Genomic DNA, 137009 nt, shown 5'->3' with positions numbered 1-137009 from the left:
TAAAACTAAGGGTTGTTTAAGGGGCATATGGAAACCCAGTACAGTAGAAGTGTCCTAAAATATATACAGATATGAAGGTGATCTAAATGAAATCACCAAATAACAGAGGGGACAAGCCTCCATGGGATACCCCTTGTCACAAAATGAAGCTTTCAGTACCAGGAATGGGTTACATGTAATTGAGTTCTTGGTCAAAGGGGTCCCATGGAAATCCCCCAAACAATCCCCTAAACAATTGGCAGCTCTCCACAAACTGACAGAAAGGCCCTATTGCCAAAGACAACGCAATTCACTGAAAATGGAGATGTCAAGCTTGTGCCTCCCTAGAGCCTTCAGTCCTATGAACTAGTGTTCACGGCACTGGAAGGGACTCTGCATGGAATCAAAGGAGAAAGGTGAACAAACACCAACCAGCCCTCGATCTACAATGGTGACCTGTCTGCAATAGTGGCATAAAGTGTGTGATTTGACTTAGGGCCCACTCCACAAGATGGAACCCACACCCAACGCTGCTCGGGTGACCAAGAACCTGAGATCAGATAGCCCAGGGACCCAGGACAAAACCAAATACTACTGTTCTACTAAAAGAACATAGCAATAAAATGACTCCTAATGGCATTCTGCTACTGTCATAGATCAGTGCCCTGCTCAGCCATCATCAGAGAAGCTTCCTCCTGTAGCAGATGGGAACAAAGACAGAGACCCACAGCAGAGAGTGAGAGATCTCAGAACACTCAGCCTTAAATGGTATGTCTCCATCAAATCCCCCCTCTCAGGGTTCAGGGAACCCTTTGAAAGAGGAGGCAAGAGGAGTGTAAGAGCCAGAGGGGATGGAAGACACCAAGGAATCAAGGTCATTTTAGATATAATAGGGCTAGTGTACATATGAACTCATAGGCAGCTTGCACAGAGCCTGCATAGGTCTGCACCAGATGGGGTCCTACAACTGAAAGGAAAAATAGACACACACCCCATCTAAATAGGTTAATTAGACTCTATTTCTAATTAATAGTCACTTGCAAATGAAAAATTATTTTTCTCCAAGGGAGTCTCACTGGGTATACAAATCAGTGAAACAAAGATTTGGTTCTTTGAAAAGATAAAGCTCAACAAACTCTGAGTCATACTTGCCAAAACAGAAAGAAAGAGAATGAGAGAGAGACAGACAGACAGACAGAGAGAGAGACAGAGACAAAGAGGAGATTCACACTACTAAAATTAGAGATGAAAAGGAATCCATCCCAATAGACACCAGTGACATTCAGGAAATTGTTAGGTCTTGGCCTGGCCAGACTGCTCTGCAGGTAAAGACACTTGCTTACAACTGACCACCTGAGCTCAGACCCTTGAACCTGCACAGTGGGAGTTGAGAATAGCTCCTAAGAGTTGTCGTCTGTCCTCCACACACCTACCATGGCATGCATGCCCCCTGTTCATGGAATAAATACATGTGATGGCTATTCTTGGTTGTCAACTTGACTACATCTGGAATTAACTAAAACCCAAAAGGCTGGGTACATCTGTGAGGGTTTTTTTTTTCTCAATTAAACTATTTGAAGTAGAAAGACCCAGTTTAATCCAGATCTTTTGAGATGGAACGTTCCACCTTTAATCTGGGCCACACTTTCCAGTGGCAGCCTATATAGAGAACATGGAGAAGGGAGCTTTCACTCTTTTTCTTTTTCTGCTTGCCTTTACTCTCACTGGCAAGTCCATTCCCTCACTAGCATTAGAGCCCTCTTTGTCAGGATTCCAATATCTACTGAAGACCAGCTGAGACATCCAGCCTCGCAGGGTAACAACAACTGGATTCTTGGACTTCCTGTTGGTAGACAGTCATTGTTCAACTAGCAAGACCAAAGCCTGTAAGCCACTCTAATAAATCTCATATATATATGAGATATATATATTCATTCTATAGGTTCTGTTCCTCTAGAGGACCCTGATTAATTAATTAAGTATAAAATAATTAAAAGAAAACGATTAGCTCTTCCACTAAATTGAAAAATCTAAAAGAAATGGAAGAATGCCTAGATACATAAGACCTACCCAAATTAAGCCAAGATGATTAAAAAAAATTAAACAGATCCGTGAGAGATGCTGAGGGATTTAACAGTGGTTAAAAGTGCATACTGGTCTTGGAGAGGAACCTGAGTTCAGTTCCCAGATTCACATCCTGCAGCTCAGTTCATTCCAGCTCAAGGGGATCCAATGCTGTCTTCTGGTTTGAGAGGGCACCTGCACTCACGTGCATATACTCACACACATACACATGTAATTAAAAATAAAATCTTTGGACCAACGGTATTAGAGTTTCTATCACTATGAAGAGACACCATGACCACAGCAACTCTTATAAAGAAAACATTTAATTGGGGGGCTGGCTTACAGTTCAGAGGTTTAGTCCATTGTCATCACGATAGGAAGCATGGTGGCACACAGGCAGTCATGGTGCTGGAGAAGTAGTTGAGAGTTAGTTCTACATCTGGATGACAGGCAGTAGGAGGAGCCAGTGGGCCACACCTAAGCGGCTGCCTCCTACCCTCCCAGGGCCAGACAGATGTCCTTTGCCTTCACTTCCCCAACTCGGGTGTTCCTCAACGGTGCCAATGTTCTGGCATCCCAGGGTCCTAGGGCTAGTAGCCGAAGGTGGCGCCACCGCTAAGTCGCTTGTGGGCTGTCAGCCTGAGTGTGGACAGCTGGTTCAGTCAACTGGCCAAATCTTTTAAAAATATGTCAAGTAGGGCTGGAGAGATGGCTCAGAAGTTAAGAGCACTGACTGCTCTTCCAGAGGTCCTGAGTTCAATTCCCAGCAACCACATGGTGGCTCACAACCATCTGTAAGGAGGTCTGGTGCCCTCTTCCGGCCTGCAGTCAAACATGCTATATATATATCTTTTTTAAAAATATGTCAAATGTGGTGTGAGCCTTTAATTCTAGCACTAGAGGCAAAAGCAGGCAGATCTCTTTGAGTTCCTGGTCTACTTAGTGAATTTCTGGTCAGCTAGGGTTATTATGATGAGATTATGCCTCAGATATATATATATACATATACATATACATGGAGAGAGAGAGAGAGAGAGAGAGAGAGAGAGAGAGAGAGAGAGAGAGAGAGAGGGAGAGAGAGACTAGAGACGTGGAGCAACATTTGAATGCTTGCTGTTTTTCTAGAGGACCCGAGTTGTGCAGCTCCCAGTACCTGCTAGGCAGCTCACAGCCACCTCCAGGGGATCTTGCAGGCGTCTCTGCGACCTTAACAGGTTGAGACAAGCCACAGAAGGCAAGAGTGCAGTTTGGCTCAGCATGACTCAGTAGCCAGTGTTGGTTCAAACTTCAGGAGTCTGACCCCAAGTGGTTTATTTTAGGCATATTTAATCACAGCACAATTTGGTGAAATTATTCTGGTGATAACTGACTCAATCGTGCATGCACAACAAAGCATACATAAATCTCCTTGAGGAACAGAGTAAGCCAAGTACAGATCAGATGTGACTACATCAAAACTCTTTGTAAAGTCCATAAAGAAAAAATCTACAGGTTGACTGGGGAAAGCAAATTTATGATAAAGATCTGGGGGAGGAGCTGGTGCTAGAAATGTCTATAGCCACACAGTGCAAAGGTCACCATGTGGTGATATATTGTGTATCCTAATAAACTTGCCTGAGGATCAGAGGACAGAGCCAGCCACTAGATTAAACATAGAGGTCAGGCAGTGGTGGCGCACACCCTTAATCCTATCACTAGAGAGGCAGAGATCCATCTAGATCCCTGTGAGTTCAGGGCCACACTGGAAACAGAGCCAGGCAGTGGTGGCACACACCTTTAATCCCAGTACTGGGAAGCACACATGTCTTTAATCCCAAAAAGTAATGTCTGGGCAGAGAAAAGTATATAAGACATGAGGAAACAGGAATTCACTCTCTTTAGGTTGAAGATTTCGTAGAGGTAAGAGCTAGTGACTGGCTGTTCTGCTTCTCTGATCTTTCAGCTTTCACCCTCATAGCTGGCTCTGGGTGTTTTATTATAAGACCATGAAAGATTCGAACAACATCACCAGGCTAGTAAACACATCTGCCCCCAGCCTTCTGGGTGGAAAACAGGTCTTGCGTTCTTTCCCTTGAAAGAACAACCCTGTGTGTTCAACACTCCAGGTTCCCATAGTGGATGTCTGTGATGTCTCCCCTTCTTGTTTTTAAAAGAGAAGACTGTGGCTGTAATAGAGATCAAGGACTAATGGTTAAGCAAGCATAACAAAAATGTGAGAATAGCTAGCAGGGGACCAAGGGAAGAGGAAACCCATTTAACTACAACGGCCATTCAAAGATCACTTGAGAGATTTCATCTCTTTACGCAGATCATCAATTTGAGCATCGATAGTATTACAGAAATCTGACACATTAAAGCAAAACATGCAGGAAATTGTTGACAACCAAGACTACTCTGGAGTAACAAATAATCTATAGTAGTTCTATTTAAAAAAAAAAACTGTGGTTCTTGCCAGACACACAGTGGTGGCACAAACCTTTAATCCCAGCACTCAGGAGGCAGAGGCAGGTGGATCTCTGAGTTCAAGGCCAACCTGTCAACAGGGTGAGTTCCAGGACAGCCAGGGCTACACAGAGAAGCCCTGTCTCAAAACAAAACAAGCAAACAAATAAAAATACCTGTAGTTCTCAATTCACTCATCTCTTGATTAATTCTTCTGCTAATGTTTTTGCTGTAATATTAGTAGTTTTACTAATCACACAGGCCATTTTTGAAATCCCTTTTTGTATTCCGGTAATCACTTCTGGGACTAGAATAAAAGCCATCCTGAGCATGGCAAAACAGCAACACCCTGTCTCCTAGTCCAGGCGTGACTTTTATCCCTCTTGACAAAAAGCACGTGGGATCTGGGTTGACAAGCTGAGAATCAGCATGTAATACAGTCAGTAAACATAACAGCATTTGAGGGTCAGTAGTATTGTGTCCTTGTTTTCTCCCCAAGGTCTCAGCTTGACGAGTTGAGTCTTGATGTTGTCCCTTGATGGGTTTGTTGTCTGTCTTCACACGCTTCATTCAGTGGTCTCTGGGATGCTGTCCTGGTTGAATGCGTCAGAGTGGGAGCCATCTGGGACTACATTTCCTGGAAAGACACAAGCACAACCTCGCTGTGATGCTGAAAGAACATCTGGTCCTTTCTGTTGATGAGTTTCTAGATCTTTCCTTTTAACATTTACTTTAGGCTGTGTCTCCTTTAGGGCAAAATGCTTTAGGCAGCAGAAGCATTATCCTTTAGTGAAAAAATTTAAAGTAAACATGGCTAAAAGTAGCTTACTCTGTGGGAATTTAGTAGGTGTATACACCCCTTTTTTATTTTTAAATTTTGTCGTTTAAGTATTTGGTGATGTCACTCCACGATAGCTTGTGGAACCCTGTGGGCTATAAGGGATTCCAGTAACATGATCAATATTTCATAAGCTGCAAACTTCCTTAAAGCATTTGCTAGTATATGCATGACCATTATCAGTCTTTAGCTGTAATGAGAGTCCTAGAAAGAAGGCATATAATAAGTTATTAATGGCCATCCCAGGTTGTTCCAGCCCAGTGAGCAGACACAACAGTCATACTAGAAAAAGTATCAGCTGTTACATGAGTATGTCCAAATTCTGAGATATGAGTAATAGATGCCAGACGGCGTTAGATTTTAACCGAGGAGGATTTATTCCACCAGCAGAGGGCAGTAGGGGGAAGAAGGAGCAGGTCAGGCTCAAATGTTCAGGAAGTGAGGAGACTCGGACCTGTAAGATGTTGCATTTTGATGAAGTCTGAGAGATTTTTGAGCAGCCAGGTAAGAATGTATCAGGGCGAGGAGGAGGCCTGCGCACCGACTTGAGCATTAGCAGATGTTAACAGACTTGAAAAGTTAGACTGAGCACCAATATGAGTTATGAAAAAATGTTGCTATTGTCTTACAGACGTCTGAAGGGAGAGAAATAATTGTAAACTAACACTAGTAGTGGGGTTGGGTTTAAGTCTCGCAGTTTCTAAAAGAGAAACAGTTTGAATACAATGTGTAGAGTCAATTAAAATGGTCAATGCTGAGAAACATCGAGAAACAATGCTGATTGATTACAGTGAATTCAGATTGTTAAGCTGTATAACCCAGGGTGGATACAATCTCTTTTTTGTGTGTGGAGTAAGTGGAATTTGTATATAAAACACAAGTTTCTTGTCCTTTTGAAGAGCCATCTGTAAAAGCATTAAAAGCAATCTCTCTAGGATTTTTAGATGTAATTTTAGTTAATACCTATGAGGTATATCCAAAAAAAAAATCTTAAAAGGGGATCTTTAGGATAATGATATTTGTAGATCCCAAGTAACATGCTAATGCTACCTGCCAGTTATTATCAATGTGGAACAAATAATCAACCTGCATTTTATTAAATGGCACAATGATTTCTGTAGGCTCTTTACCAGTGCGTTGTTAAGATGTGTCCTTCCTATCATTAAGTCTATAATTTTTTGTAAATAAGAAGTTACGGATCACAGCAGAAAATTCTGACATGCAGAATTGCTATAATACCATCACCTTGTTGATGTGTAACTCCAGTAGATGACGAGGAAGAAGAAAGAGTAAGTAACTGATAAGGAAGTATGGGATTAACTCTATGAGCTATGGTTTATCAGCAGCAGCGTTTAATAAACTAATAACTCTCTCTGCTTTGGGTGTTATGTTTCTTATGGAGTTTAACCAAGAGTCTCCGGAAGAAATTAAAGAGCAGAGTTAAATTTTTAGTAGTGATAGGCAGATAAAGACGTACCCAACAGCCTGGCGGCGGTGGCATACACCTTTAATCCCAGCACTTGGGAGGCAAAGCCAGGCGGATCTCTGTGAGTTCAAGGCCAGCCTAGTCTACAGAGCGAGATCCAGGACAGGCACCAAAAGTACACAGAGAAACCCTGTCTCAAAAAACCAAAAAAAAAAAAAAAAAAGATGTACCCAACGGACATGGCCCTTTTTTTTTTTTTTTTTTTTTTTTTTTGTAAGTAATTGAGGGTGCACTGTTTGGGGAGTTTTAAGCTGGGAGGATGATAGTGGATTTGTTGTTGAGTAATAATACATCCTAAATAATTAGGAGAGAAGAAGAATGTCAGCCATATAATTGAATGTCCACCACCTTGGGAAATTTACTTAGGACAGGCTCAAGGGCTTTATTACATTATATTGATATATAGTGGTGCTATTTTTCATCCCTTGCGGTAAAACTTTTCACTGATTTTAGCTCATTGGCTGTTTATTGTTTAAAGTAGGAAAAGAGAATGAAAATTGTTCTTTATCATCAGAGTGTAAGGGAATAGAGAAAAAGCCGTCTTTTAAGTCAAGTGTAGAAATGTAGGAATCCTAGCAGGATGGCCCTGGCTGGAGGGCCCACTGTTTACATAGTAGCTTTTATGCCGCTGAGATCAAGTAACAGCCGAAATTTACTCTTTACCTTTTTGTGAATTACAAAATAGGGGAATTCCAACAACTAAATTAAAGGTTCTCTATGTTCTAGCTGCAATTCTGTACTAGAAGTTGGGCCTGTTTTAATTTTTGTCCATGAAGGGACCACTGATCAATCCATACTGGGTCAGCCTGAAGTGAGAGGGAAAAAAAAAGAAAAAAAAAAAGAAAAAACAAGGGGTCTCTAGGGTAGCCGAGCCCTTGCGCAGACGCATGGGCATCCCACTCACACCTCAGCCTGCACTGTCCAGCTCGCTCCACTCAGCTGGACCCCTGGGGAGGGGTGGAGCGGGCAGAAGGCTCTGAGTTCCCATCAGGCCAGCTGCCTAGCTCATCAGAGTAGTGAAGGACTCTGGCTGCCCTACCAAGGTGTGTGTGTCTGTGTGTGTGTCCGTGTCTGTGTCTCTGTGTGTCCGATGTGTCTCTGCATCTGTCTGTCTGTGTGTCTATATGTGTGTCTGTGTGTGTCTCTGTGTGTCTGTGTGTCTGTGTGTGTCTCATCTGTGTGTCTGTGTGTGTCTCTGTGTATCCGTGTGTCTGTGTCTGTGTATGTCTCTGTGTGTCTGATGTGTCTCTGCATCTGTCTGTCTGTGTGTCTGTATGTGTGTCTGTGTGTCTCTGTCTGTGTGTCTGTGCGTGTGTCTGTGTGTGTCCATGTCTGTGTGTCTGTGTATGTATATGTTATGATCCTACTGAGAGGGTGCAAGCAATACATTACTGCAGTCCAGACTGCAATGATGGGGAGTGTACCCCTTTTTCACGGCTCTTTCTATATTAGTTCCTATGTGTTTCCAATTATCAGTGTCAATGGCTCCTTGTTCAGGAAACCAAGAGTTAAATTTTACAGTCACTTGTACAAAGTTGCAGAGCTGTTGCTCTGAATTTTTTGTTCTCCTAGATATTTTTAAAATTCTTTTTGGTTTTGGTTTTGGTTTTGGTTTGTTTGGTTTTGGTTTTGGTGTTTGGGTTTTTTTGAGACAGGGTTTCTCTGTCCTAGAACTTGATTTGTAGACTAGGCTGGCCTTGAACTTACTGCCTGCCTCTGCCTCCCAAGTGCTGGGATTAAAGGCATGCACCACCGCCCACATCTCAGTAATTGTATATAATGCTTTGCCTCAGGGCTGGAGAAATGGCTCAGCAGTTAAGAGCACTGACTGAACAGAACCCCGGGGTTAATTCCCAGCACCCACATGGCAGCTCACACCTGTCTGTAACCCCAGTTCCAAGGGATCTGGCACCCTCACACAGACATACATGCAGACAAAACACCAGTGCACATAAAATAAACTTTTAAAAAATGTTTGGCCGCAGAGAACTGAGAAGAACCCAGGTTACTTCACTCTCACGTATGTAGCATCTCCTTGAGTGAAAGGACCCGTACTCATGGTCTAAACAGAGAGAGAGAGAGAGAGAGAGAGAGAGAGAGAGAGAGAGAGAGAGAGAGGCTCTAATAGTCTATCTCTGCCTACGCCATCAGAATGGCTATCATCAAAAAACAAAAGGACTGTAAACACCAGCAAGGACGTGGGAAAAGAGGAGCATTGACGTGCACGTTGGTGTAGCCACTATGGGTATCCGTGTGGCACTTTCTTAAAAAGCTAAAAATAGAACTTCCATGCCTCCTCGCTATATCGCTCCTTGGCATTTAACCAAAGGTCTCCATACCCCCTTACAGAGACACTTGCGCATCCATGTTCACAGCTAGGAAATAGAATCAGCCTAGATAATAAAAATGTGGTACATACACACAGTGGAATTTTATTTAAGCATAAAGAAAGTGAAATTTACAAAAGAATGGGTAGAACCGGAGAAGTTATGATTAGTGAGGTCATCTAGGCCCAGCAAGACAAACATTCCACGTCCTCTCTCATATGTGGATCCTAGCTTCAAATGTTTAGATTTGTGTGTTTAATTTGGAGTGTCTGCAGCGGTCAGGAAACTAGAAAGGGCGGATGAAGGGAAGGGGAGAAGAGTAGAGAGGGAAAAGTAGAATGCACAGGACATAAAAGTAGAGGTGAGAGACACTGGGAGCTAAAGGTCTGGGGCAGGAATGGGGAAGGGTGACCAAAACCCAGGGTGTATAGAGAAGCCTTGTGGAAACTCACTGCTTCGCAATCTAATTAAAAGCCTAACTTTTAAAACAGGAGTTTGGCCAGGAGTGGAGGCACAGGCCTTTAATCCCAGCACTCAGGAGGCAGAGGCAGGCGGATCTCTGAGTTTGAGACCAGCCTGGTCTACATAGTAAGCTCCAGTAAGCCAGAGCTGTATAGTGAGACCTTGTTTTTAAATAAATAAACAAATGGAAATAATAAATAAAATAAGGGGAGTTTGGATGGAGGTACTCTGCATCAGTGGGCAATGTTCCACCTAGAAGACACAGGTTACTAAATGAAAACCCCGTGCCAGGCAGTGAACACCTTCCTGTAAGTGACTGGTCAGAAAGGCCCCAGCTTCCCCCAGACAACACAGTTCATTGCCGTTTCTCTTGGTTGCCCTCCATAACTAGATGGAAAACCCTATTGTTAAAGACACAACACACTTTGGTTGCAGAACATGTGGAAACCTAGCTATAACTGTCATGGAAGCCTCCTCCATCCTAGCTGCTTTCTTTTCTTTTCCTTCTTTCTTTCTTTATTTTTATTTATTCATTTATTTATTTTTGGTTTTCAAGACAGGGCTTCTCTGTGTAACAGTCCTGGCTGTCCTGGATCTCGCTCTGTAGACCAGGCTAGCCTCAAACTCACAGAGATCCTCCTGCCTCTGCCTCCTGAGTGCTGGGATTAAAGGCGTGTGCCACCACCGCCCGGCTTCTGCCTACTTTCATAGTGCTGGAAGGTGCTGTGCTGGTGGCTGGGGAGGTAGACCACAGTCAGACTCCACACGCTACAAAGCTGATCTTCGGGCAAGTTGTGCCTACTCCTGCACAGTGGCGTGATGTGACTTGAGGTCTGCTCTACAGGAGGAAGTTCATACCTGACAAGTAAGCACAATCAAAATCCCAGGGCTGCAGAGGGAAGAACCTACTGCTGTTGCTTTGCTACATGGACATGTTTTCAAACTGCCTTCTAGATCTTTATGTTCATGCCAACTGATCAATGACACTCTCTACCTGGGACAGAGCTGAAACAGTCAGTGAAGAGACTCTCTAGATGGGACGTCGTCATCAACTCCTCCTCCAAGGTTCAGAGGACATGGCGGAAGAGGAGGCGGAAAGAATTCAAAAGCTCAAGGCTGCAGAGAAGTGCTATGAACTATCTTCAGTTGCACTCATAAACTCACAGAAGCTGTGGTTACCTGCATAACCTGCATAAGACCAAGCCAGTCAACATTCTTTTTTTGTTTGTTTGTTTGTTTTTATCAAGGCAAGGTTTCTCTGTGTAGTTTTGGAGCCTTTCCTAGAACTTCCTCTGTAAACCAGGCTGGCCTCGAACTCACAGAGATCTGCCTGCCTCTGCCTCCCGAGTGCTGAGATTAAAGGCGTGTACTACCACTGCCCGACTGCCAGTCAACATTCTAACATGGATGGGAGAAGGGTACATGAGGCCCCACTCCTATGGGAGGAGCTCCTGGAAACTGATGACTGCTGGGAGAGAGGAGTCATTCTCCATCAGGAGTGAGAGTGTGGCCACTTGTGGGTTGCCCATGTTCTGGGGATGGTCCCACACCGGTGCACATGCAGGCAGCATTAATTGGACTCAGTGAGTTATTCAGAAGAAAATGAGCCGGATGGTGGCACACACCTTTCTTTAATCCCAGCACTCAGGAGGCAGAGGCAGGTGGATCTCTGTGAGTTCGAGGCCAGCTGGTCTACAGAGTGAGTTCCAGGACAGCCAGGGCTACACAGAGAAATCCTGTCTCATCCCCCCCAGCCCCGCAAAAAAAGGAAAGGGGAAGTATTGAAAAGGGGTGTCCATGGTGTCCATGAGAGAGGGAGGGAAAATTTGTGGTAGATATGATTAGATACATTACATATACACACATATATATTATATATACACACGTATATATGAAATTGCCAAAGAATAGTTGTAAAATATTCTAAAAAATAAAATCAACAGTCAAACAAACAGGCAGAATTGTAGAGCCTCTTTTCCAAAATAGATCAATATTTTGATTTTGTGATCATCACAACTAAAAACACCACTTCACACAAATACATAATAAAAACAGCAGAAGTATGTTTAGGGCCATTTTCAGAAGTTGTTGGAAAGTCTGTTCTAATCCCAAGCCACACTCATTTAATGATTTCTTTTTATGAAACTCAAGTCATCATTTCATGTAGCAATCTGTAAAAATCAAACATTCTAATACAATACAATCCAAAGTTAAACTAATTTGTTACATTCTAAAGAATGATGGTAGGAAAACATTAAAAATCTTTGTTTTTCTTCATTAACCAGCACTTGGGAGGCAGAGGCAGGTGGATCTCTGAGTTCAAGGACAGCCCAGTCCATAGAGTGAGTTTCAGGATAGCCAGGCCTACACAGAGAAACCCTGTCTCTAAACAACAATAACAACAAAAACCAAAAGAAAAGAAGTGTGTATAGACAGTTTTTAAAAATACTCTGTGAGTTCGAGGCCAGCCTGGACTACCAAGTGAGTCCCAGGAAAGGTGCAAAGCTACACAGAGAAACCCTGTCTCGAAAAACCAAAAAAAAAAAAAAAAAAAAATACTTGAGTTCATAGCACAGCGGTCTGGAATTCAGGCAGTGCTGGCCGCCATTGCTTGAAGGACAGCTTGTACAGTGCCAAGTGTGCACGGGATGTGTTCGGAGCAGGGCCGCGGGGAAGCGGTGATGTTACACAGGGGAGCCGGAAGCACCTCAGCGTCGCCACGTCTTCGATTTTGACTTACTATTTGGTCACCACACATTCAGTAATCTTTGACTCTTGTCAGGTATTTTTAAACCTTCATTCAGTTATGCAACCCTTAGCGGAACTGTGATCCACAGATAGAAAAGCTGCATTGTCCATTCTCTGTACAGTGCAGAATCTCTCAGACCTGTGGTGACGTAACTCAGGCTTGTAGAAAACTCCATGAACTGAGTTCCTGTGGATCCTTCCTCAGGGCGGTATGGATCCCGGGCACTGACTCTGTGGGTCCTTGGACAGGCTGAAATGATGTCTGGAATCTGCGGCAGAGTCAGCTCTGCCTCAGTTGGCCACTTACCAAAACTGCATTTGCACATCTAACCTGATGTCTTCTTCTATAAAGTGAAAATGATAGTACCCACCCAAGATGCAACGGACAAAATTAAGAAAGCATGCCGGTCCGGGGTGGCACACAACTTTAATCCCAGCACTCGGGAGGCAGAGGCAGGTGGATCTCTGTGCTCGAGGACAGCCAGGGCCACACAGAGAAACTGCTGTCTCGAAAAAACAAAACGGAAAAAATGCATGTCAGGAAATAAAGAAGCTTTATCATCCACATCCCTGAATTCTTTCTTTCTTAGAGGTTTGCATTTATGTTTAGAAGTGTATTTAGTGAGCCGGGCATAGTGGCTCATATCTTTAAACCTAACACTCAGGAGGCAGGAGCAAGCAGACCTCTGTGAGTTCAAGGCCAGCCTGGTCTACAAAGAGAGTTCCAGGACAGCCAGGGCTGTTATGCAGAAAAACCCTGTCTCAAAAAACCAGGGGGGGAAAAAGTATATTTAGTATCTCCTGATATGACCCAATGGGAAAGGCAGAGCACCCCATGGGACATTCCTTTCAAAAACTTGAACCACACTGGGCTGGAGAGATGGCTCAGCGGATAAAAGCACTGGCTGCTCATCCAGAGGACCCAGGTTCAATTTCCAGCATCCACATGGCAGCTCACAACTGTCTGTAGCTCCTCTTCCAGGGGATCTGACACCCTCACATAGACATATATGCAGGCAAAACACTAATGCACATAAAATAAAAGTAAATAAATAAAAATTAGCACATTCGTTAAAAAAACAAACCAAAAAAACAAAACTTGAACCAAAATCTACACAATATCCTTTCTTTCAATTTCAACATAAAATATGGAGGTTGGAGAGATATATCAAATGGCATTATGAGTCTGCAACAAAAATTTAGACCATAGAGCATATTCTAAAGACAATCCAGGCTCTCCAAAACACAAATGGCACGAAATAAAGAGGGAAGGTACTACAAAGAATAAAATTATCTAAGAAATGCAATGACAAGTTGCTGAAAGATGGCTCAGTGGTTAAGACCACCTGCTGTTCTGGCAGAGGACCCAGGTTTGGTTCCCATCATCCACATCAGGTGACTCACAGCCATCTGAAACTCCATATCCAGGGGCTCTGACTCCCTCTTCTGGCCTCCTCGAGCACTGCACTCACACAGAGCACATACACTCAGGCCGGCACACAAATACATTTAAAAAATTTTAAATAACAAAATAAATCTTTTTCAAAAAGAAATGAAATACAAAAGACTCACTTTAACAGACAAGCTGTTCATCAGTTTCAATGCTCAAAACTTGCAGAAGTATATCCAAAGAACCAAAAGCAGAAAACTCAAACACACTTGGATATTGATGCTTATAGTGATTTTACTTATAATAACCAAAAAAAAAAAAAAACCCAAATGTCAATCAAGAGAAAAATCCCTAAAGAGAATATGGGATATACATATCATAGGATATTATTGGACCTTTAAAAAAGTAATGAAGCCAGATATGGTGACTCATGTCCACAATCTTAGCATTAGGGAGGCTGAAGCAAGAGCATTGTTCAAGACCCAGGAAGCCTCTACTCAAGCTGCTGCAAGTTCACCGGGCAGTGATGACGCACACCTTTAATCCCAGCTCATGGGAGGCAGAGGCAGGTGCATCTCTGTGAGTTCGAGGTCAGCCTGGTCTACAGAGCGAGTTCCAGGACAACCACAGCAGTTATATAGAGAAACCTTGTCTTGAGAAACTTAAAAAAAAAAAGAGAGAGAGAGAAAGAGAGAGATTTAAAAAACAAACAAACAAAAACAACTGCTGCCAATCAAGATTTGCATGCGTATTTCTGGGACATTTTCACAGTGATTAAATGAGAAGATGTATGAATGTCCAGAGGAAAAAAATGCTAACAAAGTAGGATAGTCTTGCCTCTCAGGAGGCTCCTCCATCCCCAAATGCCTCCCTTCTCTCAAAACATCAGTCTACTTGCAGCCAAGTCCCCTTGGCACCCGAAATTAACACATATGTTCGTAAACCATTAAGGTAACCCCAGCTATAGAGGGGGAAAACATGCGGCTTCCAGCGGCTATAACCTGACCTCGGCTTCTACTCCCCAGCAGAGGAATCTCACACTCCCTCTGACCTCAGCCACCTCTCAGGAACCCTGGGTGCTCTCTGATCCCTGAGGACCTCAGCCACCTCCCAGGAACCCTGGGTGCTCTCTGATCCCTGAGGACCTCAGCCACCTCTCAGGAACCCTGGGTGCTCTCTGATCCCTGAGGACCTCAGCCACCTCTCAGGAACCCTGGGTGCCTGCTGCTCACTGAGGGCCTCGGCCACCTCTCAGGAACCCTGGGTGCCTGCTGCTCACTGAGGGCCTCAGCCACCTCTCAGGAACCCTGAGTGCCTGCTGCTCACTGAGGGCTCTTCACTACCCTGATGTGTGCCCTTCTCTCTGGGTGTCCAAACTCTGTTCCCTTTTATCCTAGGTGAAGTCACTCACTTTCTGTCAGCCAAGAGCAAGTCTGTCTCACAAAGATGGTAACTGACTCCTGTGTGTGGCTTAATTTATATATATTTTATATATATTACATCTATATAATATATATTCATCCCATCCGTTCTGTTCCTTTAGTGAATCCTAATGCAAGCCTTATATTCTCAACAAAGAATTTTTTTGTTTGGTTTGGTTTGGTTGTTTATTTGAATTTTTAACCAAATTCCCTACTTCAGTTGAGTACTTTTATAATTAAGAAACATGGTCAGTCAGTCAGGAGTGGTGGCACACATCTGTAATCCCAACACTGAGGAGGCTGATGCAGGAGGATCACAAAGCTAAGACCAGATAGATTATGTGCAATAAGACCCTGCCTGTCTACAGAACAAAATAAAAACACAGTTCACTAAAAATGCCGTCTGAAGTTTTGAAGTAAACTATAGTACATTAATGTTCAGAGGAAAAAAAACTGTTAGGAAGAAAATTAAAGGTAAATGAGGATTAAATCACTCTGCACCGCAGTTTTAATTTTATTAAAATAATTAACTAAAAATTGTCTTCATCCTATGCAGTCTGCATTACTAAAACCTCTTTTCTAATGATGGATCATCCAATTTGTGATCAGATAGAAGTACTCTATTTCTGCCCCCCCCCCCGTGCCCCCCCGCCCCCCCACACACACACACCGGCAGGAGAGGGCAGTCAAGCAGCTGCTTCCAAAACTACTCTCTCATGTCACTCCAGGCAGCACCTTGGTTGGAACCTTTGAGAAAGAAAGGCTCCTTCACAATGATGTCAGCCTCGCTCTTAAAAAAAAAAAAAAAAAAAAAGTCAAAAACTCATGAAAAACACAGTTGATGTGAATCAGATGTCTAAATGGCAGAGTGCCCGCAAAGCCAGGCAAGTGCACAGATGTGGACACACATTCCTCCCTGGGAGCTATGGAAGGTAACTAGTCCATCCTTGAAGACGTCCTTGCCCAGAAGCCTGGTGGTGAGGTCCCCATTCCTGCCTCACTGCCCTTAGGCCACCCTTCCCTTTCTCGGCTCCCCATCTTCAAACAGTAACGTAATCTGGCAGTGATCTTGTGCATTTGTTGACTAACAGATTATACTTTAGTGAGTGGCCTAATATCACAACCAGTCTGTGGCAGTTTTAAAACTCCCGTCTTCCAGGCTCAGAAGGAAAAGTGTCTCTAATGAGTTCCAGGAATCAGCCAGCAGGTGCAGGAATGTTTTTACCGAAGAGAGGAAGGGTGGTTCTTGAAGTAAGTCTGATTTAGATTTCCTGGAACCTGGGAGTGGGGGGCAACCCGAAAGCAGGGGTGTCAGGCTTCACTCAGGTAGGCTCCCTGCTTCCCTGGGAGGGCAAACTATTCCAGCTGTTACAGACACTGGGAAAGAAATAAGGCATCTTTTGTCCTTCAACATCTGGCATGTGTCCTTTCAGGATGCATTGGCCAGGTGCCTTCTGCCCATCATTCCTCTGTTCTTTCTCTTTCATGGTAAACTCTTTCCTCATTTTCCAGGTGCTCAGTTATCCGTGGCACTCACTGAAAATCTCAAACTGCAGCCTTCCTTGTCTGCCAGCCTGGAGACTTCTTCGTCCTCTTCATGCTTCGTGTGGCATTTTGGCCTCTAGTGTGTGCTTGTGTTTGTAATCTTTTCATCACAGAGATCTCACATGAGCTTTTCCTTTCTTTCTTTCTGGTTTTTTTTTTTTTTTTTCCGGGGAGGGCTTGTTTGTTCTGAGACAGAGTCTCACTATGTAGCCTTGGCTGAATTGAAACTTGCTATGTAGACCAGGTTGGCCTCAAGTTCACAACTATCCACCTGACTCTGTAGTGCTGGCATTAAAGGCACTGACCACCATGCTCTCTGGCTTTAAATTCTTCATCCTCCTGCCTCAGCTCCCTGGATGCTGGAATTAAAGCATGTGCCACCACACCTTTTTTATTTTTTTTATTTTTTTTGGTTTTTCGAGACAGGGTTTCTCTGTGTAGCTTTGCGCCTTTCCTGGAACTCACTTGGTAGCCCAGGCTGGCCTCGAACTCACAGAGATCCGCCTGGCTCTGCCTCCCGAGTGCTGGGATTAAAGGCGTGGGCCACCACCGCCCGGCACCATCACACCTTTTTACTGGCATACCCAGCAGTCCACCCTGCCCCCGGGGCTGCCAGATCCCCATCTGCTCTGTCTTCCAACAGCACCGTGCCCTGTTCACATGACATGCTCTGTTTATTGGTATACTGCACTTACCACATTTTATTATATTCATTGCTATAGTTTAGATCGGGAATGTCCCCCACAGGTTTTGATTTTAAAGCCACTATTGGGAGGTCCTGAAGCCTTTAGGAGGCCAGGCCCAGGAAGAAGTCATCAGGGTCGTGCCCTTATTGGAGATACTGGGACCTGACCCTCCGTGTGCCCCTCTTTCTGGCTGCTCCAAGTGAGCCAGCCTCCTCTACCAGGCACTCCCAGCATGAGGTTCTGACATCATGAGGTGCAAAGCAACAAGGCCAAGTGATCACGGGCTGAAATCACAGCCAAAAGAAATGGTTTCTTCTTTTAAATAAATTCTTTCCACTATTTTGTTATAAAAATGGATAGCTGCTGGGCGGTGATGCGCACGCCTTTAGTCCCAGCACTCAGGAGGCAGAGGCAGATGGATCTCTATGAGTTGGAGGCCAGCCTGGTCTACAGAGAGAGTTCCAGGACAGTCAAGGCTACACAGAGAAACCATGTTTCAAAAAAACCTAAGAATTAAAAAAAAAAAATGGAAAGATAACACATTTACTGACCATCATCTCTCGCTAGGTTATAAATTTTAAATGAAGGCTGGGCATGGTATCACTTGCCTATAATCCCAACACTTAGAAAGCTAAGACAGTTGCCCCACACTTTTGGGTCTGCAGGGACCACAATCAACCAGGAGCCGCCGGCCACACCTGGGCTTGGATTGCCAATGGACACAGATGGTTCCCCACAGACTTTTGGGTCTGCAGGGGACACAATCAACCAGGAGGCTCTGGCAACAGAGCAAAGGAAGGCAGCAGGTCTTCACCATCCCTCATGGCTGGGGCAGGTGGTACTCAACCAAGCACCAGCCGTGGCCCAACCCAAAGCCCCGGCGCTGAGAAGTTGGCCATCACTGTGTGAGAGAGTGAGTCCAGGATGGGGAGGTGGAAGAGAGGGAGAGACAAATGGTTTGTGGGCTGCGGAGAGAGGCAGATCTGGAGAGGCAAAGGTGGTGAGGAATGGGCTGACTTGAACGGCTAGATGGCCACCCGGGTCCAGGAAGATGTCTGGGCCTGGGCAATGTCCAAGGTCCCGGTCTTGATCTGGGGTCCTGGAGCAGCTGAGGGGGCCTGTGTGGATGTCTGTCCCTCCTGTCATCATTGGGGGCCAGTGCAGGGGCCTGTGGTCTAGGGCACACCTTGGGATCACATTGGTGTCCAAGGGCCACACTGCCACAGGAGCCATACCAATCTGGGTGGTCTGCATGCCACATGGGACCATGGTGACAACCTGGCCCCTGCTGCTGGTGAAAACCATGTCTGGGTCCATGGTCCTTCTGCGGCCGGGGTCTGTGTTGATGCCCATGTTGCCACCAGGGCCCACATGGATGCCCAGGGTCTGGGTCTCAACCTGTGATCATGTTGGTGTCTAAGGGCTGTGCTGCTGCTGGTACCAGGCCGATTTAGGTGACCAGGGCTGTCAACTAGGGTCTGAGCCAGAGCTTCGGCTGAGGGTCATGTCTGGGTCCATGGCCCTGCCCCATCCATGGTCTGTGCTGATGTCTGTGGCTCCGGAGACCATCAAACATTGTGCCGATGCTGGGAGTCTACACTGCCACCTGGGGCCATATTGGTGTCTGAGGACCATGATGCTGCAGGAGCCATGCTGGTCTGGATGACCTGCACTGCTACCTGGGACCATGGTGACATCCGGGCCTAGGCTGCTGCCTAGAAATGTCTGGGCCCATGGTCCTACCACAGCCAGGGTATCTGTATTGATGTCCGTGGCCCATGTTACCACCAAAGGCTACCTATCTGTCTGGTGTCTGGGCTGCAACCTGTGGCCATGAGGAAGTCTGAGGGCCATGCTGCCACCAGGGACATCCTGATCTGAGTGGTCTGAGCTGTCACCCAGGGCCAAGGTATCGGCCAAGCCAAGGCTGCTGCAGAGGGCCATGTGTGGGTCTGTGGCCCTACAGCAGCCAGGGTCTGAGCTGATGTCTGGGGCTCCTGTTGTTACCGAGGGCTGTCCGGATGACTGGAGTCTGGTTGGTCACCTTGGACCATGTCAGTGCTGGAGCACCATGCCACACCCAGGGCTATGCTGGGTGGCTGGTGCTGCCACCTGGAGCCATGGAGACTGGGCACAGGCTGCTGCTTAGGGCCATGTCTGGGTCTATAGCCCTATGGCAGCCAGGGTCTGGGGTGTTGGTGGTTCCAGTTGCCACCAAGGACTCTGTGGATGCCTGGGGTCTGGCCAGCCACCTGGGACCACGTTGATGCCCAGGGGCCATGCTGCTGCTGAGGCTGTGCCGATCTGAATGGCCTGTGCTGCCACCAGGGCAGTGGTAGTGTCTGGGACCGAGCTGCTGCAGAGAGCCATGTCTGGGTTCGTGATCCTGCTTCGGCTGGGGTCCGAGGTGATGTCGATGGCCTGTGTTAGCACAGGGGTGATTGGAACTGTGCTGTGCTGAGCCAGCCCTGCCCTTCACGGGCCCTGGGATGACTGGTCCTGCCCCTTCCTAGATATTGCAGCGGACGGATGAGCTGTCCCTACCCCTCAGGGGAGAGCTGACCCCTACACACGGGAAGGATGACCTCACACCTCACCATAGGTGTGTGCCTCACTGGGATGAGAACAGGAGAGCTGACCCCGCCCCCTCATCTGCCATGTGATGCCCTTCCCCCGTCCTCCATTGCCACCTGCGGCAGGTGAGAAGACTGGCCCTGGAGTCACAAGAGTGAGAGAGCTAGCCCTGGCAGCGCGGGAAAGCAGCCTCTGCTTCCTATCTGGGCAGCACACTAGAACTGACCCTGTTGTCTGGTCGCAGGTGAGCCAGCCCTGAGGGTGTGAGAACAGAAGAGCTGACCCCCTCCCACCCCCCTTGTAAGCCCTCTACAGCAATCAGGAGAGGTCTCTACACCTCACCTAGACAAAACAGTAGAGCTAGCCCTGATAATATGAGTGACGGGGACCTGGATCTGAGGGTCTGAGGGTCTGAGAGCAGGAGCACCGGCCCCGCCCCTTGCTGCAGGCTGCACTGGCCCCGCCCCTTGCTGCAGGCTGCACTGGGTGGGCTGGCTGAGGCAGTGCTGAGGGAAAGCTGGCGGGCTGACCAACCCAGCTACCACCCAGGCTCAGAACCAGGGCTGTGGGTTGACCCACCCCAACATCCACCTCATCTATGAATTGTTGTAACATGTGAATGACAGGAAGCTACAGGTCCAAAACAGCAGGACAACAACAGGACATCCAAGAGGAACCCCTGTGAGAGCCCCACTATCAGTGGAGGAGCAGAAACCAGAGACCTCGAGCCAGACCAACCACTCATGGCAATCAACACTCGAAAGTAAAGTGTGTGTCTCAGCCGGCCACACTACAGCTTCCATGATAAGATTCTTCTTCTTCTTCTTCTTCTTCTTCTTCTTCTTCTTCTTCTTCTTCTTCTTCTTCTTCTTCCTCCTCCTCCTCCTCCTCCTCCTCCTCCTCCTCCTCCTGCTCCTCCTCCTGCTCCTCCTCTTCTTCTTTTTGGTTTTGGTTTGTTTTGTCTCTTTGTTTTGTTTGGTTTCTGCTTTTCTTTTGTTTTGTTTTGTTTTGTAGGGAGATATTGCAAGGGTGGATTCAAGGGGACAGGGAGATAAGTGGGATCGGAATGCATGATGTGAAATCCACAAAGAATCAATAGAAGTTAAAGAAGAAAAGAAGAAAGGAAGGAAGAAAACAAGGCCAAGACAGAGTTAGAACTAAGTAGAGACACTTCCTCAAAATAGAAATGAAGGGAGGAAGGATGCTAAGACAGGATAGTAATGAGAAGTTCAAGGCCAGCCTGGAGACACGGCAAAATTCTATCCCAGATAGTCCACGTGGCAGGATAGAGGTTGTTGTTGCCTCTTGTTCCTTCAGTTTAACTCACTGTTAACTCTCTTGCACCTAAGCTGGTGCACGGTCACAGATGTTCAGTAAACATTAGTTGTGGGGCTGGAGAGGCGGCTCAGCCATTGGAGCTCTTCCTACTCTTGCAGAGGACCTGAGCTTAGTTTCCAGCACCCAGGCTGGGAGGTCACAGCTGCCTGTAACTCCATCCCCAGGGGATCAGTGGTAATGTAAGTGAGAATGGCCCCCCATAAACTCCTATTTTTGAATACCTGGTCCCCAGTTGGTGGAACTGTTTAGGAAGGATTAGGAAGTGTGGCCTTGTTGGAGGAGGTGTGTCACTGGGGACAGACTTTGCGGTTTCAATGATGTGAGCTCTCAGCTGTTCCTGTTACCCATCTTCACTCCAGCAACGTGGACTCTAACCCTCTGGAATTGTAACCCAATTAAACACTTTCTTTTATAAGTCACCTTGGTCATGGTGTTTTGTCACAGCAAAGGGCAAGTCACTAATTCAGGATCTGGCATTTTCTTCTGGCCCCCATGAGCACCTGCACACATATGTACATATACACGTGGAGACACATACATATACATGTACATAAATAAGATATTTTAAGATAAAGATAAATAAATAATATGAGTTGTGTGGGTAAGCCTCCCACACAATGAGAATCTGGTGGTGGGTCAGCTCTTGATGACAACGTAAAGTGAGGGTCTGCCTGCATCTCTGCTGCTCCCAGCATGCGATCCCAACTCCCAGGAGCTGGTCAGCAGTGCAGAGTCCCAGGTCTTTTTAACAACCTTACAGATGGCAGAGACGTGCAGCGAAGTCTGTGAAGTATCATAATGCAGACAGGGTAGGCTGCACCTTTCTGTTCTCAGGTAAGTACTGTCCTCTGCACTGGACTCAGCTACTGTGTCTCCCTAGAGTGGACCCAGATGCCCAGGATAGAGACGTGGGAAGGAACTGTGCCCTGAGTATCATTTTTGCACATTTTGCGTGTAATTCCTAGGTCTTTAGAAGTGATAATTGGTACCTTTGAGATGTAGTAAAGCCTTCCTGCTCTTCTTCCCGACTTCCTTTCTCTGCAGCTTTCTGGCCCTTGTCCCAACTCATCCTTCTGTATAAGGAGTGTAATGTCTCTTCTATGGCCAGAGTAGAAGGCAGAAAAGATGAAAGAAGGCTTGTTTGTTTGTTTGTTTGTTTGTTTGTTTGTTTGCTTGTTTGAGACTGGGCCTCACTATGTAACTTGCTAGGTAGACCAGGCTGGCCTTGAACTCACAAAGGTTCTCTTACCTTTGCCTATAGGTTGCTAAGACTGACTAAAGATTTGTGCTGCCATGCCTGGCAGAAGTTTGAATTTTAAAAAGTAAGTTAAGTTCTTGATTTCTTTTTTTGTTTTGTTTTTGTGTTTTGAGACAGGATTTCTCTGTAGCTCTGGAGCCTGTCCTGGAACTCACTCTGTAGACCAGGCTGGCCTTGAACTCACAGAGATCCACCTGTCTCTGCTCCCAAGTGCTGGGATTAAAGGCGTGCGCCACCACCGCCCAGTAGTTCTTGACTTCTTATATTCACATAGGACAGAGTGCCCTGGATTCCCTCATCTTCTTTCAAGGTTGGAACCTCTTGGGGACCCAGGTCCCCATGTTCAAAGGTCGGCGCCACCAGCAACAGCCAGCTGCACATGCCATTTCCAGAGTATTCTTGCTGTGTGTGTGGAAAGTCACAGCCACAGCCACCTGCTCCTGATTCATGCGCTTTTCCTCAGCCATGCTAGACTCACGAGGCCTACCAGCTGCTGGGCTGGAAGAGCATGTGCTTGGCAGGGTTTCTTCCCAGTCCCCACACAGGAGCCCTTCTTCCCCCGCCTTGAGGGCTCCATGCCAGCATCGTCAGACTGTTCCCCTTGCCTTGGCACCTGCTGCCTTCATGTGTGTTCTGCTTATCCCTCTGCACGTGTGAGTGAGGAAGTCTCTGTCACCAAGCAGAGCAGGGACCTCAACAAGGCACGGGGCCTTCAAAGGAGGAAGAGAAACCCGAGTCTCACAGTGAGTGAGGCTGTGGCTCAGCCAATGAGCCTGGCTGGCCAAGGCGAGTAGACCAGAAGAAACTGAACGTCCCACCGCAGCCCGCTCCGGCCCCTCCCCTCGAAGAACAGCAGAGGCCCACTGTCCCTTGGACCACTTCAGCTGTCCACGGGACAGGGCAACTGTCAATACTCGTGAGCGGAGGAGCTGAAACTCCACGGGTGGGCTCCAGTCCATTTACTAAAAATTGAAAACTGAAAGCCAATTCGGCAGACTCTGAGACTACTGAGGACTATTTCCAGCTTTGGGGTTTGTGCCTTACCAGGTGTTACAAGGCAAAGGGTCGTATTCCTCAGAATGAGACTTGACGGCTACGTCACAAGTGAGGACGAAGAAGGACAAGGACCAAGAGGAGTGAGGTCAGACAACTAAATGTTTTAACTAACTGAAACTTAAATAAACATTGACTTTCAAACAAGTTTAAACTTTAGTATTAGTAGTATACTACATGCCTGTGCGTGCGTGTGTGTGTGTGTGTGTGTGTGTGTGTGTGTGTGTGTGTGTGTGAATGAGAAGTCAGAGGACAACTCTGTGGAGTCAGTTCCCTTCCACTGTGTGGGTCCTGGTGATGAAAGTCAGGCTTACATAACAAGTGACTTTACCCATGAGCCATCTCGTTGGCCCCAAAACCCATTGCTTTTTTTTTTTTTTCTAAATAACTGTTATTGTGGTTTGGAGTACTAGGTGAATTTTTTCTTTTATTCTTTTTTTTTAAGATTTATTTATTTATTATATATACAGTATTCTGCCTACATTCCAGAAGAGGGCACCAGATCGAATTATAGATGGTTGTGTCACCATGTGGGTGCTGAGAATTGAACTCCGGATCTCTGGAAGAGCAGCCAGTGCTCTTAACCTCTGAGCCATCTCTCCAGCCTGTGAATTTTTTTCTTACATATTTGTGTTTATAATTATTTTATATATCTTATAATTGTTATAATTATTCACAATGATTTTTTTTTTAAGGGGAGAGTGTAAACTCACAAATTGTACAGTGAAGTTTCTCACCCAGGAGTCAGCACATCCAGAATGTAGTGGATGAGCTCCGCCCTGGGAGAACTACCTTCGTGATCATGGTGATAGGGATGTATACACAGTGAGTTATTTTTATGATGAGCAAAAACAACCCCGGTGCCTGCTTTGTACGTGAAAACATCAGAGGCAAACACTTGTGTGGGGGACTCCATTCTTAGAGCACTCTGATCATGCTGTAGTTCCTAACAGACCCTCCCCTCTTACCGCATGTGACACTGTTCCCAGCAGGCCCTACAGTTGGTGTACTCCATGTACTCCCTTTATACGTGGTCTCCGGTGGCCTAAAAGCTGTCAGGCTGAATGTGTCTTCAAGCACTCAGAGAACTACATCCGCTCCGCAGTTATGAGACTTCCCCTTCCTGTCTCTGTTCTTACGTCACAGTGTTGCTTCTGTGTTCTTGTTCTTTATTCTGACAAGGTCACATGAGCCCAGACTGCCCTGAACCCACTACACACCAAGAACAGCCTCGAGTGCCTGATCCACCTGCCTCCACCTCCAAATGCTGGGGTTACAGACCTGTACCCCATGACTAGGCTGTCTTCATTTTTTTCCACTTCCCATTGTTTTTATAAGACTAAGGAAGGAGACACCACCGAAAAGTTACTCTGAAACATTATTAAAACCAACCAACCCACCCATCTTTGGAGTACAGATTTTGCTGGTGGCTGTGTGTCTGTCTTCAAAGTAAGAGGTTGACCTGGACTCCCCACTCCAGGGGGCCCCTGGACTCCCATATGCCCCCCATGTTGATTGGCACTTTCAGACATCCCATAATTATGATTTGAGAATGACCCTTCTAAGTCACTGCCATAAATGATTCACAAGCATTGCTCTAGTGATTTGGCCACAGCCCCACCGTAACAAAGGTACAGAATTGGTGGCTGTTTGTGGCCTGATATGCCCAAATCTGGATTCTGCACATTAAAAGCACGTAAAGAATGTCACTGGAAGTTCAAAGGGACCATGGCAGCGTAGAACTACACGTGAGTCTTCTCTTTGAAAACAAGTGGTATCCAAACCACCTCATCTGTCCTAACAGCCAGTGTGCCCCAGGAGTGCAGCAGACTTGCCTGCCTCCGAGCTTTGAGGCCATGCATTGTGAGTGTTTAGAGACGTTAAGACGCTGCCCAAAAAAAATCACACCTCCATGATTTTTGTTTCCTGTTTCTTGTTCTTTTGTTTTTTGGTTGTTTTGTTGTTGTTGTTTTTAGTTTGGTTTCCTCAGAAAAAGAAAGGCCCCTGACATCATGCTGCTTAAAGGGGAATCCCTGGGGTGCCCTCTTGAGGTCTCTGGATGCCAGGACTTTGAAGAGACCCACACACAGGGCTGGACTTCTTAGGTCACTGCCCTACTTCCCTAGGGCTTGAGGGACGAACCTAGAATGGTGTCTTTGGCTGAAATGCAGTCTAGGATGGGAAAGTTATTCCAGTGGCTTCTGTATGGAGAGAACAGCCCTGCCTGCATCCATTCTGTTCATATATTTGCTCAGCTGGCATCCTGAAGCCTGCTCTGAAGCCCTTCTGGATCTCTAAAGCTAAAGATGGTGGGATGAGCCCTGTCTCCTGCAGCCACCAAGCTGCCCTACAGGTAACTAACTCCTAGCTCCCTCGCTGGTTAGGACAGTATGGTGGGCACAACCACATCTCCCATCATGCCACACCTTTGTGCTCAGCCTATGTTGAACCCCATTCTGGGTCCTTCTGCCTTCTCATCTCTGTCTGGCCCTCACGATCCTCCTACTGCAAGAGCCAAGGCTCTGGCCCAGGCCAGGCATCCCATCATTATCCACCCTTCATCCTCAACCTAGCCCCTCCAGACATCCAGCCAATACAGCAGAAGCCCACCCTTCTCTTGCATGTTCTCCTGTCTCATTCCAGCCAACCTCCAGAAGTCCCACTGCAACTGGAGCGCTTTTTCTAACGAATACTTGCCAGGTACCAGGCTGCACAATGGATGTGCTATGGTTGCATCCTATGAGAGAGATACCTGGCTTACACAGAGGATGCAGGATACAATGAAGCAAATTTTCTCAGTGAAATAACTGCAGAACTAGACCTTGATGCTTTGAAGGGCTAAGACAGTGATTGTTAGCTACACTTTCGGTGGGCCTAACACTAGCAGCTCTGACCTCTCCCTCCCTCCACCCTACCAGATTTATCCTGAACTATTTATACATGTATGTGTATGCTTTCTAGCATTTTGCCCTTGTTTCTCTAGGGGCCTGAAAGAGCATCCGGTGCCTGGTGGCAGGGATGTGGTGAAATAGGAAAAGGTAAAGGAAGGGGGTCACAGGGGCTGGAGAGATGGCTCAGGGGTTAAGAGCACTGACTGCTCTTCCAGAGGTCCTGAGTTCAATTCCCAGCAACCACATGGTGGCTCACAACCATCTGTAATGAGATCTGGTGCCCTCTTCTGGCCTGCAGTCATACATGCTCTATACATAATAAATAAATAAATCTTTTTTTTTAAAAAAAGGAAGGGGTCGCGTGTTGTTCTGCTCACACAGCGGTTTATCTCAAGATGAGCTCGGTTTTAACTAGATCAGGGCTGATTCCAGTGCACTCTGATCTGGGCTTGCCCCTGAACTGGTCAGCAAACAACTGTTTCGGGGAAGGAAATTGTGTACCTCACTTTAGACAAAGGACAGAGGCTGGGGGCAGGGAGGGGGCACTTCTGTTTCTTCCTAGGACAGCTTCAGACATGGCATCAGCAAAAATGCCAGCTTTGGGGAACTCAGCTTGAGGTTACCTTGACTTTTGGTACTCCATCCCCTTTGATAGGCAGTCTCAACCCTCTTTACAGAACCTAGACATGCTATGCAACTGCTACCATCCTGTTCCCTAAGCCCCTTCCAGCTCCCAGGGTCAGAAAGAATCTGGGCCCAGGACTCCCCTCTTACCTCCTACTTTCAGATCTCCACTGGGGCCCACTCAGGGCCCTGGCTACAAAGAGCCTACCTCAAACCCAAAGACTGAAAAAAAATGTTTTAATAAATACAAAAATCTCTAATAATGACTCTGCTCAGCTCAGGGGGCAGCAGGAATGGTGTGAGGGAACCCTTGGTGCTGAGTGAGGATAAATTAAAAATCCCAATAAGCCAGAGGCATTATGTACAGAAGAAGAGTTAGGCTTCTGGAGCAGAGGCCAAAAGAGTAACAGGGCAGGAGCTAGCGTGGCTACGGCCTTGGTCCGGCCCAGCAGTCTTTGCCCTTGTAGACTTGTGGTTCCCAGAGGTAGTAGGGAGGAGAAGAAGCAGAGCAGAGGTGCTCAAGGCACTGGGTTTCCCACAGGAGAGTCAGGGTCCTCAGCACCGCCCCTTCTCCCAGCTCAGGCCCATCCTCTTGGTCATGTGGCCTTCGGGACGCTCCCTAGGAGCTCTCAGCTTCCTTCTCCAGCTCTGGAAGGGTTCTAGTCTCAGAGGCTGCTGAAGACAGAAGGGGGTGAATGGTGAAGGAGACGGGGAGCAGGGTGGCCTGGAGGAAGGCATAGGGGACCAGGCACAAGATTTCTGATCCAGTCCCGGAAAGGCCCAAATTGTCCAAACAAGTCAGCACACACCACCTGCATAACTGTCGTCCAGTTGCTTGCCCCGAGCTTCAGAAACCCCATTTGTAAAGAAATGGCAATAAGTGACTAGCCTGGAGGGGCGGGCTGGGGCAGCACTTGTAAAGCAGACCATAGTTCCCACCTCCACAGGGCACCCTTCCCTCCCGGGGGAATGTGGCCAGCCCACAGCAGCTGCCCCTGCCTCTTCACTTACACCGTTGGGCTGTGCAGTGGGAACAGCATCGACTCTCCTTCCCTGAGCCGCAGGACAGTGACAAGGAACAATCATCTCGCTCACAATGAGGTACCCCGGCCTGGTGCAGGATGGAGAGACATTGAGGTTCCTCACAGCACACTATAGTCTTCAGCCTCTTCAGGAAAAGCCATCTCTAGGAATCTCCCTGAGAAGGCTTCCCTACTCCAGGTCAAACATATACTGCCCACCTCATGCAAGTCCCCCAAACTTACCCCACATCTGCAGGTAATACAGCTCATCTCCCCAAAGGGGGGCACTGATGGATGCCAGCTCTGATTCTCTGGGAACCACTGCCCAGCAAAGCGACACCCCCGAGGCCCATCAGCCTGCATCGGGTCTCCCAGCTTGGCATGGGCCCCTGACCCTACTGTTGGGAAAGAAAAGACGAAGTCAGCCCAGAAGGGTCAACTAACTTTACCTCTCTTTGAATCCCTCCCTACCAACGAATAGTTTCTGGTACTTGATAGGTGATAATTTTGGATGGATGGGAAATTGATGAGTGAACGGATGGATGAATTATAGATGGAGTGGATAGATATTGGATGGATGGGTGGATGGTTGGGTGGATGGATGGATGACAGATGGATGAGTGAATGGATGGATGAATTACAGATGGAGTAGATAGATGATAATGGATGGATGGATGGTGGGTAGCTGGGTAGATGGATGGCTGGGTAGAAAGGTGAATGGATGGATGGATGGATGGATGGATGGATGGATGGATGGATGGAATGATAAATGGGTATACAGATGGTGGGTGGCCGGGTAGATAGATGGCTGGGCAGGTGGATGGATGGACGGATGGATGGACTGATGGATAGATGAATAGACAGATAGATGGTAGGTGGCGAGGTAGATGGGTGACTGGTTAGGTGGAAGGATGGATGGGTGGACGGATGGACGGATGGGTAGATGGATGGCTGGGTAGGTAGATGGATGCATGGATGGCTGGGTTGACGGGACTAGAGCTCCATCACCTCACTCTGTATATGTGCACATCCTCTTCACTGTTCTTAGCTCCAGGGTAGGCATAAGCAGTGCTTGGTAAGTGAGAAGCTCCTTTCCCATCCCCATCACACACCCCAAACACAGGTCAGGGTCTATCCCAACCCCAAGGGTGAGGCCTCAGTGAGCAAGCCTCTCACCTGGACACTGTTTGCAGCAGTCAGTGGGGTTGGCACGGACAGGCTGAGCACAGGCCAAGCGAGGACACTGCACCTTCTCACAGTGCACCTCTCCTGTGGCCCCCTGCAGGTATCCATTGAGAAAGGGTGTCAGGAAGAGGGAGTCATAAGCCTTCTCTCTCCTTTCCCACCTCAAGTGACATACATGTGTAGCCTTTTACTCAGAGGCCTGAGTTTGCCTTATATCCGAATTCAAATCATCATTGTATCTCATAAGGTAGTGTGCCATATTTGTCCACAGGAGAGGAAAACGGGGCTTATGGAAATTCAGAAAGCACCAAGGGTCACATGAAGTCAGTCAGCTGGCACAGCCAAAATGTGTACCTGTCAGTTTTTCACCCCCTCCTACAGGAAACCTGCTCTCAAAACCCAAGGGACCGTTTGTCGCGATACCATCTTGAGGCCTCCTCATCAAAGACAGGTTTTGCTCTCTAGGCAGCCCCCTCCCTGTCTCTGCAGACCCGACTGGATTGCGATACCAGAGAAGATTATGTAGCCATACCTTGCAGGTACAGACAGCACACTTGATTAAGCCAAAGGGGGGCACAACCGGGTGCCACCGGGTACCCGCTGCCCTCCAGCTCCGGTCACCATCAAAATAGCAGCCTGGTGGGGAAGAGTACCCAGCTGCCATTAGTACTGGTCTTGCCAGCTGGGCCCACAACCAAGCCTCAAGCCAGTCCCACACCAGGTTAAGCCAAGAGCCAGAAAACACTAATGAGGACTATCCGGTTTGCTTAGAACCTGTGCGCCCCAGCTTCCCCCAGGCACACACTCTGTTGTCCCCTTGCCCCAGCCCAACGGCTGCTTTGGATCTTCTCACCCCTGAACCCACCCCTCCCATCTCACCCTCTCCTGGTTCCAGGTTTGGTAGCCCGGGAAGATCTCTGCTGCGTTGCTTCTCTGTGGAGACAAGGAAGGGGTGAGGCGGAGTGGTCCCTGCTCCCCACCCAAGAGCACTCCTCTCCCGTGGATGCCCCTCCACTACCTGTCCTCCCCTGCAGAACATTCACCTGGACACACGGGACAGCACTGGTCCAGCGCCTGCACTGGGTGGGGGCAGCTTGGTGGTGGGCATACTATGGGATCACAGATCACTGTTCGTCTCTGTAGAGAGGGGCCAAGGCTTGGAAGGTGTGCTGGGCCCCGTGCTCCAGACCCTGTGGCCAACTGTGCCCTACCTGGACATCCTACCTGACAGGTGCAGAGTGAGCAGAGTGGGTCATAGTTGGGTGACCAGCGAGCCCCGTGGGGACGCTGCTGCCCCTCGAAGAAGCATGTGTTAGGGTCTCGGGGCCTCCCGGAGCTGCCATGTTTGACTGGTACTGGGGCTTCAGGACCAGGCCCAGCAGGCAACATAGGCAATGTAGCTGCCTCTCCATTCGGAGCCACTGACATCTGCACCCCTTCTGAGGCCAGGCGCAGACCTCCCACCTCACACTGACTGGCAATGTGCACCTGTGAAGAGACAGAAACTGAGGCTGGGCTGGGGCTCCCCCTCATGTCTCTAACAGCCGCTGCTGGCGGTTGATGAGTGCCCAGGCAGAGCCTATTCACTTCAGTACTCATCCCGGCCACAAGGCGAGGGCGGTGGGCTGCCAACCTCCTTATGCACCCATGTGGCTTTATGCTTATCACTAGCCAGAATTTAATACCACCACCTTAGGGATCAGAGAGCACAAGCAACGGCACCATCCCCGCATACCTGCCCACGTAGTTCCCCTCTGGGGCTACTCTTGGTGGTGATCAAGAGAGAAGCGGTGCCCTGTGCCAGGTGCCGCAGCAACACGGGCTCCAGGTCTTTGACCACACCTTGGGCCTGCAGACAGACCAAGTGAAGGACAGAAACACAGCACTTTAGGGTTCCCTAACGTTTTATTTTATGCGTATGAGTGCTTTGGGGCCTGCTGCCCACAGAGGCCAGAAGAGGGTGTTGGGTTCCCTAGAGCTGGAGTGACAGACGGTTGTGAGCTCCCATATGAGCGCTGGGGACTGAAACTGGGTCCTCCAGAAGGTCGGCCACTCCGCTGAGCCACCTCTCCAGCCCCACAAAGCACTCTAGGACAAAGCCTACTGTCCCCAGTTTGCAGGTGAAGAAACAGACCCAAGAGATTAAGGTCTCTAAGACAGAGGCCAGGTCTCTCTGACCCCAAGTCTACAGCATCCCACACCACTTCAGAGGCATGGTGCATCCCACCTACTTCTTTAGAGACTCAGGACCTCTATCCTGGGGATCGTTTAGGACAAAGGACACAAAAAAGAAAATGCATACATAATAAAGCTGAGTCCGATTTATACCTAGGCCTGATTGACACTTAAGGCCACGCCCACTCTATACCAGGCTGCCTGCTCTCTCCACCCCAACCACAGACCCACACAGCCCTTCACGCTAAAGAGCAGAAAATGTCCAAGCTTCTCCCTATCTCTATTCCCTTACCTCTGAGCCATAGAATCCCTTCAGCAGCCGCTGGGGTCCTGGCATCCCAGGAGGCCCGAGGAGGTGGGCAGTGACAGTGCCTTGCTCTGAACCACCAAGTCCAGCCAGCAGCACCTCATAGTGTAAGTGGCAATGCGTATCCAGGGAGAGCCAGGCATGACCTGCTGCCTGACTCCGTACAGGGGGCAGCACCAGCGCCCCTGCCAGAGGCACGGGCAATCCTGAATCCAAACAGATGAGAGATGACAGCTGAGGAGAGGGAGCTCTTACCCTCAGCACCCCCCATCTCTGGGGCTTGGAAGGCACTATCCATCAGCCCGGGGCCTGGGGAACAGCATGGAATCCTTGCACAATGGTAACAGGGAGGGTTGGCCAGCGGCAACACCCTATGCACCCCCACCTCTCTAAATGCCAGCCAGAACTCGGGCAGAGGAGGGCACACGAGGCCCTGGCTCCCTGGCACTTTCCCTTAGATGCTTGGATGACAGGTCAGAGGATACAGAAGGGCAGGTGGACTGAAGCACTCACTGTCATAGCGGGCACTGTGCCCACTGTAGGGCAGGGCAGTCACATGCCCCCGGAGCTCTCCATCTGGGAAGTCCTTGGTGCCAATATTCAGGAACAGCTCATTCTGCAGCAGCATATGCGCCCCTCGGGCACCCAGGCCAGAGCAGATACCCACAGCCTAGGGGTCAGAGAAGGATGCGCCCTCTCAGCTTTCAGATTCCAAGGCCTTTCCATGTTTATGCCTCCACTACACACATATATCCTTCCTCATGCCAATAATGCTGGACCAGAACTTTGTAGGTCAAGTTTCAAGGCCCTCTTCTGCCACTTCCTAGCCACATAACAACCCTTGAAGAGTTAGTTACTCATCTGTTGAAGGGTACTGTGAAGGTCACAAAATATTTACATCAATAAAGCAACCAGTGCAATGCCTGACACTAAACACTCCAAAGTGGCAACGCATCTATCGCACTGTTCTCCCTGGGCGCGGTCTCCTGTTTAACTGTGAGCTTGCTGAGGAGGAGGGCAGGGTCCCAGCCTAAGGTTTTCTAAAATGTGTCAAATGAATAAAGGACTCGTTGAGAGAGCCCATGGGTGTGCGAATGACACTGCATACCCCTACTCAACCAACCTGGCTTCCCGCAGCCCATGTATTGGCAGCCCTGGCACAACTCTGCCTGGGGCCCTCACCATGTGTCCTCCCAGCTGGAGTCCAGCTACGTGGCACAGGACAGTGCGCTGGTTCTTCTGCTGTGGCTTGGTCTCCAGTGTCATGGCCACCACCTCGCTACCTGTACCTACCACTTGCACCTGGTGGGCAGGGTTGGGGGAGGGCAACTGGATTGCCAGCCAAGACCTCGGGCCTTTCCCGCTGCGGGTCAAGGCTCTGCCCTGCTGCCCTCCCTACCTCCTACAGCTTCTGACTCTTACCTGATAGATCAGGGAGCCATTTCCTAGCAGTATCAAGCTGGCTGAGCCAGCAGCACCCGTCTGGACTGGGATCAGGGCATCAGCCCCACAGAGGACGCTTTGAAGGACTGCAGGGGGCAAGACAGGGGGCAGCAGGCTTGCCCACACCCAGAACCCCCCGGAACTCTCTCCCACATCTACATGTTTGTGCCTCTCAGTTGTGTGTGCCCACAGCGCCGAGCCCCACCCTGCCTCACCATCACAGCTCTGCCTGGCAGTAATGTATCCACTGATGCGTAGCTCTGGCCCCCCTGCCCTCTCTAGGGCCATCTGCAGCTCCCCCAGCGCCAGCCAGTCCATCTCCTGGCCTGTAAGGCTGGGCAGCACCTCAGCAAAACCTGGGTCCTGGGAACAGAGTAGAATGTGGTGGGCCACAGCGAGAGGCCAGAGCGGGTAACAGCAGGACGCAGGCCTTCCCTTACCTGTGCCGAGGCGTTGGCTTGGAGCTCTTGAAGTGGCTGTCCCTGGTGGAGAATCTGAAGCTTCAGGGGAACCGGACCTAGTCCTGCAAGTGCTGCACACGTGAGCATTTCTGAAAGATGAGCACCCTCCCTATACGCTCATGGACGTCTTCTCCACTGCTTACCTCCATTCCTGGGGCCCAGCAGACCCCGGAAGAGCAGCAAAAAATGTAAGGAGTCTTCTGTGTCACTGAGGGTGAGCAGGGCTATGCCCCCCACACCCCGATGCTGTGGGCCTTCCAGAGTCAGGATGGCACTGAAGGTCTCTGGGGAATGGAGGACCGCGACAGGCATCAGAAAACCCTCTCTTGAGTCCCACCCACCCCTGGGCTAGAGAAGGTTCAGCCCTTTGTATCTGAGACCTGCTCACTCCCCCTACCTGCAGCCAGAGCACCTTGCCAAATGAGAGGCCCCCAGACTTCTCCTGAAGTGTGAGTGGGTGTCACAAGGGCTACATGCAACTGTTCTGCCCTCAGGAGCCTCAGAGACAGCCGAGGCACTGCCCGCCACACCCCACAAACCTGGAGCAAAGAGACAAGGAAGTTTACAGTCAGTATACAGGACAAGCCAGCTGAGGGGCCCAGTCCTGACCAGGGAGGAGACCCCAGACCCTCCTAAGAAGGACCCAGGATCCTTGAGTTTAAGTCCTGGCTTACCACTTACTAGCCAAATGACCTTGAACAAATCACATTCTGCTATTCTGAGCCTCAGTTCCCTCCTCTGTAAAATGGGCATCATAATGTCAGGGTCTTTCTCCCACTGGGCTGTTGTGAGAACCAAAGGAGGCAATGCAAAGCCTGTCCTCAGCAAGTGCTCATTTTGGATAAGCACTCATAAAGGGCATCATCTCACCAGGCCATCCTGGGTGGGGGAAGCAGGGTGTTCAAACAGGATGTTGCCTGTGGGATCTGTGAACCGAACCCTGCTGGGGCGGTCCAGCCTGTGAAGAAAGGTCCAGTGAGACTGGATCCAGAATCTACAGGCTCCCCTTTCCTGCCCCCATTAACTACTCCTTAGCCGTGGCTCTTTCCCCTGTCTCACCGCTGGTAGGAGATAGAGAAGCGAAGACTGGAGCGCTGCAGGGAGACTCGAGCACGAGCTACCGCCTGCGACCGGGGTCCTGTCAGCAGCGCCACGAAGTCTATGAGAAGAGAAGATGGCCTGTCAACCCTTGCCACCAGCCCTAAACTTCGTCAGGCCACCCCCACCCCAACCTACCCGTGTGGCCATCAGCACGTGTCCGCTCCCCAGCGCCTGGTTCCCCTCGATCACTATAACTGCGGTGCTCTGGGTCCCTTGGATACTCGAAGACGAGGCCAGCGGGCTGTCGATCTAGATTGCTGCGCTCTGTGTCAAGGGGGTGGGGTGGGGTGGGGTTAAAGGAATAACCCCAGCAGGGTACCAGGAGGGCCAGTCATCCTCCGCGATTCAAGCTGCACAGAACCTAGTGTTGGAGCCTCCCACCCACCCACAACACGGGGCACATCGGGCCTCACCCTGCGGGCAGGTCTGGCAGCAGTGTCCTGGCAGCTGGCGCGGCTGCCTGCAGGCCAGGGTGGGGCACTGGGGTTTGATGTTCTTACAGCTGACCCTGCCAGGGCCCCTCCCACGGCGAGCCCACTGAGGCTGATGGCAGAGAACACAGGGAAATTAAGTGAGTGTAACGTGCAACCATCAGACGCCAGGATAAGATCCTCTGCTGGAATCAGTCAACTCTGCTATTTACAAGTTACATGGCTCTGGACAAGTTTCTTAACTTCTCAGAGCCTTGGCGTCCCTGTCTGCAGAGCAAGGCTAATAATGCCATTTATCTAGCACGGTTGTAATGGGAGGGGGGAAGTTGGCTAAAAGCCAGCCACATAGTGGGCGATCAATAACTGTCAACACCGCAGACTTGAAAGGGGTTTCCCCGGATTTGAGGACCAGCCTTCCCCTGAGCATCTCCGAGTCTACTACGGCTTAGGACGCCAGCGTTCCGCTACCCTCTAGGGTAGGGCGGGCAGCTGCGGTATCCACTCACCGCTTCACAGGCGCACAGCACGCAGCGCATCACCCCAAAAGGCTCCCCCAGGTCCGGGTGCCACGTCTCGTCCAAGGCATAGACCTTCCCGCCGAAGGAGCAGCCTGTGGGGACGGGCTTGGCTGGCGGCCGCTGTCCGGTTGCTCGTGCCGTAATGCCTGCTCCGGGCTCTGCCCGCCAGGCCCTGGGTCCCTTGGCACCGTGCGCCCTGCCGCCTCTGCTTACCCCTCCCGCCCTCCCGCTGCGCCGAGCCACCTGCGCCCGGGGCCCTCTCCCGGTGCGTGCAGACTTGCCCCGAGCTAGACTCCCCGCCCGCGCCTCCCCCTGGCGCCCACCTACCTGCCGCTCCCCGAACAGGCAGCGGCTCCTTCTCGGGACGGATGGGCAGCGCGGGGGGCTCGGGACCAGTGCCACCGGCCGGCCGTGAGCCGAGGAGCAGCAGCCCGAGGAGCAGCCGCGGGGCCGGCGGGGCCGGGAGGCTCGGCATGACGCGGAGCGGACAGCTGGGGAGGCGGGCGGGAGGAGGGAGCAGGAGAGGGAGTAGGGCCGGACCGGAGGCGGGCCGGCGGGAGGGGGCCGGGGCCAGGAGGGGGGCAGTGGCGAGGGGCTCGTCTCTCAGTCGCCGAGTCTGCAACCGGCCGGGCGGGGCGGGAGGACGCGGGCGGCTGGGCGCTGACCCGGGCCGTAAGCCGCTCTAGTGCCCCAGGCGCCGGCTCCGGCCCGTTTTATGCCCGCGCCAGGAGTCCCGGCCCGGGGCCTCCTCTTCAGCAAACGGGGCGCGGCGGCGGCTCCGCAAGGAGCCCGGCTGAGCCCGGGGGGTCCGGCCCAGCAGCAGCGGCCGGATCGCGAGTGGGGGAGGGGGACAGGCTGGGACCCGGCAGGGGAGGAGGGAGGGACTGGAGGAGGGGGGAGCGGAGTGGGCAGGGGGAAGGGAGGAACCAGGGGGCGCAAAGAGGGGGAGGAGAGGCGGGCTTTGACACCCCCCACACACACTCCTTGCGGCCACCCCTGTGGTGTCCATCCCAAAACCGGAGCCTCGGGCTAGTGAAAGGGCAGAGGCTGGGCCTCTGGCCTGTACCAGTCATGGGCAGGATGGGCCGCTGGAGGATGATGACTTGTCTTTGAAAAGGACAGCGATCTTCCCCTGCCTAAGACCCACAGCACCCTCCTTCTTCCACTCTGACTGTTCCTCCCTTCTAGGGTCTCTTCTCTGTCTTTCTGGAGTTCCCAGGGACAGGGACCAAGCCCGAATCAAGAAGCGCACCCCCACCCAGTGGAGTAATAACTCCCTCACATCTTGTAACCTGGTCACAAGCCCACCCAACCATCACCTGACTTTCACCCTTCTCCTTCATCCAAGCTCATCCTCTCCAGCTCAGTCTCAGCCTCCTTTGTCCTGCTTCTCTAGTCCTGCCTCCCCGTCTCTTCCACCCCCACCATTCTTCCCACTGTCCCAGCACCAGGATCCTAATCTTAGGAGGCATCTCTTCTTATTGAACTAGAGAATTCCGGGATCTGGGCCATACTCTTTAGTGGACAGCCCATCCTCAGAGTAGGCGAAGGAGAAAGCCCGAGGAAGAACAAGGGAGCCAGCACAAGGTCAGGCCAGGAGATCCCTGAGGACGGAGACTGTGGGGAGACAGGGACTGAGGAGGAAGCACGGGAGCTAGAGCCTGGGCCAAAGGAAGAAAGAGAGGAGCCAGCAGAGAGTTGTTTGTGGGGGAGGCTCAGCAGCTGTCTTTCCAAAGACGGGGACAGATGGGCCTGGTTATTTCTCTTGTCACATGAAGAGTGGTCGGAATGGAAGAGAGCCATTGGGCAATCAAGGGCAGGCCTGCACACAGAGCTAAGTGTGTTTAGCTGTCCAGGTGCCTGTGCCCCCAGTAGAAAGAAAGGCACCTGAGTCCAGTCCATCTGTCTGCTTTTCTTTCCTTTTTAGACAGGTTCTCATTATGTAGCCATGGCGAGCCTAGAACTCACTAGGTAGACCAGGCTATCCTCAAACTCATGGAGATCCACCTGCTTCTGCCTCCCAAGTGCTGGGATTAAAGGCATGCTTTGGGGCCTGTCTTAACCAAACGCATACCCCTTCACTCCCCAGCTCCCTCAAACTGTCCATACCCTCTTTCCTATAACATGGTCATTCCCTAATATAGGCAACACCTAAATTGCCAGCTGGAAAGGGAAATGCCAGGAAAGCTAAAGAGCTGTTGGATTTCGGCAGCAGGTATAGTGTTCAGGGAAAAGAAATGTGGAGAGCCAGGAACTGAAACTCCATCAATCTAAAACAAGACCTCTCTTTCCCACGGACAAATGAGTTCTCCTGGACTAACCCTCTCCTGCCCCCTCATCCAGATCCCAGGTTCTCATGTCCCGTAGGACATGAGACAGCTCCCCCTATGTAAACCCTCTCTGGAGCGTGTGTGGGTGGAAGAGCTGGGCTCCATTCATGGACCATGGTCCAGGCAGGGGCTCCAGTTCCAGTAGGTAGGAAAAGAACTCGTCATTTCCGGGGCCTTCACCAGGGCTTGGTGGCTCTGGGCTTTCTGATTGGGTGGAAGTGGCCTGGGCAGGCTTGTGACCCCACGGCAGAGGAGGGGCTGTGCCCCAAGAGTGTCTTCCTACCTACCTGCTCCCCAGAGTGCAGCCTGCTGTGCACCTTGGTCCTGGAGCCCTTCTCCAGCCGGTGAGTGACAAGCACATTTGGGGTTACGTGAGGGTATGGTTTGAAGAACAGAACCGGGCTCTTGGCTGGGGGAGGGGCAGGCACACTGGAACCTACAGGCACTGACCTTTGTCAAGAAGAGTGGAGCCTTCCCAGAATGGGAGGAGCAGGACAGAGCAGGGGAAGGGGGTTGGGTGCTAGTTTATGAGGGACTATTCACAGACTTGGTAGAACTCAGAACAGTCCTGGCTGCCTCAGGGCCATGAGAAAATAAGAAAAGAAGTGGATGTGGGGCTAGAGAACTTTGCACTAAGGGACATAATCCTAATCCCCATTCTCATATGGTCATTCTTGTTAGCTTAAGGTTCTGAATCCTGGGACTGGGAAAGCTGGGTCAGGTGAGCCAAGGCACAAGAAGAGGGTAATGGGAGGAGGGCTTGTGGATGTTGACAGATCTACAGGAGATCCCAATATTGAATCAGGTGCAGGCCTCTTTGCTCAACTTGTGAAAAGAGGAGGATCTTAATGCCTCTTTGCTCAACTTGTGAAAAGCGGGGGTCCTATGAAGACACTGGAAGGGATCTGGGGGGGGGGGGCAGGTGCGGCTGAGACAGATGCATTGGCAAGTGTCTAAGGTGAGATAAGCCATGTGAGGTAGGCTGCATTCTGCTCTCAGTGCCTCATCCTGGGCCACTTGCCTCAGGAAGGAAGTCCTAGTACGGTTAGCCCTTTGATTTGAATAAGGGGGCATTTCCGAACTTGGCAGTCCGAAGAAGAAGAGTCCCAGGTTTTATTTGTGGGGCAAATAGGGAAAGAATGAGAAGCCAGTGTCTCTTTTAATTCCTGCTTTTGGCGGTCCATTATATCTTTACCCAATCTCCTGCCTCAGACCCACTTCCAACACTATAGCTGTCTTCAACACATCTGCCACTTCCTCTCTTAGCAGAGAAGCCATTTCTACTCTTCCCCAGGTTTGCACAACACGTCCCTTCTCTATTCCCACCCCACATTCTCACCCACTGACAACCAAGGCTGCTCAGAATTTGAGTCCAATGAAGATATGTGTGTATATGTCATGTCTTGCTGCTCTCAGCAGGACAACAATTGGTAGACAGAGCACGGAGACCCTATCAGAGTCACTGAAGAGCCCTGACAAAGAGACACTATATGCTTCAATCACAAGGAGACATGGGAGCAGCTGGAGCGCTAACAGCTCTGGCCCTGGCCAGCCAGCAGCTCGAGGCCTTGGAGCACGTGTCTCCCCATGCCAAGCAGTCTTTTCTTTGAAACCTGATGGAAGATTCATTATTTCTGTCATTTTCAGGATAGATTCCTTAGCCCACCTGTGCCCCACACCACTCTGTGCAGAAGTGCAAGAGTTCAAGCCGCCTCCATGGCCCCAGGAAAGATTCAGGGGAGAGGCCCCATACAGGGAGCCCCTCCAGCCAGACACCCTGGCCAGAATGGAGCTGACTGGTAAGAAAACCCTCGGGCAGCTAGCAACAAGTTCAAGAACGGCTTGTTGGGGCAGGAGGTGGGAACGATGCTGTATGAGCAGAGGGCTGGGAAACCACGTCTCCCAAGAAAGGGTGTTTGCCTGGACAGCAGCAGACACCTGTACTTCAATTCTGGCTCCCAAATGGGAATCCGAGTCACCACCTAAGAATGATTTTCTCTTTGTCGACCCTTCGACTTCACGTCTAAGATCTGCTCCTGGTGGCCATGCTTCTCCTTACTGCAAGACTAACTCTGTCCAGCCCAGCTCCTCCTGCCTGTGACCCAAGACTCCTCAATAAACTGCTTCGTGACTCCCATCTCCTTCACAGCCGGCTGGTGAGCATCCCAGGCACTGTGCCTCCTATCCCCTTAACTGATAAGGTACCCCACTCTTTCACTTTCTCTCACTCCAGCGTTGCCGCGTTTGGTCCACCATGTCTGGGTCCCTCCCTGGCTAGGGCTGTGATCTGCACTGGAGTCTCGTAGAAGCTCTAGTCTGGGCATGGTACTAAGGGAGGCCACCTCCGTCGTGGGCCACCATCCTGCTCTCAATTTCAGCTTTTCCCCTCCTCCCCATCTTTCTCACCAGAGTCAGTGCCCTGACATCAACCCTTTGTCTACGCCTGTCCTGCTACCTGCTGTGGACTTCAGCCTGGGAGAATGGAAGGGCCAGACGGTAAGAGGCAGCAGCCATGGACTGCCTACCTCACTCATGCAAGGTGTAGGATGAGGCTTCAGTCTACTGCTTGCCTTCAGTCTAAGGTCAGCCTAGGATGTACTGAGTCCAGGCTAGGCTTGGCTAGAGTGAGACCCCCTTCTCAAAAAGAGAAAAGGGGAGGGGGGAATCTCTTACTTTTCTTTCCCTAAATCCTGTCGTCATCAGATCCCTACTGTTCCTCATAGTCTTTGAAACCCCCCCCCCCCCCCGCGCCTTTTTTAATGTGTACAGGTGTTTTGCCTGCATGCTAGGAATTGAACCTGGGTCATCTGGAAAAGCAGCAAGTGCTCTTAACTACTGAGCCATCTCTCTAGCCTCCTAAAATTCTTGAGTTCCCTAAAAATCTTACCTTCAACTTGGCTACCTTAACCCAATTTACATGCATCTATGATGAGATCTTGGGGAAATGGTGACAAATTTCTGACCAATATATCAAATAGGCTGGGCATGGTGATTCATGCCTTTAATCTCAGCACTCAGGAGGCAATGACAAACAGATTTCTGTGAGTTCAAGGACAGCCAGGGATGAGATTCTATCTCAAAATGTGTGTGTGTGTGTGTGTGTGTGTGCTAAATAGATGTGAAACTGAATGCCTTAAGAAGCTGGTTAGAAGCCAGGCAGTGGTGGCGCACGCCTGTAAACCCAGCACTCGGGAGGCAGAGGCAGGTGGATCTCTGTGAGTTTTGAGGCCAGCCTGGTCTACAGAGCTAGTCCAGGACAGGCTCCAAAGCTACAGAGAAACCCTGTCTCGAAAAACCAAAACAAACAAAAAAAAAAAAAAAAAAAAAAAAAAGCTGGTTAGAACCTCTTATGACTATACCTTTGACCTATTCTTTTTCTTCTTCAATCTTTTTTTAATGCATTTATGTATAAATGGGGGTGGGGACATGCCATGGTGTACATATGGAGATCAGAGGAGAATTTGCAAGAGTCATTCTTTCCTTCTACCATGTTAAGTCCCAGAGACTGAAGTCAGGTCATCAAGCTTGACCATAAGCACCTTTATCCTCTGAGCCATCTCAGTGACTCCTCAACCTTAGCAGGCATGAAGGCAGTCGGATCTACCGCCCACAGGGGACACAAAGCAGAAAGAACCACTAAAATAAAGGCAAGATCAGGATTCAAACCCCTGCTGGGCTCGGTGACACAAACTAGGGATCCCAGCAGCTCACAGGGTGGCATGGAGAGATGAGCTGCAGGCTAGCCCAGGCTCTACAGTGAGATCTTGTCTCAAGAAATAAAAGCAAAATCAAGCCAGGTGGCACATGCCCGTACACCCTAGAACACCCTTCCTTTTCAAGTCTCCTGGGGTCCTAGGTCTGGAGAAGGATGAGTACTACGAAGAATGAGTACTACAGATCACAGCTCTAGCTCTGTGTTCAGAACAGGGTCTCACTTCGTATTCTGGGCTGGCCCTGAACTTGCCACCCTCCTGTGTCAGCCACCCAGGTGCTGGGATTACAGGCATGTGCCACATACTCAGCTCTGCCATTTGTTAAGTCCCTTCCCATCATCTTGGTGGTTATTGTGACAGTCTTGTCACTATATTTAGCTTAGAAGTGCTGTAGTACAACAATTTTGTAGCAGAAAGAATAGACTTGCAGCCCTGCAGCCTAGAGCTAAAAGCTGTACTAAGATGGGGTGGCTTTCTGACCAGAAGTCTAGCAAGACCAGGCTAGGTTGATGGACACTGGAGTTACTAAAGCAGAGGCCAGTGACCAGTTGTGAGGAGACTGCAAAGGAATTCCTGTGATGGGTGGGAGCCTCATCCTGTCCAATTCTCAGCTCCTATGATTCATTCCGCTGGCTACTCCTATGGGCTCCCCACCCATTATTAGCACGTTTTTTGAAGCAGTCCACTTCTCTCCAATTTCCCAGGAACAGACAAAGGCACAGGACATTCTAGGGGCAGTGACCCTTCTACTGGAGGGAGTGATGGCAGCTCGGGGACAGTTGGAACCCTCCTGCCTCTCATCCCTACTGGGACAGCTTTCTGGGCAGGTTCGCCTCCTCTTGGGAGCCCTGCAAGGCCTCCTGGGAACCCAGGTAAGTCCGCAGTCTAGAGATCTCTAGAAACTACCCTTACTCAGTCCCTCTAAAGACCTGGGGGGACAAGGGATTCTGGGTACCTTCAGTGTGGAAAGGCTGACCCATAAGGAGTGCTGCCTCCCAGCCGGGACACCTGGCTGCTGGCAGTGAACTTTTTCTCCTTAGTCAAGGGAGGCTGGTATGTGGGCCTGCTCTCTGGGCTCAGGCCCATCCTCTGCCCTCAGCTTCCCCCACAGGGCAGGACCACAGCTCACAGGGATCCCAACGCCATCTTCTTGAACTTGCAACAACTGCTTCGAGGAAAGGTGCGCTTCCTGCTGCTGGCAGAAGGCCCCACCCTCTGTGTCAGACGGGCTCCTCCAACTACAGCTGTCCCACGCGGCACCGCCCAACTCCTCACCCTAAACCAGCTCCCAAACAGGACTTCTGCATTGTTGGAGGCGAACTTCAGTGTCTTAGCCGGAACTCCTGGCCCTGGGCTTCTGGGCAGGCTTCAAGGACTCAGAACCAAGATTGTCCCTGGCCAGCTGAATCAAACCTCCAGGTTCCCACACCAAATCCCTGGATACCTGAACAGGACACACGGACCTGTGAATGGAACTCATGCTGCGGCCTCGCTTCAGACCGTGGAAGCCCCGGACATTCTGCCAGGAGCTTTGAACAAAGGCTCCCTGCCACTCAGCCTCCAAAGTGGATATCCTCCTCCTCCTCCTCTCCATGTTGATGGACACACACTCTTCTCTCCTTCACCTACCTTGCCCACCCACAGGTCTCCACCTCTGTTCCACGCCCCCTTTCCCGATCCCTCCACCCCTGTGCCTAACTCTGCCAGTCCTCATCCAATCCCAGTGCACCCTCATTCCCAGAATTTGTCTCAGGAAGCATGAGGGACATGGGCACCGCCAGCATCTGCAACTTCTCTCAGGCACAAGCCTCCTTCCCCAGGAGAGGCTTCGAGAGGGCACTGCATCTGCACTACACGTCCCGCTTTCCCCGGGAAAGGGGTACACAGGACAGGCTGTCATAAAACTTTAGGAGCTATTTTTTTTTTAACCTGTCAGCAATATTCATCAGAGCAGCTAGTTATCTTTGGTCTATTTTCTGTATAAATTTGAAAATCACTAATTCTCTATATGTGTTTTCTACAAAGGGCTAGACTGGCCTAGCCTTTGAACCCAGGCAGAGATTATCATTGTATCAGAAAACAAGAAGGTTGTTTCCTTTGCTTCAAGTTTAAGCCCCCAATGCCCTCATTCCCCTCACTGTGAGGCTAAGTGAGACTGGTCAAGAGATGCTGGTCTTGATAAAGGAACAGCAAGTTACCTCTCAGAAAGGCTGCCCCTGTTTAGAGACAAAAGTGAGCCTGGAGGAGAATAAATGAGAGCATCCAGAAGCCAACTAAAGTCAGGAAGCGATGTTCTTCACTGGGACAACAGATCTCCTGGACCCTACCTCCCAAGAAAGCTAACAGGAAGCCCGGGGAACTCCACACCCCAGGTAAGGCTGTGCAGGCGGTTCAGTAGACTAGACCTGGATGTGGCAGCTGAGCAAACAGCTAAGTGCAGCAGCAGCTCAGCAGGAGCTTGGCCAGGCCTGGGCTCCTGCTTCCCTCCTGTGGAGGTCAGGCGGAAGTGCAGGAAGTGGCAGGAGTCGGGCTCCACAGCTCACACAGCAGGACCAGCACAGAGCAGCGGAGGCATCTCAAACATCTAAAACGCAGCCTTGTGTGACCACCGTGAACTCTACTGGGAACCCCCAAAATGAAGGCAGTCTTCTGGGGTTTTGCAAGTAAGTGCTTTGTTGGTGATAGAAGTTTACGGTGCAGAAAACCGAAAACTATTGCCGGGGTCAACCTGCTAGCTACTCCAGAGTCTGTGAGAAGGCTTGTGAGAGCATCTCCCTTACGTTGTCCCACAGAAAAGGAGGAAAGGCTACCACATAGGCAGAGAAGCCAGGATCGCAAAGTTCCAAACACTGCCACAAAAAAAGCAAGGGAAAGGTGTTCTTCACAGAGGCAACAGGTGCCCCAGAGTCTCCCCCACAACTCTGTATGGTAGGTATTATCCATTTGTTTTACACATGGTGACACCAAGGCCAGATGGACTTCCCAATGCTCACACAGCCTTCAGGCATAAAAAAGCCACCCAGCCTGAGTGGCAACCCATTCATCTACCCAGTGTGGTGCCCTGTCTGGTATGTCCTTCAGTGAGTCTATGTAACACAGAGACATCTGCGTCCTTGGAGAGTAAACATGCTCTTAAGAAGCTCTTGAGTAGAAGACCAGAGCTTGTGGTGGGGATGACAATTCAGCCATATCCAGGTGTCCCTGTGGGCAGAACCTGGAGAAGAATCAACAAACGCACAAAGCTAAAAAAAAAAAAAAAAAAGTTATAAAAATCTCAGTGTCAGTTTCTACACAAGAGGGAGTAGTTCATCGACACTAATTCTAGGATAACGTAAGTATAGTTTGTAATTTGTTGTAACGCTAAAGGAGGTTTAACATTTAAAAATAAACGTAGGGCGAGTGAGATGGCTCAGGAGGTAGAAGTGCTTAGTGTGCAAGCTGGTCTGAGTTTGATGCCTGGAACCCATGGGAAAGGAACCAATTCCCAAAAGCTGTCTTCCAATTCCATTATGCACGCCATCACATGCTGATGCCCACACTTGCACACACACACAAATGAAAATAATAAATCAAAGTTAAAAGGGGAAAAAAGTTGGACATGATGGCCTGTAAACTCAACACTTGGAAGGTAGAGACAAGAGGATCAGGAGTTCAAGGCCACCTTGAGCTATATAAGGACTTTCAGTCCAGCCTAAACTATGATTCTCTTTTCCTTTTTTTTTTGGGGGGGGGGTGGATGGTTTGGGAGGGGTTGAGACAGGGTTTCTCTGTGTAGCTTTTGGAGCCTGTCTTGGAACTCATTTTGTAGACCAGGCTAGCCTAGAACTCAGAGATTCACCTGCCTCTGCCTCCCCGAGTGCTGTGATTAAAGGCGTGTGCCACCACTGCCCAGCCAATACTGTCTCAAAAATTAATTTTCATGGCAGGGACATAGCTCAATGGTAGGGCTTTTGCCTAGCACACACAAAGTCCTGGGTTCAATCCTCAGCACAATAAAAACAAAACACCATAATCATCAAGCCAAACACTTTACGTCACAGAAGAGTTGGCACCCAGAACAAGATAAGGCAGAGGCCAAAAACTGTGGGTTCTCAGCGGTCAGAAGACAAGTAAGGCCGCTGACCTGCAACATAGCTAACGTTCCAGGCATCTGATACAGGCTAATCTGAGAAACTGGTTTCTACAATGTAAACCGATCTGAAATCTGCCCTCTTAAGACTAACCCTGAAACTATGTGTGATGGTGCATGCCTGTAAGCGCAGCACTTTGTGGGGTTGAGGCAGGAGGATCACAAGTTCAAGGTCATCCTTAACTATACAAGTTTCAGACCAGCTGGGGTTTCAGACTCCACCTTTTAAGAAATACTTTTTTAGACCTTGCCTGAAGATCCAGCTCAGTGATGTGACACTTACGTGCCCAGTAAGCTTTGGGTTGACCCCTGCACCATCAAAACCAAGGCAGAAAGTCTACACCAGATCATTCTGTGCAGCTGATTGCACCCTTTCTTGCCCGACAACACACACACACACACACACACACACACACACACACACACACACACACACAAGTATGCTGGTAAGAGGGCTGAGCAGCTGAAGGTGATCCCAAGCCTGACCACGTGAGTCCAACCTCTGGGACCCACGCAATCGTGAAAGGGGACTCCTCAAAGTTATGCTCTCCCTCACACGCATACAAATAAACGTCTGAAAATTCTTTAAAAAGCCCTTTTCTACTACATTCCCCTTTTCTGTGCTGGGGCAGTCCTACTGTCTACTTCGACAGTCTATCACGATTTCTGATGAGGGTCTCCTACTGTCACCATCTTTCTTCAACCCTTCAAAAACCTCATTCCATGAGATGACCAAAAGATTCTATTAAGATTCATCCCAACCCCCAATGTATCACACTCGCCCTACTGTGGAATGTTTAAAAAAAGAAAAAAAAAAACTTTGCTCTTCCCTGCTGAGGCCACTCATTTTCAACCCATTTCCCTAAACACTATTTCTGACACCTCTTGTAAAGACTAAAAAAAAGATGGGGAAGGAAACACCCCAGGCATCCCAGCAGGGTGACCAGCTCCTGTGACAGACCTGAGACACCAAGAGACCAACTGGGGGCCAGCAAAAAAAAAAAAAAAAAAAAGCCTCAGTGGGTAAAGGAGCTTGCCCTGACATCAATCCCTAGGACCCAGATGGTGGAAGTGTGTACACACACACACACACACACACACACACACACACACACACAGAGAGAGAGAGAGAGAGAGAGAGAGAGAGAGAGAGAGAGAGAGAGAGATTTTCCCTTGTAGCACACAGAAGGCCTTGGTTTTGAGACTCAGCATTGCATACACCAGGTGTGATGAAATCTCAGGAACTCAGAAGGCAGCAGGACTGAGTCCAAGGCCAGCCTGGGCTACACAGCAAAAGCAAAACCCTGCATGCCTCCACCCCCAATTCAGGAGAAGAGTCTGAAAAAGTAAACTTTAATTTAAAAATAAAAAAAATCACACACAACTTCAGATTCATGCTAAGCTCTCCCAGGTGGTCTTCCACAGACACGTCAGTTTTCCGTTGAATTCAGACACACTGAAGATGTACCCACAGTGGACACCCAGCCCAGTCCCCTTCACAGGCGAACACCGCCAGCTTCAGCTCAGGTTTCCCACGAGGTTCAGAACGCCAGCTTCTTCATCAGCAGGTAGACTCTGGAATCCACCTCAAATCCGTGCAGATTGTTGGCATCACCCTGAAGCCGCATGAGCAGGCCCCCGTAGGACACATATGCAGAGCTGAAACACAAGGCCCCAGTCCTGAGTCTGAGCTCTGAGGCAGCTGCTTCCCAGCAGCTCTCCATCATTATTTTTTTTTGTTTTGTTTTGTTTTTTTTTTGTTTTGTTTTGTTTTTCGAGACAAGGTTTCTCTGTGTAGCTTTGCGCCTTTCCTGGAACTCGCTTTGGAGACCAGGCTGGCCTCGAACTCAGAGATCCGCCTGGCTCTGCCTCCCGAGTGCTGGGATTAAAGGCGTGCGCCACCACCGCCCGGCTCCATCATTATTTTTTAAAGGCACTCCCCTAGTATTCTGTCATTAGGAACCAAAGATTAGGACAAAACTGAATGCAGACATGCACAAAGCAGTGTTGCTTACTCTAGTGGAGGAGCAAATGCTGCTGTGACCCAAACAGGAGACTAGTCACACAAATGAAGGCCTCACCATTCACTGCCATGTTACACAGCTACAGGACTGCTGAGGTAGGGGCTGGAGAGACGGCTCAGCCTTTAAGATCGCTTAACAGTCCTTGAAGAATGCAGAAGACCAGGATTCACCGCCCCCCACCCCAGCACCCACATGGCATCTCACAACCACCCATAACTCCATTTCCACGGTGTCCAATGCCCCTTTTTTACCTTGGTGGTCTCATGCCTGCACATGGTACACATACAAACACCCAGGCTCGCACGCACACACGCATGCACACACACACACACACAAACATATACTTTTTTGAAAATGCTAAGGAATCAGGAGGGTAGCACATGCCTTTAATCCCTGCAGCAAGAGGCAGTCAGGTAGATCCCCTGAGTTCAACACCAGCCTGGGTCTACATATTGAGTTTCAGGGCAGCCCAGGCTACATAGAGAGACGCTGTCTCAAAAAAAAAAGAGGGAGAGTTTTCAACTAACAAAGGGAAACATGTTAAACAAAAAAAAAAAAGTTGTAAAGGAACTTAAAGGGAAAGTAAACAAAGAAAAAAAAAAGCTAGACCACTCAAACTCTTGCTTGTTTTTGTTTTCTCAAAACAAGATCTCACTATGTACCCCTGGCTGTCCTGGAACTCACTCTGCAGACCAGATTAACCTGGAACTCACAGAAATCCACCTGCCTCTGTCTCCCAAGTCCTGGGACTAAAGGGGTGCGCCACCACGCCAGCTCTTCAAACTGTATGTAAAAACGTTCTCCTGGGGGACTTCTGTTCTTTTTCACATTACTTCTCTGTTTTAGTTTCTAACAACCACATTGTTTTAACAGAATTTTAAAGACAAGAAAAACAAAACAAAACAAACAAACAAACAAAAACTAGGCAGGGAAACCAAAGAACCAAGGGTTGGATTACAGAGTAGCAACACATACACAAGTAAACACAAAAACAAAAAGGCCTAGTCATGAAATGCTGCCTGTGGTCTGCCAGGAAGATGTTCTCTGCTGTCCCTCACCAAGCAAGACTACCAAAGCCTCCTGTGGACTACAGGGCCTTGAAAGCCTGGTAATAGGTGATGTAAGTAACCAATAGACTGGAAACAGTTCCCAAGACAAATTCTTCCGCCTGGGTTTGGAGTACAGAAAAAAAGTGGACCCACGGCAGATGTAGAAGCATGGCCCAGTTTCAGAACAGGGAGGGGGAAAGATTTCCCCAACAATGTTACTTACAGGCGCGTGGCTGCTTCCGTTGAGGTCTCATCCCCCTCAATTCTGTACACTTTCCCATACATTACATACTCAAACTGGTCAGCCCTACAAACAATACGCAAGGTTATTCTTCACAGTGACCAATAGCATAAGAGATCTTTAAAAACAGAAACCAAAGCCAGGAGGATCTCTGTGAGTTTGGGGCCAGCCTGGTCTACAGAGCGAGATCCAGGAAAGGCGCAAAGCTACACAGAGAAACCCTGTCTTGAAAAACCAATTTTAAAAAAAGGCTACAAATGCAGAGTGTGGTGGCATATACCTTTAATTCCAACACTGAGGAGGCAGAGGAGGTAGATGTCCTCTGTGAGTTCCAGGCCAGCGTGGTCTACATAGTCCAAGCCAACCAGGACTACAAAGTGAGACCCTGTCTCCACTAAAATAAATAACTGCAGCTCACAAGCTCACACTCACTGCTCTCAGTGACTGTGAAATTTTTTTTCAAATTTTTTAGAGACAGGGTCTCTTGGAGCCCAGATTGGCGTTAGACTTATATGAAGCCAAAGATGTTCTTGAACCCCTGATCCTCCTGCCTCATCCCCCGAGTCCTGGAATTACAGACACAAAGCATCGCACCCAGTTCCTGTTGTCTGAATTCTAAGTGCAACCATGTCTTTTCCTAGAACTAAATAGAGGCCTTTCTGGATACTACTTATCTCTTCGGTCCCTCCTTTCCTGCTGCCTCACCTGGAAGGCCTGTCATCTGTGGGATTGTATTCACCATCATCCAAGGTACCATCTTCATACAAAGTGCTGGCTATGACCAATCGGAACTTGTCACCTGAAAAGAGCGTCAATGTCAGAGTGAAGAAGCAGGACCTAAAGGCTCTTTTATTGCCTGTGCTCGACACTTACCTAAGTCTACGGGGTAAATCTGAATGTTTACGTCTAGGATGAGGTCCATCTTGAAAGATTCACTCTCACAGTGCAGCCGAGATACTGGGAAAGAGTGACAGACATAATCACAGAGGCCACCTTGGGGGTCCAATGCAAGAGAACAAGCCACCCAGCAGGTCCACACCCCATAGCCTTGCTCTGCACCCCCAAAGCACAAGTGCAATCCGAATCAGGGTCATGAGAAGGAAGAAAGTTAAAAACCTCAGCAGGTGACAGGATCCCAAGAAAGAAGCAAAACTTCTCCGGCAGCAACCTGTCTCTGGGCTGTAAGCATGCCTGGATGATTTAGACTAAACTTCACTCTGAACAAGATAGATACTTGTCCAGAGATGCCCTCTTTCTGGTAGGCACTCTGCTGAGGGAATCTGCAGGGTGTGTTGAGAACTGACACCGGTCTTTAAAAAATATATATATATATATATATATGTGTGTGTGTGTGTGTGTGTGTATGTATATATACACACACTATATAATATATATTATATATAATATATATTATATATATATATAATATATATATTATATATATATATATTATATATATATATATATATGCTGGGCGGCAGTGGCTCACGCCCCTAATCCCAGCACTTGGGAGGCAGAGGCAGTCGGATCTCTGGGAGTTCGAGGCCAGTCTGGTCTACAAAGCGAGTTCCAGGACAGCCAGAGCTACACAGAGAGACTCTGGGGGGACTGTCCCCAGGCAAAGTGACACCAAGAAGAAACAACTTCCGGATCACTGGGAAAATACACCGAGCGATCAGCTGAATTTAGAAAAGACGACTTCGAAGAGAGCTAACAATTCCGCAAAACTATGGGTTAGGAAGACAGGCAGGCAACTCGCTGCACAGCCTTAAGTACCAAAATATACGGTAAGGCACCCTATCTCCCTCTTACCAGAACAGTTAAGTGTGAGAGGCGCACGGTACAGCACCTAATACTGGAGAGGGAGTTGGAAAAGGGCCCGGGGGTTTACCAGCACCAAAGCTAAGGGCCACCCAGGCACAAGACACCGCAGATACCGTAGGAAAAGCTGTCTCAAGTTTCTCATGATGGAAAAAACCTATTTCCTGAGGGAGGTACCGAGAGGGTGGGACGGGCCACTTGGGTGGGCATGTTGGCCCCTGCCTTCAAACCTCCCCTACACACCTTACCTCGGTCAAATTTCTTGCCTTCTGGGTCAATGTCTTTCACGTCAAAAATATCCTCGAACAGGATGCCCGCCATCGTGAGGGGCACGAGGGCTGCAGAGCTGCGGAGCGCGCGGCCACCACCGGGAACTCGCGCACCCCCTCGGTCACGTGGAGGAGGGGAGACAGGGCGGAGGACCGCCCCCAAAGCGGCAACCGAGGCAGAGGGCGCATGCGCACAGGCTGCCCTAACGCAGCCACTTCCGCCGCCTTCCCCCTCGGGGCTCCTTAACTTCCGCCGGGAAAGGCCACCTCGGAGCAGCTCGGGCCTTGTGGGCGAGTCTCAAAGCCCAGTGACTCCGCCCAGGGCGGGGACAGACTAAAGTCCCACCCCCGGCGGGTACCGCGCTGCGCCCGGCTCTACAGCGCCCTCTCCAGACCCCCGATCCCGACGCTCGGGGAAGCTTGGGGGCCTAACTAACCCAGCCGGGAACCTTGATCCTTGGCCCCGAGAAGCCCGGCCCCAGCCCTTCCCTGCGGTCCGCGTGCCGGCCGAGGGCACAGTCCGTGCTGCAGGCGGGTGGAGGAGAACCCCGCCCGCAGGGCGCCCGCCCAGCCCCTCGGACCTCGGATTGCCACCCAGGTCCCCCACGCTGGTCCGAGCTGGCTCGGACCAGCTAGACGTCACCCGAGCCGGGTCCGTCCGGTTTGGGAATTTGCCATGATGTCACTCTCAGGGAAAGGAAAGCCCGCATTGTGCCCTCCCCTGGGGCTTCACCTCCTCGGCACTCCCGTCTTCCCTTGGCCCTGCTTGGCACTAACCTCACACTCCGATCCCCTAGAACACTGCCAATTGAACTTGGTACTGCCTGTCACCCCACTATACTACCCTCTTCTGGACACTGATCTAGTGCGCCTTCACCCAACACTGGCCTTTCCCTGGGAGGCAACAGCTCGTAGTGCCCTCTTTCTAGGTGCTACCACCTCCTTTCATTGGAGCCCCGGTACTGGGCATCGTACCCTCCCTCTTGAGCACCCTGTTTCCTGAATGAGTCTTCATCCTGGTACAACTGTTCTTTCTACACAGACTTCTGGACACCGTCCTCTCCAGTGGCACCAACCTGACACTGCCCATCTTTTTTTGTGCCCACGCCACACGGTTCTTATCCCTCCGAGGACCCTGAAAGACAATGTGGAGCCCCAGGAAGCCGCTTCCTCGAGGCGTCAGCAGCTACTCAAGTTCCCCCTTTCAGCGATGCCTGGGAGGAGCGACCTCTGCTCCCCCACGCCCGCCTCCCAGGAACGGCCTCCCCCGCACCAATAGCTCCCTTCCCTCGGGCCTCACCCCTTCCCGTCCCCTCCCACCTCCACCTCCGCCCCCTCTCTCCAGGCCTAGCAATTCCAGGTGCACCTTCCCGGGGGAACCCAGAGGAAAAGGAGGGGAAAGGGAGGCGATAAGGAAGGAGGCTCTCAGGGATCTTCGCAGATCCATCGGAGCCGCCTGCAAGCGCGAAGCAGAGGCTGCCCCAGTCGGGTCTGGCCTGGAGAGCCCGAATGAGCCTCTCCAGCAGCCCCCTGCCCCAGCCCTCGAGTCACTACATCCTCAGCCCCTCCCGCACAACGCTGCTGCAGCCCAAGAGCCCGGCCCCTCCACGTGCCAGCGGACCCGCCCCCGCCCGGCCCCCGCACCCTCTCGGGGCTGGGTCAGCCTCCCGCCTCCCGGGCGCAGGGGTGCGAGACCGCGTTGCAAGCGCCCCCTGCCGCCTCTCCGGAGGCCGGGAGGCGGCTCCTATGCAGACCCCGGCCGGCCCCGGACGCCCCTGCAGATGGGCCAGGGCGGAGCAGCCTGCAGGGCACCGCCCTCGGCCCGCCCGCCGAGGAGGGGACGCTAGCGGGAGGCTGTGCCTGCGGCGCGCGCCCGGGGACCCGTCGCACTCTGCACTCGGCCGCCGGGGCTGAGGGGACGGGACGGGTGAGGGCGCGGGCTCGGCGGGCCGGCAGCTGAGTCAAGGCCAGAGCCCGAGAAGCCGAGGGAGGCAAGAGGACAGGGCGCCCCGAGATGGCGGCCTCAGCGGCCGCGGCGGCGGCGGCGGCGGCGGGGGAAGGGATGGAGCCTCGGGCGCTGCAGTATGAGCAGACCCTGGTAAGTGAAACCTAAGGGGTGCGCTATGGCCCCACTGCTGCAGGTTGCCCTAGAAGTGTGGGGACAGGCGGCCTACCCTAGCCCGGCCTCAGCCTTCCTCAGCTGTGGAAACTGAGGTTCGGGATCCGACAGGCTGTAGGTTCAGGTTCGGGGTGTTGGAAAGCTGCTTGCTGGCTTCTGGCTGAGGCTGGTGGCCTGCAGAGGACAATGACACCAGGTGCTTGGCCCAGGTGCCCTTCCCCTTACTCCCTTCTGCATACACGTTTTTGTTTTTTCCAGTTACCACTCGAGCCCAAAGTTACAGCACCCCAGTACCCTTTCTGAGTGCCATCCATACCCCTGAACTTTCTCCACACACCTATCCGCATTCAACACCCTCCCTGGGTCCCTACTATGGCATGGCACTAAGCTGGGCATAAAGACTGTTGTGGGCAAGGGATCAAATCCAAACCTACCCCCCTGCCTTTAAAGGCTCAAAGTCCAGCATTGACAAGAACCCCTCAGTTGAACTTTTGGGAAAGAGGTAGCTTAGGTGGCTTGTCACCTGAAGCTTTAGGGTTGATGCAGGAAGTAGGAATGGGTGTGAGAACTGGAACCTTTGTTCGGGCTGGATCTAGGCAGGTACCCCACCACCAGCACCCACGCCCATGGAGTGTCCCTTGACCTCATAAGAAGCAGGGGTCCTGAGCTTTGAGATGATTCATGGCCACCACTGTGGGGAAGCCATTCACCCTCCTGTCACTAGGGTGGGGGGCCCAAGGCCTGCAGGAAGAAACTGGCCCTATGGCTCCTTTTTTATCAGCTTAGGCTGGAATTTGCCCGGGAGGGTGGCAGGGAGGAACCTCTTTTAGAGAGGACTGTAACTGAGTCAGGGAGGTGCCCAGTTACCAGAGACTGTCTGAAACAGGATAACCGGGAGAGGTGGTAGCTTGAGTAAGCGTGACGACGCTCGCTCGGGGAGGCAAGCTCTTTTGTTGGTGATGGCTGTTACCCTTGCCATCCACAGGTCAAGGAGAGGGACGTCTGGCCATGGAAGCCGGGCACTTAACCTCTGAAATGGTCTCTCTCTTGCACCAGCCGCCGCGGCTCCATCTCCCCGTCTGTGACACGAGTTCTCAGGGTCGGGCTTTCCCGGCTCTGGCCTCTCCCACTTCCCTCCTACCCTTTTGTCTTGCCCTCACCTCCTCCCACCTGCTGTGTTTCTAGACTCCAGTCTCTTCCTCCTCCCGGGCCTCGCTCTTCTTTCCTATGTATTTCCTCTCCCCTCGGCTTCTCCTGCCCTCTCTGTCTCACTCTGTGTCTCTATCATCCCTCCCCCCCCCAACCACAAACCCCAACCCCAACAGGAGCCCTTTGTGTCCTGGAGCTCCTCGGGTGGCAGCCAGATTCTACTCCTCCCCACCCCCCAACACACGCCCAGCTTGGCAGGTCCAGCCATAACTCTGTCCCTTCCCATCAGCCTCGTGTCCACAGTCACAGCCTCCCTGTCCCCCAGGGTCTGTCACTTGTCCCAAGTGCAGTTCCAGAGGAGGACCGAAACCACCCAACACTTGCCGTACACACCCAAAGAGGCTTTCCACTTTCAGCTGGGCTGACGGGCTCATGGGGGTTTGGGAGCGGAGAATGAGGACAAGGGATTAGGGTGGGTGGGGAGGGTGCCGCTGAGTTGGTCACAGGCCAAAGGCCCAGCGGGAACGTGATAAGGATTGGGGCTGGGACCTCCTAGGCCCAGCTCAGCTGCTGCCCTCGGCTCCGCCAGCCTCTTATTGTTGCTCCTACGCCCTTGACCACCCCTTGGTCTCTGACCTTCCCGCCTCCCACTTTCGGCCTGTGCCTTAGGTTTTTCCATCTTTCCCCGGCCCGGGACCCTTCCTCTCCTCCCCAGTGCCCTCACCCCTGGCTCGCTAGAAGAGGACTGATTATTCTGCCACCCCCAGAGTTGTGTCCCTGTACCTTGTCTGTCCCCATCACTCTGGCCAAGACGGCCCCCGCAGTCTACAATGTACATTGTTCCCACACTCTGAGCTGAGTGAAAACTAGATTCAAGATGGGGTACACAAGTGTGGGAGCTGCGTGAAGGGGAGTCAAAACCCAGGAACCCTCCCCAGACCCCCACCTCAGCCACACATGCTAACGCCACATTTTGTCTGTTGCTCCAGATGTATGGCCGGTACACTCAGGAACTTGGGGCCTTTGCCAAAGAGGAAGCTGCTCGGATTCGCCTGGGAGGGCCTGAGCCCTGGAAGGGGTCCCCTTCTGCCCGGGCTCCCCCAGAGCTCCTGGAATATGGACAGAGCCGATGTGCCAGATGCCGCAGTGAGATCTGGATAGGGGCAGGGACGTGGCTGTTGTATCCTGGGGGAGGCAGAGACCGTTAAGAGCTGCCCGTGGGGGATGGGGAGAGACGGAGAAGAGTAGCAGCACTTTGGTACCAGCTTCTCTATGGATCTTCCCTTCCCTGCTTCCAGTTTGTTCTGTACGCTGCCACAAGTTCCTAGTGTCCCGGGTTGGTGAAGACTGGATCTTCCTGGTCCTGTTGGGGCTCCTCATGGCATTGGTCAGTTGGGCCATGGACTATGCCATCGCTGTCTGTCTACAGGGTGAGGGCCAAGGCTGGGAACAGCCAACCTGTTTCCTCCATGCCACGGTTGTTTAAGTAACTTGGCTACTGGCCACTTTGTCTGGCCAGGCTGACTGCCCATCTCCAGGCATAGTTCCTGCCACGGGCATAGGCCACGCCTTCCTGCCTGCCCTCCAACCGTCTTATCTGTGATGGGCTTTGTCCCAGTGGATGCCTTCTAGGGCCTTCCTGTCTCTCTGCGCCCCAGCTCTGTGCCCTTGTCCTGTCAGTGTGTCCCAGTGTCGGGCAAGGTGTGGATATGTGCCCTGGAAGTCCAGCAAGCATGTCCTGTGCCCACAGCTCAGCAGTGGATGTCCCGGGGCTTAAACACCAACATCTTACTCCAGTACCTGGCTTGGGTTACCTACCCCGTCGTGCTCATCACTTTCTCTGCTGGATTCACCCAGATCCTGGCCCCACAGGCTGTCGGTAGGACGGGATGGGTTGGGAGGAGGGGGCGGTCAAGCTTCCTGAGTGAGGAGGCCTGTCAGACAGCTTTCCTGGATGTCTACCTCTGCAGGGTCTGGCATCCCTGAGATGAAAACCATCCTTCGGGGAGTGGTGCTAAAAGAATACCTCACCCTCAAGACCTTCGTAGCTAAGGTCATTGGGCTAACGTGTGCCCTGGGCAGTGGGATGCCCCTTGGCAAAGAGGTAATTGCAGGCTGGGGAATGAAGGAGTCCCTCCCATTGGAAGAGGAGGTCAGGCCAAGGTCCGGAAGGCCCCATCCCTACTCACAACCCACCCTACCTCCAGGGACCCTTTGTGCACATCGCCAGCATGTGTGCTGCCCTCCTCAGCAAGTTCCTCTCCCTCTTTGGGGGTATCTACGAGGTAAGAGGAGAGCCCTAAGATCTGGGGGGGAGGGGGTGCCGAGCCCAGACTGACACCGCGTCCCCAACCCTTGCCAGAACGAATCCCGGAACACGGAGATGCTGGCTGCCGCGTGCGCAGTAGGAGTGGGCTGCTGCTTCGCAGCCCCTATCGGAGGTAGGCGTGGCTCCAGTCAGCATAGCGTAGCCCGGCACTGGGCCTCTCCTCCTCCACCCCTCTTCTCCTGGGAGTATGTCCACAGGCCGATGTCCTCTGCCCCCTTGCAGGGGTCCTATTCAGCATTGAGGTCACCTCCACCTTCTTCGCTGTTAGGAACTACTGGCGGGGCTTCTTCGCGGCCACCTTCAGTGCCTTCATCTTTCGGGTCTTGGCGGTCTGGAACCGTGATGAAGGTGGGGCATGTTGGTGGCAGCGAGGGCATCTGGGGCAATTCAAGTGCGACACAGGTTTACCTGCCACCCCTCTGCTGCTTCCCCTCAGAAACCATTACTGCTCTCTTCAAAACCCGGTTCCGACTCGACTTCCCCTTTGACCTACAGGAGCTGCCAGCCTTTGCCGTCATTGGGTAAGGGGCGGACAGGAGGGGGTAGGGCAGGAGGGGGTGGGACGGGGGGGGGGGGTCGCCATGAGAAGACCTCCCCTCCACCTTGGTGCTTCTTTCTTTCCAGTATTGCCAGTGGCTTCGGGGGAGCCCTCTTTGTCTACCTGAACCGGAAGATCGTCCAGGTGATGCGGAAGCAAAAGACCATCAACCGCTTCCTCATGAGGAAGTACGTTGGCCACAGACTCTTTTCCAGACTGTTCTGGGTTGTCCAAGGGCCACATGGGGAGAGAGGGAGCCGTGGAGGGTTTGAAGTAGAGGCCCAGTCAAAATCAGGCGCTTCAGCCAGGTGCAGGGCCACACACCTATAATCCCAGCACTCCAGAGGCCGAGGCAGGATTGTAGCAAGGTTCGAAGCCAGCCATGGCTCCAGTGTGACGCTGGGTCTCTCAGATGAAAAGCTAAAAGGCAGCTACGCTTGGGAAATCAGCTGGTGTTTCCAGGCTGATGCTGTGACTTGTACACATGGGAACCACCTGGGATCTGTTCCTTTTGAACCTGTCAGTGGCAGGGGCACTTGGGATAAAAGACCAAGGTTTGCTTAGGTTTTCAGGCCTGGTCCAGATAGCAGACAGTGTTTGTACCTCAGTTTACCCTGTGACCAGTGTGGATGGCTATTTTTTTTTTTTTTTTTTTTTTTTTTTTTTTAATCTCAGAACACAGCCTGAGAACTGAGAATGGGAAGGCACGCGGGACAGAAGTGCTGCTTTCTACAGAACTTCTTCCATGCTGCCTTTGCTTTTTTTTTTTGAGACAAAGTCTCACTTGGTAGCCCAGGCAGGCCTTGAACTCAGAGTGTGCCTGGCTCACACTGCTCTCACTTAGCAGATAGTGGCAGAGGCTTCTTTAAGTCTTCGTACTACTTGCCCCTCAGCTGGGGCTTTTGAGAGCCGATGCAGTCACAGCTCAGACTTGTCCAAGAAAGGTCTAGAGATGGGTTTGCTGTTGCTGTGCGCTGTGGGGTCAGGGAAGGAGCTGTATTCCCAGCTCTTACAGTAATCCCAGTCCACCATCACCCTTGGAGCTGCGGCATCAGATGCAGTGAGAAGGACCTCTCAGGCTCTCTGGCTCTGTGCCCTGATACATAAGCCCTGCTCTGATGTTAGTCCCGAGGTGTGTAAGGGCGCCTGGCCTGTGGTCAGTCCATGGAAGCGGGTCCCTTTTGTCTGACTCTGTCAAACCTCTCTCTCTAGACGGCTGCTCTTTCCGGCTCTAGTGACTCTGCTCATCTCCACCCTGACCTTCCCCCCTGGCTTTGGACAGTTCATGGCTGGACAGGTAGCCCCTATCCCAGAAATGTGACCCCCCCCACACACATGCCCAGATGCATTCCTTTCCAAAGCCAACAGTCCCAGCATGACCGGGATGCCTTGTACCCATGGACTCCTACGGGCCTCTTCCTGGGGTGCTGTGCCCCAGCCTACAGCATTCTCTTCACTCCAGCTCTCACAGAAAGAAACCCTGGTCACTCTGTTTGACAACCGGACATGGGTCCGCCAGGGCCTGGTAGAGGATCTCGAACTCCCGAGCACATCGCAGGCCTGGAGCCCACCCCGTGCCAACGTCTTCCTCACTCTGGTCATCTTCATTCTCATGAAGGTGAGACCCCTGCCAGGGCTAGAATCACTGATGTTTACCCAGGCCACTAGGTGCAGGCGCTGTCCCAAGCATCGCCAGGTATTCAGAACATTATGAGGAAGGTACCCTTACCCCTGTCTTAAAGATGGGGAGTCAGGCCGGGCGGTGGTGGCGCACGCCTTTAATCCCAGCACTCGGGAGGCAGAGCCAGGTGGATCTCTGTGAGTTCGAGGCCAGCCTGGGCTACAGAGTGAGTCCCAGGAAAAGGCGCAAAGCTACACAGAGAAACCCTGTCTTGAAAAACCAAAAAAAAAAAAAAAAAAAAAAAAAAAAAAAAAAAAAAAAAAAGATGGGGAGTCAGAACACAAAGTAACAGCCCAAGCAGCTGGTCGGGTGAGAGGATTTGAACCCGAGCCTTCTGGTTCCAGAGTCCTCTCTTTTCCCTTCACCTCTGGGGATTCTGGGCTAGCTGGGTAGATGGGCAAGGTGGGCTTCCCTGAGGCCTCTGGTTTGAACCCATCCTGCCTACAGTTCTGGATGTCTGCACTGGCCACCACCATCCCAGTGCCCTGTGGGGCCTTCATGCCTGTCTTCGTCATTGGTGAGTCTGCAGCTGCCTGCCTTCCAGCCTGCACCCTTCATGCCCTCTGTCTGTCCCTTGTGGATCCCTTCTCTGCCAGGAGTGTGTGTTGACCCAGCTCTAGCCCAGACCCCCCACTCCCATGGGATCGCCCCCGTACTAAATCACCCACTGGCCCCTCCCCCACCCTCTGACCCTCTCTCTTCCTAGTGTTCCCCCACTACCTCTTTCTCTTCCTAAAACCCTCCCTGAAGGAGCAGCATTTGGGCGGCTGGTGGGTGAAAGCATGGCCGCCTGGTTCCCCGATGGGATTCACACAGATAGCAGTACCTACCGGATTGTACCTGGAGGCTATGCCGTGGTTGGTGAGCACCCAGTTCTGTTTGTTTTGTGGTGCTGGGGATCAAACCCAGGGGACTGCACACACGCTGTGCATGTATTTACAGTCCAGCAGTGCCGGAAGTCTGCCTCTGCACTGGGAGACCCCCGGCCCAGCCAGACTCTGAGGCTCTGGCGCCCCCTGCTGGCAGGGCCGTAGGCCCAGGCACTCTCTGGGGCCACCCTGAGGGACTCTAAGCAACTCTTGCCCTGGGGAAGGGAAAGGGACTGAGCACCCTGAGGAGACTGAGCACGGCTGTCCCCAGGGGCAGCCGCACTTGCCGGAGCAGTGACGCACACGGTGTCCACGGCTGTGATTGTCTTCGAGCTCACGGGCCAGATCGCCCACATTCTGCCCGTCATGATCGCCGTTATCCTGGCTAACGCTGTCGCCCAGAGTCTTCAGCCCTCTCTCTATGACAGCATCATCCGCATCAAGAAGCTGCCCTACCTGCCTGAGCTGGGCTGGGGCCGCCACCAGTATGAGGGGCCCAGTGAAAGGAGGGTGGGAGCGAGGGTAGGCCTCCCAGGGCCCTTCGCCCCACCGCCAGCAAGGCCCCGAGATGCCCTCACCCTGGGGGATCTCTAGCTGGCCTGTACTGACCCAAAAGGAGGGTGGAGAACACGCTGGGCCCGCCACTCCTGTCCCCTGTGGTTCTCCAGCCCTCCTCGTGACACTGGGATGGTGGTACTCTGGGCCAGTCTTCCATGCTGAGCACACACTGAGTGCCCGACTCTATCCCCAGGCAGTACCGGGTGCGAGTAGAGGACATCATGGTACGGGACGTGCCCTACGTAGCGCTCAGCTGCACCTTCCGAGACCTGCGGTTGGCACTGCACAGGACCAAGGGCCGTATGTTGGCTCTAGTGGAGTCCCCTGGTGAGGCCACGAGGGGTCCCCGGTGTTATGAGCGTCTCCCAGGGGCTCAGCTCAGGAAGAGATCGGGAGCCCAGAACCGGTCTCCTTGTTCTATATCGGTCAAGACTTGATGGGCAGGGTTCTCTAGGTGTGCAGTGTGTGTCCAGGGCCCCAGCTTGGGTGTGGGAAGAAGGTCGAAAGTAGGAGCTCCCTCCCCACCCCTGAGTCTCTTCCTTTGTTCTGTCCAGAGTCCATGATCCTGCTGGGCTCCATCGAACGCTCACAGGTAGTAGCATTACTGGGGGCCCAGCTGAGCCCAGCACGCCGGCGGCAGCACATGCAAAAGCTAAGGAAAGCCCAGAAGTCGCCACCGTCCGATCAGGAGAGCCCCCCTAGTTCTGAGACGTCCACCCGCTTCCAGGTGAAGGAAAGTGCCCCACAACCACACAGACTTCCGCAGTGTCATCCCGGAGGTTCTGAACCACCGCCCCCGGCCCCTTCCTGTCTGTGCAGGTGAACGCAGAGGACTCGGCCTTCTCTGGATCCCACGGGCAGACCCACAAGCCCCTGAAGCCTGCCTTAAAGAGAGGGCCCAGCAACAGCACCAGCCTCCAGGAAAGTACCACAGGTGAGCCATTTCTACCCCACCTCAGACAAAGCCTGAGCCGCCACACATGGATTAGGCTACCCGGGCGGACAAAGTGGAGTTGGAAACGCCTCCCCCTTGCCTTCTGCACCTTACCCCTATCCAACTTGCCCTTTCTGGGTTTGGAACACAGGCAACATGGAGTCAGCAGGCATTGCCCTCAGAAGCCTCTTCTGTGGCAGTCCGCCTCTGGAGGCTACTTCAGAAGTGAGTAGGCCGGATACTCCCCTCCTGCCTGCCCAGCTCCCTTTCTGACTCTCCCACTCTGCCTGCCTCCTGCCCTCCTGTCAGCTCTGCCCCTGCAGTGTGCCCTTCTTCCTGGGTTCTGTCTCGCCCTTCACACCCCTCTCCCCATAACCTCTCTGCTTTGGCTCTGACCAAGTTGGAAAAGTCAGAATCCTGTGACAAGCGCAAGCTGAAGCGGGTCCGAATCTCCCTGGCGGTACGTGTGCCCCTCTCCCTGCAGCTCAGGAGCATCAGGCAGGGAGGGCCAGGGTCTAGGTGGGACACACCTCCCAGAGCCAGGGCTACATCCACCTCCCTTCCTGCCTTCCTCCTAGAGTGACTCGGACCTGGAAAGCGAGATGAGTCCCGAAGAGGTAAGATGCCATGAGACGAGACTGTTTTCTTCCTGGGTGTGTTGTCGTCTTGACTAAAGGATCACAGGGAGGGAAAAGGGCAAGCAGCCCTCTGAGAGAGGAGAGGAGCTTCAGGCACCCTCTCCCTGATTGTCAGTCTCTTCCTCTCAGATCTTAGAGTGGGAAGAACAGCAACTAGATGAGCCTGTCAACTTCAGTGACTGCAAAATCGACCCTGCACCCTTCCAGCTAGTGGAGCGGACCTCTCTGCACAAGGTAGGGCAGGGTAGGTCTGCACCCGGACCGGTGTGATAGTACGTGAGGAAGGCATGAGAGACAGTGTACTTGATGCTGCTCTTCAAACATACTGCTTTAGGCCATGGGAGCCTGGGAGCCAGGAGTCCTTAGCCCTGTCCTACTCCTTGGTGGAACCAGGCATCGTTTTTCCTCTGCTCAGACTTACCCCAGGGAATTCTGGACCAAAGCAGCAACAAAGACACAGCTTGAACTGGGTGGGAGCCAGGAGGCCAGGCCAGGGTCAGAGCTAGGCAGGAGGTTGCCAGAACCCAACAAGGCTGATACACACCCACGCTGGAAAAAAAAGGGGGGGGTGGTGTGGGGGGGGGGGTGAGAAACAGGCCAGATAAGGAAATCTAATAAACAGGCTCACAAACAGTCAAGAAGGGTGAGGGCGACTGCCGAGAAGAGGTAAACAAAGATGAGAGACACCGGTAGGGGGCTTGGAATGTCAGACCCCAGAGAGTCTGACTTCAGGCGTGTCCAAGGAAAGCTGCTGGAGGAGACTCAGAAAGGCTGCTCCGCAGAGCGCCAGTAGCAAGAGGAATGAGTACAGATGGATGGAGGTGGACGGTGGCGTACACACGAGGAAGACAGGGGCTCCCAGGATGGGGTAGCTGGCACCGCTGGGCACCTGAAAGCTGCCCCGTAAAGGCAGGGAATGCAGGCTTCCCAGCCAAAGCCAAGGGGTATTTCAATCACATTTTTTAACAGACTTAATGTGTAAGCCTCCATCGGCAGGTACAGGCCAAAGTGACAGGTAAGGGTCAGTGGTCCCCAGACTTGGGCTTGGGTGGCTAGCTTAGCTACAGACTGTTGCTAAATGTCAGCCATAGCACGTACAGGCAGAGCCCATGATGGGAAGGTTAGAAGAGAAAAGAAAAACAATACAGCAAAAATAAAGGAACTTAGACCCTTTTAGATAAAGACCTTAGATCAAGATGGGGGGGACTGTGGTACTATGGCGAAGGAAGAGGAGATCGGCCAGACGGTACCACAAGCCGTACCCTAAAGCCTTTCGTCCCCAGGCATCAGCCATCTTCTTCTTTTTCCTTTTTTGAGACAGGATCTCACATAGCCCAAGTAGGCCTCGAACTCATGACCCTTGGTCTCTCTGGAGATTTCAGGCACATGCCGTCATACCCAGCTGTGACGCCCTTGATTCTGTCATCCATGATTTTGATGATAAGAACACTGGCGTGCTTTGAGTGTTTGCTGTGTGCTGGGTACCATGCTAAGATCTTCACGAGTGTAATTGAATTCTCACCACGACGCTAGCCAACGGGTCACACGTGTGGGAAGTAGCCGAGCTGGCCCGGGCCCGAAGATAGTCCAACCCAAAGTCTGTCTTAACTAAGTCATTCGATGAGAAAATCATCTGCCTGCATGGGTTTAGCAGAGTCAGGCCCAGGGCACAGATCTGGCCCTGCTCTCAGAATTCTTTCAGAAGGCCACGCTGTCCTTTTCCCTGTCAGTTCAATTCACTGTTCCCAGGCCTCAGAAATTCGGGCCCTCCAAAGGGCTCCCTGGTGTCCAATTAAATTAAAATGAAAAAGAACAAAGTAGGTGTTTGTTACAAACTTAAACTGTCACAGGAAGGGAAGAAGCCGCTGAGGAACCGCTAACCAAAGTACAAAGAGCTGGAATGATAACATAAAAGATTAGAATTCTAGAGATTCGAGTCTAAATTGGAAACCACTTATTAAGAGAGCAGTAAGCAGTAACCCACTTAGGTGCCAGAGGGGCACTTTCAGAGGGTGAGAACCCGTGGGACTATTTAGGAACCTCTCGGTGGCAGCTAGCTCCAGTGGACAGAGAGGAAGCCAGAGTACCAGGATGACGGCAAGACTGGCTAACCCAAATCCTCTCCCTGCTGCTTACAAGCTTGGCTCTAGAAGTTAAGCAAGTTGCTTAGCCTGTCTGGGTTTCCTTATCTATAAAGCAGAGGTGGCATAAACTGAGTGTGGTGGTGTATGCCTCCGATGCTGGCATTCAGGAGGTGGAGGGTCAGATAGTCATCTGGGAACTACATAGCAAGTTCAGTCATCCTGAGGTATGTGAGACCTTACTTCAAAAAAGAAAAATTCGCCAGGCAGTGGTGGCGCATGCCATTGACCCTAGCATTTGGGAGGCAGAGGCAGGCGGATCTCTGTGAGTTCGAGGGCAGCCTGGTCTATGGGGTGAGTTGCTGGACAGCCAGAGCTGTTACACAGAGAAACCCTGTCTTGAAAAACAAAAACAAAAACAAAAACAAGACATGTAAAGCCTGGAAACGAGACACAGAAGAAGGGCAGGCTAGCATGGGCCGTTCTAGGGGGTCCTAGGTGCTGCTCAAGTTTTAAAAAGCCATAGAATGGCACATCCCAGCTGGAGAGCGGGGAGGCAGGAAGCAGGGAAGCGCATTCTGCTGCTGTCTCAGCCCTGGTGAGGACAGTGAGGCAGAACTGGGGAGGATGGCACAGATGTAGAGCAGTCAGCCTGGTGGCTGCCAGGCACACATCGTCCACAGACCTACAAAAGCACATTGGCTGCTAGGTCGCTGTGGTTGGGAATGAGGGTATAAGGGAACTGTTTAACAGGGCTCTTGGAGAAGGTGAGATGGATTATATGACCACAGGCCAAGAGATTACAGTAACATACCTTCTAGGAACAGACCTCCTCCCAAGGACCCTGTTAAGGCTAATCTGAGGATGCAGGGTTTAAGTTATATAACAGGAGATTGCAAACTACATGACAACTGTAGGTTTTGAAGAAACATGACTTCTTTAGTTGCTTTTTTCTTCGTTTGCTTTTTTTTGGTTTTTCAAGACAGCATTTCTCTGTGCAGCCCTGGCTGTCCTGGAACTGGCTCTGTAGACCAGGCTGGCCTTGACCTAGGAGATCTGCCTGCCTCTGCCTCCTGAGTGCTGGGATTAAAGGCGTGCACCACCAGAAAACTGAATTTCTAAGATGGGTGTGGTAGCACACAACCTATAATCCAATACTTAGGAGGCCGGGGCAGGAGCAGACTGTGAGTTCAAGGCCAGCCTGGGCTAAGTAGTGAGACCTTCCAAGAGAAACAAAACTGAGCTTGTCCTGGAGCTACAGCTCAGTGAGTGGGAGACTTCCCCAGCATGGATGACACTCTGGCCTTGGCCCTTTATAAGTATGTTCAGACCCCAGATGGAGAAAACGGGGGAAACTCTCCAAGCCCCTCCCCATAAGTTAGTATAAGAAAACATTTAAGACAAGACTTGAGGTACTCAGGAAGCCGTTCGTGCTGCGCATCTTGATGCACCTGTTATGTCAAGAGGCTCACAAGTCCACCCAGAACAGCAGATAACAAATTCCAGGAAATGCTGACAGCTGTTTTGAAGACAGCAAATGGAAAGTGCTGATAATGTGAAGGTGGTCACATCTGAGCGCTGGGGAAGCAACAATACAAGCAGCCTGGAGGCTTTGGGTTCTGAGCTTTGGGACGCAGGAACATTCTGGTGGCATCTCCCTCCATCAGTGCCTCCCACGATTCTATTCCACACACCCCCATTTTGTCCTGGACCCCTTTGAATGTCTAGACCGGTGTTTCCTCTCCCTGCTCTGCAGACCCACACCATATTCTCACTGCTGGGAGTGGACCATGCGTACGTCACCAGCATCGGCAGACTCATCGGAATCGTGACCCTAAAGGAGGTGAGGTGACGGAGCTGAAGCCACTTCCCCGTGGCTCCCCCGGGGGAGGTGCCGGAGGGGTCTGAGTAGGGAGCAGATGCCTGACTCTCTTACCTTCCCAGCTCCGGAAGGCTATTGAGGGCTCCGTCACAGCCCAGGGTGTGAAAGTCAGGCCACCCCTTGCCAGTTTCCGGGACAGCGCCACCAGCAGCAGCGACACAGAGACCACCGAAGTACATGCGCTCTGGGGGCCGAGATCCCGCCATGGCCTCCCACGCGAGGGCAGCCCCTCCGACAGTGATGACAAGTGCCAGTGAACCCCTCGCTGGATGGCCTCTATTCCTTCTGCAGGCAGCAGCAACCAGAAGCTGGGACCCGAGTCCACTCTAGCTGTGGGCTGCCAGCTCCTCCATCCTCCAGCGGGCCTACCTGGAATGTAACTCAGCAGTGCCCTCCCTGGCAGGACGAAGTAGGGTCATGTGGCCCTTGCCCACTCTTTGAGAAAAGGGCAGAACTAAAATGGGTTTATACTGGAACCTCCAATGACAAGATGTATATAGAAATTTACAAAGATTTTTATATTAATTTAATAAAACAATAAATAGAATAAAGTAAACACCTAATTAGCCACTCATGTATAGAACACTTGTGCTGTTGGCTCATGTTTTCTTCTTGGATCCTCTTACCTGCCCAAGCCTGTAAGACTCACAGCCACCTACCGACCCCAGTGTCCCAGCAGTATAGGACAAGCCAGAGGCCTCCACTGCCTGATCAGCAACACCCTGCCTGTGACGGCCCCTAACCCCTGACGACTGTGCTACAGCCTTCCATTCAGCCAAGAAAAGCGCTGCCTTCTTTCCCAAGGACAACTACTCCCTCATGACTGTCCATTCATTGGCACAAACCTTCCGGCTGCCCAGGTGGCCCCCTTGTGGTCCTCTCTGAAAGAACATGGCACTCGGCTCTAACCACCAGAGCCCGCCCTTTTTCCAGTTCCGCCCCACTGAGAACTCGGTGCGCGCCCACACTGACCCTGCCATGCTGGGAAAGGGCCAGGGTTGAGGGGAGGGAGGGCCAGGGAAGGGGGAGGGAGGGCCAGGGAAGGGGGAGGAAGACACACCCTTCCATCATTCCAGTGCCTCCCAGAGAAGATCGGCTCAAAGAACAGACCAGAAACCCCCTGTCTTTAGGAAAAAAAGGTTTAGAGACAGTGGAGAGGGGAGCACAGCAGCGCCCAGCTGGGCAAGGGGACCCTTCGGGGACGGCTCAATCTGTAGACTCCAGGAGGGCGGGCGGGCGGGCGGGAGCCAGCCCGCGGGTGCAGGTGGTTCAGTCAAGCACGTGGACTCGGTGAAGACAGAAGCAGAGGAGAAGGGGCACAAGGGAGGGTGGAGGAGGTGGCCGGGCTTCCTCCATCCCCACCCTCCCAGCCCAGCCACACGACCCCCTCAGGTTCACGTCCCAGGAGGAAATGTGGCATTTTGGATTCAAGAAACATGAACGTCACTGTCTGCCACAGCTGTAGCCATGCCCCAGGGGTCCCGGGCAAGCCCCGGCAAACCCCAAGAGTGGAAGCAGTACATGCGCCCCCAAACCTGGCCCCTGCCTCCTCTCCAAACACTTTCATGCAAAACACACAATGGAGAAGTGAGCGCTCCCGGAAGCCCACGTTTTGGCCGCAGAGGCTCTGCCCCAGGCAGCAGCCAGGGGAAACACGCCACCACTGGGCATGTCTGAGTCACTGGTCCTCAGCCTCCACCTCATCCTCATCTAAGGATGTGACCCCAGAAGAGGCCACATCAGAGACTTGCTGCTGCCTTTCCCAGCTGCCTACAGGCAGTGGGCAGAGCAGCTGGCAGTCCTTGCAAGAATCGGGCTCCTCCTCGGCAGGGGAAGGGCAGGATTCCGTGAGTGGTGAATTGTAAAGTGAGTCCTGGGCCTCCAGTGGACCCAGGCTGCGGAAGGCACTTTCCCGGCTGGGGGGCAGTCTGGCAAGGAGCAGCTCTTCACCCAACATCTGGGAGGTCATCCTGGCTGGGGAGCCCAGCAACCCATCCTCCAGGCTGCAGAGACTAGAGCACAGGGTATCCGGGGACACGGTCTGGGAACAGTCGCTCTCAGGCTCCACAGAGCCCTGGCGCACTGGCCGGGAGAATCGACGACCTGTGAAGAGGTCCTGGAGGTGGGGCCCCAGAGACCCAGTCATGTCTGTGAAGGAAAGGAAAAAAAAAAGAAAGAAAGAAAGAAAGAAAAAACAGCTTTGCCAACCTCATTTCAGTCGGTCAATATGGAAGCCACATGGCCACAGACTTCCCACCCGCCTCCCACCCTTCTTTATCATAGCTGTGGGGGCAGGGTTCTACATGAGTGTTAGTAGGAGCTGGATAACCTGAACAAGCCTTAATCTTTGATGCCTTCGTTCCTTACATGGTGGATTAGAAATTCTAATAATATTTACTTTAGAGTGTTAGAACAAGAGTTTGGAACAGAGGAGACAAGCCCGCTGTATGATCACACAGGTTGCTCAAAGCAGTGAAGGCTGAATTGCCTGCGCTCTGCTCCCTAAGTAGGGCATCCTAAGCATGGGACTGTGCCCACCAGAAAAAGCTATGCATTTTTAAAAATTTGCTCAAAGATTCCACACACACTTTCAAGGTTAGCCTGGGCTACACACTAAAGTAGCCTGAGGCCCTTTCTCAAAACAAACAAAACAAAATTTAAAAAAAGACAAAAAAAAAAAAAAAAAAAAAGAATCAGAAAATACTTGTGGTTGAGAGTTCCACCTGGCCTTAAGCATTCAAATCAGCCCCCTCTGGACCACAGCAGCAGCTTCTTACCTGCTTTAAATGCAGGTTTTGGCCTTGAAAACCTTGTTAATTATCTAGAGAAGCAGGACTAATAGGTGATCTTCAAAGGGTGGGGGGTTGGGGGTAGGGGTCCTGTGAAGCCAGACACCAGAAGCTGCAGGGAAAGCTAGCCACAGAGTCCAAGACACGGGAAGATGAAAGGAGAGCTGAGCACAGCTGCATAGCCCCCACCCCAGGGTTGCAAGCACTGGCCCAAAGCAAGACCCACAGGCTAGCTAGCATACACAGATGCTGAGCTGAAGCCAGAACCCTGCCGACTCAGGCCCAGCATGCCTTCCTGTTTGCTTGGGATCACTGCCCTGGGAGGTGCTGGGTACTGGACTCATCTGTCCTGCCACAGCCAACCAAAGCCACCTCAAAGAGGTAAAGGCAAAGGTACCACAGATCCTTCTGGAAACATGACTGTACTCTGGGGTTGGGAAGAGGCCCCAGGTTCTCTGGGCCTCTTTACTCTGAGAACTGTAGGGCCCATTACACACAGGGAGAGAAGAAAGCTGGATCAGCCTGTAGAAAAGAGCTGTTCCATTTCCAAACTGCTGGTTCCCCAGTGATCTTTGGCCTTGGAGTGTCAAGGTCAGCCTAGGCAATCTATTTCCTCCTATCTGGAAGGCTTATGGTGCCTCTGGGAGGCTTAGAGTGAATCACCACACCTACCAGGCATGCCCACCCCAAGTGGTAGCACCAGTACAAAGTGTTCCTCACCTGAGTCAGTTCCCCCAGTGAAGTCTTCATCATAGGAGTCGTCAGTGGAGTCGTCCCCATCCACTGAAGACCATGCTCGGAGCTTAGCTTCTGCAATAGCAAACTGCTCGGCCACTCCTATCAGAGAGACACAGCATTCACTGGCACAGGAGCTGAGCTAAGACAAGATGTCCCTGAGGTCTCTAGGCAGAGAGAGGTGTGTGGGAAAGCTCCAGCCCCCATGCCAGATCCAGTGAGCTCAGAGGCAGCAGCCCTGTGGCAAATCTGTGGGGCTACCCACCTGCTGCAAAGCGAGCTTCTTGTTCCCCCTCGCTGAGGTCTGAATAGGAGGAAAAGGCTGATTCCAAAGCTGCAGGTGAGTCGCTGGGCTTGCTCCAGCCCTTCCATTCGATGAGGTGAGCCACGCGGCCCTGGGCCATGGCTGTGGGCTTAGTCACGTGGTCCTTCACCACCTGGGAAATACCTGGAGGTGGGAAAGAGAAGACGGGTTAAGGGGAAGGACTAGGGAATAGCTTGCAGGGAAGTAGGTGAAGAGTGTTAGAATAATGTCTCTCCATGAACTTCGGCAGGAAGAAGGGCTAGGATTGGTTGGGTTTTTTTTTTTTTTTTAATAATTCATCTTTATTTTGTGTGCATTGGTGTTTTGCCTGCATGTATGTCTGTGTAAGGGTATTGGACCCTAGAGTTACAGACAGTTGTGAGCTGCCATAAGTGCTTTGAATTGAACCCAGGTCCTCTAGAAGAACAGCCAGAGCTCTTAACTGCTGAGCCGTCTCTCCAGCACCAAAGAATATCTCTCTCCTTTTTTTCTTTTTTTCTTTTTTTCTTTTTTTTTTTCTTTTTTTCTTTTTGGTTCTTTGATACAGGGTTGCTTTGTGTAGCCCTGGCTGTCCTGAAACTCATTCTGTAGACCAGGCTGGCCTCAAGATCCTCCTGCCTCTGCCTCCCGAGTGCCGGGATTAAAGGCATGCGCCACCACTGCGTAGCTGGGCTAGGATTGATTTGCAAAAAGAAATCCCAGAAAATTCCCACAGGAATCAGTCCCACAAGACATGAGGAGAGACAAAGTGGGCAGAAGAACGGAAGTGGAGTGCATACCATGCAGAGAAGACCTGGCCAGCGCAGCGATCTCCTGGATGGTTAGGGCTCTCCGGGACTTGGGCAGCATGGCGACTGTGTCTCCAACATTCACCTTGAGAAACACCATCAGAAGGTCAGTGCCCCTCTGACAGAAACGACCTTCTTTCCAACATGCTCCTCCCTATTCCAAGGTATCAGCGGGAGCTGGGAGCAGGGAGCAGGAAGAATGCCAGAACGACACACAGGCCCTAGTGGCTACTGGCATGCAGAAAAGGCTAAGAAGCTGGAGTCTATGAACTGTCCACCTAGGGAGCAACGGAGACTCAGGCCCAAGGGAACAGAACTACAGCTGAGCCCCCAGTTCCCCAGCTCCTTGCCTATCATTCAGGAAGGAGACAGCTGAAGAAGTGAAGAATTATGGAATAGAACCTCTGAAGACAGAGAAAGGCTGGGCGGTGGCGGCACACGCCTTTAATCCTAGCACTTTTGGGAGGCAGAGGCAGGCGGATCTCTGAGTTCAAGGCCAGCCTGGCCTACAGAGTGAGTTCCAGGACAGTCAGGGCTACACAGAGAAACCCTGTCTAGAAGAAAACAAAACAAGACAGGAAAGGAAGAAAGGGAGACAGCTAAGGCAAAGACTCAAGCTTCTCCCCTCCGCTGTCTTCAGGTACATGTCCCAGCCCTGTCTAGGCTGCCCTATCAGAGCCACACATTCAGCACAACCAAAGCCAAACCATTCTCTCCCTCACATGTGGCTTTGCTTTCCAACTTCCTTTTTATCAACCACCATTCTCCATTTCACTGGGGTCCCTACCTCAGAATTACCATCCACTCTCCCCCTAAGCTTTGCCTGTACATATCTGATCTTAAAACCTAGCGAGGGGCCAGGATGTAGCTCAGTTGGTACAACGCTTGCCTATCATTCAGGAAGCACTGTGTTTGGTCTCTAGCATCTGTGGTACATAATGCCAGCACCTGGGAGTTGAAGGCAGGAGGATGAGGAGATTAAGGTCATCCTTGGCTACCTAGCAAGTCGAGGCCAGCCTGAGCTACATAAGACCCTATCTCAAAACAAACAACTACCATCGCCAACAACAGAGAATCCTTATTGATTATACCTCCAAGCCTTCCCCGACCCCGTTCATGTCTGTTCTGTTCCCACTGCCACTTCCCTTAAAACCTCAGTGCCCCTCCCCAGGTTGGCACAGGTCATTGATCCCTAACCATCCATGCTACTTGTTTGGCCTAGAAGTCTGTGGATATAATCTTTTCTGTTCTTTCATGCTTCAGCACTTCCCATAAGTTGGCTTTCTCAGCTTCCCGATTTTGACTGAAATATCACCCCTCAGAGGAGCCTTCCTGACACTGTCCTCTCACTGGACTCTCCAGTTAATCACTATTTTATATCATTGCACCATTCATGGAGCCAGCTTGCCAGGTGTAAATATGGCTCCCTTTGTTGGTCTTTATCTCTTTAAGGAATTCTGTCTGTTATGGTTACTGCTGCAATTCAGTGTTTAAACAGTACCTGGTAATAAGTAAATGTGTGGGCTCAATGAACAAGACAAGATTTCCCAAGAATACAATTAATCAAAATGTCATTTCAAATTTTGTACAATGATGCATATGCATGAAATGTCATAATGAAAACCATTATTTTATATGCTCACTAAAATTTAATCTTAAAAAATTGGTTTGTTTGGTGTGTGTGTGCGCGCGCGCGCGTGTGCGTGTGTGTGTGTGTGCGCGCGTGTGCGCGTGTGTGTGTGCACGTGTGCGTGTGTGCGTGTGTGTGTGCGTGTGCGCGTGTGTGTGTGTGCGCGTGTGTGTGCGCGCGCGTGCGTGCGCGTGTGCGTGTGCGTGTGTGTGTGTGCACGTGTGCGTGTGTGTGCGTGTGTGTGTGTTAGGGGAAAAAACTTTTTAGAGAGATGGAGAAAAGGCTCAGTGGTTAAGAGCATTTGCTGCTCTTACAAAGGACCCAAGTTTGATTCTCAGCTCCCACATCAGGTGGCTCACAACCTCCTGCTAATCCAGCTCCAGGAGATCCAACACCTCTGGGTTTCATGGGCAAACCCACAAACAGATGCATACACCTAATTAAATTTAAAATTTGTAAAGTTTTTTAAAAAAATAAATAATATTGTCTTTTCTAGGCTCTCCCTCTGTTATTCGGGCACTTAAGGACTCCATAAGGAGACCTGTGTCTGTCCCTGGACCTCCTTGAAGTCCAGCACTCATTTCTGCCCAGTGCTATCCGGCTCCCCCACCTTCCCTGTCAACAAGCAGCCTGCCTGCCTCCAGGGAAAGGAACCAGATTTTTAGGCCAAGAGGGCCATCCTTGCCTTACGAAATGTTCCCTGTCATTTAAGGCCACAAGTGTCACTTCGTAATAGACTTACTCTTTTCCTTTGCCCCTCCACCCCTCAGGCATGCGTGCCGCTCTGCTCCATACTGCCTTGTGTCACTCCCGAGGGAACAGGAGAAGGTAGGGTCAGAGTTTTAATCCATCTGGGCTCCTAACTCCATCCTGCACCTGACTTAATGCTCCTTGACAAGCCCCAGCAAATGTTTTCCTTGGCTGAACATAATTGATGCACACACCCCCTTCCCAGCATTACCTAATTCTCCTCCATCATGGTTGGTTCCACCTGGCACAAGAGGCCTCCACCTGCCCCTTGACCTCAGGCCCATCAATCCGTCCCTCTCCTTCAGTACCTGGCTGACAGGGCCTCCAGATTGGCGCCGATAGCCTCTGGCCAGGCCTGTGGGAAGGAGAACCTGCCGGGTGTTTCCTGGCTCGCTCTCCCTCCCTCCCCTCGCTTCCCCTAGCCGCTGCCATCCATGAAGGGGCGACGCTCCGCGCAGCTGCGGCCCTGGCCCAGAGAAAAGGTGTATATCTCCGTGGCAACCCATCACCATGCAACAGGGTCTCCCGGGATACGGCCTGGGATGCGCTGACGTCAGCACCGAAGGCGCTAGCAAGCCAGCCCGCTGGCACCAAGCCGAGCGGAGCAGACCGGCGCGGGGGCGGCCTGCCGGATAGCGCCTCCGCTTGCAGGAAAAAGAGTCCGAAGCAGGATGGTGAGGCAGGAACAGGGAGGGGTCACACGAACCCTAAATGTGAACATCCCCCCCCCACACACACACACACAAACATGCACAGAAAAGGCCCAGCACCTCTGGCAAGTCCTGGCTGTCTACAGAAGAAGGACGCGGGGACCGGCTCCAGCCTCGGAGAGTCCGAGCAGATCCCAAGGAAGACAGAGAAAGACCACGAGGGAGTTCGATCCACTCCACAGCCCAGGCAGGGTCCGAAGCCACTGAGGAGCGGGAGGACAAGGTGTTCGTCTGGATCCCCACTTCTACCAAGATCCCCATTCTCATCATGTTGCCATGTCATTTTTTATTACCCTTCCCCCATCTCTCAGGCAATCTGAGACCACCACGTACTCTCCCGTACCCTGAAACCCCCATCCCGCATTTCTGCCCTTTTGTGGCAGTTCAACGAACTCCTTCCTCTACAAATATTTTGCCATCAAAACGTAAGGTGAAGCCCAAAACGTGGGTAAATTCTGACTCTTCCCCAGTTTCTCAACCCTTGGAAAGTGCATGAAATTCTCCCTCTAATACTGTCGCCATCACCCACTTTCCCTCTCCTTTCCTGCTCCCTCTCTCCAATCTCAACTGGTCTAGGACTCTATTCTTTTCCAACAAACCCATGTTGTTGTTGTTGTTGTTGTTTTAAGTTTTCGCCCTTGTAAGTCATTCCCTAATAGCCCCCGCCTGAGTCTGGTTCCAATCTCTACACCACAGTGATTTTCCTCTCGGTATCTGGTGTGCCTTCCTCCTCAGCTTCCCATCACCTCCCAGATCACATCCATGGTCTCTGGTCTCACCTCTGCGACTTGTCTGACAAGTCCATCTTCCTCCAGGCCCTTCACGCTGCCACAGAAACATTTTGCCCAGGACAGAAATCATAGGCATGCTGGCTATGTCGATGCAGAGAACCCAAAGCTCGAACTGCTTCAGGCTCAGCTCCCAGTTCTATTCTTGTGTTGGCTCCGGATGCTGAGCCAGTCCCCTCCCCACTTGGAACTTGTGCCTAGTCACATAAGGAGAACACTCCTCCTGTCTCAGCTTTGAGGAAGTGGGCGTGCCAAGGGCCTAGCCAAGTTCTCTGGGGCTTGTGGAGGTGCAGCTCGTCCTTAGCACACAGTGCCAACCGGCCCAGTACAGAGCAACTAACCTTTTAGCTGGAGCAGCCGGCTCTGTCCCTGAGCCTCAGCCAGGTGGTGGTCCCCAGAAATGCTACCAACCAGAAAGAAGACAGGTTACTGGCTATCCCTGACCCCTCCCTGCTGGTACCTCGGGACTCTCAAGGCTAGCGCTAGGTCAGCCAAAGTCTTTCCTAACTACAGAAAGGGATGGCTTTCTGAACTCCAAGCAGACCAGGGAAATCACAGCACCCTGCTGCTTCTCAAATTCATAACCCATGAGGTTAATCCGGGGACTACAAGTCCCAGAATTCATCAAGGGAAGTACAAATCTCAGCCAGAATTTAGTGGTAGAGCACCTCAAATATCAACCACACTGATGTTTGGTGTGACTGGCCACCTGCTTGGAAAGCCTAGGACCCATTCCAAATCCACTCCTTGACATAGAAGCAAGGTAAGCTGGCAGACCTCAGATGGTCAGAGCTAAGGCAGCGTACCCCACGTGTCTACAGGGAGACTAAGCCTGAGCAGGGGTCAGTTGCTTTAGGAAGACCTGGTGGCCTGCCTGGACTTTTTCCCCCAGAGTAAGGGTGATCTGGGGTGGGGTGGGGGGTTATTGGAATAAAATGTCTGTGAGCATGAGAGACTTATTAGTTTGCTCACAGATGCTCCACATGGGGCTTCAGTCCCTTTAATCAACCAGCTGGTTCTGAAGCCCGGAGCAAGTGTTAGGCAAAAACTCCGTGGTAGGGTACTTGGCCAGGTTTTCCAGGCTGACTCCTGAGGATGACAGCACCCAGCTGGGAGAGGCAGGATCACAGCGAAGGGTCCCTCCTAAGACAGTGAGGTGAGAAGGAGGTGTAGGCAGAAAGGAGTATGTAGATACAAAAGGCTAGTTGCCAGGAGCCCGGAAGGTGGAGGCCGCAGGTTGCCAAGCGGATCCCAGGCTGTGCCCCTGCAGCCACCCTCAGCAGCAGGAACACAGACAGAAGGCGAGTACACCACGGAAAAACCCAGCGGAAGGCAGGCCACAGAAACAAGCCAGTCCATTAGATTAGCCCCCTCCCGGTTCGCTCATCTGGCCCGACCCGCCTCCCTGGCGCAGGCTCCTCCCTCTCCTTATACCAGCCCCCTCCTCACTGCCCCTACCACCCACGGCCCCACCGGGCAGCTGTGTAGCCCGACTCCCTATCCATGCTCCGGCCTCCGCCTCTTACCCTGACCGGCTGAGCGCCGAGAGCCAATACAGCCCATGGCAGGGAACCCAGGCACGCTAGCCCGCGCTTGGGACCCGGGCCATCGCCTTGCAGAGGGTCGGGCCGCGGTCACCACCGGGGAGGGGACAGCCTGAGAGAAGGGGAGGGGGTGGGAGCAGCGCGTCTGCTGCCGCTCCCGGGAGAGGGGAACAGGGCCGGTGACGTAAGCGCGGGGCTGTGCCCACCCAGAGCAGGCGGGGCAAGTCTACGTCACAGCCACTCAGTAGCAGCCTAGGTCTTCAAACAGCCTGCATCTCCATCCAGTCCACTGCGGAGCCACACTGAAGACAGAAGCCGGTAGGCCACGCGGTCCTTTTACACAGGACAGCCCTTTAATAGCTTCTATCGCTTTAAGGGTCTTAAACCCCAGGGCCTGGATCAATCGGAGCAAAAGTCCTAAGCACCCTACTGAACTAATATTCCCACATGTCAAAACGGGGAGCCCAACCCTCCAGAAAACCGACTCCCTGGGTTCCCAAAAAATTCACTGACCATGAAAGAGGCACGTATCAACATTGATACAGTGCCAAGTCTAGAAAGGAAGATGTCTACCTACCCATACTCCTCCAACGGAGATCAGTAAAGAGGCAGTGAACTTAATTGAATTCATGTTTAATAATTACAGGCACCGTGCCCCCCCTTCCCCCTGCCCAGGCAGCAGCAGGGGTGGTGCAGGGGCTGGGGCATATGCCCCCAGCAGCGAGGACGGCAGTCCCAAGAGTGATTTCAGAAAATAAAAAAGGACCCTAGAGGCAGGCGGTAGTGCCCCTCCCCCCCTGCAAAGACACCAAATTTCAAGACTTTATATATATCTCTGTGCCCCGGGGGGAGGAGAGGGACACTTGGCAGCATCCTGGAGGGGGGCCCCAGGCAGCCCCAAGCCATCCTGCCTCATCAGCCACTTTATTAGCTCAGACACATCGCACTACAGGCACCCACTGCCGCTGCCGCCGCCGCCGCCGCCCCCCTGCAGTCCAGGCGGCTGGCTGGCTGGCTGGGCCATCCACGTGTCCATGGCTCCAAGTCCCCGGCCCCACCCGCCATCAGTTGTGATCAGACTCCTCCTCCTCAGCCTCCCGAAGCCAATTGAAGAAGGCTGTGACGGACTTAAGGGCCACACCCTTGCCCTGCTGCTCGGCAGGGTCCTTGCTGCTCTCCCAGCTGTAGAAAGCGTCCTCCTTCACCACGTCCTCATCATAGAGAGCGTCAAAGAACATCCGAAGCAGGTCTGCAAGCCACAAGGACATCAATTAGGTGACTAGTCTGCACTAGAGATCCCTCCCAAAGACTCTGAAAACAGCCCTGACCCACCATCCTGGCATTCAGAGTGACTCTGACAGAATGCTAATCTTATGACATAGGCAATACCAGCCTAAGAATGAGTTACTTGGCCATTAGCATCCTTAGAAACAGGCATGTAACCCCAAATATTTGGGAGGCTAAGGCAGAAAGATAAGGATCAAAAGTTCGGGGCCAGCTCTGGTAGCTTAGCAAAACTGTCTGAAAAGGGGAGAAAACATTAGGCCAAGCGTGGTGGCACACACCTCTAATCCCAGTGCTTGGGAGGCAGAGGCAGGCGGATTGTTCCAGGCCAGCTAATTCTACACATGAGCCTATGAAGGGGGATGAAGAATCAATTCTCCACTTTTTGGCTAACATCAAATGTAGAGTCAAAGGAGAGAAAGGAAAGGAAAATTGTTAGGCACTGGGGTCCACAACTGTAATCCCATTACTTGGAATATAGAGGCAAGCGGTTCCAATGTTAAGGCAAGCCTAAACTACGTAACTAGTTTGAGGTCAGCCCAGACTACTTAAGATTGGATCTCAGAAAACAAAATAAAGAGTTGGAAACCAGACATCTGAGTTCAACCCTGAGTCCAGCAATGGCGAGCCAGGCACAGATCCTGACAAACACACTTGAACCCTCTCTGGCTTCTAGAGTGCTACACTCTTAGGCAGAGTTCCTCAGGTCCTGTCTGTCCCATTCTGCACAAACTACAGCAGGTGAATGAAGCCCAAGGACCTAGGTAGGCCTAGTTGTAAGGTGAAATCAATAATGGCTCACCAGTGAGTTCAAGCCACGATATGCCTCTGGGCATCCCACCAGTGTGTGGGCACAACTAACCCTTGACTTACCCCACATTTCTCCTCTAAAACCCACGCACATTCTGAGGACCCTATATAATTGCTCATCTACTTTGCCCTACACATTTAAGTCCACATTTATCCAAGTTAAACATAAAAGCTATCTTTCAATTACCCTACAGTTAAACAGGACTTTTATACCGTTTTCTTCCTGTCTTAGCCAACCATCTCAATTTTTCCATTTCAAATTTGACCCCTACTCTACAAATATTGTATTTTACTAAAAAGATCTCAATGTTTTAATCCAAAGTCTTTAATTTTTAGGTAGGCTCCTACCAAACTCTGTAGCATCCAGCATTTTCCACCACTTCCCTATCCTAAATTTTCTTTTGTTCACTGGACCCTGTCCTATCTGCATGCCTCCACTTCCCCAATGTTCTCTTTCCTCAAGGTAATCCCATTATCCTTTTGTAATACAACATGTTGGAGGTGAGAGTCCCAGCAGGATCTTTCCAAGCAAGAAGCCTGTCTCCCCCACTGTAAAATGGAAGTAAACAGCTAATTAACAACATTTTAAAGGTATTCATGTTTCAAGTGCTGTTTTGGATTTTGTTTTGTTTTGATGTCTGTAGCCCTGGTTGTCTTGAATTCGAGAGACCTACCGTCCTGTCTCCAGTGTCACCAAGAGCAGCTAGGGGTTAGAGTGGAGATTCTCTGAAAGGGCCTCATCAGCAAAGGTGGGCCTCTGGTGTGAGGATCACAGGGTGTAGGCACCATGCTCAACTCAAATTCTTTGCTTACAATCCCACAAAAGCCTCATTCCACCCAAAGCCAAGCCCCTACCACTACTTGCACGGCCTAAGAACCTGCTGCTCCCGCTGCCCCCCGCCCCCCCCCCCCCCCCCCCCCCCCGCGCCCACTTCTCTAGCTCCCTCCTTTGACTACTGTAGTCTTACTTCAGCAGCTCTTCTCATGTCTTCATCCCAACTCAGGGCCTGCCTGCTTGCTCTGTCAGTCAACCAATTCCTACCCATCACCTATCAGACCAACACTCACACTGTCACTGACTCCAGGCCAGCTCAGAACTGTGCTCTATTTCCTCACTACAGTTACCTAAACCCCTGAGCATACCCAGGTGCTGAATTTGTAAACCTCAGTCTTCCAGTGTGGAAAAAGGAGATAAACCCACAATGGCTATGAGATAAGAAGGCAAGGAAGGCCAAGCATTGCAGCCTTGTGCCAGACACGTCATGTCTGAAAGACACTACTGTTCATCACCTCCGTGTTGCTGTCACCTACTGGCCAAGCACAAAGCCGGCAGGATACCAACCCTCAAGGCTTAGATGAACTCATTCCACTGTAGGCAAGAAAACATGCATTGGGTAGGTAAGGTATCGATCAAACCTCAGGGCATCTTGTTCTTCACCCACCTTTCTTGGGTTAAGTACCTTCCACGACCACCCTCCTCTATCTGGCGGTCCCTCTCTGCCCACCCACCCCTGCAGCCTGGCTCTTACTGGCAGGCTGTTCTAAGGTCACTACAAGGGCCTGGAGGGCGTAGAGTGCTTGTAGCTCCTTCTGCTCGTCACTCAAGTACTTCTGTAGCAGTCTTGCTCGCACTTTCAACACTGCAACATCCACTCGGAGAGGGTTCTCAACTACAGGAGAAGACAAGGACAGATGGAACGCAGACTTCACTGGGCTTAGCCCCAGAGGGCCAGGTCAAGCCCCCCTCTCCCTCCGTTTGTCTCCCTGGCTCCTTACAGACAATTGCAGAGTAACAGACAGTTGTCATGAGGGCTCGAACTAATGTATTGGATGCTATCTGCTGCTCACTCAGGTTGGCCTGTGCAGACAAACAAAGGCCCTGAAGTTATAAATTATGCCTCTAAGTCCCCACTCTCGTAACCTCCCAGACCATCCCATCTTAAACCCCTCCCTGCCCATCTCCCCCCACTACCCAGAGGAACACACCTCTATCCAGTCCAACACCCGCTGGTTGCTGCTGCCCTCCTTGAGCAGCTTCTCCAGCTGCCTTCGCAGCTCCTCAAAGGCAAGCGCCCTCTGGCCAGGAGCTGATTCAGACTCTTCTCCCAAGGTATATTCCACCTTCTATATAAGCAAATGATCCACACACAGCCAAGGTCAAGACTACAGTGACAAAAAGCTGAGATCAGCTAGCACCAAATGCAGAATAACTAAACTCCAGTCTCAAACCTGTTCAGCCACAAATGAGCCAACGTCTTGGCCTTCTGCTAGAAATTCCCTCCAGCTCAGCCCAGCCTCTCGCCACAGCATCCCCACCTTTTTGGGACCCTGGAAAACAAAAGACCAATGAGCATCTCACTATCTACCTCTCTACCCACGGCCTCTAGCTCTCAGGACTCAATCAACAGTCTACAACAGTCCTCTAAGTATACCACATAGATCCCACCCTTCCCTGTCTAAATCCAACCAACATCCCAAGCAAGGCAACTCACTCACCACCACAGTGGTGTGACATTAGGAGAGGGAAAAGCCTCTAGGAAAAAAATCAATTAGCATTTGTAGGACTCTTAAGAAATCACTACATCTCACCCTAATATATTCCTAGCATATATATTTCACCTACATTTCTTTTCCAAAGCTGCTTTGTTGAGGTGTTTTTTGTTTTTTGTTTTTTTCTTTTTTCTTTTTTTTATACTTATTATTGTTTGACAGACCTGGAGAGATGGCTCAACAATTAACACTTGTTTGGGTCCCAGCACCCACATGGTGGTTTCACAACTACCCATAAGGCCAGTTCCCAGGGATCTGACACACTCTTCTCACTCAACTCTGCAGGTACATGGCATACACATGAGCACGCACATACATACATTTAAAAAAAAAAATACAAAAAGAAATAAATCTAAGATTTTTAAAATGCATTTTTCCCTCCCTCTTAACCACTGAGCTTTTTCATTACCCCAAGTATACGAATGTCAGCTTTAAACAAAAACAACTGCCAGGTGGAGGTGGCGCACCAGAACGCCATGGACATACAGAGAAACCTTGTCTCCAAAACAACAAACCAAAGAAGAATAGATACGTGAATTAGTTTCCTAAGTTCAGAAAATCTCAGCAGCAACAACACCCCCAACACCCTCACAAAAAGTCCCCTTGAGTCCCTTTCAATCTTCTCTTCTCTCTCCAAGTTCTAGAAACCCAAACTCTTCAAACTACACACCCCAACCTCTTACCACCACGGGCACCACTCCCAACTTGCTTTTCTCAAGGCTTTACATTCTAGTCACTTCCATTAAGTTTGATATATTTCACTCAAGTTGCTGAAGCTGCCATCTCTTGCTTTTTCTGTACCAAGCTGGAGTTCATACTGTTTAACCGCTGTAACGCCAGGGGCACAGTACTTTGTGAATGTTCAAAGAAACACTGATCAAATGAATAATAAATGAATTAACCACAGGTCTAGGGTCTTTGCCAATCTTCCTTCAGCCCAGGCAGAAGTCATGACAGAAACTACCTACTTAAACTTTTCTTCTCAAGTACCAGAAAGTACCAAAGGCTATCAATGGACCAAGAAGCTCTCCATGGTCACCAGAGGCAGCCAAAGCCACCTCAGTCCCTGAATATATCCCCTCTGAAAAGCCAAACTCACCATGCTCTTGCATAAGAGACCCAGGATCTCCAGCAACAAAGAAGTAGCTTTGCCTATGGGTCTCAGAGGCTTCGTAATTTCCCTGTAAGAGAAATCAGTCTTGATGGCCTCCATAGTCCTCAGTATTGCTCCATCCCTCTCCAAACACGGGTATTCAACTTGTCTCACTCCATTACCTCTCTCGCATCCACAGAGGGAGACAGGGGGGACTTACCTAAAGAGCTCTCCCATAGGCACCCCATCTTCCTGGAGAATGGGTGTTATCAGTTCTGCCAGGTAGAGCCATACATGAGGGATGTCAATTTCCATGTCCTCAGCCAATTCTAGTGTTTCATATAGCCTGAAAGGGGAAGGAGAAGTCAGCGCATTTGGGGAGATGGACTAGATTACCCTTGCCTTCTAGGGAAGTATAGCTCAACTAAGAATCAAATATGGAAGCCCTACAGAAACACTTTCCAGACATGAGACAATCTCAAGCTAAAGCTACCTTCACCCCTGACAAAAGCTAACTGGAAGGGTTGGCCTATACACTTGATGCCAAGTTCCAGGAATTCCACAGGAGAGCAGGAAGTGGTGTGGGTATGTGGACATGGAAGGCCCACAGAAACTCATCCTACCCTTGATAGTACTGGGCAGTAGAGAGGTGCCCTGCGCAGAGCAGCTGGTGCAGCAGTCGCCCCATATGCTCACGAGCAATGGTGCTCCGCTCCAGCGTGGACTCAATGCCATGCCGCACAAAGATGAAGAGCAAGGAGGGTGAAGCCAGCTCCTGGACACACTGAACCGCCTCCTGAGGAGGGCCAAGCACACGAGGGAGAAAACCATCAGTGCCTGACCAGTCGGCATAGCTCCCCTCCCTTCCCTTCCCTTCCCAGCAATCACTAGTCCCTTCCCAGCGCCAACCTTCATGTCATTGAGATGGAGATATTCCTCAATGATGGCCTTAGACTTCTTCTCCACCTCCTCCTCAGAGAGTGCAGCCTTTGGAGGGCTCACTGGAGGTAGAGTGGCTTCCCGCTTCACTACGGGAGAAGAACTTTTCAGTTACTCATCTGTTTAACAGAGTCAAGAGGCTGAAAGGCAACTGGGGAGCACTCCATCCCACACTGGCCGGTAGCCTTCTCCTTTCTCCTTCTCACCAGGATCCCGACCGCGATCTTCTGTGAGGCTAGCTGCCTTGCGCAGTCCCTCGGGCTGGGCAGGCCGCTCTCTACTCCGCTCCTCCACTTCCTTGCTAAAACTTCGCTTGGTGGCTGGTGTTCTGGCACGATCAAGTCGGTCCCCACGGTCACCTCCCCGCTCACTCCGCTCTAGTCGGTCTCCCCGGTCCCCAGCCTTCTCACCTCGTTCCCGGCTTAAGCTACTCCTGGAAGAGATACATTGTTTCTCATCTGTACTGGTTCAAGCACTTTCAACATGCAGGGCAGCTACTGGGTCTCATTCTTGGCATCAAGGACATGTCCAAGCAATACAGGTATGAGAAATCTCTATGCCTTGACAACCAAAGCTAATCACAGTATTCTATGAGAACAACCCCACCCCTAACACTCTCACCTCTGTACAACACGCCTGTTATCTGTGCTCTCTGTGGGTAATGCTTGTTGAAGAGCAGAAAAGCGATTCAAGGTACTAGTAGCTGGACGAGTAGCTTCTGATGCTAAGGAGACAAAAAACTGCATGAACCCACTTCCACCTTCCAGGAGCTGAGGTTACAAGAGCACACCGCCATGCCTCACTCACTCCTACTTTACGCACCCCTCGATCGTTTAGGACTCTTGGTCATAATGTTGACAGGAAGTAATTCACCCCGACATGTATATGCCTCCTGGATTCATTCCTAATTACTTACTCTGAGTCTCCTGTCGGCAGAGGAAAGACTGTACCTTGAGGGATAGCAGCTGAGAATAGCAACTACCCAGTTCCCTACAGTGGCCTCCATACCTGTGTCTGAGGGCTTGGCTCCTGAGCCCCCACTGCTGCCCTTGCCCCAACTCAGTCGCCCTCCCGGTGCAAAGAGCTGGTTGTTAGAATCGATGGAACCAGGCTGCAGAAAGACAGACAGTCGACTCACACGTTGGACCTAGCTAAGCCTTTAGCCGACACCACCACACACAGCCACACTGGTAACGAGCGGCCCAACTGAGGGGGAGGCAAGCTTTTACCACAGTCAGACAGGAACTGTTTAGAGCTTTACAACCCAGTCTACTTCTGCCACTAAGTGTGAAACAGCCTAATACATGAGGAGTAACTTGTTATATCATGGTAGTTACTCACAGTGGAATTCAAATTCTACAGCTTTTATTATTATTTTTTTCTCAATCATTGAAGTGTCAAAACTATCCTTGACTGGATTCTGGTGTTCCTGTCAGTTTACTAGGACCAATGTGAACAAACACTATTGCTGATGCTGCTTCATTCAACTAGTCTAACAAGTCCAGCTATCACCACTTAACCGTGGGGACTAACGCACGGCTAATCTCTCTTCACCCTCCACCTCATCTACTCCAGAATACAAGCCTACCTTTGTGATCTTGGTGAGCCGTGAGGTGTCAATGGGGCGGCTGCCTTTGCTAATGGGGACTGTATTCCAGCCACCATCATCCACAAGTGGAAGGCCACGGCCTGAGACAAAAAGGGGAAAAAGGACGGGGGAGGGGGGAAATGTTGGAATAACAAGTCTTAACAACCCTTCCTGCGCCACCCTCATCCTCTCTTCCTCAGATCCTCAATTCCATCATGTGGTCTCAGTGGCCCAGACACGTGGCACTAACGGAAGTCATCAGTGGAAAGCATGACACCCTCATACCCTCCAGGAGCTTCACTGTCTCCTCCTTAGCCCTAGCCTCACTCACTGATGGGCGGGCCTGGAGGGCCACCCCGACGCTTGTCGCTGCCCTTGGCCATGAGCTGCTGCACTTTGATATGTTCTCGATGCTCTTCCATCTCAGCCTCCTTGTGGATCTGATCAATAGTCTTGGGACCCTGATCCCCTCGGCGTGGCACCCAATTGCTCTGGGAACAAAAGGAAAACAGCAGTTATCTTGGGGTGACAGTGTCAGGACCTGGAGCAGCAGGTGAAGTGGAGGAAGACACACCTGCCGCAGATCCAGTACATCCTGCAGCATAAAACGGATTCGAGATGAGGTCTTCTTTTCTTTAATGATTTTTTCCATTTGGTTGAAATACTGATCCATTCGAGGCTAGGAAGCAATAAAAGGATCAAGTCAATAACCTCTCATACCTCACCTCTGACACTGGCTAAGCAGCCCAGACCCCTCAGCCTGTATGTTCTCAGCAAACAGGAGGGCCCATATGCTTTACCCACTCCCCATATCCCAGGACCTCTACCTTGGCTTTTGCAAAGTCCAGGTCTTTGCCAATAGTGGTGAGGAGGCGGCAGAGGCATTCCAGGGACTCTTCATCATGGTTCTTAAGTAGTTTGACCACACAGTCATGCATTATTGCTTCTGTTAACATCTTCAGCTTGAATAACTCTCCAATGAACTTAATATTCCCTAAAGAGCGCCGCCGAGCTATGTCCCGGGCCTCTTCTAGCTCTTCTTTCAGGCGTCCCCGTTCTTCTGCCTGTCAGTCATAGGACAAAGATTATGTCAAAAAGATAAAGCGGGGGCTGGAGAGATGGGTCGGTGGTTAAGAACACTTGCTGCTCCTGTAGAAGACCTGGATTCAGTTCCTAACAGGTGGTAGCTCACAACCATCTATAACTCCAGTTCCAGGGAATCCAGTGCCTGCTCTGGCCTCCTCTGGCACCAGACATGCACACTGTACACATACATACATGCTGGCAAAACACATACAAAAATAGAGCTAAGAACAAAACAAAAGTTACTTAGCTAAAACCCCCTTTTCTCTCTTTATCTAGAGAGCCAGCCTTGTGTTCTAAGGTAAAAGAGCCCTTCCCCCAGACCTCTAAAGTCAAGGTCTAACTGGTGGGGGAGGGTGTGAGTACAGAGTGAAACTGGCAATACGTTTTCTCACCGTAGCAGCTTCATCCATCTCTTTTTGCTTTTTTTCAAAAACTTCATCATCATCTTTGTCTTTCTCAAATTCCTTCTGGCATCGATTTAACAACAGTTTTCGAAAATTCACAGTCACTGTTGGCTTTTCTGTAGTGGGCACTTTCAGCTGTTGGCCAAAGAGAATAAATATCACACTAAAATCAGCCCAGGCCTTGCAAGTCTCCCTGACCCTGAATGCCTATACTGTACCACACTTAGCTGCCGTAAGACAAGAGGGCACCAGGGACAGCTGGACTCCAGGATCCCCAGGAAGATGTAAGAAGCTACACAGTAAGATTTAGAAAACTGGGCTACAAGACAGCTCAGTGAGTGAGAAAGCCTGCCATGCAAGCTTGGCAGTCTCAACCTTCAGAATCCCAGTAAGGTGGAAGGAATTGACTCCACAGTTACCCTGACTGCCACATGTGCACCGTAGCAGACATGCACCCATATATACACTCGCACATAAAATAAAATGTTAAATTAATACAAGCATGAAAAAAAATCTCTAAGAAAGACTCAACAGTGGAAACTAACCGCCATGAGGCAGCGGCACATGTTGGCATAAGCCACTGAGAAGTTGGGCTCTGAAATGGCTTTCTCAAAGATGAGGTCAATAACGCCTTTGAGGCGTTCCTCGGTGTCGATGGCCAGCTGTGTCACTTGCTTCATCAGCTGCTGGAACATCTGGGGTGTCAGCTTATTCAGGATGGAGCGCACCCTGCGGAACAGGTCCTGTGGGGAGAGAGGACCGAGTAGACAGGATCTAGTTTAGTACTGAAGATAAACACAGGATGCTGAAACAGGACGAAATGGTAAGGACTGGGCCCAGACACTGGTAATAAGCATGGTGGACTCAGGAGAGTGGCTCAGAAGGCAGATCTTGAAGAGCAGGATGGAGACCACAGGCAGGATGTCCCAGTACCTGGGTTTTGCTTCCATCAGCATCCTCTTCCCCTCGATCCTTATCAGCGGCTGTCCGTTTGCTACTGGGTTTCCAGGCCTTCTCGGCTTTGTTCAGTTTTATGTCTTCAGTCATTATCACTGAGGAAATGATCTTGCGTGTTTCCTTTCGTGGGCCCTGTTGAGATCGCCTGGGTCCCAGGCCAGCCTGCTGGACAAGGGAGGAGGACAAATGAAGGCAGAATAGCAAGTATAGTGTGGGACCCCATTACCAGTCTCAAGACAGACTTAAGATCCCACCCTGTTGTTACCCGTCTGCCCCGCAGCCATCCCCACTCACCGGCCCTCGGGTCAGCTCCCCACCTGGCCCACCCCTTGGGGGCCCACGGTTGTTTAGGGCTGGTCTGCCAAGGTTTGCAAAGGATGGGGTGAAATCTGGGCCACAGTTTATGCCAGGTAGTCTTGAGGGATCCAGCGCCCGAAGTGGTGTTTTATTGGCCTGCAGAGAAGGCGTATGTCTTAGAAATGGGTTAGGGTTACTGACGTCTCCTTGTGGACTTCAGGCACTTCCTTTCTCAAAACACCAACCTTGCCGGGCGGTGGTGGTGGCGCACGCCTTTAATCCCAGCACTCGGGAGGCAGAGCCAGGAGGATCTCTGTGAGTTCGAGGCCAACCTGGGCTACCAAGTGAGTTCCAGGAAAGGCGCAAAGCTACACAGAGAAACCCTGTCTCGAAAAACAAAACAAACAAACAAACAAACAAAACAAAAACAAACAAACAAAAAAACCCACCAACCTTGTCCAGCACCACATCAGTAATATGGGGCAATCCTTCTGGTTTCTGCATACTGGCAAAGATAAACTGAAAGCCCAGAAGGAATTCCCTGTCATAACGCTTCTTCTCTTCAAGGTTCAGAGGCTTCCACTGATCTGCATGACAGGATGCATCAGTCACATTCCCATGTCCTGCTATAGGGCTACATTTCTCACAGAAATAGACAAGTATTGCTTAACCACTCAATTCTTCCTTAAACACACCTGACTTGTACTCATATTTCTGTTCCCCAGGCTGGATATTCTCAGCATTGTGAATTTTGTCTTCCTTAGAGTCCCAAGTTTCATCTGTTTCCTCAGGCTGTGGGGGCACAGTGCTGCCCTCAGACTCTGGGCTTGGGTTGCTGCTTGTGGGAGGCTGATTCTCTACCTCTGGTACTGCTGGGTCCACCTTCAATCATAGACGAACACCCAGGTTCAGGTGCATGGATGGTCACTGTCCCCAAACTGTGCCATCTCCCCTCAACTAATTCTCTTGCTCCCTTACCTCCTTGAAGGCATCTAGAAGGTCACCCACAGCCTCCTTCTTATTTAGCTCTTTAATTTTCCGCCTCCTCTTTGGCACAGATACTGCCACTAAAAGGAAAGGAGGAGGGAGAGGGGGACCAAGGTGCGAATGATTTAATAAGTACCCAACTATCCCTAACACACGGAGAAAAATAAAACAAAACCAGCCACAGCATTCCCTCTACCCATGACTCCCACTTTAGGCTCTAAAATCCTCCCTGTAAGCCAGGCATCGAGGCACATTTCTATAATCTCAGAATTGGGAGACAGAACATAAGGATCAGTCTGGGCTACATAAGACCTTGTCTCAAAAAAACTTACTTCTTAGGGTCTATCACAGGCCCAAAAATGGGAGCCCATTTGTGGGAGGCTATGCACAAAAAAGTGGTGCACGCCTTTAATTCTAGCACTCAAGAACTCTTGAGCTTGAGGCCAGCCTGTTCTGCACAGCAAGTTCCTGGGCAGCCAAGCTATATAGGTACCCTGTCTCAAAACAACACAGAAGAGCTGGCAAAGGTGCCAAACGGGAGGTCAAGGAAGAGGACACGCTCAAATGGGCAACATTCATCATCATCTAGCTACCCCTCACCTTGGGTGGCTGCTGCCACCTCTGAATTCTGAGACAACTGGGGTGGAACAGGAGTACTGTCGAGGGGGAGGTCCTCTGCTCCCTTCTCACTCTCGGCTTCCCCGCCTTCCCCGCCTTCCTCTTCTTCCTCTATTTCTTCCTCCTGAGCAGAGGTATCTGAAGGAGCCACAGGTGGAGTGGCCGAGAGAATGGTGGCTGGTGCCACAGATGAAACCTCCTTGGCCTGTTCCTCGGGCTCACTGACCGGGCTTAAGTCCACAGCTGGTGGCGAGGGGGCTCCATTGAGCAGTTCCTCAGGTTGGGCAGTTGGAGCAATGGGCACAGGTGATTCTGCAGCACAAGCCGAAAGAGGGGGAGGAGCTGGCTCTGTGCTCGACTCCACCTCTGGTTCCAGATCCTCAGATGGGACCATGCCATTGGGCTCATGAGTTTCTGCCCTGTGAGGCGCCAGGGATGTGGAAACCTGGAGAGGACTGGAAGAGAACTCAGACTCTGGAATGGGTTTGCTGAGTGTCACTTCTACTTCCAGGATGGGTTCAGCAAGAGTGGGTTCTGGAGAGAGGCAATATGGCTCCCCAGTTTCACAAGAGATGGGGGTCGATTCTTCTACAGACATTTGTATCATCCCCGTTGTCACAGTGTCCCCAGGAATAGAGAGGACTCCAAGGTTAGACTCAGACCCCGGCTCCAAAATCGGGGGTGGTGATGGGGTTGGAGAAGGTGATGAAGGCTGAGATTCTGTGCCAGGGCTGTGCTCTGGGCCAGGCAGTCCTGGCCGCCCCCCAATGGCTGCTCCCTGTGACCGGTCATCTGTACAACAAGAATGAGAAGTCATGACAGCAAGTCCTTCACAGCAACAGTGTTCTTCCTCCTAGCCAGGGTCACTTCCAGTTTACTACTCTCACCCCACATCCCAATCTTCTCCCACTAAGGCTGTTTTCCCTTCCCTTCCAAAACAGTCTAATTTCAAACCTACTATACGAAACCCAACTCACTCTTCTCTGGTACTCAGTTCACATCACTCCACCTCCTTCAAGCTTAAACACTCACACATCACCTCCCCATAAAAGTTGTGCGACTGCTTTCCTTACCTGGCCGGATAATGACAGCAACCTGAGGCGACTCCCCATTAGGCTGAGGCTCCAGACCGCCTCCCGTCTGCAGGACACAAAGCGTTATAAGTTTGCACTGAAGAGTTCCACACCCTTCTTTACTAGAGCCATTTCTACTTTAGCTCTGCCTAGAAATCCAGGAAAGCAGGGAAATAAACCCCTTAGGTGAAGGCAAAGATCAAGTAGTTTGGGATTCCAGGGCAGAATAGCTGTCCAGGCCAAGGTATCACTCCAAGAGTTGACAGTACCTGGGGAGGAGTGGGTGTGGAAGCAGTACGGGCCCCAGACATGATCTCTTCTGTGATATCCTTCCCTCCTTGGTTTGGGTCTCGAATTCGGATCTGGGGAAAAAATGCTACAGGATGAGTGGGAAGCAGGAGGAGCCCACCTCTCCACCCTGTCCCACTCCTAAGACTCTGGGCCAACCTCCCACCCCTACTGGGAAGCAGGTGGGTGGGTGCCAGAAACCCCATGAGTTCTACTGTCAACCCATCCGGCTGCTCTTGTAGTCACTGTCCTAGCCCCCACCCCTAAGACTCTTGACCTCACAGAGCAGCCCTGTACATCACAATGCCCCTCCCCTCTACCCACCAGCAATCCCTAAGTCAATGGCCGTACACCCTGGGGCTCAAGTCCCCCATCTCGCATCCAGCTAGCTCACTTGTGGCTAGTCGGCCTGATCTCTAGGGGTAGGGCCCAGATGCAGTGGGTGGAGCCAGGGTGACTCAGCGGCTTCCCCAGCCCTGGCACCCTATTCTGGGCACCATGCCCAGGGCTTGAGGACTGAGCAGAGGCGTAGGCCTCCAGAGCTTCCAGGACTAGGGGGTGAGGAGCACAAAACAAACCATTTCCAAAGCTAACCACCAGCAACCCCAAACCAATCACAGGTCTTATGAACCTACTGGAGTCCAAGTCTCTTAGGAATTTCCCTGCTTCTCACTTTAGTCTTGCCGTGAGTTCCTTCTACACTGCAATCACCTTACAAGGAATCTTTGTACTCCACAGACCGGGATTTCTGCTTAAACTCAGATGAAGGTCTATGAAGTTTTGCACCCACAGGCACAATATCACAACATCCCAGCGACACCAGACCATGAGTTTCCCTTCCCTGATATCCCAGAGCCCCTTGCTGCTACTCACGGTTTTCCGCTCTCTCTTAGGAGCAATCTGGGGTGGCTGGTTCATCAGAACTGGGGCAGGAGCCACGCTAGCAGGAAACTGCTGTACACCTTGGGCTGGGTAATAGGCACCAGCTTGAGGGAAGGAGGACAGAAAGGAAGATTCGTGACAGCATCAGGACCCAAACATATACTAATGTCTGCCTGACCACCTCCCACTGCAGAACCTCTCATCACACAGAGCCGGCCCCTTGCCCTGCCCTGCCCGCCTCCCTAGGGAATTAGGTGTCTGTCAAAGCAGGGGAACCTGTTTGAACTGCATTTACAAGAATTCCTCACATAGACACACACACCTTGTAGGCAGGAACTCCTTCCTCTCTATGCTACAAGGTACCTGTTTTATCCCACAAGGCACTCTTATGTATGTACCCAGCCTAAGCAACACGCATGTACACTCTCAACTTGAGACACAATCAGCTCTTTGGCAGGGAATGAAAAAGGTTTTTCACACCACTCCACTCAAGCTGACTCCAATTCCCAATCCAGCCTTTTGCAAGGGGTAAAGTAACAAAAAGTAACACTGGACCCAAGAAAAATAAGAATTCCCTAAAGCAATTGTTTCCAAAGTGGGGTGCACTTATAACTCATTCCTAATTCCCACTTGTTCCTTTTGAAAACACCAATGGCAATGTCTGTTTGAATCACATATATACATATATACAATCATAAATGTATTAAATGTACATACTTCCATCTTCCCAATAGAAAAATTTTTTAGATCCTATTGTAAGCTAGCATGGTGGTACACACTTGTAATTCCAGCCATCAGAGGCAGGGGGAATCACTGAAACTTTGAGGCTAGCCTGATTTACAGAGCAAGTTCCAGGCCAAGCCAGAACTACATAATTCAAGACCCTGTCTCAAAAACAAAATCAACTGCTCTATAGATCATAATAATTCTCTCACTGAACATAATGAAAGAGTTATAAAAACCACTCAAACCCATGTCATTGCTTCCCAACTATGACAGAAACAGCAAGAAGTCTAACTAACTTGGCTCTCAGACTGGAGGTCTGTATTTCTTTCAGTTTATGCTGATATGCCTCTGTGGGGGTATGCATATGCCTGCAGGTACCCAAAGGGGCCAGAGACTTGGACCCCCCAAGCATTGAAAGTTATAGACAGTCATGAGCTACCTGACATGGGTGTTGGTAGGAACTTGGGCCTTATGCAAGAGCAATTTCCTCTTAGCCACTGAGCTCTCTGTCTCCAGCCCTCTTTTTCAAATGATTGGTTTATTCATTCATTTAGTGTATGCATGCCTGAGTGTCATGGCTTATGAGTGGAGGTGAGAGGACAACTTATAGGAGTCACTTCTCTCCTCAGCCCACCCAGGTCCCAGTGACCAAACTCATCAGTGACTAATGTCATCAGGCTTGGGGGCAATTGCCTTTAACCACAGAGCCATCTTGAAGGTCCTGGTCCTGTGTTTCTTTTATGTTTTTTAAGATAGGGTCTTAACACATAGCCCTGGCTGTCCTGGAACTCACTATGTAGATCAGGCTGGTTTCAAACTTACAGAGTTCCTCCTGCCTTGGCCTTCTGAGTGCTGGTTGGGATTAAAGGCAGGTGCCACCACACCTATCTTGATCCTGTGTTTCTTTTTTTTTTTTTTTTTTTTTGGTTTTTGAGACAAGGTTTCTCTGTGTAGCTTTGCACCTTTCCTGGAACTTGCTTTGGAGACCAGGCTGGCCTCGAACTCACAGAGATCCGCCTGCCTCTGCCTCCCGAGTGCTGGGATTAAAGGCATGTGCCACCACCGCCCAGCCGATCCTATGTTTCTTAAAATGGAGAAGATTCCAACCCTCTTGGCAAAGAGTCAAAGTTTCCTTCCCTTACCAACAGTTAAATATTAGGCACTAATCCCTATCATCTATTAATCCTATCATTTTAAAAATAAAAAAGCACGCCTAGGAAGGTCTTAGAAAGCAGAGCACTTAAATGTTCCCTAGGAGGCACTCTTACCACTGACTCCTTCCCTGCTTACCGTAGGTTCCAAACTCGGTAGGGCTTGCACCCGGATAGAAGCCTGGGGCTCCTGGCTGCACAGGGTACTGCTGTGTTGGGACAACATATGTGGAACGCCCCTGATGGGGGTTGGGGAGAGAGGAGGGAAAAGAAGATGAGGAACTCAGCTACGAACATCACATGTGATTATGAAGTAGGGTAAGCCAAGCCTGGGCAATGACTCTAAGTCCCACCTCTACCAAGAGTATCTAGAAGAGGATCTAGATGTACATGTATCCAGAAGGCCAGGTAGAAGAGGTGGAGGATAAGCACAAGGTAATCTGGCTTCCAGCCCCCAGCCTCACCTGTCCAGGGATATAGTAGGCTCCTTGGGAGGCTGAATAGGAGATCTGGGAAGGGATCATCATTACTTGGGATCCAGCAGGGTAGACATGGGCAGCTGGGCCAGGACGGGCAGGGGCTGCACTCTGCACTCGGGAAGCTGCACTGCTCGGGGGCTGGGCCCGGCTAGGGTAGAAGTGCTATTAGGAAGGAGGAAGCAGTTGGAGTCAAGAAGGGGAGGAGTGAACAGCAAAACCAGCACTCCACAATGTCTATACAGTCTCAGAGCACTGTAACTTCGGAGCATGGAGACCAATCCTTCCAACCCACATGATCAACTGACCCCAGCGGCCTCTTGCACTAACATTTGCCTCCAAACCTAGATGAATACTTTGTATCCTGTACTCTCACTGCCATGCACACTCTGTCACCTCTAGACTAACTCTCCAGAGTCCTCCTAACATCAAGATGCATCATGCCTAAGTAAGGCCCTTGAGAGCAACATACTCCCCAGCATGCACTATTCCACCTCAAGTACCGAGGTTAACTGCTACATGCAACAATGTCCCAGTTCTGGGGTACTCGCTCCTCAACAGTTAACCTCTAACATGCAGTTTCTGGACTCAAACTGAAGACCTACACAGCAAACAAGGCCCCACCCTGAATACCCCATCTGTATCTAGCTATGGACTAGGGTAGGGGATGGGGTGACACCAAGAGGTGGCTCAGGATTAGGAAAGGGGTATTACCTGCAGAGACCTGAATCCTCCCTGAGAGCACATGGGGACAGGAAAGACGACAATTATCCCCAAGGTGATGGAGGGGGTTTAGGGGGAGTGAAGTAGGTAGGAAAAAGAATCCTTCCACTTGGGAAGAACTTGGAGAACAGAAAAAAATGAAAGCACAGCTGGAATGTTTATCTCATCACAGTTCAAAGAGAAAGCGAAGAGGAAGGGGGTATGGCAGCCTCCTAGTGTTAAGAGCTGGCAGCAGGGCCCACAGCACTACCCCCAATTCTCAAAGGTACGAAGACCCAGTAATGCCACTCTCAGACTACAAATTTCACAAAGGTGAGCCACCATAAGTAACTAACACAGCATGAAAGAACACAGAGCAACTGTCAGGAAACTGGGGGCAAGTACAGAGCCTCCATAGTTTCCATATCCCAAACCAGCAGCACATTTTCCCAGTTCCCACCCAGCGACCTACTCTATCCACAGCCCCTCCCTCACCTGGCGGGGCTGAGAAGGCGTGTTCATTTGTGTCGCTTGTGGCGTGCTAAACACCACCGGTGCAGTCTGCCCCGGGGGAAACGCTGGCTGAAGGGGAGAGACCAGAGTTCAGCAAGAGGGGAAAAGCCTGGGTGGGGCTGCAACCCAAGCCGGTGAAATAAGGGGAGCAGACCTGCAGCAACAGCCTCAGTAGTCCACATGCTCCCTCCCTGTGACAGCCCCAGGGACAGCCAGGGGCCCTATCTCAATTTGGCAGCAGGCAGCTGCACTTTGCCCTGACACAGAGGGGGGGTGGGAAAACCGAGGGCTGCATGACCTCCACCCCACCGGAGTCCTGCTCATTTCGCCTGGATTACCTGTGGGAGTCCAGGGGACCTGGCGGGTGGGGGGCCTGTGGGCTGAGGAGCTTTGTTCATTTCATTTGGTGCCACATCAGGGTCCCCCCAGCACCTGTTGGAAAGAGCAGAGCTCGGAACGGGGAAAGGACCCAAGCCTTATGGCAAATGGGCTGGGGGAAAGGTTGTAGCAAGAGCTAGGACTAACACGATCAAGGGAGGTGCCAAGGGAATGCAGAAAACAGAAATGATCCAGACTGTGGACCCCACCAACACACCGAAACACCCCGACCCCACCCTTGTCTGCTCAAACAGCCCCCACACTCACCCCCTCGGTTAAGAATAAGTCCACAGTGCGGCCTACAGGTTCTGGGCATCCGAAGGCCTGGGGTTGGGAGGTGAGGGGTATCAACCCGGCTCCACGGGGCCCAAGACCAACCAGACCGGAAATTCCAGGTCTCGCTGGCACCAGGCTCCCGGATCACAAATGAAGCCGGCTGCTTCGGCCGTGGTGTCCCCACCCCCCACCCGGGGACACCGGGTTCGGAGCCTGCCGCGGGGCACTCGCACGGGGCCGGAGAGGCCTGAGACCGCCCGGGAACACAAGCCAGGAAGGGCGCGAGTCCGGCCACACCAGCAGGGCGGGCGGCGACGGCCGCAGAGCCGGCTTGGGGCAGGCGAGGGTCGGCCGCCGGGCGGGGCTGGGGGCTCCTCCCTGCCCGCCGCCGCCTCCCTGCCCTGCGCAACGCGGCCAGTGCCAAAGAACAACGTGTCACTTCCCGGCGGCCGCCCGGGCCCCGCAGGGGGAGGGGGCGGCGGGTCTGCGCCGTGGAGCCTGCGCCGGGCCGCGGCCCTGGCCCAGCGGAGGTGGCTGTCGCGCCGCCGCCCCAGCGCCCTCCCTGCCCGGGCCGGCCGGGCCCTGCTCCCCACCCCCACCCGGGCCCGGCCCGGCACACGTGGGCCGGGGATCGGCCTGGCGACTAGGGCCTGGGCGCGGGCGCGGGGCCGGGGCGCCGGGGCGGCGGCGCAGGGTGGCGGGCCCCGGCCCGGATGGCGGCGGATGCGGGGGGGAGGGGTGGGGGGCCGGGTCGGGCCCGGACATGGCGGCTTTACCTTCAGTCTCCTTCAGTCCGCGCGGCCGAGCCCCACGCAGCCGCACAGACGTAGTCCACAACCATTTCCGGCTCCCCGCACAGATCCCGCTCGGCGGCCACCGCTTCTCCGCAGGCGCAGCCGGCGCCCCACGTGACCGGCGCAGAGGGCGGAGCCGCGCTGGCGCTGGGGGAAGCACATGGGATTTGCTCCGCCCCGTCACGTGACGCCCTCTGCCCGCCCTCGTGTCCCCTCCCGAACTTTGGAACTCCCAGGCCGACCCCCTCTGAGGCTCCGGCGGTTCTTTAGTTCATTCATACTTTGCGCAAGCATTTATTGAGCGCGTGAGTGCTATGCGAATTGACGGCCGGGAGCTGAGAGTGCTGAATTTAAACGCAGTCCTGCCCTAGTAAATGGCACACTACAAATTATATAGCCTCTGAAAATACTTTAGATTTTAATCTTTGGTAGGCCTTTTAAGAAAGGAAATTGAATGTTGCACCAAAATAACTGACGCATTCTAACTAAAAACGCAATTTTACATTCGCTGTTTTTAAAAAAACCACTGGCTCCTAGGGGAAGGCAAAAGTCAATCATGAAAACTTGGGAATAATGGAAGAAGCAATCTCAGCCTAGTGTACAGACAGGTGCCTATCTGTGATCCCCAGAAATTTGTGGCTAAGGCAGGGAGACTGGCACGGTGGTTCACTGGTTAGAGCACTGGCTGCTCTTCAAGAGGACCTGAGTTTAATTCCCATCACCCATATGGCAGCTCACAACTGTCTGTAACCCTAATTCTACATGATCATGTTGTCTTTTTGGCCTCTTAGGCACCAGGTGTGCATGTGGTACACAGACATACATGCAAGCAAAACATTCATACAAATAACTATTTAAAAATAAATTGTTAAAAATAAGAAGATTTTTCTGGTGGTGGCACAAGCCTTTGATCCCAGCACTCAGGGAGGCAGAGGCAGGTGTATCTCTGTGAGTTCAAAGCCAGCCTGGTCTACAGAGTGAGTTCCAGGACAGCCAGGGATACAGAGAAACCCTGTCTCAAAAAACAAACAAAAAACAAAAAGGGAAGGTTTGAAACCAGCCTAGCTCAAGTTTGAGCTTTTAACCATATTTTTTTTTTTCAAGATTGTTTTTTTGCTGGGTGTGGTGGCACACACCTTTAATCTCAGCATTTGGGAGGCAGAGGCAGGTGGATCTCTGTGCGTTCAAGGCCAATCTGGTCTACAGTACAAGTTTCAGGATAGCCAGGGCTACACAGAGAAACCTTGTCTCTTGGGAAAAAAAAACAAAACAAAAAAATCCTGCAATCTAAGCTATGGTGGTACACACTTTTTTTTTTTTTTTTTTTTTTGGTTTTTTGAGACAGGGTTTCTCTGTAGTTTTGGTGCCTGTCCTGGATCTCGCTTTGTACACCAGGCTGGCCTTACAGAGATCTGCCTGGCTCTGCCTCCTGAGTGCTGGGATTAAAGGCTTGCGCCACCACCACCCTACTCAACAACAGCTTTTAAGAAATAAAAGCAAAATATACACTTAATGGAAAGAAACAGGGTGAAAATGTGGAGTGTTTTGTGACTTTTCACTTGTGTTCAGTGACTGCTGTCACATAGGGCTCCCTTTTCTGCTGGCTTTTTCTTTCTTCTTCTTTTTTTTTTTTTGTTTGTTCTTTTTTGTTTATTCGAGACAGGGTTTCTCTGTGTAGCTTTGGTGCCTTTCCTGGAACTCACTCTTAGCCCACAGAGATCCGCCTGGCTCTGCCTCCCAAGTGCTGAGATTAAAGGCATGTGCCACCACGTTTGGCTCTGTTCCCTAGTGTGGCCTGGAACAGAGACCCTGCCTGATAAGTGTGCTGACTTATTTGTTTACTTTAAATGACTAGCCTTGGGGCTGGAGAGCTGGCTCAGAGGTTAAGAGCACTGACTGCTCTTCCAGAGGTCCTGAGTTCAATTCCCAGCAACCACATGGTGGCTCACAACCATCTGTAATGAGATCTGGTGCCCTCTTCTGACCTGCAGCCATACATGCTGTATACTAAAATAAATAAATCTTAAAAAAATAAAAATGGCTAGCCTTTACCCCCTGATCTCTGGGCAAGCTTTATTAAACCACAAATAAATATCACTACACAATTACTGTATGAGGAGGAGATTAGGATTAGAAGAGGAGAGGAACTGGGGGAGAGGAGGGAGGGGAAACTTTGGTTGGGATGTAAAAACAACAAATAAAACTATTACTGTATACCTGATGACTCTCTCAGCCCATTACTAACCAGAAACTAACTTGAACTCCTTTGAACAAGGTACTATGTAAAAAATATTCATATCCTAACATCCCCCCCAGATATATGCCCAGAATGAACGTCATTGGTCCCTTATCAATGGAGACTCCAACTTCACCCCCAAATACTTAGTTGTTCACTGTAGTGGCTTGAAATGAGAATGGTCCCCCATAGGCTCATATATTTGAATACTTCATCCTAGTTCCAGGGAATCCAAACTCCTCTTCTGACTTAAGCAGGTACCAGGCACACACATAGTGTACATATAGACATGCAGGCAAAACACTCACATGCACCAGGCGGTAGTGGCACACGCCTTTAATCCCAGCACTCGGGAGGCAGAGCCAGGTAGATCTCTGTGAGTTCAAGGCCAGCCTGGTCTACAGAGCGAGATCCAGGACAGGCACCAAAAACTACACAGAGAAACCCTGTCTTGAAAACAAAACAAAACAAACAAAAAAACTCATACACACAAAAATAAAATAAACCTTTAACAAAAATCAAGGCCTACTGATCTTATCTGAAAACATAACCAGGCTGGTGACATGGCTGTGTATACTTACCCATGCAAATCTGGAAACCTGAGTTCAAGCCCTAGAACTGACTTAGTAGAACTAAAATTTTTAGAGCCCACCAAACTTCCTTCTCCCCTTCCCCTCCCACTTCTACTGCTCCAGCTCTGGCTGCATGTCCTATTCCTTATCAACTGGCTCTGACACCCAGAGCTTCATCCAGACACATCCTCTCACCTACTCTCATTCAAAGTCCTCAGGAAGAGCTCTTAGCAAAACTCAGCTTTTAAACCTGGCCTGAACCAGTATTTCTTTCCTTCTTTCTTTTTTGTTGTTGTTTTGCTTTTTGAGACAGGGTTTCTCTATATAGCTCTGGCTGTTCTGGAACTCACTCTGTAGGCCAGGGTGGCCTTGAGCTCAGAGATCTGCCTGCCTCTGTCTCCCAAGTGCTAGGACTAAAGGCAAAGGCGTGTGCCATCACCCGACCTGAGCCTGAATTTCTAGCTTAATTTCCTCCACATTTCCCTGGACTCTATATACTTAGCCAAGCGAAATTAAGCATGGTCTCTGGAAACAATACACTGTCCTGTTTGCCTCTGCTACTCCAAGCCACATCTTACTGTCATACCTCTGTATGCCCATGTTTCTCCTGACCTCAGACTCTCCTGCCTGATCCAGGTACTTTCACACCTTCTTTTTTTGGGGGGTGGGGGTGGAGGAGGCATTATTGGGCACTGGAACTAGGGCCTTATGCATTCAAAGGCAAACACTCCATTAAGCTATATCCCCAGTTCTCTTTTTGTTTTTTGAGACAAGGCCTCACTATGTTGTCCAGGGTAGTTTTAAAACTCATTATGTAGCCCAGGCCAGCAGTGAACCTTCTATCAGACTCACAAGTAGCTGGGGTTACAGGTCTATAGCACCTGGCTCTGGCCTTGGGCCATCTCAGTGGTACCAAGTACCTCTGCTCACATTCCAGTACAATACTGATCACAACACAAACACACCACAGTTGCTTTCACGTGACTTTTCATTACGTAATCCAGTGAGGCTGTTGGACAAGATTTTACTCTGTAGACCAGACTGGCCTTGAAACCTTGGAAATCCTTATGCCTCAGCTTTGAGTCCTGTGATTACAGATGTGAGCCAGCACACCTGGTTTACATTTGTTTTATGCTTTTTTTAATTACATTTTATGTGTGTGTGTGTGTGTGTGTGTGTGTGTGTGTGTGTGTGTGTAGGAGTGGGGAGGTTGCATGTGCCAGTCAGCAGCAAACTGCTAATAGTTGGTTCTCTTTCCACCATGTAGGCAAGTGCAGACACATCAAGTTCAGGTCATCAGGTTTGGTGCAGGTGTCTTCACCCACTGAACCACCTTGCTGGCCCCGCTTTTTTTTTTTTAAAGATTTATTATTTATCATGTATACAGTATTCTGCCTGCATGTATGCCTGCAGGTCAGAAGAGGGCACTAGATCTCATTACAGATGGTTGTTGAGCCACCATGTGGTTGCTGGGAATTGAACTCAGGACCTCTGGAAGAGCAGTCAGGCTCTTAACCTCTGAGCCATCTCTCCAGCCCCCTGGTTTTGTTTTTTTTGAGACAGGGTCTCATGTAGCTCAGGCTGGTCTCAAGCCAAGGATGACTGCTTCTATGCACCACCTCACCCAATTTATGCAATGCTGGAGATTAAACCTAGAGTTCTATGCATGAAAGGCAAGCACTCTACCACCAACTAGGTAACACCACTAGCCCACATTAAACTTTTTTTTTTTGGAAGACAAGGTCTCAATATGCAAACCAGGCTGGTCTGGAACTCACAGAGATCGGCCAGGCTCTGTCTAAGTGTCCGAATTTACCTTACTGTCACTACATCTAGAAACCAGGTAAGGCAATTGTATCACTCTCAGGCAATAACCGCCCTTCAGTCAGCAGTCACATTGAACGGGCACAACAGCAGGCTTGCTGACAGCCAAGGTTAAACCTTCACACAGCTGTCAATGAGAGCAAGATGATTGTGGAGACCTAAAGTTACTGTTGCTTCTCCAGCTAAGATCCTGAGTTATGGGGGCACTGGCTCAGTGGTGGAAAGCACTGGCTACTCTTCCAGAGGACCAGGGTTTGATTCCCAGTACCCACATGGCAGCTCATAACCATCTGTAACTCTAGTCCCGGGAGATCTGATGCCCTCTGTAGCCACTTCACACATGTCTGAGCACAACACCCCTACACATAAAATAAAAAATCAAGCCAACTGTGGTGGTGCACACCTTTAATCTCAGCACTCAAGAGACAGGCAGATGACCTCTGAGAGTCTGAGGCCAGTGTGGTCTACATAAAGAGTTCCAGGACAGGGTTATAGAGAGACTCTTGCCTCAAAAAAATCAAAAAGGAAAAATAAAAATGGTGGGGTTTAAAAAAAAAAGGTGGGGTTTGTTTTGAAAACCAAGGGGGCCCGAAGTCTCAAATCCCAGAGACATATTACCATAGTAACTAAGGCATGAGATGTATTTCAGATCCCAATCCTTGTCTCTACCTCTCAATGTGACAGTGAGCAAGTTATCAACCCCTTGGGAAAATATAGGTCTGTACTCACCTCTGAAATTGGTGGTCTCCAAAACACAAACAGTTATTCTCCCAACATTACAGCACCTATTTAGTACCAGCTACTATTCAGAGATTAATTCAAGGTAAGAGCTGCCAGGATACCTTTCCATCTGAGTTGCAACGCTTACAAACATTACCTATGATTATTTGGTAGGACCACATGCTACTCTCACTGCCAGACACATATATCCACAGAGACTAGGCCCCAGAGTAGCGGATTATACTTGTACCAGCCACACCCAGAATGAGTGCTGCCCATCAGTAGTGACTACTTTCCCAGGAAGAGGCTGCTCCTCTTTCCTGTGATTCCATGTGGCCAGTCAAAGTCAAGCTCTCTAATTTCTCCAATAGCCCAGAGATGCTATCATGACCAGATCACTCACGCAGGACAGGAGCCTCCTAAGAGGAACACAGGGTGCATCACAGAATACACACAAATCAAGACAGAAAAGAGTGGGACTGTGCACTCTTGGGCATCTTTAGCCCAAAGTCAGAAAAGATGGACTTGAAGGGAGGAGTGCACAAAATCCAGAGTCCTTTGAAGGCTGGCTCTAAGAGTTTACACACAAAAACTGTACAGAAGAGTCTTCTACAAGAGTCTTTAAAGCTGGGTGTAGTGACGCACCGTCTGTAATCTTAGCAGCCTCAGCGGGAAGGCAGAAGTATCAAGACTTCAAGGCCAGACTCAAGATACTAAAAGACAGCACCTGGGTGCAGAGGCAGGCTGCTCCCTTGAGTTTGAAGCAAATGTTGTCTACATAGAAAACAAAATAACATTCCATCAAATCTACCAACTTCTAAGGGAGTAATGAGCTTAGTCTCTTTTAGGCTCAGTGTTACTCTGAACAATGCTTTCTCAGGTCCTTTCCACTCTCCAGTCTAACCCCAGGCCATGACACCCAGTAAATAGACAGGGACCTTGGGGATAAAGGTCTTTATTCAACAAAGTTATCTCACTTACAGTAACAAAACAACAAGAGGTAACAATCCCCCAAAGATCTGGAACAGTATCCACCCATGGCAGGCAGCATGACCCTGCAAAAACATCATCTGCAGCCCAGGGTCTCTAGTGGCCACTTAAAGGTCATAGTTGGGGTTCTTCCGGAGGATAACAAAACCTTCCAGAATGGGGGTAACGGGAAGAAACTCCTCAGTGGCCAACTCTGCCCGTTCCCCATGGGCCAACAACACTGGAGTTGTGTGTGTCTGGAACCCTGTGATGGTTTTAGGCTTCCCAGCCTGGCCCACCACATCCACTGCCTGTGGGATGAGAAAATTGAAGTAAAGGGTTTCCAGGAAAGGGAGAGAAGCAATATCCCCAACCCCCTCACCGTCCACACCAGTATGTCAGAAAGGATTATATATACGCTGTCCAACTTCTACGGTACACCGAGCCCCCCTTTTTCTACCCAATACCTCACCTGACCCACACGGACAGAAACTGGCAATGGTCGCAGCTCCTCATCAAATGTGACCAGCATTCGGGGCTGCATGGCAGCCACCAGCCCATAGAGCACATAGTGGGATTTGCCTAGAATGACTGAGAGAAAGCAGTACAAAGAACAAAGAGTTGTAGACACTGCAGCAAGCCTGGCCTGAACTTTAGGAATCTATCCCAGCCCTAACCCACTAACCTACTAAGACCAAACTTTGTTCCTTATACACCCCACCACTAACCCAAGATGCTTCTACCCTTCTTTGCTCACATCCCTAACCATGAAAATCACGTTTCCTAGTTACTAAGGAGTAGATTCGCCTTGAAATCTTTTGGGCCAGATCAAAAGTGTGAGAAGTTAAGGTCTCATGAGGCCTCCCACAAGCCCAATGAACCTAGAAAAACAGAGCTAACTTGGGATCTTGATCCTGACTACTAAGGTGGCCCTGTAAGGGACAGACACAAGGCACACGTGCACCATGCCTAGTTTCCAACAGGAACTCACTGTTTCGGACATCCAAGAAGGAAACAAGCACAGTGAGCAGACCAGCCACAGCTACTTGACTCATGAGCTGCCGATCACTGTGGTAGGGGCAGAGGGTCAATGTGCCCTTCCCTAAATGTGTCAGGCCCTGCAAAACACATAGAAGTGTTCAGTGAGGAGTCATAGCTGAGAAGACATGTTCCTTCTTCCCAGGCCCTCCTGCATCACCACAGGTACAGCTGCTACCACCCTAGAAAAAGAAGACTCCTATTCTTTACCTGTGCCAAGCGCACCATGAAGAGGTTATTGGGGTCCTTGGCATGATACTGGGCTAACTGGCGCAACATAGCAGCCAGACGAGCATTATTGGTACCTAGAAATAAGAAACATTATAAAAACTTACAAAAAGAACCTTAAATCTTCTAGTCTGTTCAAGATTTTTCCAGTACTCACCACTGCCCACCATGCCCATGGCAAAAATGGAGTTATAGGAAACTTCCGGATCAGCATCATGAGAGAATTTGCTTAGAGTATCCAGGATGTTGAGTCTCGGATTTGAAACTGAGATCAGTGCCAGTGCTAAGGGTACAGCCCTCCGGAGGGTCGGTTCCCCATACCTCAGCTGGCGATAAAAAGAAACAAAATGACAGCGTGGGAGAAGAGGGAGACTAGTTCAGGGCTGAGACAGTTCCATGGGTTAAACTGCCTGCGTGAGGACCTGAGTTTAAACGCCTAAAACCAAAACAAAACAAAAAACATCAGACTAGCAGTGCGGACATCTGCAGTCCCAATGCTCCTATGAGAAAATAAAGCAGCACAGACAGAGAATCTCTGGAAGCTCTTGGACCAGCTAGCCTGGTGTACTCAGAGGAAAAATGTTAAGAGAATGTGGTAGTTTGAATAGAAATGGCCCCCACAAGCCGGGCGGTGGTGGCGCACGCCTTTAATCCCAGCACTCGGGAGGCAGAGCCAGGCGGATCTCTGTGAGTTCGAGGCCAGCCTGGGCTACCAAGTGAGTTCCAGGAAAGGCGCAAAGCTACACAGAGAAACCCTGTCTCGAAAAACCAAAAAAAAAAAAAAAAAAGAAAAAAAAAAAAAAAGAAATGGCCCCCAGAGGCTCATATATTTGAGTGCTTGGTCATTATGGAGTGGTGCTACTCAACAGATTAGGAGGTGTGGCCTTGTTGGAGGAAATGTGTCATTGGGGGTGGGCTTTGGAGTTTCAAAAGCCCAAGCCAGGCCTAGTGTCTCTCTGCCTGCTGCCTAGGGATCCAGATGTAGAACTCCCGGCTAATCTCTAAGCGGTTCTCAACCTGTGGGTTGCAAGTCCTTTGGGGTTGAATGACCCTTTCATGGCGTCACCTAAGACCATCGTAAAACAGATATTTACACATTACAATTCATAACAGTACACAAAATTTGTTATAAAGTAGCGACAAAAGTAACGAATGAAAAAAATGAAGTAATTTTTTTATAGTTGGGATCACCATAACATGAGGAACTGTATTAAAGGGTTGCAGCCTGGAGGGTACTGAGAATCACTGCGTTAGCACCATGTCTGCCTGCATGCCACCATTCTTCCCACCATGCTGACAATGCACTAAACCTATGAACTGTAAGCAAGACCCAACCAATTGTAATGTGTAAATATCTTGCTCTGTAAAAGTTGCCATGGCCGTGGTGTCTCTTCACAGCAACAGAACACTGACTAGGACAGATACCCTGTCTCAGACAAGGTCTAGGCACCTGTTGGCATTTACACATGTGTATGTGTGGAAAATCAAGTTCAATTATAGGAAAAGGATAATGGGTCAAAGGGGACTTGCTTCTCCACCAAGGAACTCTAGACCACCAAAACTAGAATTAGCCAGGGCTAAGGTGCAGTGTGGCGGTAAATCACACCCATGTATGCCCTGGGTTTAATCCCCAGTAAGACACAGACACATGCACACATGCATATTCTAGTCTACTCTGTGCTACTCACCAAGTGACCAAAGGTTCGCAGTGCCATCTCTGCACCGATCTCTTCCCCCATAGCAATAAGTGCAATCCCCAGGACAGCTACTCCCTGCAATGCCAGAGGCACAAGAACCAGTAAATTCCAGGAACAAAAACCAAGTCATCCAACTTGACCTGTGGAAGGAAGAGCTATCCTGTAGGGACACCTTCCTCTTCATGGACAAAACTCAGTAGTTCTGCCATTCTGTCACGTGGCAGTACCTAGGGGAAGAAGCAGAGGGCAAAACAAAGCTAACTCTGCTCCACCTCTCCTATCCACACTTATCTTTTCTCAGAGTGCCTGCCGGCCCCACACCTGATGTGCTCCCATGTCAGCAGGAGCTTCCTTCTTGTCCTTGTCCTTCTTTTCCTTCTTGTCCTTGTCCTCCTCCTTGTCCTTGGAGTCAAAGTGCTCACTGCAGATGTGGAGGAGCTGCTGCACCTTCAGCACATTCCCAGAGCCTTCAGGGGGCAGTGAAGGAAGAGAAAAATGAGAGGACAGCAAGAAAAAGCGTTCTCTGTAAACACAAGAGGCCTTAAGTGATCTAAGGAGCAGACAGACAGACAGACAAAGGGGAAACAGCCTGAGAAGAAAAGGACAAGAGAGAAGTGGAGCTGCTGGGAGACTGAGGCACAGACCTGCATAGGCACATACATCCACCAGAGTGTTGGCAAAACTGCGGAATGGTTCCGACACAACCTCCAGTGCAGCCAGGATCGCCTCGATAGCTTCACCCTTCCCTACAGGAATCAAAGGGTCCAAGGACACTGGCTTGTATCCAGCTCAGTCTGATGCATAGACCCTCCAATTGTGTTTAATTACTGTCAGCTCTTTGATAAAATAAACATCCTCTCACCCAAGTGATTGAGGCCCAGGCCAAGAGGAAGCCAACGAGCATAGGTGTCCTTGAGCTCAGTCTCAGATTTCTCCATGATGGTCTGAAGGATGGTGGAAGTGACATCTCCATTGCAGGACCCCACTGCTATCATTCCACAAGCTAGAGCTGTCACACCTGCTACCTAGAAATAAGAAAATCAGCATTATACACAGTAAAGTTTCCTTTTCTTTTCTTTGTTTGAGACAGGGTCTCACTATGTAGACTAGGATAGCCTGGAAACCCAGAGATCTCCCTGTCTTTGCCAGTGTATGCTGGATTCAAGGTGTATACCACCATACCCAACCACAGTAAGATATTAAAATGCTTGCTTATGTGTCTTTATTCAAAACCTACTTCTTCTGGTCCACTGTAAGTTATTCTCCCTAACCACACTGGGTAATTGATGTCTGTAAGATCAGTGAATTCTTACATATGTCAGACATTGTGCCAACCCATTTGCATACTCTTGTTTTATTGCATTTACTTATTTAGCATCCGAGTACACACAGTACATGTGTGGAGGTCAGAGGACGATTTACAAGTCAGTTCTCTCCTTCCACCATGCAATCACCAGGCTCAACTGCAACCCTAACAGCCTTAGTTTTGCATACCCTACACACTTAGTCCTTATAGCTTCTGCTTGGAAGATCCAAAGATTGGGATCATTTTACTCTAAAATCTCTGCTTTTGGCAATCATACAATATTTATCACTAAAATGACTGTTTAAGCAAGAAAATTTAAGGTTAGCTAATGACTAGATGTGAGAATCACTGCTGCGGCTTACATCTAGAATGGCCCCAAACCACATGCAAGAAGGCCTGGACTGCTTACAAATATAAGGGGTTGGCACTCTTGGAGGATCTTGGGAAGTGGTGGAAACTAAGGGGTGTGGCTCATTAGGAAGCCTTTGAATCATTAGGGGATTCCCTTGAAGGGGACAGTGGGGGAAGGGGGAGAAATGGGGAGCGGGAAAGGACCCTGGCTCCTTCCTCTCTTTGCTTCCTTGGCTGCTGCTAAAGTGAACAGCTTGGTTCCACCATGTGTTTGTCACCATGATGTGTTGCTTTGTTATAGTGACAGAAAGCTGGCCAGCGCAGCCATCACCCCTTAACTTCATCAAGTTTCTCCTCCTTATAGACTAAGTGGTTTGACTGGGGTTTCAGAGGCTGGAGCTCAATACGATACAACACAACACCAAGCTTTATCAGGGCTTTACATTCCAGTCTGCTTTTCTCCCCTTTCTGGGGGGTGGGGAGTGAGGTAAGAGTAACAGGGTGCTTGATACACAATTTTATTCTGTAGCCCAGGCTGGCCTGGAACTCACGGAAAATTTCCTGCCTCAATCCCCCAAGTACTGAGATAACAGACATGAGCCATCACACACAGCTTGAAATTGCAGTTCTAAGAGATTTTACTGAGGTGTCCCCCAACCCCAACACACCTCCCCTACCTTTTCCACCAGGAAATGACTCACCTCCATGCTGGACTTGGAATCTCCCATCACAGGTAGCAGCAGTGTTAGAACATCTTCCCGATTGGAGCCAGCATAGGCCAAGCCTAACCTACAAAGTCAGCAGATAAAGTCCCCAACATATACTCAGGGACACAGCAAAAAGAACAAAAATAGAACTGGTCACCAACACATTCACCAAGAGCTAGATACTCAACGGCACATGGCAGTCTTTGGCAATATCTTCTCTAGCATTTAAGCTGAGAACTAACAGAGAAGCAAGTTGTCTCAGAAACCTAAGAACTTAAAAATAAGTAAATAAACAAGGAAAGAGCCGCAAGAAACCTTACCCAAAGATGGAGCCAAGTCTCATGGTATTGCTGTTATGGAGAACATAGTCTGAAAGCAGTGCCAGGGCAGGGTCACACTCATTCCGGACCCCAGAGTTCACGATACCACAGGCAAGGAGAGCTCCTGACTGCAAAGAGCAAACAGACTTTACTTCAGCGGTCGCCCTCTTAACAACAAAGTGTGCAACATGGCCTCTGTGACACCTGCATTACCTGGAGTGAAAAACTGGGCCTGCCTAGGTGGTGGTTTGAATTGAGCACAATCCCCATAGGCTCAACGTTTGAATGCATGGTCCCTAGTTGGTCGAATTGTTCTGGGCAGGACTAGGAGGTGTGGCCTTCATGGAGGAGGTGTGCCACTGAGGGTGGGCTTTGAGGTTTCAAAAACCCAAGACAGGCCCAGCATCTCTCTTTGCCTCCAACTTGCAGAGAAGACCTAAGTTCTTAACTACTGCTCCAGCACCATTCCCACCTGCCTGCTGCCATGCTCCCCACAATGATGGTCATGGACTGACCCTCTAAAACTATAAGCAAGGCCCCAACTACTTTTTTTTTTTTTTTTTTTTTTTTGGTTTTTAGAGAGACAGGGTTTCTCTGTGTAGCCCTGGCTGTCCTGGAACCCACTCTGTAGAACAGACTGGCCTCGAACTCACAAAGATCTGTCTGCTTCTGGTCTACAGAGCAAGTTCCCGAGTACCAGGATTAAAAGCATGCACCACCACCACCACCCAGCTAAAATACTGTCTTTAAAAAGGAAGCACTAGAACATGAGAAGAAAAAGTCCCCAGTGAATAAGCTTTGACCAGACTAACCTTGATATAGTCCTCAGAGGAGTACAGATACTTGTCAATCTGGGTGAGGCCACCGTCCACATCCCACAGCAGAATCATGCCAAGGGACGCAGCAGCACTTAACATCCCTGTGACAAGGAAGACTATCAGCTTTAGAAGGGCCTGTCCAAAGAAACTTTTAAAGGGGTCCCTTGGAAACTAACTGTGGATCCTTCTCAGGTAACACCTGACTGTCAGGTGACATCTGACCTTATGACAAAGAGAAAATCATACCGTGGTCCTTGTTCTTGTAAAGCCATTTGTTGCCATCATCAGTCAGCAGCTTGTCTTGACCAAAGGCTGCATTCACAAAACCATTCACAAAAGAGGAGGCCAGGTTCATTCGGGCAGAATCCACCTGAGAGCCACTGCCACCAAACCCTGTACAGGGGAGAAAGGAGAGGCAGTTTAGCATAGGACCTGACAGGAACAATGCCTGGTAGACAGTCCCTGACTTCTGTTGTTGTTGTTGTTTTGAGACAGGGTTTCTCTGAGTAGCCTTGGCTGTTCTGGAACTTGCTCTGTAGAACAGGCTGGCCTTGAACTCAGAGATCTGCCTGCCTCTGCCTCCTGAGTGCTGGGATCAAAGGCATTTGCCACCACTACCCAGCTTCAGTCTCTGATTTTAAGTTAGTCCCTTAGTCTATGTCTCCAACAGTGATGTGGACACAAAGTTCATGGGAATCTGAAGTTCTCTATCACAGAACAATTAATAGTCCCTCCAATCCCCACACAGAGCTACTCACGGTTATTCTCCAGGTGGGTTTTGTAGATGTCATCAGGCACCTTGGGCTCCATGATGTCCAGCTAAAGAGAAGCCAGAGGGTCACAACTGCCTCCCCAGTACTCCCCCAGCTATCCCTTCTGCTACCCAACTGAACAGCAACTTTAACCAGGAGTCTAGTGAAAGTGGGAAGGAGGTAGCATGACAGGTAGAATTTTTTTTTTTTTTTTTGTTTTTCGAGACAGGGTTTCTCTGTGTAGCTTTGTGCCTTTCCTGGGACTCACTTGGTAGCCCAGGCTGGCCTCGAACTCACAGAGATCCGCCTGGCTCTGCCTCCCGAGTGCTGGGATTAAAGGCGTGCGCCACCACCGCCCGGCGACAGGTAGAATTTTAACAAAAAGCTTTAGGGCAAGAGCAGAGAATCTCACCTCCCGAGCTAAGGCCAAGAAGTTGCTGTTGAGTTGTACATTGGACATGATTTCTGTGAGGTCTTCATACTCCTCCACATCTTCACTCAGCTCCAGGAACACCCCATGCCGACCCAACATGAACGCCATCTGCTTCTGTACCACCCTGCGGGGAAAGCCACCACACCTCCTCATTTTCACCTACTACGGGACAGAGAAGCATCCCACGCTCGGACCACAAACTGTCAAGTCTCTGATTTCCACACAATACTCATGCACAAACTTATCTCTTCCTTTACCAACTTCTCTACATACACATCCTTGCAGGAGGTGAAAATGTCTTCTACCAGTTCCATGTCATTGAGCATCAACGCCAATCTCAGAGCTTCAGGGAAGCGGCTAAACTTTCGGAACACACCCAAGGCACAGCGCAGTAGGGCAGAGTTCTCAGGCTCTGGTACGTAATTCACACAACTGCAAAGGCAAGAGGAGCAGAAATTCAGAAAGTGCACTTAACTTATTTAATTCCTTTACCCGAATATATACTAAATGCCTACTATGTACAAGGCAGTGCACTACGTTCCAAGATAGCTAAGGAGACACAGTTTCTGTCCTCAAGAAATTCATGGCGTCAACAAGTAACTACAGCCTAAGGTGACCCTATGACCCTCTGGGAGAAGAGGCAAAAATGAGATTAGTGCAGAAGAAGGCAGCCTGCCATCCTCCTCAGCCATGCTCACTTACCTGGTGAGATAGAGGCAGACCTTTGAGTATGCATTCTCATCCATGTCCTTCTCCAGCATATCTACCTGCTCAATCTCCATGAGCAGGTCACAAGCCTCATGCTCTGCATTATGAGCCATATTGTAGGGAACAATCTCCTTCACCAAGGTAAGCAATGGTTCCCGCTGGGCTTTCTCGGCGTCATCCAGCTCTTGCCACTCCTTAGCCACTTCTCCTGCCAGATGTCTATGGACAGACACCATCATTAGGGAAGCAGTCCCCGGAGTCAAGGCATTCAGTGTCTGGGGAATTCAATACATCGATATTTTCCCAAGCCAAAAGAATTACGCTTCCAAGTCCCTTCACATTCCCAAGAAAGAAAATATCTTACCTGACATACTCATGACCCCATGATGCCAATTCCTCCTGGGAGCCCACTAGCCGATATTTGAGGCATTCACGCTCACCACTCATGGTCATGGCCAAAACAGATATGATGTCAGCAGCAAAACACTGTAAGGAAACCAATCTTTTAAGGTCAAACCCAACAGTCCAAGGAAAACAGTATGTGACATTAGAAAATCAAGATCAGTGTCACCAAAATTCACCAAATTCAGTGCATACTAGTTTCTGCACTGAAAATTTTCATGGATGTAAGCTAGGCCTCACAGAAAACCTAAAGTTGGTGTTGCCAGCTCCCTCTGACGCCAGCCTAACTGATGGCGACAAGCAATGTGGAGTCGGAGAAAGAAAAAGGCTCCTGGGCTTAAGTTGATGGAGATGGTGGTTCTTATTACATCGCCTAGTTTGACTTCAAGAGATGCTGAGTGGCTGGGATTAGAAGTACCCACATAACCAGCATAAATTCTAATGGTAATAGTAAATTATTGAAAGGTTTTAATAAGCAGAGTGGTGGTGGTGAATGCTTTTAATCCCAGCACTCTGGAGGCAGAGGCAGGCAGATCTCTTGAGTTTGAGGCCAGCCTGGTCTACAGAGTGAGTTACAGGACAGCCATGGCTGCAGAGAACCCGTCAGGGAAAAAAAAAAGGGGGGGGGGGAACTCTTCAACTGGACGGCCCCCCACCATATATATCTGAATTACCTTATTCTCCCCAGGAGCCATGTTCTCATAAATTTCCTTCAGTTTGCCATAGTGTGGACGCAGGAATTTGAGAGGCTTGGGTACTGAAGTCATGGAGGTTGTCGAAGAACGAATCTGTCTTCTCAGTTCCTCCAGAGCTGGTCGGTATAGGGATGTATCCTTCTCCTGATCAGGGGATGTTAGGGTTCAGACCGAAAGGAGTCACATTCCTCCTCCACATCATAGCCCAGAGAGAATCAACTAACACTTTGCTCAAACACATAACCGGCTCCTAGTTCATGATTCCACAACTCCTGTAAACTGCCTGAGACACAAGACTTCATTCAAACATCCTTTGTTATCTTTTCCCTCCAATTATCATAATATCTAATATGTGATATCCAGTTGTCGCCTCAAAATGAGATAGAGCAAACAAGTGGGAAACATCCAAAAACACTCCGCGTCAGGTTAACAATCCTGACTCACCCCAAGTCGCTCCACGAGCATCTCCAGTTCATCTTGAAGTTGTTTGTCCTCCTCCGACTGAAGGGTTGGGGGAAGAAATTCATTAAACGAAGGAACCCCAACCACATTCTCCTCCCATTCACCCGGGGACAGGTGGAAAGGGCAAGTGTATCCTCAGGAGGGACCAGACGGGCAGGAAATGGAAGTGGGGTGAGAAGCAGCCTTGCTGGAAAGGCAGTCCAGCCAGGCAGGCTCTGCATGGAAGCCGGGCTAGAAAATTATGTCGACGACCCACGAAACGGTGGTGCGGGCCGCGGGAGGTGGCAGTGCGTAATGAGGGGGGGCATAAAGGCAAGGTCTCCCCACTGCGTGCCTCCCGGGTGTGGTGGGCCGTAGGGAGCCGGGCCCGCGGCCTTCAAGCCAGCCGTGACTCAGCCCAAGGCCTCCTCCCCGGGCTCCCGAGGCTGCGCCTCACCAGCTCCTGCTCTTTGTCTTTGTCCCCGGCATCCCGCCGCTCCTTGCCGCTCGACTTCTCGTCGGCGCCCGCGGGGGCCGTCGCCGAGGGCTGTTGGGACTGCACAGGCGTCTTGTCTCGTCCACCCTCCTCCATCTCGGCCACCACTGCCGGCCCGCTGCGCGCGCACCTGCTCGCACCGCCCCTTTTCCCAGACGGCCTCGCGCGGCGTCCTCCAGACCGGAAGCGCCCTGCGGAAGCCGGGTCCCGCCCCCCGAGGCAGGCGGGGAGTTACAGTTTTGGCCTCCGGCGCGGCGACTGACTAGTGCGGCTGGCTTTACGGTGTCTCTGGCTGTTAAGAGGGCTCAGTCTCCTCCTCCCATGCTGAGCCAAGGGACTGAGTCCACCAGGTTGATCTCAGTCTGTGGGGAAGGCTTTGCCCTGGAGGAGATTGGAATGGGGGGCGGGCTGGGGGGAAGGTGAGGGGGGCGGGAGGGGGGAGAACAAGGGGATCTGTGGCTGATATGTAGAACTGAATTGTATTGCAAAATAAAAATTAAAAAAAAAAAAAAAAAAAAAAGAGGGCTCAGTCTAGATGCCTAGCTCTCCTCTCCGGTGCCTTCGCCAGAGCTGGATGCGTGCTGCGACAAACGGGCAAGACTCTTGACTGAGATCTGTGTGACGGCAGTGTAATTACGTCTAGCCTCAACCAATGTGGAATAGTAACCGCAAAACGTTCCCCCCGTGAGAATTAGTGATACTACCTGATGCTTACTTATTAGTACAGGCTAGCCTCAAGCTCGCTGAAGCAGAGAATGACTTTAAACCTCACGGTCCAGCCTCTGCCTCGGGAGTGCTGGGATTACAGGCATGAGCCACCACCCCAGCTACCGCTCATTTTTAAAACCTATCACTTTTGCACTCAGTGCTGGATTCTGGGTGTAACCATCCATTTCCACTGCCAACGACTTCTCCAGCCTTTCGACAGAAACTGGACAGAAGCTGCTCTACTGTTCTGTCTTTAGGATCTCCATACATTTTCACGCTTGCTTTAGTTCTCTGTAAGGAATTTCTACCAGTTTCTGTTTCTATGACTTCTATCACAGATCTCAGAATACACACACACATACATGTACGCGTGTGCGCGCTCTGCACACACACACACACACACACACACACACACAATACAGATAGAGATGAAATCAGTCAGTCACATAGCAATCAGTACGTTGGAGAGGAATTGGATGTTGTGCCATAAAACAGTTTATCAAACAGCTGATGAGTCCAGATGAAGATTGGCATTGATGCTCAATGACGTGGAACTGGTAGAAGACATTATTAATTTGGGATTAAATTAGGAGGCAAAGGCAGACGGATCTCTTTGTGTTCAAGGCCAGCCTGGTTTTCATAGTGAGTTATAAACCAGCCAGGAACTACACAGTGAGACCCTGTCGAAACTTTTAAAAAAGTGTCTAACAGTTACACCACTTGGGGTGATAATCCTCCCCCCAAATGCCATAGACTGTCTAACAAAACTCACAGTGCCGGGCATGGGAAACCTTCTTTAGGGTTGTTGGTCTGGGGAGTCCAGGAGACTCCTAAAACAGTGTAAGCTATCGCTGTTGCTCTTGGTTGCCTCCCAGACCTTGAAGGTAAGACTTTGTTACTGAGGACACCACACACGTCACAGGACTTGGAGGAAGTGAATGGAACTGGCCTGGAAGCCTTCTCCCTAGGGACTAGCTCTCATGGTGTCTGAAGACAATACGCAAGCTGCCAAGGAGAAGAGCAATCAATAGTCCTACCCAGCTGTAAAGTGTATGAACCGCAATGGCCAGCTCAGTGTGCTGTTCCCCAGGGTGCAGTAGTGGCACTTATATTTTGGGGGTAACCAACAGCCACCTAATTGGACTCAAGGACCGCTCAGTAGGAGGAAATGTATGCCAAGTACTGTAAACCTAGCCAACAAGGATTGCCACTAGGACTACATAGTGAGATTGTGCTGCCATTTTCTGTATGTGATATTTTTTCAAAAGCCAAACGTTTTGTGGTTTTTACTGTTAACTTTAGAAATGACAGCAGATGTTTCATTCACTCACTGCTACCCAGGTGGAAATTATATTATGTCCCTTTCATTTATACTCTGATCATCCTAAACATTTCACATTTCTGAATATTCTCCGCTCCTCCAAGCTGATTGCCTTTTAAAGTGGTCATTCCGTTTGTAAGGATGCCCTTCAATGTTCAGCTGGTAAATTCTACTGTCCTCTGAGCTCCAGTTCAGTGTTATCTTCTGGGATACTTTTCCTTCCTTGCCTCTTGGGTTATACATTTCTTCCTGAGCTCCTGCTGTACTTGACACATATCTCTCACACCTTGTACTCTGAGCTCCTGGAGGGCAAGGCACTGAATCTGGTTAATCTTTGTCATTTGTACCCAGCTAATGCCTGGTTTGAGGCAGGCCTTATCAAATACTTAACAGATGACTGAATGGTTTTGCGTTGGTCATTAGGTCATTTTTGTATATAATAAGGATTTGGGGTTTCTCTCTGGAGCCTAGACCAATGAATTGGAAAACTGCCAGGATTCCCTACTAGTGAGCCATAAGAGGCCCTTTGAAATTGTGCTTATTTTCATAGAGTACTCTCTTCTAGCCTGGTATTTCTAGAGTTTTATCAAGGGTAAGATCATGTGTCTTGGCAGGCTTCATTATTTTGGTTGGGAATGAGTTACCCAGTGGGATAGCATGGAGGTCCAGTAGTGTTCATTTCTCTTCTGCCCCAACACAACAGAATATTTAACAGAAGCATCATTCATCAACTTGACAGGGCTATTAAGGGTGACAATCACATCTACTACCCGAGGCTCACTTTGTCTTACCTGTGGAACCAGGTCCCTGCAGAGTGCCCCACAAAGACATACTCTCTGCTTTAACTTTGATTCACTGTGTATGACTTTCCCGTAACTACCTGCTCACATAGGTTTCTGGCCTGGGAAATAAACCTGTTGCTGGGGATGGTCCCCCTCAGCCCAATGAAGACAGATGTCTGCATTTGACTTACAAGATTAACTGCCGGTGATTAAGAGCATCCCAAATGTGTCTTTAGTACACTCTGTCTTGCCTGATATTGGCAGTCCTGGAGTCCTTTCCCATTTTCCCTGATCATGAAACAGAGGCAGTGGTATTGTAGGGACCTCAGATTTTTCTTTTTGTCAAACAGGGCTGGCCTCAAGTTCTTCTGTAGCTGAGGATGATCTTGAACTTCTGACCCTTCTTTGTCTACCTCATGACCTATTATGTGAAGGCATGTCGAAGTGCACATCTGTGTGGAGTCAGTTCTCTTCTTCTACCCATATGTGGGTTCTAGGGTTCAAAGTCAGGTTAACCACTGGGCCGTCTCACTAGCCCCAATCAGGGTTTTAGTCTTGTTTTGTTTAGACAAGGTCTCAACATGTAGCCAGGCTGAAATCACATGCACGCACGCACTCACGCACACACGCACACACACACACACACAAAACCCTGCTTCTGCCCACTCCCAAGTGCTGGGATTACAGGCGTGTGATACCATGCTTGGCCTGATTCAGGCACAAAAGGAAAGCAAAGCTTTATCCTGCCAAGCACCTTGTGAGGTCAGTATGCTCTAACATTGTTAGTCTTACCCTCTGCTCAGCAGCTAAGCTCCACACGTTATTAGTGTCTGTCTGAGTTCTGGAACTTACAGAACCCGTACATTCATTTTCCCCCGGTATGTGAATGAACCTAGGACCTCATTCACGCTAGACAAGCAGTCTACCACTGCCTTAGGCCTTTTACGTTATTTTGAGACAGTGTCTCACTATGTTATCCAAACTGGCCTCTGACATATGACCCTCCTGCCTCAGCCTCCCAAATAGATGGGATTAAAGGAATGTGTCATTATGCCTGGGTTGAATTTCCCTTTCAAGGCATTGAAGCTGAATGGTCTCAGAAATCATTTTACCCAATCCACTTATTCTACAGACTGCCGAGATGCCAAGGCCTGGAGAAAGGATGAGCCCCGCCTGGCGTCAGGCACTAGTGGGTGACCGCAGTTGGCACCAGAACTAGTTCTCCAGAAAGGAAAGCTCCCCTCTTCCCAGTACACTTTGCCATCGGCCCTGTAAGTGAGCCTAGAGGTTCAGACCTAGCAGTGTGGCTCAGTGGTTCGAACGACATCTTGTTCCTTCTGGAGTGTAACTGCCCTCCTTCGGTAAGCAGCTAGCACGTCCAGGGTAGCATGGCATGGCCCCATATGGAGACAGTCTGGTCCACTGAAAAACTGGGGTAGGACACAGGTTATGGGGTACATGTTAGTGACATACCCAAGAGACCAAAGACACCAGAGGCAATTATAGAAGCCCTCACTCTGTTCTTCGCAAACCTGGCAAACTCACCCCTACTTGCACTGAAAGGACCGAGCAGACGCCATAACAGGCTGTCAGTCTTCTCTCAAAGATCAGGCCTCCATTTCAGTTTCCTGAGACTTGAGCAAGGAGTTTCTGGGAGGGCCACGACATAGTCCTTGCAGTAGCTCCCTTTCTGCACATACTCTGACCGCTCAAGGTTCAGCCAGTTGTTTACTGTCTGTGACCCCTGACCAACTTAGAGCTACGTGCATGGGTCAATGTGAATGTGCAAGGCCAGCCAGCCCCCATGGCAGCTCAAGGACAGAACCTGGGCTGCTGAGTCAGCCCCCACAGTCAGTATGTGCTAGGCCAGCCAGCCCTCATGGCAGCACAAGGACAAAGCCTGGGACTTGTTCAGGCCTGCCCCCAAAATGATAACTGTAACCCCCAGCCAGTAAATTCAAAGGTTACACACCCTCATCCAATCATATGACGCCAAGGCTTGTACCACCCTGTTTGCAGGTTTTCCCTTTAAAAACCCCTCACCCTGAGAGCTCAGGGCCGTCCTCCTCCACCTGGCTAGCCAGTGTGTTGGTCGCGGACCAAGCCTGGGCTTGTAATAAACCCGTGTGTGTTTTGCATCGGATATCTGCTCTGTGGGGGTCTTGCGACACAAGAGCACCTCCGGCGCACTCTGTGCTTGGACTCTTCACTGCTCTGCTGTCACTCTCCCTTTTCAGTGAAGACAGGAAGGCTCCTGGGGCTTAGGTCACACCCATCAGAGCCTCAGTTTCAATCCCCATTTCTTTGGCTGCAGTAAAGTGGTTAGGGCTAGACCTGCATCATGGGAGCAGACCACTGGGAGGATATCATGACTGTGGGGACTGGATGAGCTTGTGAGAATAAAAATGAAATAGCTGAAGCCCCCAAAGGACAGAGACCACTTTATCCTCCATGCCTGAGACATAAATTACTGGTGGGTAGCCAATATATCATTCAAAAGTAAATCTAAAGAACAATAGAAGTTGAGTGTGATGGCAAACGCCTTTAATCCCAGCAGTTTGGAGGCAGAGGCAGGTAGATCGTTGAGTTCAAAGCTAGCCTGATCTACATAGTGAGATCCAAGATCGTTGAGTTCAAAGCTAGCCTGATCTACATAGTGAGATCAAAGCCAGCCAGGGCTATATAGTGAGACCCTGTCTCAAAAACACAAAAACCAGCCGGGCAGTGGTGGTGCATGCCTTTAGTCCCAGCACTCGGGAGGCAGAGCCAGGGGGATGTCTGTGAGTTCGAGGCCAGCCTGGTCTACAGAGCAAGATCCAGGACAGGCACCAAAACTACACAGAGAAACCCTGTCTCGAAAAAACAAACAAACAAAAAACAAAAAACAAGCTGACCTGACCACCTACTCTCCAGATCCAGTGACAGGCTGGCCACAGAAGCAGTGGTCTACAGACCCTTCCAGCTGTGAAGAATGTACCATGACCAAACAGACCCAGCTGTGCTCCTTTCCATCTTTGTCCCTTTGGGGCTTCAAATCTCGGGTCAGTATCTAAAGAATATTATTGTGGTGGTTTGAATGTAATTGGCCCTCATAAGCACATAGGGAGCGGCACTATTAGGAGGTGTGGCTTTGTTGGAGCAGATGTGGCCTTGTTGGAGGAAGTGTGTCACTGTGGGGGCGGGCTTTGAGGTTTCATATATGCTCAGACCACCTTCAGTGTCTCGGTTCACTTCCTGCGACCTTCAGATCAAGATGTAGGACTCTCAGCTCCTTCTCCAGCACCATGTCTGCCTGCATGCTGCCATGTCCCACTGTGATGATAATGGACTAAACCTCTGAAACTGTAAGCCACTTCCAATTAAATGTTTTTCCTCATAGGAGTTACCACGGTCATGGTTTCTCTTCACAGCAATAGAAACCCAAACTAAGACAATTGTAGTTGCTCAAATATTGACTTGATAAGAGGATGAATAAGGAAAAAGAAGACCAAAGGGAGAGACAGAGTGACTGATATGGATCTATTTATTAGCAAAGGGTCCTATAAAGCCAAGACCACACCCTCCCCACCCTCTTCCCTGCAAAAATAAACTCTTCCCTTTTCTCTACTAGATCTGCTTTTCTGTTTGGCCCAGGGACAATCGGCCATCCCTAAGACTCATGCCCTAAAACACGGAACCAGCACGAACTATACATACACATTTCTCCTCTCACCCGAGAGAGCCCTTGGCCTTCCACTTGAGTTCAGTTGCTCTGTCCTTGAGGGGAGCAGCAGTACTAGGAGGAGCACAAGGAACAGGTGGGGGAAGCCTGAGGGTGGGGCTGCAGGGAGTTGAGCTCATTTCCATATAGTACTGGATATTCCTGGGGAGAGGTGGGCATGCCCCAGGCATATCCTCTTGGCTCCCAAATGAGTAAGCTTGGAGCCAAAAGAGACAGAATCCTCTCTGTAGGAACTGGCACGTCTGCCTAGACTTCCTCCAGGGTGACACATTTGAAATGTGTCACAGTGAATGGTGGCATCTCTGCTAGAGGCACAGGCACCCCCAAAGCAAGGGCACGATGTGGTGGTGGAGACTAGATTTGTGTCACTTGTGGTGTGGAGAGACAACCATACCAGCTGATCTTTACTTTCTCCTAACTTGGAAGCCCCAGCCCCTGGCCACAGTGGCCCATTTCTCTCCCAACCCAGGTCTACCACACCTCGCATAGCTGCCCTGGGTTCATGGGGGAGCCGACAGGGCAGCCGAAGTGCCGAAGGAAGTCACGGGAGTTGGAGAGAGTGCCCAGCACTCGGAAACGGGCAGGGCTGTGGGGGTCGGTCACCAGCCCCTCGTGAGAGCTCTCTGGTGTGCGGACCGAGCACCACACCTGCGGGCCAGGACAGACATGGGGACATATGGTGTCTAGTGTGGAGCTGAATTAGGCCATAGCTTCAGCTACAGCAGAGCCATCTTGGTCATGAACCACTGTCCAGCTGGTGAGTTCAGGAGTTGTCAGGGCTACTGCAGGAGGCTTGGCCAGGGGAACATGCCCCCTCAGTTCCTTGAAGCCTCTAAAGAGCAACTGGACACCGGGTAACCCAGCCTGGGCGTGGCTGTGGGGAAAGGCTGAGCCCTTTAAGATTGCTTACTGTGGTGCAAAGTACTTGAAAGAGGCCCTGCCTGGATGCTAATTCTACTTCTTATTTTATTCCGGGGTAACCCTGAACGGCCATTTTGTATTCCCAAGCTACAGTTTCTTTTGCCACATTCTCCCACAGTAACAGGAGGAGATCAGTGCTTGCTCCTATCCATTCCACTAAAGCTAGCAGCCCTTCCCTTTCAAATAAAATCCTACTGAAGACTTCTCTCTCTTCAGGTTACTTTCATGGCTCTGGACACCAGGCTTTCTCTCAATGCACTTCCCACATGGTAACTGTGGCCCCATTTCCCAGCACCTTTCCTCCATGACCCCAACTTCTTCTAATGGCATCCTTTGGAGGGAGTGGACAGGAGACACACCCAGTTCTCCCGCGGGGCCATACCTGGGCAAATCCCACAAAGAACAGCTGGTGATTGGTGAGCCCCACAGCAGGTAGCTGCTGCTCCTCCCCATGTGTCCTCAGCCATGCTTGGTAGGCCTAGGGGAATAATAAGAAACAAGTCCACCGGCACCTGCCCACCTCCCCAGGCACCCTCTACACAGCCTGGGAGACCTCGGCCACTCACGTTGTAAGCAGCCTTAAGGCCGCCGTTATCGGCGATGTTTTCCCCCAGTGTCTGGAGTCCATTGAGCCTCTCTCCGTTGACCTGGTACTGGTTGTACTGTTCTTCCATGCAGGCTGTGTGATTCTGGAAAGCCGTCAGTGACTCATTCTGCCACCAAGGACGCAGATTCCCTTCTTTGTCATACTCACGCCCTGAGAAGAAATTATCTTGGCGTCCACCAATAGGAAAACTCACCCACAGGAGAACAAATGCCCCAACCAACCTTGACCAGAGACACCAGGATCCCCAAGGCTTGCCCCCAACACCCCCAAATCCCTGCAGTAGTCACTGGAAATTCTAGACTGGGCCCCTCCCTACCTTGGTCATCAAAGGCATGTGTCAACTCATGGCCCATCACCACGCCGATGCCACCAAAGTTCAAGGCCCTGGTAGATGAGAAATGCTGAATAAGGACAGGATACGAGTATTTCCTGATTCCCCCTTCAGCTCTTTTCCCAGTTCAACCACATGGCCAGACCCCAGCACCCAGACCCTCCCGCCTCAGACACACTTTGGGTGGTTGTGAGCGTAGAAAGGGGCCTGCAAGATGCCAGCAGGGAAGACAATTTCATTCTTGGTCGGAAGGTAGTAAGCGTTCACAGTCTGAGGCGTCATACTCCACCTGTGGGAGGAAGAGAGCGGCTGGGCCTCCTTACTGTCCCCGTGTTCCCCAGCCCAACAGCCCAGGCCTGCCCTGCCTGCCTCCTGCAAGGGCCTTGTACCGCTCCTCACCCCAGCCCCAGAAGCCCTGGTCTACCTCTCCAGCTGCCCCGTGTCTCCCCTCCCGTTCTCACTGGTCTCGGCTGGGAGGTTTGCGGAGCTGGTCAGCCATCACCTTAGCAGAGAAGTTGTACAGATTCAGCATGTTTTGGAAAAAAGAATCTTCAGAGACTTCATACTACGGCAACAGCGGAAGGGAGAAAGCAAGTGACAACATGTTGGAGAAGGTGAGAGTCCCAGACAGATCTTTCCAAGCAAGCCTCAGTCTCCCCAACTAGAAAGTGGAAGTAAACAGCTAACTGACAATATTTTAAAGGTACTTATGCTTCAAGTACTGTTTTGGACTTTTGTTGCCTTTTTTTTTTTGAGACAGAGTCTCACTGTTAGAACCTACTATGAGGATCAGGCTGGCTTTGAACTCACATAGATAGATCCACCTGCCTCTACTTCCTGAGTGCTGCTGAGATTAAAAGCATGGGCCACCACCATGCCCAGCTCTCCACCTCCCATCCCCCTCCGCTGCCCATAGAGGGTTTCTCTGCGTAGCCCTGGCTGTCCTGGAACTTGCTCTATAGACCAGGCTGTCCTGGAAGGCACCACCGCCTGACTTTTTTTTTTTTTTTTTTTAAGATACATTCTTTTGTTCTTATCACCCTGTGAGGTGAGTACTAGTAAAGCCCCATATTACAGATGAAACTGAGGCCTAAAGACATCCTATCCAAGATTACACAGAGTAAGAACATGATCCAGTTAGTCTAAGCTCCAAATCCCTACACTCATTAATGCTGTATTCTACCACCATCTGGCCCACGTCTGGCACAGAACCCATACTTAAGCAGTCTAATTACTTGTGATTACTCCACTGACGACTGCTTGAACTTCGATTACTGAGGCCGGGGAACAATGGCCCATGATTCTGAAGGTTAGTGCTGTGAACAAAGGTACTCACCCCATCATAAACATCATCCAGCTCTTTGGGCTCCAAGATGAAGTCAGGGAAACCAATCATATCATAGATGGCATCTGCCTGAAGAGACCATGTTAAGGGTTTCCCTCCCTGTGCCACAAAACTGTATCCTCTACTACCACCTCAAGATGGCGCCCCAAACACAGCCATGGCTCACTTTCTCCTTGGCTGCCAGCCGGGTCTTCTCATCCATCCAAACCAGCTCTCCCAGGGTCTCCTCAAAAGCAGACCGGATTTCGCTGATCATCCCCTCGGCCTGTGGGGGGAAGGTCACAGGTCAGCCTCCCCCCTGCACTTAGAGCTTTCCTGCTCCCCTCCACCCTCAGGCGCTATCTGGGTCTATCCGGGAGTCATGGGATTATGAAGACTCCTGAAGAAAGGCTGCCCAGCAGGGAGGTGACCACTGGTGACAGTATTGTTATTGTTATTGTTATTGTAGGTAGCTTTTTTCTTTTCTTTTTTGTTTGTTTGGTTTTGGCTTTTTGAGACAGGGTTTCTCTCTGTAGTTTTGGTGCCTGTCCTGGATCTCGCTCTGCAGACCAGGCTGGCCTTGAACTCACAGAGATCCCCCCTGGCTCTGCCCCCACCCCCCACCCCTGAGTGCTGGGATTAAAGTCATGTGCCATTACTGCCCGGCTACTTTTTTCTAATTAATTAAATAAACATTTGAATTGGCAGTTAAGTAAGTTAATATTATAGCTTCAAATACTACCATTGATCTTTATCTGGTTATGAAAGAAATGTATGAACACAATTTGTATTGAAAATAGAAGAAAATCAAACATTTGTAATCTCATCACACAGCTCTCTTCTTTTAATAGTCTGGCTATTCCTAGTGTTTCTGCTAGCCCAGAAAGTAATACAAAATATGGAGCTGTGTTATGCAATCTGTATATATTGTTTGCAGTCTACTTTTGTCCTGCTTTGAAATGTATCACTACACCAGGTATAGGAAGCAGAGGCAGAATGACTGTCACAAGTCTGAGGCCAGCCTGGTCTACAATAGTGAATATTAGGCCAGCCTCAGCTCATGGTTGGGTTTCTCGCTTGAGGTAACAAACTTGTCAAGCATGTTAAGGGCTCCAGATGCAGTACTGGCACCACCAATTTCTTTTTTAACCAAAAAAAGAAAGCCAGGCATAGTTGTTTAATTTAAAAAATAAATTCTAGTTGGCCCTGGTGGTGCCTGCCTTTAATCCCACCACTGGGCTGGGGGGGCACAGAGGTAGGTGGATCTCTGAGTTTGAGGCCAGCCAGGTCTACAGAGTGAGTTTCAGGACAGTTAGAGCTACACAGAGAAACCCATCTCAAAAAACAAAAACAAAAACAAAATCATAATAAATAAATAACTTATCTTCAGTTTAAAAGTGGAATCATGGGGCTGGGGAGATGGCTTAGCGGTTGGGAGCACTGGCTACTCATCCAGGGGACCCGGGTTCAATTCCCAGCACCCACATGGCAGCTAACAACTGTTTATAACTCCAAGATCTGACACTCTCACAAAGACATATATTCAGGCAAAACACTAATTCACATAAAATAAAAATAAATTAATTAAAAAAATAAAATAAGCGCAAGGCCCTGGGTTCGGTCCTCAGCTCCAGAAAAAAAAAAAAAAGAAAGAAAATAAAATAAAAGTGGAATCATATTCCATCCTATCATTTATTTTTCTTTTACTCCATGATTGAACATTTCAGTTTGTTTCATTTCTCCCTACAAACAACTCTCCCATAAACATCTAATATTTAAGCATATCTATTGTTATCTCTTAGAATTATTTTTGATAATTATATAGGTAACATAAACCCAGTATAATAATTTGTACAATTACAGAAAACTTTAAGGAACCCAATGACCCATAATCCCACCACCCAGTTTGCTGATTAGTAAACTCCCTTCCCAGTTTTTCTTCTATGCATGCACACGTATGACCAGCAGATTTTTAAACAAATCAAAGGGTAGTTTTAGAAGCTTGAAGACTCACGATTTCCTTGCTTCGCCGGTCAAACGTGGCCTTCACGAAGAGCGAGCCCAGAGCAAAGCCAAGGGCGTCATCTGTGTTGGAGATACAGGTCTGCCACCTTGGCGTACAGGACTGCAAAGGGACAAAGAGCAAGATCTCCAGAGAGAGCACTAACCTCTAGTCTGAAGGCTTCTTTTCTTCTCTGGGGCTAAGCCTCTCAGCTGGGCAGCAGACACTTGGGCTTGGGGTACCACTTCTCCTTCAGACTCCAGAGACAGGTAAGGCAACATCTCAAACTATGCCGACCCCGCAAAGCTCCAACAGAAAACGGGCATGCTGCCCACTCCGTTCCCAGTTCTCTACTATGTTCCTAATAGTCTCCCTTGGGCTTTAGATGTTTCCTTTTTCTTTCTTTCTTTCTCTTTTTTTTTTTTAGATGTATTTATTTCTCATGTATACAGTATTCTGTCTGCATGTATGCCTGCAGGCCAGAAGAGGGCACCAGGTTTCGCTACAGATGGTTTTGAGCCCCCATGTGGTTGTTGGGAACTGAACTAGGGACCTCTGGAAGAGCAGTCAGTGCTCTTATCCTCTGAGCCACCTCTCCAGCCCCCTTAGACGTTTCTTTTTTATGTTTACTAATTTGGAATGGGAGACAGTCTGACCTACCATGGTCCAAGTGTGGAGGTCAGAAAACAACCTAAAGGAGCCACCATGTAGGACTTGGGGTCAAATTCAGGTCATCAGGCTTGATGGCAAGTGTCTTTACCAGCTGTTCTGAACCATTTTGTTTTGTTTTGTTTTTTTGAGACAGAGTTTCTCTGTGTAGCCTTCGCTGTCCTGGAACTTGCTCTAAAGACCAGGCTGGTCTCAAACTCACAGAGATCCACCTGCCTCTGCCTTGCACCATCATTGCCCGGCAGTTCTGAGTCATCTTGCTGGCCCAAGTTCAGAAGTTGCTTTGCTCAGTTCTACAGTTCAGGCTTATATGCCATCAGTCCACTATACCTGAAACCTGGGCATCACCCCAGCTTCCTCTATCGCCTCCCCTCCCAATCCAGTCAGTCACTAGTGACTACGAGCTCATCCTCATCATTTCCTGAGTAGCATGTCACCATTTTCCTGCCCTGTAACACTGTCATCACTTGTCATGGTCAGGCTCCTTTTTTGTTTTTTGTTTTTTATTTTGTTTTGTTTTTTTTGAGACAGGGTTTCTCCGTGTAGTTTTAGAACAGGCTGGCCTCGAACTCACAGAGATCTGCCTGGCTCTGCCTCCCGAGTGGTAGGATTAAGGCATGCGCCACCGCCACCCAGCATAGTCAGACTTCTTAACGTAACTGCCATGGACGTCCCATGCCCACCTTACCACACTCAGTCTGCAGCCCTGTTCTCAAGCTCCTACAGAACCCCTGCCAACACACCAAGCTCCTCCGGGCCTCCGTGTTTTTGTTGTTGTTGTTGTTTTTTGTTTTGTTTGTTTTGTTTTGCATGTGTTGTTTCTTATGCCTGGAATGCCCTCGTCCCCTGCTTTCTCAGGAGTTTATTCCTCACAGGGCATCTTCTGAGAAAATTGTCCTGTTTCCTTCCCCATTGTCCCCCACATAGAGTGTGCCTGTCCCAACTTCAGCTTTATAATACAAAGGTTTTTCACTCACTGTGAACAATTAATACTTTCAAAATACATGCATTTGATTGCAGGTTTACTCCCCACACTTAATGAGGCCTCTTGAAATGAAGAACACACTTGATCATCTTCATCCTCATCATCAAAGCTGAACATCTATCTACACCACGTGCGGACGTTGACTTAAGCCAGCCTTGAAACATATTCCTGTTACAGATGAGGAAACGGAGCCAGAGCAACATGCTCACATACCCATGGTGCCATAGGCCAAAATATGAAGGAACTAAGATTGGAAATTATGACAGCTTGATTCCGATCTGTGTTTCATACCATGTGTTCATGTACCAAGAGGAAAATGATCCTGACACACTGTGGGCAGGAAGCACCAGCGAGGTTTGTTCAGGAAGGAAGCAGAGCTCACCTTCTTGGTGCCATAGAGGGTCTCCAGCAGCTTCTCCTGCGCAGACTCAAAGCGCTGGTCAAGGCTTGAGGTCGTCTTCTGCACCAGGTTCCAAATTAGATAATTGTTCAGGACGCTATTTCCGTACCAGAAAATAAGGAAAGACATGTGTGGAACCCTTTCCCCTCCCCAGCCAGTCCCCAGGACCATGCAGGCTACAGGAGTCCTGAGAGTTGTGTGGCAAAGTGATCCTGAAGTCTTTCTCTGGGACACAAATGCCTGCAGAAATCAGCTTGGAGCAAGGTGTGGGAATAGAGGTCACAAATGGATACCCTGAAACTGCCCAGGGGGAGAGTCCACAGACGTTCTGATATGAAGTTTGGAAGGTTCAGGCCTTATCACTCAGTCTGTGTGCCAATTCACTATGGTTGGTCCTTCCAGAAATTTCCAAAGCCCTGAGTCCCCTCCACCACTGGTACCTCCCCTGCCCCCTCCCGTTCCCCAGTCACACCTTGGTTCCGTGCGGTTGATGAGCTCCGACACCTGTTGTAAATACTCAGTCCCGTACACCACCACGGGCTCAGAGTCACCCAACTCGAGTGGTGACAACAAGAAAGAAAGGAACTCCAGCCAGTCCATGGAGGGTGCTAGAGTCTGAAAGCAGAAACTCCTCAGGCTCCCTGCCTTCCCACTGGGCTCCCCCATTGATTTGTTATAGCCTGGGCATCTTTCCCACTGCCATAGTAACAGTTACTGACTGCTTGGGGACCCCTTCCTGCAATAAGTGATTTTCCAGGCCTGAATGCCCTGCTGTCTGGGAGTCTAACCACTTATTATACAAGGAAAGCCACTGTGTGTGATATTCAGCTTGGGCACAGAAATTCAAATATTTTCATGCCGGTTGATAAAACACCACTTCCCCAACGTGCCCCACATACCTGGTCTCTCTACAGAATCTCCTTTCCCCTAGTCTTTCCATAATTCAACCAAAAGGGGACTGGCACAGGAGGCGCATTAGGAGATATTTCCGTACACATTCTGATTATTTTGTAGATATCTCATCAATTTGTTTTTCCATTTTCTTGCTTACTTGAGATGGGGGTCTCACACCTGTAGCCCAGGTTGGCCTGGAACTCACAGAAATCCTCCTGCCTCAGTCTCCCAAGGGTTGGGGTTACAGATGTGAACCGCCACATCTGGCTAAACATTTTAAATACGATCTCTTTACATAGTCCTGGTCAACAGGACTGAAAGAGACTAGAGGATGGCTTTGAGAGTGCTGGCTTAAAATGCTGACCATTTTTCTTTCCAGGATAGCGATACACATCCGGAAAGCTCGCAAAAGCAGGACGTGGGGGGAAGGACCGGCTGCCTCAGGAGATAAGGAGACGGGGTGGTCTTTATCAAGGGCTAGCCTCTCCCTAACATCTGTAGTCCCCCGCCTACCCCACCTGCAGCTCCGAGATGCTCATCTTATGATAGATCTTCTCTTCATCACGCCGCTGGTCCTGGGGCACAGTGATGTTAGCCAGTTGTGTCTCCAGCTCGAGGACTTGCTGCATCTGCTCCCGGGTGGAGGCGGGCTGTCCACCCAGCAGCACGCCCAGCTCTTCCATGTAGTCCAGGTAGGCAGTAAGCACCTGTGAAGGCCCGTCATCCTCAAAGCCAGGAACACGTCCTGCCCAAGGCTAAGATCCGCTCAGGCCCTCCCTCTTCCCACCATTCCTTTGGCTTGACGTGCTTTATGGACGTCTTGGTGGCCCTGTTTAATTCCTGATCCGTTGCTGACCACTGTCGGCTTTGGCTTACTTAATTACCTGTGCTCGTATCATCTGTTTCCCTCAGTGGACGCTGTTCAAATTGTGTCAGCTGTTTGCCACTGAATCCCAAGAGCCTGGATCAGGGCCAAGCACAGAACTGGTCCCCTGTAAATGTTTACCCAACGGATGGACTCCCATAGTTCTTTGCCTTCTCATTTCCCATCGCCCTTCTAATTACCCAGTCCGTCAGGAGCCATGTGCTTTTACTTGAACAGCTGCATGGACCCGACCCTGTAGGGGGTCTGCCCCTTCGCCTCCCTTCCACCTGTCATCCTAACAGGCCTCAGATGTGCTTTTCTCACCCTCCCTTGTATCCAGGGGAGAGAGAAAGCACAGGAAAAAAAAAAAAAAAAAAAAAAAAAGCACTGAACATTATGTATGCATGACCAGATGGCTAAGGGATTTACATATAATGTATCTTGCCCCACACCCTCATAGCAACTCCATAAAATCCATAGTAGGTCCAATTTCCATAGAGGGAACAAGCCTGAGGAGATGAGGTAAGGACTCCCATCCCAAACTCCCCCTGACAGGGTCAGAATGTGGAAGCCTGAGCACTACCTGGGCCTGCCTCAGGCCAGGCTGGCACCATCAGGACAAAGCTTGTTTGCTTATTCGTCACTGGAATCTTGGGTTCAAGTACAATGTCTCCCCTACGATAGTTCACTAAGTATTTGTGGAGGAAAGGGAAAAAAACATGCAGATAGATCATCAGCTCTAGCCAGCAACCACCTCTGTGGTTCCCCTCCCCTCTTTTCAAGACAAGACCTCACTGTGTAGCCCAGAGTGGTATGAACTCACAGTTCTCCTACCTCTGCTTTCAAGTGTTAGAATTACAGTTTCCTTCCTGCTCCTGAACTGAAGTCCCACCCTGGGTTCACTTAATGCTAGAGGCCATCTCTTTTCTTCACTGAAAAGTTTTTGGTCCCTTGATATTCATTCTTTTGTTGTTATTGTTGTTTTGACTTTTCGAGACAGGGTTTCTCTGTGTAACCCTGGCTGTCCTGGAACTCACTCTGTAGACCAGGCTGGCCTCAAACTCACAGAGATCCACCTGCCTCTGCCTCCCGAGTGCTGGAATTAAGGGCATGCGCCACCACCCTACCCCCACCCCACCCCTGGTGATATTCGTTCTCTATACTACAAAACTTCTCCTTTTCCCCACTCTACTGCTGCTGGCGTCAGAAGAGTATCACTCTGCCCCCCATCCTAGCTGCTAGGGGGGCACAGTTAGCCCAGTCACGGACCTGGCACGTGTGTGTACTTTTCTCTCCCCACCTCTTTGTCCTCAGCTTAAGACTTACTCCTGAGACTTTCTTGAATTCTCCGCATCCTGGTTTTCATCCTGTCACGGCCATTGCACTACATCTTCCCCGATTATGGCAAGAGGCTTCCCTTCCCCCTAAGGAACCCAATGGTGCAATAAGAGTCAAACATGAGGCCTTTTCCAAAGCGATGGCCAACACGGCTCTTCCCTGTGCTCTCGCACACACACACACACACACACACACACACACACACACACACAAACACGCAAGCATGTGTGCAGGCATGGCCTGCTGCTCAAGTCGGGGGAAAGGATAGCTTCTGAGAGCTGGTTCTCTCATGCCATCTTGTGGGACCCGGGAATCGAAGCCTGTATCTGCTGGGCCATCTGCCAGGGACCCACTTCTTCTGGGATAAAGCCTAAACTTGCTGCTACAGTAATGTGTGTGTGTAGTCCTAGCACTCAGGAGGCTGGGGAAATAAAATCACTAAAGTCCAGGAGTTAAGACCAGCGTGGAATACTATAAGATCCTATCTCAAAAAAAAAAAAAAAAAAAAAATGGTTCCTAAATTCTAAATTAGACCTACATATTTGTCCAGAAGGACTGGATCACCTTTCCCTATTTCATTTCCTCGCTCCTTCAGTCTGTCAATAAGCTGTCCATCTTCCTTCCTGAGAGCCTGTCTGAACTGCTTCTTCTGTGGGCCCCTCTTTCTCAGTCTTGGCCTACCTTCCCCGTCATCCAGGGCTAGTTCCCAGTTGGAATCAAATTGGGAGCCTCGCGTAGGACCTTCTCTGTGGTTGTCCTAATGACTGTGACCAAAACAGCATCACGAGAGGCTTCCTATTCTCTCCACCACTGAGGGAGGAAGAGCGGCAGTCTTACTCACACATGTCTAGAGCAGGGTCTGGCTGAGAAGTCCAGGCAATGTTAACGAAGGCATGGCAGAGGGACACAGGACTCTCCAGCTGGTCGCTCTTTCTTCCACAGCCCTCGACACCCAAGCATCACCTCCTTTGTCCCGCCTTCTTCTACGTTAAAGGAGAAGCCCCGAGCTTCCGGCTCCCTTCACACTATCCTCTCCAGAGCTCACCAACTTCCGTAGCTGCCTACATACAGACCTCTCACACAGAAGGTGCCCACGTTCCTCAAACTCACATGTCTAAAATGAGAGACTCTCCCACGCTATCTGTTCTACGCAGGAGCATTGGCTGGTACCCTGCACCTCAAACTTATGCTTCTCTTTTTACAGTCAAGAAACCAGCCTCAGAGACACCAATCAATTACAACAAGCAGGAGAGCTGAACTTGAAATCCAGGTCTGGTTTCAAAGTCACTCCCTGTCTGTGACATCACACTGTCTCCTGGTCCCCAAGTTGTCCAGGCTGATTCTTCTACAGATACCACGGATCCCCTAAGGCCTACTCCATTCCACCGTCACTCAGCCTTATAGCTGCCATCATCTTTACCTCTTTCCTCTTCTAACATCAGGTAACTAGCATGCCGTGGTTCTAGCGCGATATGTCTTTCAACCTCAGCTTAGCACTCACTCTGCCTCTCCCTCTGTCACCTGGGCCGTCACTGACTCAGGGTCCAGGCACTGCGGAGACTCTCATCTCTGGGCTCCAGGCTCCCTCCTCTGTGTCTTCTTCTTACCTCCAGACAAACTGGCTTCCCAAGGCACTGCTAACCTCATCCCTCCATCCCTGTTCTGGAACCTGGAGGTGACTCTTGGGCTGCAGAATAAATCTTTGAGGCATTCAAAACCTTCTCCATAACCAGTCACCAACCTCCTTCTGGCCTCCATGTGCTCAGCAGCACATCTCACCAAACCATACTTCTTGTTACATTCCAAACACATCTAGCCTCTCTGGCTTCAACATTTTGTTCAACACATCCTCTCTATGCAGAAGGCCCTCTGTTGCTCCCTGGACTCATCCTCATGGTCCAAACACACTAAGCCTTCTTCCTCTGAACACTTGTGTAACCTATCTCTACATAGGATGACCTCTGATGAGCCTTTGTAGTCTTTTCTCAAAATTACATCCAGTTATTTATTTGTGGTGTGTGTGTGTGTGTGTGTGTGTGTGTGTGTGTGTGTGTGTGTGTTTGCGTGAGTATAGAGGTAAAAGGAAATCTCGGAGAAAACAGTTCTCTCCTTCCATCATGGGTCCTAGGGATTGAACTCACAATATCAGGCTTCACAGCCAGAGCCTTTACCTGCTGAGCCATGGTGCTGGCCCACTTCTTTGCTTTTATAGGGGTCTGACTCAAATGTGATCTCATAAGGGAACTCTTGGATGCCTGCATCTGGCCTAAGTCCTAGAGACCTTTTGAACCTTGTTCTCAGACCCTTAGATCCACAAACCTATTGATATCAAAAACTTCCTGTGACAGTGACTCTGAAACCGACATCTCAGAATTGCTCCAGAGATTCTGGCACACAGTAGGTACCCATGAAATGTCTTCCCAGGGCTGGGGATGTAGCTCAGTGGTAGAGTGCTTGCCTAGCATGTGTGAGGCCCTAGGTTTGATTCCCAGCACCACAAAAAGAAAGAAAAAAAAATGTCTTGGAAGAATAATAGGAAGAACGGAAGGGAGGAAAGAAGAGACGGAGGAAGAGGATTGAGGAAAGGAGAGAAGAGGAATAGAGGATAGCCTGCTTGCCGGATGGGGGCTCACCTCCCCGATTCTGACCCTAGGCAAAGAGAAAGGTATACAGGGATTAGCCAGCTCAGCAAGGGATGGGAGAGAAGTTCCAGGCGGTGCCTTACTTTCTCATTGGCAGTTCTATTTAGGTAGTAATCTCGAGAGGGCAGGAAAAGCCCAGACTGGTCCACCTGCAACAGCAACAGGTAAAAGTTAGTCTCTCCCACTTTAAACCTGAGCCTCCTGGGCATGGGGGTGGGAGGGCGGGTATTCAGCCTGCCTGTCGGAGGAGAGTGGACTCTTGGCTTGCTTGGCAAAGGTTCCACGAGTCCCTACCCTTTCCCAGCTAGGCACCTGGATGACGTTGCTGTTGGAGCTCTTAGAATCGGCACTGACATAGACCGTGAAGAAGGGGGTGGCTCTGTACGTTCCGGCTACTGCCTTTAGCACTTCCATGAAGTTGTCCTCATCCCAAGGCCCCGTGATGTTCCAACCACCGATCTGAGTAGAGAGCACACGTGAAATCTCTGGTCCAGGGATTCTCAGAGCTTCCCTGGACCACATGCTGTCCCTCCTGCCCGAAGCCCACCCGGTGCCCCTGCCTTGTCAATGAGGTCTCGAAGGGGCTGGGCTCCTAGCTTCTCAATGCGCTCCAGCTGGAGGCAGGACAGGTAGAAGCGTCGCGTCTTCCGCTCAGCTTCGCTGCTGGAATTGAAAGTGGTATTCTCTGCAATGGGTAGAACACAGGACAGGATCCAGGGAGCAGTTAGATTAATTGTTGCCGGGGAGCCCCTGACCTTCATTCTTCTCCTTGCCCCCCCACGTGTGTGTGTGTGTGTGTGTGTGTGTGTGTGTGTGTGTGTGTGTGTGTATTTATGTATGTATGTATTTTGTGGCACTGGGATTGAATTTAGGACCTTTCACATTGAGCTGTAATCCCAGTCCTTTCTATTTTTGGTAAAGTCAAAAAATAGGGTCTTAATAAGTTGCCCAGGCTGGCCTTGACCTTCCAATCTCCCTGCCTCAGTCTCCTAAGTAACTGGAATTATTGGCATACATTAGCAAGCCAGGTTCTCCTTTCTCTCTCTCTCTCTCTCTCTCTCTCTCTCTCTCTGGAAGTAGTCTCACTATATAGTCCTGATTGGCCTGGAACTTACTACATAGACCAGGCTAGACTCAAACTCACAGAGATCTGCCTGCCTCTGCCTCCAGCGCTGGGATTAAAGGTGTGCAGCACCCATGAAGACTGAGGAGTTAATTGGGGCCTTTCCCTCCTCTGTTTGTGGAGCCCCTCAAAGAAGCCTGTTACTCTTAGAGGTCTGCCCCCAGGTAACCCATCTCCAGCTATGGAGAGCTCCTGCTCTCTGCATACTCTCCCACAGGAGCGCCACAGAATGATCCACCTAGTCCTTCACTGGTGGATATTTATCGAGTACCCACTAAGTGCTAGACCACGTGCCAGACACAAAGCCTAAGATGGGCACAGCACTCCTGCAGTCATCACTCACCAAGCAGGTGCTTCAGTATGGCCTGGTTCTGGTCCCAGAGGCTGTTGAAGGTGTTCCAGCGAGAACGCCCATTGGGCAGAGGGTTTCTTCTAATCCAGCCTCCACAGGAGAACTGATAAAAGTCCTGACAGGGGCTCACCCCACGGTCCAGAGATTCCAGGATTTTCCCAGCCACTCGAATGCAGGCTTCTGTGAGGCAGGTGCTATGGGCTGGGTCTGTGGCAGGGGACAGGATGGAAGGTAGGAGACTGTCAATCAGGATGGAAGAAGAAAACATTTTGAGAAGGCAAGGACTTCAGGAAGTTGGGAAAGCTAGCCCCAACAAGAAAAATATTTAGAGGCCCTTCCATTTCTAGCCCCCACAGCTATGAGGACTCCTGACAGGCGTGGACCCACCTACCTCTGTGGTACTGGACCCACAGAGCCACGAGGCAGCCCAAAAGAAGGGCAGCCAGCACTAGAGAGAGGCCTGCCAAGACCAGCTCCAGCTGTGTGTGTGAACCAAAGAGTCTTCTTGTCCTCTTCTGGAACCCCACCTGGGCAACACAGGACAGGGAGCAATTGAGCCGCATTGCAGGGACTCAAGATCACAGAAGTCCTTCCAGCAAATAAAGGTATGAAGGCACAGCCCGTTTCTAGAGTCATGGAGCAAATAGCTAGTGGGGTTAACTTGGGGGCCCAAGAGCAAAGAAGTAGGAGCAGCCTGATTTGTGCAACGTCATGGCTTTGAATCTCCTCACCCTAGTCCTGGCGCAGAGGCCAGAGATGGAGTGGAAACTGGAGCAGGTGACCCACCAGAAGAGCCCAGAGCACATGGTTATGACAGGCGCCATGCCAAGGGCGAGGCCTGAGGAGAAAGGGGGAACCCCCTTGCCCACCTCCAATGAGTCCTGGGTGGCCCTGCCTTCTACTGGAGTCTCCGGTGCTTCTTCATCCCGAAGCTTAGCAAACACCATCTGCAAACAGTTCAGGAGCGCCAACTGAGGTCAGGCAGCTAGGCCTTTTGCCCAAGGCCTTGCCCGGGTGTCCGTCGCTGGGCCAGCTTCCTCCTACCTGCAGGAATGGTGCTTCCCAGATGCCGGGCTCTCAGGCTGGGGTCCCCTCTGACATCATCCCTCTCTAACCCGCATAAGAAGCCCCCATCATCCGCAAGCCCGAGTCCCTGCCAGATGCTGCCAGCTCACTCACACCCTCCCCTCCACACTTCGTGCCCTCTCCACCCGGGTCCTCTCCCCTGGAGCCCAGGGCCACCACTCACACTGCCTCCGCCACCCAGCTCATGCAGCGCGACGTTCATGGTGGCGTGGAGCAGGGCCCGGCCGCGCCTTAGGGCTGGGCGAGGTTGACCCGCCCAGGAACTACGGCCCAGGCCACCCGCTGAGCCCCGGCGCGGGCCTCCATCACGGCCACCGCTGCAGCCCCTGGCTTGGCCGCCGCGGCCCCGGCTTTCTCAAGTCTCCCACACCCAGCGGCGCGCCCGGGGGTGGGAGCGAGGGGGAGGGGCGGAGCGCTCGCGGCTCCCCGCCAGCTTCGGTGCCCGGGACCGTTGTTGTGGATATTGCCTTCCCCGCAACCAACCGCGGCTCTCCATCAAGCCCGAGACCTCCTCAGGCAGGCCACCGATAATTTGCTTTCCTTTGGTTGAGGCCCAATCCCTGCTAATATTCTTTACCCTAACTCTCCAAATTGCAGGCCTTCCCCAACACTTTTAAACATCCTAGAGGAATCATGCCCCGGCGAGGAGCCTCTTTACCAGTCTGTCTGCGGGGTCTTTTTACAGCCGGCACACATAGATAGACGCCACTGGCAGTTCACGCCTTTACAGGTGTCCACAGGATATACAACAGCACACAGACTCCAAGCACAAGTGTACAGAGACACTCAGAAGCAACCACACTGAACATTCACAATGTATATATGCAAAAGCCCAGTGTCGCTGGGGACACACACAAGCACACACCAAGTGTTAGGGCAGCATGCACTGTACACACAGCTCACACTAATGCCACTCTTACACATTGCTTCAAGATGGCACTTTTACTCTCCAAGATAATTGCTGTCATCAGATCATCTCATAAAGGGAGGGTTACAGATGGTGACAAATTGGCAGGGAAAAAAACAGCCATGCACAGATATTTAAAGAAAAGACATGCTAACACTTCTAACTCAGGAAGGCAAGCGATTTTATTTGGGAGGTTTACAAGAAAGAAAAAAAATAAAATAACACCAAGCAATATTTAACTGAAACGCAACAGTGTGGCATCCATGCATCTGCCATCTGCCTTCCATATTGTCATTCCTTAAACAGGCAGGGGAGTGTGACAGTCTGTTGCACCAAGGAGTGCCTCATGTTTTTTACAGTGCTGGGGAGGGAACTGGGGCACTGAGTCACTGCCTCATCTTCTTCTCCCTAACCTCACCAAGAGAATACAAGAATGTGATATGAGGAAGCTTTACGTAGTGGCAGTGGTTAATCGTTTATTGATTCCCACCTCGGTTCTCAGACATCTTGTTGCAAGAGGCTCCAGCGTGGAATATTCTTGTGGCTGAGAAGAGATGCATGGTGAATGGGTTCAGCTGAGAACTGCGGGGCTACTTTCTGAGGCAGGTTTTCATCCCCAAACTGCATGTTCTCAAACAAGACAAAAACAGTGTTGCTGTTCGGATGAACAGCTCTGGATTCAGACCAGCTTCCCCATCTGTAGAATGGAAGAGTAGGAGCTACCTCAAAGTGTGTTTCTAGAATCAAATGAAGCAGTGCATGGCACATTAAGAGCATATTATGAGTCAGTCTGGTTTTTCAGGTTCTGGGTATTGAACCAAGGACCCTGTATCTACCTCCACATTATTTGAGGGCTTTAAAGGATTGTTTTTGAAGCTGGATTGATGGCTCACTGGCCACTCTTCTAGAACAACCAGAGTTGAATTCCCAGCAGCCACATAAAGGCTCACACCCCTCAGTAACTCAAGTTCCAGGGGATCCAACACTCTCTTCTGGCTTCCACATGTTCTGCAGGCACATGTTGCACAGACAGACACGCAAAACATCCAAACACATAAAATATAAATAAATAAACAAATAAAAATTTAAATGAAATAGAAGTTCAATAATGTTTTGGGGGATGAGGTGTCTTAAAATAAAGGCTATTTTTGGCTCACTATGGTGATGCACACCTTTAATGCCAGCACTCCGGAGGCGAAAGTAGGTGGATCTATGTGAACTTAAGGCAGCCTAGTCTACACATTGAATTCCAGGCCATCCAGGGCTACATAATGACTGAGTC

At 50.4% G+C, this 137009-nt stretch overlaps 8 protein-coding genes and 1 non-coding gene across 26 annotated transcripts; 2 read left to right on the top strand and 7 right to left on the bottom strand.

Annotated features, from left to right (window-relative positions):
* Window positions 1-27177: 27177 nt before the first annotated feature.
* On the bottom strand, window positions 27178-36247 carry Chrd (chordin). Of its 4 annotated transcripts, none has more exons than XM_059277349.1 (23): window positions 36100-36247; window positions 35761-35930; window positions 35237-35366; window positions 34959-35087; window positions 34782-34881; window positions 34593-34680; window positions 34120-34261; window positions 33866-34006; window positions 33702-33784; window positions 33477-33624; window positions 33241-33347; window positions 33001-33120; window positions 32332-32488; window positions 31804-32024; window positions 31072-31185; window positions 30561-30824; window positions 30380-30473; window positions 30216-30269; window positions 29869-29972; window positions 29328-29430; window positions 28395-28549; window positions 28141-28240; window positions 27178-27801 (listed from the first exon to the last, which is right to left on the bottom strand). In XM_059277349.1, the coding sequence occupies exons 1-23, from the start codon at window positions 36245-36247 to the stop codon at window positions 27749-27751; spliced, it is 2925 nt and encodes a 974-aa protein (XP_059133332.1). In that variant the 3' UTR covers window positions 27178-27748. The 4 variants fall into 4 exon arrangements, with proteins under 4 accessions (XP_059133332.1, XP_059133333.1, XP_059133334.1 ...); XM_059277350.1 differs by having other exon boundaries at window positions 27178-27804; window positions 35761-35864; XM_059277351.1 differs by having other exon boundaries at window positions 35761-35864.
* A 3537-nt stretch (window positions 36248-39784) lies between these two features.
* On the top strand, window positions 39785-43578 carry Thpo (thrombopoietin). 2 transcript variants are annotated; one of them, XM_059277553.1, is made up of 5 exons: window positions 39785-39901; window positions 40131-40258; window positions 40512-40598; window positions 42520-42687; window positions 42927-43578. In XM_059277553.1, exons 1-5 carry the CDS (start codon window positions 39889-39891, stop codon window positions 43575-43577), a joined length of 1047 nt encoding a protein of 348 aa, XP_059133536.1. In that variant the 5' UTR covers window positions 39785-39888; the 3' UTR covers window position 43578. The 2 variants fall into 2 exon arrangements, with proteins under 2 accessions (XP_059133536.1, XP_059133538.1); XM_059277555.1 differs by having other exon boundaries at window positions 43112-43514.
* A 3705-nt stretch (window positions 43579-47283) lies between these two features.
* Window positions 47284-52581, bottom strand: Polr2h (RNA polymerase II, I and III subunit H). Of its 2 annotated transcripts, none has more exons than XM_059277771.1 (5): window positions 52425-52581; window positions 50132-50215; window positions 49964-50057; window positions 49241-49324; window positions 47284-47603 (listed from the first exon to the last, which is right to left on the bottom strand). In XM_059277771.1, the coding sequence occupies exons 2-5, from the start codon at window positions 50178-50180 to the stop codon at window positions 47486-47488; spliced, it is 345 nt and encodes a 114-aa protein (XP_059133754.1). In that variant the 5' UTR covers window positions 50181-50215; window positions 52425-52581; the 3' UTR covers window positions 47284-47485. The 2 variants fall into 2 exon arrangements, with proteins under 2 accessions (XP_059133754.1, XP_059133753.1); XM_059277770.1 differs by lacking the exon at window positions 52425-52581 and adding an exon at window positions 51328-51498.
* A 624-nt stretch (window positions 52582-53205) lies between these two features.
* On the top strand, window positions 53206-66709 carry Clcn2 (chloride voltage-gated channel 2). 2 transcript variants are annotated; one of them, XM_059277764.1, is made up of 24 exons: window positions 53210-53446; window positions 55606-55762; window positions 55915-56046; window positions 56367-56495; window positions 56587-56720; window positions 56824-56901; window positions 56979-57057; window positions 57168-57293; window positions 57382-57466; window positions 57570-57671; window positions 58696-58780; window positions 58946-59101; window positions 59612-59681; window positions 59915-60025; window positions 60305-60518; window positions 60785-60918; window positions 61146-61318; window positions 61411-61525; window positions 61677-61750; window positions 61926-61985; window positions 62104-62142; window positions 62293-62397; window positions 66001-66087; window positions 66189-66709. In XM_059277764.1, exons 1-24 carry the CDS (start codon window positions 53363-53365, stop codon window positions 66381-66383), a joined length of 2724 nt encoding a protein of 907 aa, XP_059133747.1. In that variant the 5' UTR covers window positions 53210-53362; the 3' UTR covers window positions 66384-66709. The 2 variants fall into 2 exon arrangements, with proteins under 2 accessions (XP_059133748.1, XP_059133747.1); XM_059277765.1 differs by lacking the exon at window positions 61926-61985 and having other exon boundaries at window positions 53206-53446.
* Window positions 66710-67155: 446 nt separating this feature from the next.
* Fam131a (family with sequence similarity 131 member A) lies at window positions 67156-76330 on the bottom strand. 4 transcript variants are annotated; one of them, XM_059277768.1, is made up of 7 exons: window positions 76147-76330; window positions 74962-75023; window positions 73893-74035; window positions 70734-70827; window positions 69916-70098; window positions 69636-69752; window positions 67156-68274 (listed from the first exon to the last, which is right to left on the bottom strand). In XM_059277768.1, the coding sequence occupies exons 4-7, from the start codon at window positions 70801-70803 to the stop codon at window positions 67805-67807; spliced, it is 840 nt and encodes a 279-aa protein (XP_059133751.1). In that variant the 5' UTR covers window positions 70804-70827; window positions 73893-74035; window positions 74962-75023; window positions 76147-76330; the 3' UTR covers window positions 67156-67804. The 4 variants fall into 4 exon arrangements, with proteins under 4 accessions (XP_059133751.1, XP_059133749.1, XP_059133750.1 ...); XM_059277766.1 differs by lacking the exons at window positions 74962-75023; window positions 76147-76330 and adding an exon at window positions 74612-74900; XM_059277767.1 differs by lacking the exons at window positions 73893-74035; window positions 74962-75023; window positions 76147-76330 and adding an exon at window positions 73431-73625.
* Window positions 76331-76781: 451 nt separating this feature from the next.
* Eif4g1 (eukaryotic translation initiation factor 4 gamma 1) lies at window positions 76782-96139 on the bottom strand. 8 transcript variants are annotated; one of them, XM_059277678.1, is made up of 33 exons: window positions 96019-96139; window positions 95234-95290; window positions 94927-95020; window positions 94571-94657; window positions 93362-93538; window positions 93037-93136; window positions 91012-91124; window positions 90120-90212; window positions 89851-89917; window positions 88760-89569; window positions 88151-88239; window positions 87868-88054; window positions 87626-87759; window positions 87170-87328; window positions 86852-87040; window positions 86464-86661; window positions 85907-86053; window positions 85256-85492; window positions 85003-85107; window positions 84760-84919; window positions 84429-84529; window positions 83849-83951; window positions 83462-83564; window positions 83047-83273; window positions 82811-82929; window positions 82525-82697; window positions 82122-82247; window positions 81908-81989; window positions 80488-80586; window positions 80245-80382; window positions 80035-80116; window positions 79788-79928; window positions 76782-77413 (listed from the first exon to the last, which is right to left on the bottom strand). In XM_059277678.1, exons 3-33 carry the CDS (start codon window positions 94984-94986, stop codon window positions 77229-77231), a joined length of 4791 nt encoding a protein of 1596 aa, XP_059133661.1. In that variant the 5' UTR covers window positions 94987-95020; window positions 95234-95290; window positions 96019-96139; the 3' UTR covers window positions 76782-77228. The 8 variants fall into 8 exon arrangements, with proteins under 8 accessions (XP_059133661.1, XP_059133663.1, XP_059133664.1 ...); XM_059277680.1 differs by having other exon boundaries at window positions 86852-87037; XM_059277681.1 differs by having other exon boundaries at window positions 93037-93106.
* Window positions 84621-84695, bottom strand: LOC131923029 (small nucleolar RNA SNORD66). Its single transcript, XR_009382483.1, has one exon. It is a non-coding gene; the product is annotated as a small nucleolar RNA SNORD66 (small nucleolar RNA).
* Window positions 96140-102327: 6188 nt separating the features above from the next.
* On the bottom strand, window positions 102328-112893 carry Psmd2 (proteasome 26S subunit ubiquitin receptor, non-ATPase 2). Its single transcript, XM_059277261.1, has 21 exons — window positions 112711-112893; window positions 112257-112313; window positions 111792-111956; window positions 111080-111201; window positions 110710-110934; window positions 110281-110439; window positions 109987-110131; window positions 109581-109641; window positions 109069-109215; window positions 108817-108923; window positions 108005-108132; window positions 107679-107766; window positions 106183-106345; window positions 105965-106066; window positions 105642-105787; window positions 105312-105395; window positions 103781-103949; window positions 103606-103700; window positions 103349-103475; window positions 102830-102948; window positions 102328-102668 (listed from the first exon to the last, which is right to left on the bottom strand). The coding sequence occupies exons 1-21, from the start codon at window positions 112843-112845 to the stop codon at window positions 102486-102488; spliced, it is 2727 nt and encodes a 908-aa protein (XP_059133244.1). The 5' UTR covers window positions 112846-112893; the 3' UTR covers window positions 102328-102485.
* Window positions 112894-119157: 6264 nt separating this feature from the next.
* Window positions 119158-135022, bottom strand: Ece2 (endothelin converting enzyme 2). 2 transcript variants are annotated; one of them, XM_059276861.1, is made up of 19 exons: window positions 134984-135022; window positions 134466-134681; window positions 134126-134261; window positions 133726-133941; window positions 132820-132944; window positions 132572-132718; window positions 132343-132408; window positions 127933-128121; window positions 126993-127135; window positions 126503-126617; window positions 124479-124589; window positions 122652-122750; window positions 122477-122554; window positions 121602-121705; window positions 121319-121429; window positions 121126-121193; window positions 120769-120959; window positions 120585-120680; window positions 119158-119929 (listed from the first exon to the last, which is right to left on the bottom strand). In XM_059276861.1, exons 1-19 carry the CDS (start codon window positions 135020-135022, stop codon window positions 119753-119755), a joined length of 2427 nt encoding a protein of 808 aa, XP_059132844.1. In that variant the 3' UTR covers window positions 119158-119752. The 2 variants fall into 2 exon arrangements, with proteins under 2 accessions (XP_059132844.1, XP_059132845.1); XM_059276862.1 differs by having other exon boundaries at window positions 134604-134681.
* Between the last annotated feature and the right edge of the window lie 1987 nt (window positions 135023-137009).

The sequence above is a fragment of the Peromyscus eremicus genome, chromosome 12, assembly GCF_949786415.1.
Source record: "Peromyscus eremicus chromosome 12, PerEre_H2_v1, whole genome shotgun sequence".
Classification (NCBI taxonomy): domain Eukaryota; kingdom Metazoa; phylum Chordata; class Mammalia; order Rodentia; family Cricetidae; genus Peromyscus; species Peromyscus eremicus.
This window is presented reverse-complemented; position numbering and strand designations above follow the sequence as displayed.

What these genes read in the sequence shown, in the direction of transcription:
- Chrd (XM_059277349.1), bottom strand. Translation starts at nt 36,247, where the DNA reads ATGCCGAGCCTCCCGGCCCCGCCGGCCCCGCGGCTGCTCCTCGGGCTG. An exon ending in CCCCCACCCAGGATGGCCTG is followed by an intron (nt 34,262 to 34,592) that starts GTGAGATGATGC and finishes TCTTTGCTCCAG; the next exon opens with GTTTGTGGGGTGTGGCGGGC. An exon ending in GTATTACCTGCAGATGTGGG is followed by an intron (nt 28,241 to 28,394) that starts GTAAGTTTGGGG and finishes ATCCTGCACCAG; the next exon opens with GCCGGGGTACCTCATTGTGA.
- Thpo (XM_059277553.1), top strand. An exon ending in GAGAATGGAAGGGCCAGACG is followed by an intron (nt 40,599 to 42,519) that starts GTAAGAGGCAGC and finishes CCAATTTCCCAG; the next exon opens with GAACAGACAAAGGCACAGGA. An exon ending in AAGGCCTCCTGGGAACCCAG is followed by an intron (nt 42,688 to 42,926) that starts GTAAGTCCGCAG and finishes CTTCCCCCACAG; the next exon opens with GGCAGGACCACAGCTCACAG.
- Polr2h (XM_059277770.1), bottom strand. Translation starts at nt 51,400, where the DNA reads ATGGCGGGCATCCTGTTCGAGGATATTTTTGACGTGAAAGACATTGAC. An exon ending in AGGCAAGAAATTTGACCGAG is followed by an intron (nt 50,216 to 51,327) that starts GTAAGGTGTGTA and finishes ACTCTTTCCCAG; the next exon opens with TATCTCGGCTGCACTGTGAG. An exon ending in ACGGAAGCAGCCACGCGCCT is followed by an intron (nt 47,604 to 49,240) that starts GTAAGTAACATT and finishes CTTGTGTTTCAG; the next exon opens with CTCTGCATATGTGTCCTACG.
- Clcn2 (XM_059277764.1), top strand. Translation starts at nt 53,363, where the DNA reads ATGGCGGCCTCAGCGGCCGCGGCGGCGGCGGCGGCGGCGGGGGAAGGG. An exon ending in CCGATGTGCCAGATGCCGCA is followed by an intron (nt 55,763 to 55,914) that starts GTGAGATCTGGA and finishes CCCTGCTTCCAG; the next exon opens with TTTGTTCTGTACGCTGCCAC. An exon ending in TCTTTGGGGGTATCTACGAG is followed by an intron (nt 56,902 to 56,978) that starts GTAAGAGGAGAG and finishes AACCCTTGCCAG; the next exon opens with AACGAATCCCGGAACACGGA.
- Fam131a (XM_059277766.1), bottom strand. Translation starts at nt 74,699, where the DNA reads ATGCCTATGATTTCTGTCCTGGGCAAAATGTTTCTGTGGCAGCGTGAA. An exon ending in TTGTCAGACAAGTCGCAGAG is followed by an intron (nt 74,036 to 74,611) that starts GTGAGACCAGAG and finishes CCCGCTCCTCAG; the next exon opens with TGGCTTCGGACCCTGCCTGG. An exon ending in GGCCAGGTCTTCTCTGCATG is followed by an intron (nt 70,099 to 70,733) that starts GTATGCACTCCA and finishes TCCCACCTCCAG; the next exon opens with GTATTTCCCAGGTGGTGAAG.
- Eif4g1 (XM_059277678.1), bottom strand. Translation starts at nt 94,986, where the DNA reads ATGAACAAAGCTCCTCAGCCCACAGGCCCCCCACCCGCCAGGTCCCCT. An exon ending in TACCGAGTTTGGAACCTACG is followed by an intron (nt 91,125 to 93,036) that starts GTAAGCAGGGAA and finishes CCTTCCCTCAAG; the next exon opens with CTGGTGCCTATTACCCAGCC. An exon ending in GACCTTAGAACAGCCTGCCA is followed by an intron (nt 77,414 to 79,787) that starts GTAAGAGCCAGG and finishes TGTGGCTTGCAG; the next exon opens with ACCTGCTTCGGATGTTCTTT.
- Psmd2 (XM_059277261.1), bottom strand. Translation starts at nt 112,845, where the DNA reads ATGGAGGAGGGTGGACGAGACAAGACGCCTGTGCAGTCCCAACAGCCC. An exon ending in TGCTCGTGGAGCGACTTGGG is followed by an intron (nt 111,957 to 112,256) that starts GTGAGTCAGGAT and finishes TCCCCTGATCAG; the next exon opens with GAGAAGGATACATCCCTATA. An exon ending in GTCTGCCTCTATCTCACCAG is followed by an intron (nt 110,440 to 110,709) that starts GTAAGTGAGCAT and finishes TTGCCTTTGCAG; the next exon opens with TTGTGTGAATTACGTACCAG.
- Ece2 (XM_059276861.1), bottom strand. Translation starts at nt 135,022, where the DNA reads ATGAACGTCGCGCTGCATGAGCTGGGTGGCGGAGGCAGT. An exon ending in CCAACAGCAACGTCATCCAG is followed by an intron (nt 132,409 to 132,571) that starts GTGCCTAGCTGG and finishes TTGCTGTTGCAG; the next exon opens with GTGGACCAGTCTGGGCTTTT. An exon ending in CCCTCTATGGCACCAAGAAG is followed by an intron (nt 124,590 to 126,502) that starts GTGAGCTCTGCT and finishes GTCCCTTTGCAG; the next exon opens with TCCTGTACGCCAAGGTGGCA.